Genomic DNA, 144,179 nt, shown 5'->3' with positions numbered 1-144,179 from the left:
TGTCATACACAGAACAGGACCCCTCCCGTGTTACACATATACAACTCCCCCTCCCGTGTTACACATATACAACTCTCCCTCCCGTGTCACACACATAGAACAGGCCCCCTCCCGTGTTACACATATACAACTCCCCCTCCCGTGTCACACATAGAACAGGCCCCCTCCCGTGTTACACATATACAACTCCCCCTCCTGTATCATACACAGAACAGGCCCCCTCCCGTGTCACCCACATAGAACAGGCCCCCTCCCTGTGTTACACATATACAACTCCCTCTCCTGTGTCATACACAGAACAGGCCCCCTCCCGTGTCACCCACATAGAACAGGCCCCCTCCCGTGTTATACATATACAACTCCCCCTCCTGTGTTACACATATACAACTCCCTCTCCTGTGTCATACACAGAACAGGCCCCCTCCCGTGTCACCCACATAAAACAGGCCCCCTCCCGTGTTACACATATACAATTCCCCCTCCCGTGTCACCCACATAGAACAGGCCCCCTCCCGTGTTACACATATACAATTCCCCCTCCCGTGTCACCCACATAAAACAGGCCCCCTCCCGTGTTACACATATACAATTCCCCCTCCCGTGTCATACACAGAACAGGCCCCCTCCCATGTCACCCACATAGAACAGGCCCCCTCCCTGTGTTACACATATACAACTCCCCCTCCTGTGTCATACACAGAACAGGCCCTCTCCCGTGTTACACATATACAACTCCCCCTCCCGTGTCACCCACATAGAACAGGCCCCCTCCCTGTGTTACACATATACAACTCCCTCTCCTGTGTCATACACAGAACAGGCCCTCTCCCGTGTTACACATATACAACTCCCCTTCCCGTATCACCCACACAGAACAGGCCCTCTCCCGTGTTACACATATACAACTCCCCCTCCCATGTTACACATATACAACTCCCCCTCCCGTGTCACACATAGAACAGGCCCCCTCCCGTGTTACACATATACAACTCCCCCTCCTGTTTCATACACAGAACAGGCCCCCTCCCATGTCACCCACATAGAACAGGCCCCCTCCCGTGTTACACATATACAACTCCCCCTCCCGTGTCACACACATAGAACAGGCCCCCTCCCGTGTTACACATATACAACTCTCCCTCCCGTGTCACACACATAGAACAGGCCCTCTCCTGTGTTACACATATACAACTCCCCCTCCTGTGTCATACACAGAACAGGACCCCTCCCGTGTTACACATATACAACTCCCCCTCCCGTATCACCCACATAGAAGAGGCCCCCTCCCGTGTTACACATATACAACTCCCCCTCCCGTGTCACACATAGAACAGGCCCCCTCCCGTGTTACACATATACAACTCCCCCTCCTGTATCATACACAGAACAGGCCCCCTCCCGTGTCACCCACATAGAACAGGCCCCCTCCCGTGTTACACATATACAATTCCCCCTCCCGTGTCACCCACATAGAACAGGCCCCCTCCCTGTGTTACACATATACAACTCCCTCTCCTGTGTCATACACAGAACAGCCCCCTCCCGTGTCACCCACATAGAACAGGCCCCCTCCCTGTGTTACACATATACAACTCCCCCTCCTGTGTCATACACAGAACAGGCCCTCTCCCGTGTTACACATATACAACTCCCCCTCCTGTTTCATACACAGAACAGGCCCCCCTCCGTGTCACACATAGAACAGGCCCCCTCCCGTGTTACACATATACAATTCCCCCTCCCGTGTCACCCACATAGAACAGGCCCCCTCCCGTGTTACACATATACAATTCCCCCTCCCGTGTCACCCACATAAAACAGGCCCCCTCCCGTGTTACACATATACAATTCCCCCTCCCGTGTCATACACAGAACAGGCCCCCTCCCATGTCACCCACATAGAACAGGCCCCCTCCCTGTGTTACACATATACAACTCCCCCTCCCGTGTCACCCACATAGAACAGGCCCCCTCCCTGTGTTACACATATACAACTCCCTCTCCTGTGTCATACACAGAACAGGCCCTCTCCCGTGTTACACATATACAACTCCCCTTCCCGTATCACCCACACAGAACAGGCCCTCTCCCGTGTTACACATATACAACTCCCCTTCCCGTATCACCCACACAGAACAGGCCCTCTCCCGTGTTACACATATACAATTCCCCCTCCCGTGTCACCCACATAGAACAGGCCCCCTCCCTGTGTTACACATATACAACTCCCCCTCCTGTGTCATACACAGAACAGGCCCCTTCCTGTGTCACCCACATAGAACAGGCCCCCTCCCGTGTCACACACATAGAACAGGACCCCTCCTGTGTTACACATATACAACTCCCCCTCCCGTATCACCCACACAGAACAGGCCCTCTCCCGTGTTACACATATACAATTCCCCCTCCCGTGTCACCCACATAGAACAGGCCCCCTCCCGTGTTACACATATACAACTCCCCTTCCCGTATCACCCACACAGAACAGGCCCTCTCCCGTGTTACACATATACAATTCCCCCTCCCGTGTCACCCACATAGAACAGGCCCCCAGTGAAGTTCTACTTGGAAGGGATCCTTCTTAAATCCCTACTAAAATCCCACTCCTCTAGGAAGCCTTTCCCAAACCCTCCTAATCCCAGAGCCATTCCTCTATTAATTGTTTCCATTTATCCTGTATATAGCTTTCTTTATAAATATTTATTTGCATGTTGTCCTTCCCATTAGATTATAAACTCTTTGAAAGTAGGGACTGTCTTTTGCCTCTTTTTGCATCCTTAGTGCTCAGCACAATCCCTGGCAAATAGTAGGTGCTTAATAAACACTTATTGAATTGAATATTGGATAAAATTCTAAAAGTTGAATTTTGATTCCTAGAGTCCAGTTGGCGTAAGATCCCTCTTCCCCTCCTATGATGATAGAACCCAGAATCCCAGGAAGTAATGACCTTCTTTTAACTCTACAGACTCTTCTGCTACATAACAGCTCCATTTAATCTTAAATTCTTGCTTGGCACAAGGATGCAGGTTTCAGGTTCTCCCTAGAGACAGAGGATGACAAATTTATGTGAATTTGGACTGTGGCTCTATCACTTAGAAAATAGGTACATTGCAATCCGTAGTGGCTTTGGGGTTATTAGTGGAGAGTGATGTATGTTTACTACAGTCTGACTAGGATGATCCTAGGTTTTCGGAAAGAAATAGTAGAGAGATGGGGACAGTCTTCAAAGCTATGTTTACTTTTGGACCAGTTCCATGTAACCTGAGAGTTGAATGAGAGAAAAAGGATAAATATTGAAGGGATTTGAAAGGCTTTAGTCATGCTTGCTGCCTAAGAGAGAAGGTGGGGTGAAGAGGAGAAAAAAATGTTGGGAACACAAAGTTTTGCAAGGGGGTATGTTGAAAATTATCTGTGCATGTGTTTTGAAAATAAAAAGCTTATTCAAATCAGTATTATTCAATATTATATTTTACATAAATCATATAGGAATAATTAGATAGGATAGGTTCTTTAATAGTAGTCTTTTATAATGGATTTTAAACTTTCATGGAATGTTGATTACTTATTTACAAAGTAAATTTACCGGGTAAAATTTTTCACTTGTGCAACTACAAGAATGCTGACAAAAGATATCTTCATCCTGTTTTACTCAAATTCCATGTCCAAACTCAGCATGATGAGATGCCTTGATTCTTTGGAAAGTCACCCAACTTATTTTTGTACCTCTGGACCATTGTTTTTGACCTAAGCAGGGAAGGATCTCATGACCATCTTATAACCACTTCTTCAGTGCTTTGCCCAACCTGTGATACTGATAAGATTTAGATTTAGGGAACCAAAATGAGATTAGGGTTTCTGGTGGACAGGAAGTTAAATGATAAGGTCTAGTGGCAGGTCAGGATTTAGGGAACCAAATGGAGAGGTTTGGCTCCCGTGTAACCCCTTGGGATTCAGCGTATGGGTAGGGTAGCGGCGCAGAGGTTCTCTGTAAAGGAATTTACAGATCCGAAAACCTAGATTGATAAAAGAAGTTTATTATGGGGATTGGAAGTAAGATTAGAAATCCTGACAGAGAGGCATGAAGTCTAGTTAGAGAAATAGGTGAGGATAAAGAGAGGATAACTCTGGAAAAAAATATTCCAGTGGACAGAGGCCCTTGGCATCCCAAGCATGGCATAGCTGGCATGTTTGGAACCTCTGCAAAGAGAGGATTTTCATTTGGCTCTTTTATATTGAGTGTCTTAGTCGGGGCTGGGCAGCCCAAACAAGTCAGAATGGGGGCTGGGACAAGCCCAGATCTCCTATTGGAATTCAAAGGGATGTTTTTTGACCAGGATTTGTAATTGAATCAAAAGCTCTGAGAGCATCCTGGAAAGACAACTTGTCTGGGGAGGATATGTCTCAGCCAGGAGGGGCTGGGAATCTGAAAGGAATCACAGATCAATCGGAAATAGTTTCTTAAAGGGATCACAACCTGCTTCAATACCACCTCCCATCCCACCTCCCCCACTGATGTATCATTTTTGGCTCTCAAGGGCAAGGTCTATCAAAGCAATGAGATTTTGTATTTTACCATGCCTCTTTTGCATATTTGGGTATCAAACTTTATAAAAACAAGGTCCTGGAAGGAGGTGGCTCATATCATGAGGAGACTTTGGATCCTTTAATGAAATGCCATTGACTCAGGGCTCTGCTTCTTTTATTATAGGTTCGACAATTGTAATCCCTGCAAGCCTCTGAATAGTGAATAGAGAAGTTTATAGTATTTTGCATATGACATGAGACCTCAAGTCTGCATAAGCTTTCCATAGACAAAAGACACAGAGCTTACTAGTGTTTAGTAAATAATAATGGAAGATAATAACTACTGTCATGTAGTTACTGTGCCTAAATCCTATTGAAATTACTAAGTAGGGTGTGAATAGAGAGGAGCATCTAATTGGAGATGAATCAGACTTAGTGTTTTCATGATTTTCTTGCTGAATTTGAGGTTCTCATCTAGTAATAAAGATTTGGAGCCAGACAAGTCAAGATGGAATTGAGCAAATTTTGACAAGAACATAAATTGTCACTTTAATTTCTTTTATACTACAGAAAGGTATGGTTTGTCCCCCTAATCCTTTCTCCTTCTTCATCAAGGCTAATTTTCCAGCTTCCTGCTCTTCATGGAAAGAATTCAGAACAGCAACAGGTAGCAATAGTCTTTTTTCTAGAAGAGTCCCAGATAAATATTGATATCAAAGTTCAGACATTTGAATTTAATAGGGGGAAAAAAAACCCAAAACTAAAAGACCTTGGATCCATGAACTAAAACCTTAGGGTCTTTTGTTTCAAGATAATTTTCCCTGATATCATTATACATGGCAACAGCAAGATTATATGATGATCAAAGTGGCTCTCTTCAGCAATGAGATGATTCAAGCTTCCACACTGGCTGTGTACAAATATTTTGTTTCATTATCAGGAGGGAGGCTAGTATGTTTCATCATTAGTCCTCTGGAATTGTGGTTGGTCATTAAGCTGATAGAGTTCCTAAATCTTTCCAAGGTGTTTGCTTTTACCACACTATGATTATTATATACATTGTTCTGGTTCTGTTCACATCATTTAGCATCAGAATGTACAGGTCTCCCAAGGTTTCTTTAAAACCACCTCCTCCTCCGTGTCCATTACATTCCCATTCCCCATTTACTTAGTGACACTTTGATTCATTTCATTTGAACATTCTACCTTGCATGATCTATTACACAGAACTTGGCCTCTATGAGAAGTCTGTTGTATGTACTCTGTACTGATTCCCTTCTATGTACTCTGTATTGGTAAGAGATTTTAAAAATGAATACAAAACACAAAAGGGGTTGGGAGAGACTTTTATTTTCATCAGAAATAGTAATGTTTACAAAACATTTGTTGAAGGAAAGGCAAGCCAATTCCTAGCAGCCACATTTTTAACTTAAAAGGCTAGAATTGGGCCAAAAATAAAGAATCACTACATTTTATTTCATTTCAATTTTTAAAAAGGCAAATCCAAATATTACATATATTCCAAGATCAAATCATTCTATATGGGTTTCCCATCCCATTTTGTTGATGATATTTTAGTATTCCTTCTAAGCAGTTTACTCAGTAGATCACTGTGCCAATGATCCTTGGGAACCTGAAACTGAATTACTGGTTACCTATGGCTTAATTCTAAATGCATATTCAAATAAGGAGGAGGAAATATGCTATATTATTAACTACCCTATCTGAAAGATATATGATCCCACATATTTTGGCCTTGGAGTCAGGAAGACCTGGGTACAAGTCACAGGTAATTGGGATACCACAGGCAAGTCACAATCTTTCAGGGACCCAAGCAATTTCTAAGAATCTAAAGTTAAACACAACTTGCTTATTCTGTACTGGTAGAAGGAGTTTACACATTAGGGGTTGTATACACTGATGGAATCATAATTCTAAAACCACCAAAAAAATTCCTATCAAGACTGACCTTTTCACCTCCACTGGTCAGTCTGCGTATCTTTTTAAGTGCATGTGGGATCACAGAAGGAAAGTTCTATGCCGATGAAATCATGGGTCACATTCCTTTGCATTACTGAAAGAAACTATGTAACAGTAGGGCATATTTTAGTCAGAGCTGAACTGTATGGCCCAGGTTTCTTGAATCTATTCCTGTACTATACAAAGCCAACCAAAGATAGTCTTAGAATATGGTTCAGACTTAGTGGAAATGTTAAGAAAAGCTTAACAAGCACCTGTTAGCCAGCTGTGATTTAAGAATTCTCTATCATTCTTTCCTCCAAGCAAATATTTATGATATGTTTCTCTCAAGAACATTAAGCCTTGACTGAATCAGAAACTTCTCTCTCATATGAACTCCCTGATGTCTAGTAAGGGCAGAACTTTTACTGAAGCTTTTCCCACACTGAGGACATTCATAGGGCTTCTCACCAGTATGTGTTCTCTGATGGGCATTGAAATGGGAACTATTATTGAAGCTTTTCCCACATTCCCTACATTTATATGGACTTTCCCCAGTGTGAGCTCGTCGATGAGCACTAAACTGGGAGCTATTGTTGAACCTTTTCCCACACTCATTACACTGATATGGCTTTTCTCCTGTGTGGGTTCTCTGGTGGACAATGAGGCTTGAGCTCTGATTGAAGCTTTTCCCACATTCGCCACACTTGTAGGGCCTCTCTCCAGTATGGGTCCTCAGGTGGGCAGTGAGGTTGGAACGCTCACTGAAACTTTTCCCACATTCATTGCATTTGTGGGGTTTCTCACCTGTGTGGATTCTCTGATGCCTAACAAGATAAGAACCACGACTGAAACTTTTCCCACACTCATGACATCTAGTAGTCTTTTCTAATTCAGGGACTGATTTGAGGGAATTTTTAGAGAAGCTGTTTCCACATGCAAGTTGTTTATAGTGTTTTTCTCCAATACAAAGTTTCTGTTGATCTAGTTTTTTCATTAAATCTCTCTCATGGAAATCTGGTTTGCCTTGTCTCTCTCGTGGAAAATTTATAAGTTGTTTTCTTAACTTGCTCACAGTCTCACAAGCTTCTTTCAAAACAGGATATTGGAAAATTTGTCGATTAAATCTTCCTGGTATTGTTCTGCTCAGCTGCTCTTTTTCTGAATATTCCCATTTTAGATCCTCCTCTTTAATCTCATTCTTGACTTCTAAACATGAAAAAAGAAATTAGTTGACTGTGCCAGAAAGGAAGCCATAAAAAGTAATTATTGCTAAATTCTTAGCAGATCAATTCAAAAACACAATCTGTAACAAGCCAAGCCTTATATTAATAAAAGTTGAATGATTTACTTCTCCATTAGAGATCTGTTTAAATACATTAAATATCTGAGGTTTCCAGTTTCTTTCCTTCTCTCTCTCTCTCTCTTTTTTTTTTTTAGAAAAATGACCAGGACCAGCATCTTTTTTCTATTCTTTTCTTTTTCACATTTATTTATTTATTTATTTTATTTTATAATAACTTTATATTGACAGAATCCATACCAGGGTAATTTTTTTACACCATTATCCCTTGCACTTGCTTCTGTTCCGATTTTTCCCCTCCCTCCCTCCACCTCCTCCCCTAGATGACAAGCAGTCCTATACATGTTAGATATGTTGCAGTATATCCTAGATACAATATATGTTTGCAGAACTGAACAGTTCTCTTGTTGCACAGGTAGAATTGGATTCAGAAGGTAAAAATAACCCAGGAAGAAAAACAAAAATGCATATAGTTCACATTCATTTCCCAGCGTTCTTTCTTTGGATGTAGCTGCTTCTGTCCATCATTTATCAATTGAAACTGAATTAGCTCTCTTTATCGAAGAAATCCACTTCCAGCAGAATACATCCTCATACAATATCATTGTTAAAGTGTATAATGATCTCCTGGTTCTGCTCATTTCACTTAGCATCAGTTCATGTAAGTCTCTCCAAGCCTCTCTGTATTCATCTTGCTGATCATTTCTTACACAACAATAATATTCCATAACATTCATATACCACAATTTACTCAGCCATTCTCCAATTGATGGGCATCCATTCAATTTCCAGTTTCTAACCACAGCCACAGGGCTGCCACAAACATTTTGGTACATACAGGTCCCTTTCCCTTTTTTAGTATCTCTTTGAGGTATAAGCCCAGAAGTAACACTGCTGGATCAAAGGGTATGGACAGTTTGATAACTTTTTGGGCATAATTCCAGATTGCTCTCCAGAATGGTTGGATTCGTTCACAACTCCACCAACAATGCATCAGTGTCCCAGTTTTCCCTCATCCCCTCCAATATTCATCATTATTTTTTCCCTGTCATCTTAGCCAATCTGACAGGTGTGTAGTGGTATCTCAGAGTTGTCTTAATTTGCATTTCTCTGATTAATAATGATTTGGAGCATATTTTCATATGGCTATAAAGAGTTTTAATTTCTTCATCTGAAAATTGTCTAGAACATTACATTTTAAAGAGAATATTACAAAATTGATTTAAGAGGTTTTGGAATCCAAGGTTCTCAACTTTCTGGCTAGGCTTCTTAAAACCCATTTTGTCAATCTCTGATAACCTTCCTGGGTCTCCAGACTCCTTTGGCTTGTTTTTCAAACTTGACATTTCTTCTACCCTGACCAGAAAAAGAAATCACCTCTGCAAGGACTTCAGGCATGGGGACAGAAGGCAAAGAAAGGGCAACACTAATATCTCCCCTATGACAATGTAGGTTCCTTGAGGGCAGAGACTATATTTGCTTTTTTATCTGTATACCCAAGGTTTAACATAGTGCTTGGCATGTGGTAAGGGGTAAAAAATGCTTTTTAGTTTATTCATTTATTCAACAATAAGAAATGTTTCAAAGTAAAAGTAGATAGGAAAGACTCAAAATAACACAGAGAAGTGGATTCTGATGAACTTGAAAGGGTAAACAGAGGCTGGGTATTCCTGCTGTACTCTGTGGCATCTAATCTAGTCTAACTCCTATCTATAATTCTGTGATTATTCTGTGTATATGAAACTAATGAGTAAACATTTAAAAATCAAAATATTCCAAAACTTGCTTATTTTGACAAATATTAGAGAATGCCACTTAGCAGAAGTTAGAGTTTAGCTACCTTTTACAAATATCCTTGAAATATAGATCAAGTACATTATTGGTGAACTGTGAACGGATTCAGCCATTCTGGACAGTGATTTGGAACTATGCTCAAAAAGTTATCAAACTATGCATATCCTTTGATCCAGAAGTGTTACTACTGGGCTTATATCCCAAAGAGATCTTAAAGAAGGAAAAGGGACTTGTGTGTGCAAGAATGTTTGTGGCAGCCTTCTTTGTAGTGTATAGAAACTGGAAATTGAACGGATGCCCATCAATTGGAGAATGGCTGAATAAACTGTGGTATATGAATATTATGGAATATTATTGTTCTGTAACAAATGACCAGCAGGATGATTTCAGAAAGGCTTGGAGTGACTTACATGAACTGATGCTGAGTGAAATGAGCAGGACCAGGAGATCATTATATACTTCAACAACAATACTATATGATGATCAATTCTGATGGACGTGGCCTTCTTCAACAATGAGATGAACCAAATCAGTTCCAATAGAGCAATAATGAATTGAACCAGCTACACCCAGGGAAAGAACTCTGGGAAATGAGTGTGAACCACTACATAGACTTCCCAATCCCTCTATTTTTGTCCGCCTGCATTTTTGATTTCCTTCACAGGTTAATTTGTACACTATTTCAAAGTCCGATTCTTCTTGTGCAACAAAATAACTGTATGGACATGTATACATATATTGTATTTAATATATACTTTAACATATTTAACATGTATTAGTCTATCTGCCATCTGGGGGAGTGGGCGAGGGGAAGGAGGGGAAAAACTGGAACAAAAGGTTTTGTAATTGTCAATGCTGAAAAATTACCCATGCATATATCTTGTAAATAAAGAGCTATTAAAAAAAAAAAAAAAGAAAAATAGATCAAGCCCAGAAGCCCTCAAAAGATTTGAGTTTATCTAGGATTTGTCCAGAAGAGCTAGTCTTCTAATTTTTCCCAACATCTAATCTGATTCCAGTCTAACTTTGATGATCTAGAGGGCAAGGCTATATTCAACTTCTTTCTCCAATCACATTCTCAAGCCTAGAGTTCTAGTCTGATTGAAAAAGAAAGAAGTTGGCCATGTATACAAGATCAGGGAATATTAAAAAAACCCATTTTGTGGCATCACAAAAGAAAACACAAGTCTATTTTATCACCTTTATAGAGGCACTGAAATTACACTACTAGTCATATTAATACCATTTTGATCACAGAGACATACAAAGAAGTAAAGGTATACATAGAGCCTGGACAGGTGCAGGAAGAGAAGCAATGCTTTGGCCAGGAATGGTAACATGAACAGATTTGGCCCAAAACAAAAATTCAATCCCAAACTGAATTTATGCAATGGTACTTTTCCAAGCATTAGAGACAGTGTGGTATAGTGGCTAGCACTGGAATAAGAAAAATCTAAGTTCATGTTCTGACTTAACACAAATTAGCTATGTGATGATGACAAGTCACATAATCTTCAATACCACAGAAACGCTCTAAATCTAAATTACATAAAACTGTCACACTGTATTTGTGAGAGGAATTTTCATACCAGAAGTTCCCTTCCACAACCAAAAACAAACCCTATCCTAAGAAATATAACATTTAAGTACAGTTCTTTGCCTTGAGGAAATCTCTGCAATATGAGGGATTTCTTTACATTCACATATCCTAAATAAAAAGAAAAAAATTTTTAACCTAGGGGCCAAAAATATGGGGAATTTAAAGATCATTTTTAGAGTTATTCTGTTGTCAGTTTAGGGGCAGTAGAGGGTGGGAAAGAGGAAGTCATTTGGAACTGATAATGCTATTTTAAAAAAATCTTTTAAAAATATCTTTAAAAATATTTTTAAAAATTTAAAAACATTTTCTAAAAATGCAATTTTACAAAAGATTTCAATTAAAAGTTCAGCAACAAACAGCATTATAGTATCAGCCTAAGTTCAGAAAGGTTCATCAACAGAAGGTTGGCCAGAGCAACTCAATCCTTAGAAAGATATGAAAGAGACACAACCTGAATCAATAGAGGGCCTGCTCACACCACTAAAAATATACAACCTCATGGTATTGTGTTGGGACTGTACAACAATCTATTAAATCCCAACATCATACTCAAGATGACAAAGGGAACACAAAAATTTTATAAGTGGATTAAAAAAAAAAAGGAAGCCCATTCTTGAAACAGAACAACTCTTATCTGATCAACTACCACCTTATATTCATGGCCATTTTGTTGATGGGTCAGTTTTTCATAAATCTGAAATTCATTGTGAATTAAAAGGAAAGTCTTTGTTTCCTCTAAACAACAGTGCTCACCTATAATTTTCTCATCCCCCAAGTCCCGCTGTTGCCTCTGACCTCCCCAGTTTTTCCCTTCTCTCTTTGCTCGTTTCTCAGTTTGTACTTGGTCTTCATATGTATGGGAGCTACTTAGGATTTCTGTCTCCTTGGAACCCTGAAGATCTGGAAGACATATATCTTTTCCATGCTCCACCTCAGAGATCAGAAGAGGCTTGGAAAGTCCTAAACATTGAAAAGCAGAAAGGGAAAATCATAGTTTATACTGACCACAAAGAATCCCCAAATTTAGGTAAATGTTAGAATTTCCCAGAAACAAAGAGTTTCTTGGGGGCTATTTGAGATGGTTGCCATCCCACGAAGGAATGGCCAAAAAAAAATATATATTTATATATATATGTGATTTGGAAATAGCAAAAGAATGGCCAATTTGGGTCACCATTGAAATCAGAACAATCTGTTAGAAGAATTCTTTTCCAAAGTTGATGAGATAGGAAAGGACCCAGAAAGAAATCATGATTTGGTCCCTCCAAAAGGCCATGAAGGTAGGGGTAGAAATTATCCTGAGAAGGGAAGAGTTTCTCTGTCACAAGAGGCAATGAAGCCTGTGTCTCTGGAAGGTTTTGGGGTTTAGGAAACTGAGTTAGTAAGCAAACTGGCTCTAAATCTACAGGAGAAATGAATCCTTACCCAATGAGTCCACATTTCTGCAATTCTCCTGCATGATACCCCTGTAGAGGACCCTCTGAGCAGAATTCAAACACCTCCACTCTTCCTGGGAGAAGGGCATGGTCACATCTCCACACGTGACTGGTTCCTGTAACAACACCGGTACCTGCTGCTACCGAGAAAATAGCATCGCTCTATCCTAGGTTGAGGGGCAGAGACAGGAGCACAATGATCAGATCAGGACACAAGAAGAGAGCTGAGGTGAGGAGCCTCTGTAGTTAAAGTGAGGTATGGGTGGGGTGGAAAAAGGGGCAAAAACAAGAGATAATATATTCAAATAATATGAGGGATGTCTGCAAGAAGCCAAATATGCTCTTTTAAAATCTGCCTGATTTACTTGGCAAGGAAAGGGGTCTGAGAACAGAAAGAAATGAACTCTAGGCTATGAAAAAAAATCCCAGGATGAAACCTTGTGATCTCAGAAAAAAAACAGAACAGCAGCTCACCTGAAAGCCAGTTGTAAGGATTACAGCTTCCATTTCCTGGTTTATCTTCCTTCTCTCCCAGGGAAAGGCAGAAACCTGGGGAGCCAGCTTGACTGAAGGAAGGAAAAGGAGTCATCAGAGGGATGGAAGGTGTTAAACGTTTTCTTGACTTTCTCTATGAACATATCTAAACTAATTTACTAACTCAATGAGATCCTCCCACAGTCCCAAGAATAGCCTTTTTAGCTCTCATTACTTTATCCTCTGAAACCAAAGAAATCAGTGCCTTTTTCCAAACTCCTCCAGGAATCCCATACTTGTGGTTAATCACCAATTATTATTAGTTTGAAGGGAACAGTATCTTTGTAATCATGAGTCATTTAGAAGTCTGGATTAAAATCTGGGGATTGAAGGATTGTAATCTCTACTAAATAATACTATTACCTGACTATAAATTTCATGAGGGTAGGAAATGTCTTATTTTAACTTTCTCTCTCTCCCATGACTATGCTGAGCTATGAGTGTATGACCTACATACACAGGCCAGTTAACAAATGTTTGTGAAATTGAACTGAATCCTGATCGATTCAGTTGCTGTCCTTGCCGAGAACTGGCACACCACAAGGTAGAGAGCAAAAAAAAAAAAAAAAAAAAAAATCTCCCTAGGATTATAAAATAGGAGAAAAATCTTGCTTTGCTTTTAAATATCAACAAGAAAAGAATGAAACAAAGAAATCACTCGTTATTTTCAGCCACACAAAGTTTGCTAAATCACAAACTAGATAAGTCTTATGTCCAGAGTCAAAATGCAATTCTAGCAGATTTGTTCCAGTCAACCAGCCTTACTGAAAAAGAAACTTCTACCTATGATTTTTGATCATTACATTTGGAAAATAAATAAAAGCACTGAAAAAAAAAAAAAAAAAGACCTCTGAGTAAAGACAAAAGGAACTGGAGAAACATTGTAAAGGAAAGGATATTGGAGGTAAATAGTTAGGGCCTAACTACAGTCAGGCAAAAAGCACTTCTTGATTATAATTTATTATATCAATTAAACCATCCTGAAAATCTCTTTCCTAAAGATCTTTAAAATAAGAATCCCACCAGTAGATGTACTAGAGGGGCTCAGGTATTCCTTTCCATCCACCCCACCAATCACTGTTTCTTACTTGTGTCTGCTCTGACTGGAGGCTCCTGTTCATAGTCTATCTGTTTCTGTGGTCTCTGATGAAGGCTCCATGATGCATCTTTTGAAGGATCTTTTTCCTGCTGGTTCTCCTCTTGCTTTAGGTGGTAGTTCATGGACTCCTGTGCTGTTCCCAGAGACACTATCTTCTCCACAAGAACTTCTGGGTTTTGCACACTGACTGGAAACTGGGAATAGCCCTATATATAGTTACCATATAGTCTAAAATTGAACATTATTCCAGGAAAAGTAAAATCTAAAAACCAGACAGGCACAAAACTGCAGAAATAGTAACTAAAATATTATTTCTTTAGATACTGTCCTTCTGTTTTGACAGGAAGTTTACAGAAATCAAAGGCTGATACCTTTAAAAATGAGAAAGTAGTTTCTATTTTGAGAAACCTAAAATGCTTAGTAAGAGTTATAAAAGAACTATGGCACTTTCCTGACACAGCCTTCATCATAATATGCTGAGTATTCTCAGAATCCTGGACCTCAACAACCATCTGCTCCAAACTGAAGGTGAACAGGAACCCACAGATCAGATCTTTTGCTGAAGACCTCTATCAAGAGTAAACTCATCATTTCCCAGGGCAGTTCACAAGACTTGCACTTCCTCGATGAATAATATACAACCCCATGCACATTTCATCTTTATCCCTGTTTCTTTTCTTCTACCAACCAAAGCACACTCTGATGACTTAATAAAATTAAATTGTTTTGCAGAGATACTTCCATTTCAGCCATATTCTTTTTAACATTTCCCACCTCTGTCAAAGTTGGAATAATTACACTGTCTTACTCTCTGCCATCAACCTTCATCCATTACAGACTTCAGATCTTATTCAAGCAAGCCCTAGCTATCGCCAGCTAAGCTCCAGCCACACCTGTCAACTCAGCACCTGTATCTTAAGGGCTCTTTCTTCACTCAAGGGAGGCAGCTCAGTACATACGGTGGTAAGAGCCAGGTATGCCTTTTGATCCTGGCACTTATGAGCTGTGTGACCTTAGAAAGTCTCAGTCTCTTTATCTGCAGAATGAAGGGATTGGACTTGAAGATGGCTAAAGTCCCTTCAGCTACGATCCTAAAGAAGCTAGAGAGGGCTCAGCTTGGTAGTTTCTTCTATGCAATGTTACAACGTGTAAAGCATATATGCTCTATTAGCTCCTTGATGAAAAGGAGCATGTCTGAAACCACTTTGTCTATTTCTTGCACAAGTATTTTGCCCAAAGTAGGAGCTCAATCACACACTGAATGAGTTACCTGGCTGATGAGATAAAAAAGGGGGAAATTTTTTCCTGGTTGTATGGTGGGAAAGGCATGGAACTTGGAATTAGAAAGCCATGATTACAATTCCACATTTACAAATGGCATGACTCTGGACAAGTTACTACATTAAGTTTCAGCTTCTATATCTGCAAAATGATAATGCTTACAAATCTCCACCATGAGTAAGTACTTTATAAATGTAAGCTGTTAGCAGTAAAAATAGTGGTGATGGCTATAGTCATATCACACAATATAGATTGGAAAAAAAAAAAAAGAAAGGTAATGTTGATCCTTTGTCTCCTATGCCAGCTGACACTGACAGCTTCACTGTAGCGTCTTCCTATGGTTATAGCATATTTCTTTCTTACCTGTTGTTCTGGTCTCTCAGTTTCTTTCTGCAAGTCCTCAACAAGGGCCACAGCCTCCTCACCATTTTCTGGATGATGCTCCCTCACCTGGACCTGGATCTCCCCAGGCAGAATGGTTAGGAACTGCTCCAGGACCAGCATTTCTAAGATTTGTTCTTTTGAGTTTGTCTTGGGCCTCAACCACCTACAACAAAGTTCCCAAAGTGTACTAAAAGCTTCATGGGGCCCAGCCACCTCTTGGTAGCAAAACTGCCTGAAATGCTGACGGAAGACTTCCGAGTCAGCTGTTCCTTCCACCTGAAGGGCAGTTTTCTGACTCCAGGTAGAGTTTTTCTGCAGAGCTTGTACGTGGCAGCCTGAGGCCATAGCCATCATTCACCTTAGAGGATGACTTCACTACAGATGGTTCCTGGTTCTGGGGATTAAACGCTGTCTCTTTGTCATGTCACTAAGTTGCCACTGTACTGGACACCAGTGACAAATAGCTTCTCTCTGGGCTCTGGGAAACAAAATAATGTCAATGTAAGTATAAGAACATGCCATTCTCAATTCATTGTGGAGAACCACAGATCTAATAGGGACTAGGAATATTTGGCAATCTATATTCTCAGGGACATCTGAGGAATAAAGGTCATCTGTCAGAGAAGCAGCAGAGGGTGGAGGGAAACCATGAAATGATCCAGTTGTTGTGCCCACCTACCAATCCCTTTCATCCTGTCTTTCCATCATCTGCAGTCTACCTTAGTCCTTCATCTTAGACCTGCTCTCTTCATGATTCTACTAATCTAAGGCATAACCTGAAATATTAAAAATACAAAAAAATCCTTTTTTTCCTTACAACCAATAAAGAGATTGTTTGCTATGACTTCAATAGCCTTTCCCTTGCTGTCTACAAAGCCACAGGATTTGTCTAAAATGTGACCTAGCTGGACAGCCTTCAGACAAAAATGGTTCTTGGTTATTCACTTTCTTGTCACATATTCCCATTAATGTTTGAGAACTTTTGTTCTCTCTTTTCCCCTTCTACTCAATATTCCTGGGTCCATTTTTTGTTTTTTTCCTCCCTGAGGCAATTGGGGTTAAGTGACTTGCCCAGGATCACACAGCTAGGAAGTATTAAGTATCTGAGGTCAAATTTGAACTCAAGTCCTCCTGACTTCAGGGCTGGTGCTCTATCCACTGCACCACCTAGTTGTCCCTCCTGGATCCATTTTACCAAACTGTCACCATCTCCGAAATGGTGAATTTGTCCAGTTACTCTGGAAGCAATTTGGGACTATCCCTAAAAAGTACTAAACTGTGCACATTCTTTTTTCCCAGAGACACTAATACTAAGCATATATCCCAGGTAGATGAAAGGAGGAAAAAGATTCATATGCCCAAAAATATTTATAATAGCATTTTTCTCTTATAGTAAAATGGAAACAAAATGGGTGTTCAACAATTAGGGAAATGGCCTGAAGAGATAGGATGGGAACCTGTGATTTCATAGGTGTCAGGAACTCTCAAATGAAATAACTCCTACCAAAGCAGCCTGGAATCTTTTCTGCAACTTATAGTCTTAGTTGCTTAGAGCAGATATGATCCTAACCAAGAAAAAATGTAATTGGGAAATGTTTAACAAAATAAATAAAAATAAAACAATAAAACTAATAATGTTCGTTTGAGTTTTAAGAAATGACATCAAATGAAACAAACACAAGCAGGAGAACAATTAAAGGAAAACAACTTGGAAAGACTAAACAATTAAGACTTCAGGAGACCGAAGATGATGTATCAGAGATCCCATTTTTTGGCAAAGAAATAAAAGACAAAAGACACAGAATGACATGCCTATTTTCAGACAGACAATATATGGATTTCTTTTGCTTGAATATACTTATTTGTTATAAGGAAGGGCTTTTATTCTGGGAGGAAAGGAAGAAAAGATACAGGAAAGAATGGGAGTAGTGGTAGTGATAGTAAAAAAGTGGCAAGGAAACAGTTTTTAAAAACACAAAAGGGAGCAAAAGGAAGTTCAGAAGGCACAGAAAAGCCAATCATTGGTAATATTACTCTATTAAATCGATAAGAAAAAAAGAAGTATAATAATAGAGATATACTATCATTTCTTTTTCTTAATTGTGTATAGAAAAGTTCATATTTGTTGACGTTTGTTGACAAATAACAATTCTAAAATAATATAAGGGGGTGAGAATGAAGAAATGTACCTATTACTATTCCTTCTTGCAGTGTGGATGATTGTTTCTGATGATCTTGTCAATAATGTCTTTATGGGTATTTCCAACCTAATTTTACGCTGACAAATAATAAATTCATGACAATATTAACAGAGCATAACCAAAAGGTCACTGTAAAATCCCTACCCTTGTCCTGTTTGTTAAATCACCCATTTATTACATTGTTCCTGTGAAATTAACTGACCCCACAAGATTGTTCTATGTAACATTATGCTTTCAAGTAACAATCAACCAACATTAGATGTGCCTATCATGATGATACGATTTTCTCATATCATCCACCATGAAATTCTGTGGAATATCTAGCAAACACCTTAGCAGATTATCACTTTGGATTCATATATTATCTTTCTTCCAAAGAATTTTCCTTTGAATCACTACATATCACTTTACAACATCACACTGAGGTAAGCAGGATACAGAAATGAAAGTCATAATTATAACATAAGCATCATCATTTCTACAAATGGAGAAACTGTTAAAAAGTAGTACAGTGCCTCATCTGTACAACTGAGATGACAATCCTGGGTAAAGGTAGGGATTAAATCTATGATTTCATTGGCATAGGGAAGTCAAAGGTAAGAAAACTTCCTCCACCAGTATAGTTTAGCACCCATTCTATAACTTATTTAGAAAGTTCCTAAAGCACTGATTGGTCCAGGGTTACACAGCCAGGATGTATCAGAGAGCATTTGACCCCAGGTCTTCCTGCCCTCAACGTGGGCTATCCACCATATAACCTTGCCTTTAAATAACATTAGACAAGGGGGCAAAAAAGATCTTTTTGCATCTAGAGAAAAAGGTGAATCTTATATTTTGTGTGGAAATTTCACACATGGCTTCAGATTGTATCCATCCCACAGTTTTTTTTAATGGAATCACAGCACTAAAAGTTGAAAAATAATTTTATTAAATAAAATTGCACTCATTTAATTTACCTAAAATGGAGCTACTGATAATTTTTTTTCTGTGAAACATCAGTGCTCAACTGCAGTCAGCCAATATGCTTAGATGCCATTTGCCTTGCTATCTCTTTTCCTTTATCACTTTCTTCAACATAATGACATGATATCCAATTTTTTATTTTAGATAGAGCCAATGTGGAAATTTGTTTTGATAGACTACATATGTTTGTAACAGGATTTGTTTTTTGGTTCTAAAGTTGGGGGAGGAGGGGAGAAGGTGGAGATGGGAAGGCAAGAAGGTAGAGAAAGTAGAGATTCCTTTATGGATATCCCATTGTAACTTTTTTCTTATAAAATCCCTACATACATCTTTTGAGTATATCTTCCCACCTACTGGAATCAATGGCTGGAGAAGTGTGTTTTGGGTAAGAAGATTCTCTTCTTTTTAAATCATATTCTTGCTTTTTTTTATGTTTTTATAACACATTCGTTTCTGAACTTATTCCCTTCTTCTCTCTTGCTCTTTCAAGCCATTCAATTATGCTCTGTGATAAAGACTCTTTTTAAAAGAGAGGAGGAAAGCAGTTCAGAAAACTAACCAATACAGTGATCATGTTGAACAGGAAATGCAATACTTTAAACCCATAACACTTTATCTCTGCAGTAAAGAGAGAACTCATCTCCTCAGGAATATTATAGCCTAAATTCAGAACTTACACATCAAAGAAAAGATTACAAGCATCCAGAAAGAAGACAAGTACGAAGTATCTAAAGTAAGAATCCTACACTATTTAGTAGTCATCACTATAAAGGAGCAGAGAACTTGAAATATGGTATTCCAGAAGGCTAAAGATATATTTATAGCCAATAATAACAACCCATAAAACTGGGTATAATCCTATAGGGGGAAAAAATAGATCTTTAGTGAAATAGAAGACTTTCAAGTGTTTCTGATTTTTAAAAGTTTAAGAATTGAATAGAAGCTTTGGGGTTCAAAAACAGAGAAATGTAGAATAATAAATATAAAACAATGATAATTAAACAAGGAAAAACTGCTTATATTTTAATATAGGGAAATGATACATATGGAACCTATCATTAGTGGTTATAATGAGTATTATTAGACAAGGCTCAAGAGTAATCCTGCTTTGTTTTAATGATCTTAAAAGAAAAATGGAAAGAAAAAGGAAGCAGAAGGGATGAGGAAGAAGGGAAAAGAAGGTTAGAAAAAAATTTTCTTGAAAAATTAAAGAATGCACAAATAGATATATAGGAATATATACACAAGGAAGGGATAGACTCTTCAACCTCACTCTCATCTGAACTGGTTAAAAGAAGGAAAAATACAGAGTTGGATAGCGAAATAAATTTTATTTAAAAGGAAAATAGGAGGGAAAGTGGAAATGGGAGAGGGGAAATGATAGGCTAGGGAGATTAGAAAAGGAATTAATCCTAAGTAAAACAAATTCTAAAGATGTACAAAAACAGCTTTTTTGAGGTGGCAAAGAGTGGGAAGCTGAGGAAATACTCATAAATTGGAGAAGGAATGAACAAATTATGGTATATAAATGTAATGGAATACTATTGTTAGAAGAAATGATGAAGGGGCTGATTTCAGAGAAACCTGAGAATTAAAGTCATACAATGATGGAAATATGGTAAAAACAAACAACTTTTATAGAATCAGGAACTTTTATCAGCAAAATGACTAACCACAAATTAAGAGGACTAATGATGAAACTATCCACTTCCTGATATTGAGGTTAAAGTCTCAGATTGCAAAATGAGACAAAAATTTTTTTTGGATAGAACTAATATGAAAATGTGTTTTGGTAGATTACACATGTTTGGAACAGGATTTGTTTTTCTTTAGTTCTCAAATTGGGCAGGGGGAGAAGTAAAAGGGGTAGGATGAGAAGGTAAGAAGGCAGGTAATAATCCTATTCGGCTGTCTGAAGAGAATTTTTAAAAAGAAACAATAATGGTGGCTACCAAATGATTCCCAGCACAAAAAAGCCTGCTGTATATTTAGAGTTTTGCTACATGACTTAACAAGCACGAACACATGCTGGCTTGCACAGAATGTATTCGTGATTCAGGTAAGAAGTAGTTTTTTCTTGATATCAACCCCTATTCCCAACTCCCACAACCAAGTCAAACACCATTATATCCTAATATTGAGCAATTTATATCAAAATTTATGTCAATGATACTGATGAAAGAAAATGGATACAAAATATCAAAAATTACCCATTTGACCAAATGTATATTAAACAGCATATCTATTGTTATATATAATATAGCATATTGTACCAACTAGCTGCCTAAAAATAATGAGGAATAGCAGCACTCAGGAAGTCCAGTAAGAAAGCAAATCTATTAAGTCATTTGTTAAAAGTTTTTAAGACTAAAAATTGTTAATTCTAAGTCTGTGACATTTCAGAATAGCTCAAAAGCATTTCTTGAAACTTAGAAATTTTTCTGCAAACATATATTGTATCTAGGATATACTGCAACATATCCAACATATAAAGGACTGCTTGCCATCTAGGGGAGGGAGGGGGAAAAAATCGGAAAAGAAACGAGTGCAAGGGATAATGTTGTCAATATAAAGTAATTATTAAATAAAAATTTTAAAAAAAAAAGAAACTTAGAAATTTTATTTTTATTTACTTTAGATTGGGAAGAGGGAAATTAAATAAATATCTAAGTGATTAAAGAATATCCCATTGTAGCTCTGTTTTCTTGAATAATCCCTACATATATTTCATGTGTACACCTCTCCACCTATTGGAATCAGTGGCTAGAAAAGTCTCTATTTGGGATAAAACTGTACCAAGCTTTTAGCAAACAGTAACTAATGAGAAAAGTTCCAGTTTTTCCCTTCCATTCAGAAAGGCAGATTTGAGATTCAATTAGATTAAAAAGGTTTTAAAGTAGCATTTTAAAAATCCTTGTTTTTTCTCCTTTCAGTTCTCTCATCAAGTGATATAAATATGTGGCCTCTAAGAATCATGTAAGGTCTCAATAGCTGCTCCTGAGACTAATGGGAGGCAAGGGGACCCATGTCTGAAGGTACTAGAAACTAAGGGGAGAAAAGCCAGTAACACAAAGAACGTGGTTATATCAGTGGTCAATCTTATACTAAACCAGTATCCTAATAGAAATTGATTTTCTTAAGGGCAAGGACTACTTTATTTTTGACTTTATATTTCCAGCATTTAGCTTGACATTTTTGTTTGAATGGACCTTTGATTTTACAGCTATATGGAACTCCTTATGAAGAAACCTCCTCTATCAATGCAGGTCAGCACCAGCTATGATCTTAAGAGAATTGTCAAGGGTGTGAACCTGCCAAGTCAAATGAGAATATTTCAAGTAAGTAGAATGGAAAGTTGGCAAACATGTTATTTAATTTAATTCAATATTTATTAATTACCAAGTATGAGACAGGTTAGCCACTATATATATATATATATATATATATATATATATATATATATATATATATATATATATATATATAACAGAACTCATAATCTAATAGAAAGGAAAGAGAAATGGACAAATAGCAGAAGAGAATATGAATGCAAAGGAAAGGCAGAATGCCAAGATAAATTTAAGGTCTATATTAATTATTATTAAATATATATTACAATACTATATTATAATATTAATGCCTATATTTAGACATGAAAATGTAAATTAAAACAAATCTAGGGTTCTACCTTATACCCCTTACTTAGATTGGCAAAAAAAAAAAAAAAAAAAAAAAGATAACTATTAGAGCAGCCTGGGAAAAAAAGATACAATGATATACTAGTGGTGGAGCTGTGAAATAGACTGATCAGTTTGGAAAGCTATTTTATGATCCAAAAGAGATCAAACTATATACACCTTTTAATGCAGTGATACCTTATTAAACCTATACCCCAAAGACACCAAATTAAAAGGAAGGGGTCCTTTATGTACAAACAATTTATAGCAGCTTTAATATAGTTGTAAAGAAGTAGAAACTAAGGACAAAGTGCTAAGAAAAATTCAAGAAGGAAAACATCAATCCCTTTCAGCTGTATAGGAAAGAGGAATGAAGCCTTAATCGAAGGGATAGTTTATTTAGGACTTGAGGGAAAGGTGGGATTTCAAAAGAGAATGGGAGATGGGAGAATCTATGGTCATTTCAGACAGCACTAGCAAAGGCATGGAGAGACAAAACGCAGATTGAAATTACAGAATTAAAAAAAAATTACAGAATGGAAAGTAGTAACTGAAATGTAGAAAACAAAAAGGGGGAAGAGTAAGAGATAAAATTAGAACGGTAGATTGTAGTTTAATTGTAGAGGGACATGAATTTCAGGATTGGAAGGTTTTATTTTATACAGTTAACAGCAAATGGCCACTGAGCTTTTGAGTAGAGCAATGTAAAGTTGGATTGGTAAATTAGGACAGAAGCGTGAAAAGCAGAGTGAGGAGATGAGATTGGAGGCTGAGAGACAGTCTAGACAAGGGTGTAGCTAGAATGGAAAGGAGGGGACAAACGTGAGAGATTTTGCAGACAGAATGTACAGGTATTGAAGGTGAGCCAAAGTTACCAGTGAGGTTTTGAGGCTTTGTACATACGAAGATCGTGCCCCATCTACGAAAAGCTAAGTTAGGAATGAATTAGCTCGGGACACTTCGAGTTTGACGGGGGACAGGGAAGGACCAGCCCACCAAGTGGAAAATCGGGACCGGAGGTCGGAGGAGATCTGGGAATCATCTTCATAGAATTGACAACTGAATCCAAGGTTATGCATGAATGAAGGCAGGGTTAGGGTACACGGTGTTGGGGCCACCTAGGTTTAAGGAACAGGAGGAGAATGTAGAACTTGCAAAAGAGACAAGACAAGGACCGAAAGAAAGAAGCCCTGGAGCATGATGTCACTAAGGCGAAGGACGAGGGGGAGGGGGAGAGGGCGGAGATCCTGAAAGAGATTCTAGACTAATTTCGATCAGGACTGCTCCCTAACCGTGGGGGGGTGGATGGTGTGGTCCCTTTTCTTCCACTCTGCGAGGCCTCCCCGCATCTCACTTCGCCCCCCAACTCCTTCAGCCTACAACCGAAACCAAGCAGCCTCCGGGAGGCCGCAGGAAGGGAGAAGAGGCGAGGCGGCAGGGAGCCTAAGCAAGGGGGGACTAGGAAGTTGGGAGGGACCTGGCCCAAGTCCCGGCCCAGGCGAAGCGGAGAACTCACCAGATCCCGGCTCTCCAGACTCCCCAAACTCCCTCACCAACCCAACCGGAAGTTCCTGCCAAGCACAGTCAGGACAAGAGGGGAGAGATCACGCATGCTTATTAAATCACTCCTCAGAACTACATCTCCCAGAATGCTCCGCGGTGTCTGATTTGTTTTGATTTCTGTTTTCTACCGTTTTGACTGCGAAGTCAGCAGGTGAATTACGAGAAATTCCCAGAAGCCCACCAGGAGGAGTAGTCAACATGAAAAGTAGATTCAGTAGATTTTCAAAGTAGATTCTTTTTTTGGAGAAGAGGAATCAGATTTTCAAAGATTGCCATTCGTTAGCTTTCTGACATAATTTGTTTACAACAAAGTAGATACTTTTGGGGGGGGGGGGACAAAAGTTTTTGCTTTTGTTACCAAAAAATATTTTAAAGGCAACTGAGTAATAATATATTCAAGATCCTAATTTTAATTCACTGGAAACAGTGAAGAGATTTTCCTGGTAAAGGAAGTTTATCCTTAAGTGTCAGCATTCCCCAATTAACTGTTACTTCTCAAGCGAAGGATGAGTTTCTCAACTTGTGTCTCTGTCCCTTGCCTGGGCAGTTGTATCTCCAGGATCTCCTTCTCACGTCGGGGCCCGCATTCTGCCGCTGTCCCCGAAGCCTCGGGTCAGGTGCGGGCTCTAGGGAAGGCGCTGCTCCGAATGCCCTTCCCAGAGAGCCCCCGGCCCGAGAGGATTAAAGAGGGGAGAAAACTTAAGGGCTCCGAGCCAGCTGCCTGTACCCCCCTCTCCAACAGCCCAGCTCCAGCCAGAAATAAGACTCTCATTCTTCAATTCATACTTGCCAGTCCATTATCTGACATTGAACGCTATCCTGACACCCCAACGTGTGGCAGAAGAGCCAGTAATAGTAAAATCCTGCATATGTGAATATATAATACACACATACATACATACATATGTATATACACACATACATATATCGATACATAGGACTGTGGCAGTGGTATCCCCTTATTCCCTTTATCCTTCTTTTTTTTTTTTTTTTTTTTTTCAATTTTTGCCCCCCTTATGATTAAACTTGCAAGACTATAGGAAAATACATTCTTTCTGGCCTGCACAAGACACACTCCATCCTATGTCAGGAGTCAATTACAATATGTTCAGCTGTTGTCCAGAAATCTAAAAGCAATTCTCTATCATGATCTTTTTAATATAATTAGAATGTGTTGCAAATATAATAAAATGACAACTCTACCTAAGTAAATTAACTTATTCAGTGCCATGCCAAATAAACTACTAAAAATTATTTTATGGGCTGGAAAAAATAATAAAATGCCTCTGGAAGGTCAAGAATATCAAGGGAATCAGTGAAAAAAATGTGAAGGAAGGAGACCTAGCAGTTTTATATTTCAAGCCATATTACAAAGTGGTAATCATTATATAGTCTTGATATTGACTAAGAAAGAGAGTGGTGTATTAGTGAATAAGTTAGGTACGAAATACACAGTAATAATTGACCATAGAGCCAGGCTTTTGGGATGAATATACAACATTTGACAAAAATATCTGGGAAACCTGAAAAATTTGGAAGAAACTAAGCACAGAACAACATCTCACAGCCTATATTAAGATAAAGGTCAAAATGGATAAATGATTCAGACATAAAGGATAAAATCATACATAAATTAGGGAAGCATGGAAAAATGTACCTGTCTTTTCTATGGATAAGGGAAAAATTAATGATAAAACAAGAGATAGAAAAGATCATGAGAAGTAAAATAGATAATTTTAATTACATTAAATTAAAAAGTTTTATACACAAAGAAAACAAGTACAGCCAAAATTAGAAGGAAAGCAGGAAACTGGGGAAAACATTTACAACAAGTTTCTCTGATAAAGACTTCATTTCTCAAACATATAGAAACTAAGCCAAATTTATAAAAAAAAAAAAAAAAGCCATTTTCTAATTGATAAATGGTCAAAGATTATGAACAGGCAGTTTTCAGGAAAAATTCAAAGCTAACAATAATCACATAAAAATGTTTTAAATCACTACTGATTAGAGAAATGCAAATTAAAACAATTTTGTGGTACTACCTTGATGTAAACTGAGATCTTTTGGTGGGGAATGATGTAAATTGTGTCCCCTTCACCTTTGGAGTGAATCCTGAAACTGTCCCCCTTCTTGGGGGAAGTTCCTGAGTTTCAAATTCTCCACTGAAAGAGACCCACCCTTCAGGAAACTCAGGTAAGTGGTCTCATTCAATTGGAGATCTTACCCAGGGAGGTGGTGGCACCCTCTTTTGAGTTGAAGATTAGTCCAGAACCACTTCCAGTAGTTCAAACTCCCAAGATAAGTAATCTTTTTTCAATTGGAAATCTAGGCCTGGGGCATAATCAACATTGAGTGACTCAAACTCCCAGTTAAATATCTCATTCAATTTTGAATTGAATTGAAGCCCCAAATCTCAGATGCTAATAAAAAAAAAAAAACTGAACCCCCAGTCTTTGCAGATGTCCTAACAGGACCTTGCCCACTGTTAAGATATCTTCTTCTCAGTGTAACCCACCTTTGCTATATTCCCTGCCTACTAAGAAGGCTGATTTCCTAGCAAGCTGACTTCTTAGGAGAAATCAAATTCCTTTTGCCACAGATTTCAGGTTTGTGAATTCTTTTGCATAAGATTTGCGGTTCTGACCAGAGGGAATCTCTCATCCCAATTCTCCCACCTCATCATTTGGTTCTGATGCTGTTCTAGTGGCAATGCAGAGAGTAGTGGGAATCCCCTCATAGTTGGTGCAAGTTCAATGTGAAAGAATTCATGAACTGAAATATTAGTGGCAAAAAAACTACTTAGGACTGCTGCAAAAATGTGAAGTTTAGAATTGTCCTTTATAGGAGTCTGAGGCTAAAGTTCCCAGTTGAAAAGAAAGCAGATCTTCCAACTGAATGAAAATCACTTTGAAGGCTTCCTGAATGAGGATCTGGTTTCTCAAAAGATCATTGGTGGGGAAGGGGGTGATTTGCCTTAGAAACATGGAAATAGCCTGGGAAATATGCTCTCTTGTATACTCTATGAAGTCTGGGAGGCTAGGAATCAAAGGGGCAGAGTAATTATTTTACAGATTAAAGGGGACACAGTTCACCCCCATCAGTTCCCTGATCTCATCAACCGAACACATCATGTTGGCTCATATGCTAAAAACAGAAAATAACAAATGTTGGAGGGAATATGGAAAAATTTAAACACTAATGCCCTAGTGGTAGAGTTATGAACTAGTCCAATAATTCTGGAGAATAATTTGGAAATATGCCCAAAGAACTATAAAAGTATGCCTACCCATTGACCTAACAAGATTACTAATGGGTCCCTATCTCAGAGATCAAATAAAAGGGGAAAGCATCTATTGTCAAATGAGAGAAGTAATTCGTTTTTGGACCCTTACTTTATTCCAATCAATATTAATTTGATAGAATCATTTCAAAGTTTTGTATATAAGACCCTGAACCTGTGGTGCTGCAGACACTAAGTTCACTTGCTTGACTATAGGAAGTTAACTAAAGGATTTCCACCCTTGTTTTACGTTTTGATTTTGACCAAGCCCAGGGTGGCAGAGATCACAACTACATGGAAAATCCCCCAAAATATTTTTGTACCTCCAGACCAATCACTTGTTCAATAGTAGTAGATGATGATCTTATGACCATTTAGCTCACTAACTGTGAAAACTTGTAGTATTTCCTCCTGCTCAAATTAAGGAGAAGCCGGTCCATCTTATTTGGAGATATTCTTTGTTTCACCCAACTTGTGATCCTGCTGACATACTATTTTGATTATTCAGTGGAATTATTCTGTATTTGGTATTTGCTGTTCCTGAATGACTAGACATTTGGAGGAGACATCTCAGATCATGAGGAAGATCTGAAGGTCCACTTCATTAAAGGGAACCTATGGATTCTAATAAAATGTCATTGATTCAGACCTCTCAGTCTTTTTTATTGTAGGTGGGATAATTTTAATCTCCACATGCAAAAATATTTATGACAGTTCTTTTTGTGATGGCAAAGAATTAGAAATGGTGCAGATCTTCATCAATTGGGGAACAAATTGTGGTATATGATTGTGATGGAATACTATGAGAAATCATGAGCAAGATGGTTTCAGAAAAATCTGGAGAAACTTTTATGAACTCATGCAAAGTGAAGTGATCAGAGCCAGGAGAAAATTGTACACAATAACAACAACAGTGTAGGGAAAAGGCAACAAAAATGATGAAGAATGAGTTTAAGTTCCAACTCTGATACACACTGATAAAATTTCCTATCCAGACCACTCCCAAAAAATCATATTGCACCTTCATACCAAAGTAGAAGTACTAAAAACCTGGTTTGTATATGAAAAGATGGAGAGACCTTAAAATCTTTTTTGGCAGATTCAATGTTTTGCCTGGGGTTTGAATTGAGATCCTTGTGACTGAGTCTGAATGTTTTTCTACTAGATCAATTTGCTTCTTTAAAACAAAAAAAAAACAAAAAAAAACTTGTTTACTTTACCTAGTGCTAGCTTATCTTTTTGGAAGAATTAAAAATTTTTTCCTTAAAAAATTCCTTTAAAAAATACTACAATTCAAATTTTTATTCTCTACTCTTCCTATTTATGCTGGATTACACACACTTACACACACACACACACACACACACACACACACACACACACCCCCAAACTTCCTAATGAATTCTACTAGATTATTTCTGAGATCCTTCTGTCTTTAAATCTATATTTCTGTTAATTATCAACTTTTTGTTGTTATTCAGTTGTGTCCAACTTTTTCTGACCTCATTTGGAGTTTTCTTGGTAAAGATATTGGAGTGATTTGCCATTTCCTTCTCCAGCATTTTTTTTTTTTTTTAACAGCTGAAGACCTGAGTCAAACAGAGTTAAGGGACATGCCCCGGCTAGGAAGTGTCTGAGGCCAAATTTGAACTCAAAAAGATGAATCTTCTGATTTCAGGTCCAATATGCTATCCACTATACCACCTAGCCGTCCTTGAATAGGGCATTGTGACAATGATAAAGAGTTTCATGGAGCAGGATGAGAGAATGAATATGCATCGGAATGGGAAGGGGGGAGTGACTAATGATACCAATTACCAGTTATCAACTATCCAAGGGGACAGTCTGATGACTAGAGCAATATTTGCAGTTCAGGAGTACAGGAAAACCTACATCAGGGCCAGATAACAAGTCTGTTTTGCAAGTTCATCATATTGGGTGACAATGTAGAAAGGTGGCAGGGTTCTAAACTTTTTAAATAAAGACAATAAACTCTTTTTCTGTGTTATTTACAAGCTATCAGAGAGAAGAGTTTTATATTCTATGTTGTTGGACCTAGAATGTCAACTCTATGAGACCAGAATCTATTCAGCCCCATACTAGGGTTAACAAAGTAGTATATAGAATCAAAGATTAATTTACTTAATATTAATATTAAAAATAATACTCTTGACACTTAAAATCAGATATCAAGGAGAATTTATTAAAGAAGAATCTTAAGGAATCGTCTTAACATTTCTGGCCAGAAGTGGGCCCCACTCCTCTTCGGAAGAGAGAACACTGAGTACAAAAATGGGGGAACCTTTATTCTTGCTGATGTAACGTAGCTCCTCCCTTCAGAGAAGGGATCGGTCCATTTTACTGGGTTACAGTTTTTCTGATACACCCACTACATGTTTCCCTTTAATATGTATAAAACATACCCCCCCCATCATATATCCCATGTTCAAAAATGGCAGAAAACTCCTTGGAATGTGTTGTTTAATATTCAGTTAGCTTCAGATCATTGACTCCAACTGCTTTGGGCTGGTGGGCAACACTAGCCTCGGTTTCCTTAGAGCAGAGAGACTTTGTGATTGGTTGAATCCACCTGTGTCTTCCTAGCTCCCCAATTTCTTGTTTACTCAAGGCTTCTACTGCCACTTAATTGTTCTGTGAATCCTACTCTTCCTTAACCTTTCACCTTCTAAAAACCTCTTGGTCAGTGGTACCCACTGTCTCACTCCCACACTACCTCAAAGCTTGTAACACTGTGGAAACCCAACTTTTCAATATTTTTCACATTGATAATGAAGGAAGATGGGTCAATTCATTCATTCTCAGATGTAATTTCAATGGGTACTTTAAACAATTTATACTTCCAGATAAAAGACACCTTTATTTATAGTGTGAACCTAATATTGACATACAGTACTTAGCTGGTAATGCTATAGGTCAAATTGAGGATACCCCTAAAAATGTATTTAAATGCTTTTTTTCTCTCTAGATCCCAGAAAGCCTGGGGAGGTGCAAATATCTTTTAAAATCTTTGTTTGACGAATGTGAACTATTTGTATTTTTGATTTTCTTCCCGAGTTATTTTTACCTTCTGAATCCAATTCTCCCTGTGCAACAGGAGAACTGTTTGGTTCTGCAAATATGTATTATATCTAGGATATACTGCAATATATTTAACATATATAGGACTGCTTGCCATCTTGGGGGGGGGGGTGGAGGGAGGGAGGGGAAAAAACGAAACATAAGCGAGTGCAAGGGATAATGTTGTAAAAAATTACCCTGGCATGGATTCTGTCAATACAAAGTTATTATTAAATAAAATAAAATTAAAAAAAGAAAAAAAGAAAAGAAAAAAAATAAAATCTTTGTTTGAGGGGCAGCTAGGCAGCGCAGTGGAGGGAGCACCACCCCAAAGTCAGGAGGACCTGAGTTCAAATCTGGTCTCAGATACCTAACACTTCTTAGCTGTGTGACCCTGGGCAAGTCACAACCCCCATTGACTCAGAAAACAAGAAAGAAAGTCAGACCTTGAGCTCTTACTGAAGCTTTTCCTACATTTCTACACCAATAAGGCTTTTCATCAGGGTGAATTTTCTTCTAAGCATTAAAACAAGGCTTGATTTTAAAATTTTCTCCACATTCCTCACACTTAGGAGACTTCTCATTATTCTGGGTTCACTGATGGAGGTGAGCTTTGATTAAAGCATTTCCAGTCTTCTTTCCAGTATTCTCAAGTGAGTAAAAAGAATAGAATATTCACTAAAACTTTCTCTACATTTATGAGGTTTCTCTTGGATTCTTTAAGGTTAGAATCTCTGATGCTGAATAATGTTTGAACTATACATGTATATGTTTTCTTTGCTCTATAGGTCCTCTGATGAAGAATAAGATGATGAATTCCATCCAAAAGTTCCTTATACTTAATGCTTTTATAGAGTTTCTCTTCCAGGAAAAGTAATTGGTGATCCAGAAGTTTGCTAGAGTCATTATCCTTTGGAAAATTTCTCCCTGTCATCCTGATCTATATTTATTCTCACAATTTCTTCCCCAACTGGGTTTATGAAGAATATACCCTTTGACTTTGCTTCATCTCTTTCAGGAACTCTGGTTAAACATATACTCAAGCTGTTTTTCTTTGAGGTTTACCTTGTAGATGTTTTCATTCTAGGCTGTGCCTTGAGCTTTCCTGTCACCCTCTTTACGGTCAGATTCCTTCTTCATTTGCTCTTTCTTTCATCCTATAGATGAATGAATGTTTCTGGAAGAAATGTTTGGATTAGCCTGGAGAGACTTTGCTTTCTTGGGATCTCTTGTTACTTTTATAGGATATCAATTTTTTTCTTTTCCCAAGATCTCACAGTAGTTCAGCCTATACTCTTTTACTGTTCCCATCATGCTCTAATTCAGAGAAAAGTCTGATTACTATCCTCCAGGACTCAGTCCTGCAAGTTTCTGATCTGTGTTTGCACTGTGCAACACCTCTGTTGTCTTGTACTGGGTTAGAAGTTCTAGTACACCGCCACTAGTTTCACTCACTATCAGACAGCTGAAAAGCTCTATAGGCTCAGAGTAAGAGAACTACAAGTTCCCATTTGGTCTGAGATTCCTGTCCTAGTTATCCCTCTGTAGGACTCAGACTAACAAGAAAGCTGGTGACAAGACTCCATTTAGCTCTTTTGACATCAGGGTCACACAGTTTCTGTACTTGTTCCTTGCTCAGTCACATAGGGTAGGACCCATGATTTCCCCTTACCCTGGAGTGCAATCCATCCTGGACTTGTGCCCCAGAAATGGGTAGTGAGCAACAGAGCTGCAAATTGGCCCCTACTGCTATATTCTGAATAAGGTGGGAGTATGGATCTAGGATCTCTTCTTGCTCTGGTACATATCCTCGGTCCCTTATATTACTGTATGATGGAATGCTCTTATTGCATATGCCAGGCCAGACCCCATCCTTAGTAACCACAGATCCCTTTGTCTGTCTTCTTTTGCTGACCTGGCTTAGAAATATGACCCAATGTGATTTTTTTCTGAAATCTTCCCATCAGGACTCAGTCTAGTATTTTTCTAGATCTTTGTGGAGGAGTTGTATTGGGGGACCTCAGCTGTTCTTCTTTCTACACCTCCATCATCTTGACTCTACCTCCCCCACCTTCAAAAACTGATCTAGAAGCAGATTAAATAAAAATATCACTTGTTGATTTGGGAAAGGGATAGGGGAAAGGAAAGGAAAATTAGAACACGGTTTTCCATGTATATATTTAAAAAATAAAAGGCTATAATTTTTTTTTAAGGAGGAAATTAGATGAAATTACCTCTAAGATTTCTTCCACCTCAAAGGGTATAATCCTAAAATACAGAAAGGCAAACATAGGTTTGATGTAAACAAAAAAGAAAACTTACTAATGATCAGAGTTATCCAAGAAAATGCGCTGCCTTCCCTGAAACTAATCAAGCAAAACTGGAGCATTTGGAAGTTTTAGGATAGAGGGAATTCTTTTTCCAGAATGATTCAGACTAAGTAGACTAAGTAGCCTGAGGGCCCTTCCTACCTTGATGCCATTTTTGTTAATACAGATTATCATTACATTAGCTTGTCTGAGATCACATTCCCCTGCCTAACACCACTACTTTACACCTACTTGTTGCCTTGCCTGGAAATTTTCTGTTTTAACCTTGATCTCCAGTTCTGGAGGGGAAAGGCTTTTTTTTTCTAGTAAAGGAATTTCAAACATCAGTTTGAGTAATAAGAAGGAGCAAAGATCTTTTATGACATTTCTAAAATCACATAAAATAGATGGCTGTCTACATATGAAGCCTTGTCCCTATCTCCCAATAATTCTGAACTAGATTTGTTATCCCTGAGACCCAGGGAGGAGGTATTCCAGATGGTAGACATTCTGGTCTTCTTCAACCTTCTTCAACCTGGCACATCATGGTGTACATCACAATGAGTCCCTACATAGGTGGGGGTGGGGTGGGGTAAAGAAGCAGGAGCTGGTGGTCACGCATCCTGGTATTTTCATTAACTCATCATGAGCTAAGCTTTCAGTCACCTCTGCCTCCAGGGTCTAAATTGATGCCATATATATTAAGGAGAGGGAAAAAAAGTCAGCCAGGCAAAAAGCAGCTAGAGATGGCAATATCACAGGAGCAGAAGAGTTTGAGAAACAAGAGAAGTAAGATTTTTCTTTAATATCTTTTTTTCTTTTTTATTAAATAACATACAATTCCCCATTACGGGTCAAGAAAATTTTTAGCATTCAATTTTTACAAGATTTTGAGTTCCAAATTCTCCCTTCCTGTCTTTCCTTCCTCTCTTTGGAAAACGGTGAGCAGTTTGATCTAGTTCATACATATGATATCATGCAAAACAAATCTCCATATTAGTCACAGTTGTGAAAGAAGAAACAAATCAGAAGGGGGAAAAACCACGAGAAAGAATAAGGTAAGTGAAGAAAATTTGCTTCAATCCACATTCAGAGTCCATCAGTTCTTTATATGGATATGGATAGCATTTTACTTCGTGAGTTCTTTATACTTGTCTTGGATCATGGTGTTGCTGAGAAGAACTGAGTCATAGTTGATCATCACACAATGTTGCTGATACTTTTTACAATGTTTTCCTAGTTCAGTTCATTTTTGCATCGTTTTGTACAAGTCTTTCCAGTTTTTTCTGAAATCTGCCCGTTTGATATTTTCTATTGCACAATAGTATTCCCTTACTTGTTCAGTCATTCTCCAATTGATAGGTATTCTCTCACTTTTTAATTCTTTGCCACTAAGAAAAGAGCTTTTATGAATATTTTTGCACAAGTAGGTCCTTTTCTCTCTTTTAAATGATCTCTTTGGGATATAGATCTAGTAGTAATGGTATTGTTGGATCAAAGGGTATGCCATTTAGTTGCCCTTTGAGCTAAGTTCCAAGTTACTCTCTAGAATGGTTGGATCAGTTCACAACTCCACCAATAGTGTATTCTGATTTTTTTACATACTTGCCAACATTTATCACTTTCCTTTTCTGTCATATTAGCTAACCTGATAGGTATATCTCAACTGTTTTAATTTGCATTTCTGTAATCAAAAGTGAGTTAGAGTATTTCTTCGCATGCTTATAAATAGCTTTGTTCTCTTCATCTGAAAACTGCCCGTTCATATCTTTTAGCTCATTTTACTTTGCATCAGTTTGTACAAGTCTTTCCAGTTTTTTTCTGGGGAATGGCTTTGTATCATTATAAATTGGGCTTGGTTACCTATATAGTCAAAAAATGAGGCCTTTATCAGACAGAGTTTTCTGTTTTCCTTCTAACCTTGGTTACATTGCTTTTGTTAATACAAAAGGTTTGTGCGTTTTTTAAAAATAAAATCATATGATCAATTTTGCATTTTGTAATGCTTTCTTTCTCTTGTTTGGTTATGAATTCTTCCACTCTTAATATATCTGACAAGTAGACTATTCCTTGCTCTTCTAATTTGATTATGGTGCCACCCTTATCTTGGTGTATATAATGTGAAGTGTTGGTTTATGATTTATACCTAATTTGCATCCTATTGTTTTCCAGTTTTCTCAGAAATTTTTGTCAGATAGTGAGTTTTTATCCCAGAAACTGGGGTCCTTGGGTTTATCAAACACTGGGTTATTATGGTCATTTACTATTGTGTCTTGTATACCTAATCTGAGAAGATGTTAAGAGATACGTGTCTTATTTAGAAGAGTATGTCATAATGGAAAAATTCCTTCCACCTCTGAAGAATTTTCATGTATTCAGTCCTTTGAAAATATGTAAGGCACTTTTTCCTATTATAAATATTTAATTCAATCTAAGAGACAGTAGCAAGACAAATATGAAACTTGTCATGTTATATGCATATAACATATATAAATATGTAGATATAGCTATATATATGTATGTTTAAATTAATCTCTCATTGTGACTTAGGTACTACACCAAGCAACTATACGTGAAATTTTGGGATCAAAATCACAATCAGCATGGTATAGTAGGGTATCAAGCTCTTCAGCTAAATTAGTGATTTTGAACAAGTCATTTAAAATCTCTTGAGATTCAATTTCTTCATTTTTAAATTTAAAGGGTTAGATCACATGAGCCTGAAGTCTCCTTACAGAGTTTGTAAAGTGACATTTGAATCTCCAGTTTACCTGGACTATTTCTTGTTCAAGTAAAGATCAAAAATATAGTAGAAATGAGGCAGGGTCAGATACAGAGGCAGTATCAGAGAGAGTGTTGATAAAAATACTCAGATATCTCAAGTGAAGAATAGAAATGTTTATTAGAATCTTAGAATCCCATGGGAAGCAGACGGTTGACTAATTAATAGGGAGCGGAGGTTAATTTCCACAGAGGTTGAAGGGGATTATATAGTCACAAAAACAATAATCCATGACACCCCCTTTTCCCTGACTGATCAATTCTTACTTCCCCACTTAGTGGCACAAATCTACCAAATTCCAGTCAGGCCCATAGGGTCAGTTTTACTGTTTGCAGATGTGTTTTCCTAAGCTTAAGGATTTATGGTGGTCAGTTTCACAAGGTTTACAACTGTTTACTTGAGCCAGTACGAGCATCTATTTCATTTTCCCAAACCCCTCAGAGAATACTGAATCCAAGTTATAGATTCAATTTACCTTATTTAATAGTTTTATAAGAAACCATATAATTCCCCACAATAGGGAGATTTGTTCAGAGGCAAGTAATCCATTAAACTAGAATAGGCAAGTAATCCATTAAACTAGAATAACCAAGTAGGCTTAGTTTATTTTAGGCTTCCTCTACCAACAAATAGAGATCACCCAGTTTATAGCCTTCTCTGAATATCTCCAGGCCATTAAATAGTTAGATTCTTCTCTAAGCAGTTAAGTAAAGGTCCAGGAGATTACCTCAGATATTTCCATTAGAAGAGCAAGTCTTTTGTTCTCCTTTCCAGAGCCTTAATGATTAACAGACCTTTGCAATTGGGTCTGGAATTATCAAGTGATTATTCTGAAAAGTCCTCAGTTTCCTGTTAACACTCATTGTTAAAGGCATAAGCTGAACTACTTGATATCTGAGCTTCCTTCCAGTCTTTTATATTATATTATTAGACTTCTAAATATATGGATTTTTTGGATAGGTTTACTATGTTTATAACTGAAATAGCCCAGGCTATAAAATTCAGGACAGTCAAAGTGTTTGCAATTTAAAAATCATTTATTGTTTATTTACCTGCCGGAATGGATGGGACAGACTCTCAGTAGAGTACTGCCTCGAACCCAAAAAAGACAGGCTTATAAGCAATTCTTCTTCTGCCTTGCAGAACAGTGTACTCGACTTCTCTCTCAAGAAGAGGGATGCTGGGGAGCTTACAGGATGTCTGACATTGTTAGACAAGCATTCTGTCTGAACATAAAAAATACTTCCCTTAATTTAGTTTAAGCAACATTTTCCTATAAGCCTGAGGCCCCTTGACCCAGGGATGAGGGGGCCAGTCTTTTGTCCATTTCAGAACCATGAACTTTCTTGCTATAACTGCCTCCTAATAACAGAACATGCTAAAAAACACTGTCAAAATGTCTCAGGATTTAAATCATTTCCTTGCAGATTATATTCCTGATCCCAAGCAGCAGCATCCTTCACCTTTCCTTTCTAAAAACCACCTTGCTCCAAAGATGCAAGAAATGAAGGGAGATGAAAGCCTCAGACATCATTTGACTCAGCAGATAATCTCATTCTAGCATTCATTTCTCTGTGTGAAATTTGGTACACTTTAATTTAGACTCTGGACCAGCTAGATAACTCTGTAGATAAAGTGTAAGGCCTGGAGTCTAGAAACCCTGAATTCAAATTTGAGTTAGACCAGAAGTTCAACTCCCAGAGAGCTTCAGTAGCTTACTTCCAAGATAGTAACTTCTGCTTGCCTTAATATGCTGGAGAAGGAAATGGCAAACCACTCCAGTATCTTTGCCAGGAAAACTCCTTGGATAATATGGTCCATTGGGTCACAAGGAGTCATACATGACTGAAAAATATTATAAGACGTTTAGGTTCTGGTTGGAAGTTTGTTTTCCCTAAGAACAAATATATGGGTCTATGTATGTATTAAATATTAACAGGAATAATATACAAAACACAAGGATCCACATTTTTCAATTCACCCAGTCCATTCATGGCTGTCCACTATGTATTCTTGCATTTCCCATTACTCAGTACAGTATCTTACACATAAGGTAATGGTTAATCATTTTTACATTGAATTTCTGAACTGTTAATATTAACCCCTTAGTACTGTCATAACTCAAAGTTTATCAAAAAAAAAAAAGTTTACCAAGCAATAGTACATGCATTGCACAAAATTCTGTGCCTTATATGTCCTATTATAAGGCCTTCAAGGGTCTTATATGTCTTATTAATACTTATAATATCCTATTAATTTATTCTATTAAATGAAAAAAAGCTAGCACTTATATAATACTTTAAAATTTGCAAAGCACTATATATACGATAATTTATTTGATCCTAACAATCCTAAAAGGTGGATGCTATTAAGTTAACCCCATTTTACAGATTAGGAAACAGGCCCAGAGGGGTTAATCAATCAACATTTATTAAGTTCCAAAATGTGGTCCAGGCATTGTGCTAGGCATTGGTTAACACACTTTACCAGGGGTCACACAACTGTTAAGTGTTTGAGTCAGTATTTTAAACTCCAAATCGAGAACTTCCATACTTCTCGAAATCTGGCAGCCTTAACTCGGCAGGCACACCAGAGGCACACGAAGAAAGGTGAGAAGTGCAGCCCATGTGGGTATTGTAAATTACTGTAACACAGGGGTCCTCAAACTACGCCCATGGGCCAGATGCAGCAGCTGAGGACGTTTATCCCTCTCACCCCGGGTTATGAAGTTTCTTTATTTAAAGGCCCGCAAAACAAAGTTTTTGTTTTTACCATAGTCCGGCCCTCCCACGGTCTGAGGTACCGTGAACTGGCCCCCTATTTAAAAAGTTTGAGGACCCCTGCATGGGAAAGAAAAGACGTTTCACTCTGTGGCGACTTTTAAGTTGCGCCTGGAATCCGGAAGGACAAGAAAAACCCAAAGGAAATATCGGGACAAAAAGAAATGAAAAGGAGGACCTAAAGACCAGGTTTGTGTTTTGGAGTCTGCCAGTGACTCACAGGAAAGGGCCTGAAATGAACAGGAAGACTTGGGCAGCTTTCCTCTGAGACTCCGCCCACTTCTGACTGCACGACATCCCCTCCTGGGGCCTCATCCTCTCAGCTCTCCATTCTCCTTGGCTCCTCTAGGGATCCTAGCACGAAAAGCCGCTGGGAAAATAGGGACGGGAAAGGATCTCAAACACCCCATCCATCACGGAAGGAAGCCCTACAGAAGCCGCCAACGAGCTGAAGATGCATTATTTTATCGCGAAAGCATGTCACGAATGGGGCGTGGAAGTGCAAACTCGAGGGCAGGAAGTTATGTATCGTTAGCTCCCCTCTGATTGGTCCATCCTGCGGAGCGCGAGACAGGATTGCTATTGATTAGAAAGAGGCGGGGGTAGGCGGGCCAGCCTGCCGAAACTCTCTGGGAGTTGTAGTTCTGGTCTAACGTTTTACACCTGCTCAGGTTATTTCTGGGATGCTTTGTTGCAGGTTTCCCTCGGGTTGAAGGTTTCCCTCTGGGAGCTGCGGGACAATCCCGCTACCCGACTGCATGACCCGCAGAAAAGGAAGAGGTAGTGAGCTCTCACTTTCAGGGGGCTCAGGCCGTAAGGGATGAGATAGGGGCGATTCTCGCTTAGTTTGACTTACCTCCGAAGTCCTTTTTAGCTCTGAAATTCTGTGTTACTCTAAACTCGGAAGCAAAAGAAAAGTAGGACTGCTTTGGGAGGCATGTCTAGGCTGCACTCTTGCACCAGTTATTTGTCCAGCTCCTGGTGTAATACCAGAGAAACTGAGGCAAGCAAGAGATTGTTTTTTAATCTTTAATGTGGAGTTTAAGCTAGCTGACCGAATGGGACTCTTGCCCAAAGCATTGGGCCCAGATAAACCGAGGCAGGGAACTTAGATAGGGTTTTAGCTAACTAGGGTTTGAGAGGGGAAACAAAAGCAGATGAGGACAAAGTCACTGGGAGGATGGACAAGCCATAATTCCAGGAAAAGATCATAACTTAATCCTGACAGGATAGGGGTCAAGATAAGAAGTTCAAGGACAGGAGACAGTGAGGTGAGGGGCAATACTCGAAAGGAGGGGAATTATCCTAGCAAGGATTGAGATAAAGCATCTGGAGTGGATGACACAGTGGTAGGTAAACATGGTCAGAGCTGCAAAGTTTTTCCTGGGCTCTTTTAAAAAAACTCAATTTCCAGTCCTCATGGCAAGGAAGGAGTGGGGGTGGCTGTGATTTTTTTCTTGGGGTTCAACATTGGATGGAGTTGCCTGCCTCAAGGTGCTTTGTAAGAGGAGGCATCTTCTGCAGGGAGAAAAGAGCTTGATTCTTACAGCTGTGTGCTGAGAAGGGGAAATGGGTATATGGAGCACTGAGGGGCAGCACCCTGTAAAGAAAAAGCTTGAAGAAATGTCATTGGACATCGTGAAAAAGAAAGGTGTACTTGTAAACAGTCGTAACTTTATCAAGAGCAGATCCTGCACCAAGAGAATAATATACCCAATGACCATAACATTGCAAATAGGAGGATCAATAACAACAACAAAAACAATTAAAAACCTTGAATGCTAGGTAATTACAGTAATTAAATTTAGCCTAGAAGTAGAGAGAGGAAAGTCATAATAATAAATTGTAGTATATAAAGGTAATGGATTATTATTGTTCTATGAAAAAATGATGAACAAGCTGATTTTAGAAAGGCCTGGAAAAATTTACATGAACTGATGCAGAGTGCAAGACTGCAATGATCAACTATGAAAGACTTGGTTCTTCTCAGTGGTTTAGTGAGCCAAGGCAATTCCAATAAACTTTGGATGGAAAACATTTGCATCCAGAAAGAGAACTATGGAGATTAAATGTAAATCAGCAACATGCTATGTTCACTTCCTTTTTTCTGTTTTTTTATCTTCTGGTTTTTCCTTTTTGGATTTTTTTCTCTCAACTTGATTCATAAAGAAATGTGCAAAACTACAAAACACTTTGCACATAAAGTCAGATCTAAACAATTGGAAAAATATTAAGTGTTCTTGGATAGGCTGAACAAATATAATAAAGATGACAATACTACCTAATCTAACCTATTTTTTTAGTGCTATACCAATCAAACTCCCAAAAAATTATTTTACTCACTTAGAAAAAATAACAAAATTCATCTGGAAGAATAAAAGGCCAAGAATTTCAAGGGAACTAATGAAAAAATATCAAATGAAGGTGGCCTAACTGTACTTGATCTAAAACTATATTATAAAGCAGTGGTCACCAAACCCATTTGGTACTGGCTAAGAAATAGACTGGTTAGTTCGTGGAATAGGTTAGGTTCACAGGACAAAATAGTCAATAACTTTAGCAATCTAGTGTTTAACAAACCCAAAACCCCTAGCTTTTGGGATAAGAATTAATTATTTGACAAAAATTGTTGAGAAAATTGGAAACTAGTATGGCAGAAATTAGGCATTGACCCACATTTAAAATAAGGGCAAAATGGGTTCATGATCTAGACATAATATTATAAGCAAATTAGAAGAACATAGGATAGTTTACCTCTTGACCTGTAGAGGAGGAAAGAATTTGTGACCAAAGAAGAATTTGAGATTATTATTGATCACAAAATAGAAAATTTTGATTATATCAAAAAGATTTTGTACAAGTAGTTAATAGTTAAAAAGTTTTAGTACACACAAAACAAATGCAGATAATATTAGAAGGGAAGCAATAAACTAGGAAAACATTTTTACAGTCAAAGGTTCTAGTAAAGCCTTCATTTCAAAATATAGAGAATTGACTCAAATTTATAAAAAATCAAGCCATTCTCCAATTGATAAATGGTTAAAGGATATGAACAGACAACTTTCAGATAAAGAAATTGAAACTATTTAAGTCATATGAAAAGGTGTTCCAAATCATTATTGATCAGAGAAATGCAAATTAAGACAACTCTGAGGTACCATTGGCTAAGATGACAGGAAAAGATAATGACAAATGTTGGAGGGGATGTGGGAGAATTGGGACACTGATACATTGTTAGTGGAACTGTGAACGAATCCAACCATTCTGGAGAGCAATTTAGAACTATGCTCAAAAAGCTATCAAACTGTGCATACCCTTTGATCCAGCAGTGTTTCTACTGGGCTTATATCCCAAAGAGATCCTAAAGGAGGGAAAGGTACCCAAATGTGCAAAAATGTTTGCGGCAACCTTTTTTGTAATGGCAAAAAACTGGAAATTGAATGGATGCCCAGCAGTTGGATAATGACTGAATAAATTGTGATATATGAATGTTATGGAATATTATTGTTCTGTAAGAAATGACCAGCAGGATGATTTCAGAGAGGCCTGGAGAGACTTATATGAATTGATGCTAAGTGAAATAAACAGAACCAGGAGATCATTATACATGGCAATCAATTCTGATATTCATGGGCTCTCTTCAACATTGAGAGGATTCAAACCAGTTCCAATTGTTCAGTAATGAAGACAGCCATATACACCCAGAGAGAGAACTATGGGAAATGAGTGTGAACCACAACATAGCACTTCCATGCTTTCTGTCATTGTTTGCTTGCATTTTTGTTTTCCTTCTCAGATTTTTTTCTTTTTTTCTAGATCCAATTTTTCTTGTATAGCAAGATAACTATAAATATGTGTACATATATTGGATATAACATATACTTTAACATATTTAACATGTATTGAACTACCTGCCATCTAGGGGAGGGAGTGGGGGGAACAGAAGGTTTTGCAAGGGTCAATGTTGAAAAATTACCCATACATATGTTTTGCAAATAAAAAACTATAATAATGATAAAAAATAACTAGAGAAATGCATATTTTAAAAGTTAGTATATAAGTATTACCAGAAAAAAAATAAAACAATTTTAAAGAGAGAAGTGACTTGCCCAGGATTACACAGCTAATAAATGTCTGAAGTCAAATGTGAACTGACTCAAAGTGTCATTTAGCTGCTTTTAGGGAAACAATTGGGATAGAGTTGGGAATGAAGATATAAAAACCAAATTTTGGTTTTTAATAAAAATTAAAAACCAGATCATCCCTAATTTGACTTCATTTCCTTTTTAAGTGTTTACTATATTTATAAAAATTTGGATTTTTATAAATATTTGACAAAGATATGCTGTGCTTTTGAATAAGATGGTGAAATGTGGGCTCTACAAGGATAGTCATTAATGGTTTATGGATCTCTTCATGTGAGAGGATGATGATGATTCCCTGACTACTGGATCTCTTCTCTCTTTCCTTCCTCTCGGGTTACAGAAGGAACTCTCTTGGGAGGAGCCTACTCACAAATAGCTTGCTAGCACTGCAGCTTCTTTGTTTCTTATGTTTCTTATGTCCTATGTTTGGGCACCATATGTTGTGTGATAAGTTTAATCTTGTGATATTTAATATTTTTAATAATGATATGTATGAAAGCATAGATGGACTGCTTAATCAAAGTTAAAGATGGCAGAGCTAGGGGAGAGAACTAGTACATTAAATTTTCCTTACAACATCTTCCCTTCTAATTTTTTTTTCTTTCCTTAGCTAATGAATCTTGCTGTCTGTAATATGGCCAAGTATATCCCATCTTAAAAAAAAATTTCCTTGATCTGACTGTCTCCTCAAAGTATCTTCCTATGCTTATTCCTGAAAAAGCAAGGCAATTTTCAGTTTTTGTTTTGGTTGTTGTTGTTGTGTGTAATTTTTATTTATTTTGTCCATATCTATGTCATTGGTTTAGGAAGTTTCTAGTGTGAAAAGTACCAATTCAGATAGACAACTGTTCTGCAGCTTAATTTTATAAACTTGCTTTAGAGTCCTGAGAGGTTAAGGGCCTTTCTTGGGTTACAGAATCAGTATATGGGACTTAAATCTGGGTGATTCTGACTTTGAGGCAGGAATTCTCTCCATCAAGCCACAGTGGCAATATGGTGAATCTTATTTACACTTATGTTTCTTTCCATTGCTAGATCATAAGCAGTTTTTATTATTCTGAGGTTATGCTGTTAGAAGATTTACTACAGGAGGAAGGGAAGGAGAAAAAATTGGAAGTCAAAATCTTGTAACAAATGACTGTTGAAAATTGTCTTTACATGTAATTAGAAAAAAATACTGTGATTTGCAACAATATAGCATCTCTAGAATACTACTGTTTTAAAAGATGGGTTCTGATGATGAGAAGCAGCTTGGAACGAAAGCACAATGCAGTTTCTCATATGTAATCCAATAACTTATTCTACAATTCTAGGCTCAGTTCAAAACCAATCGATAGTAATAGTACAAGATATGTTGTACTGATGTCCTAGGAATTAATGGCTGCCTATCAATCCATATGCCAGTCTGCTTTCACAGTTTACTAAACTGATCTTTTTTGAGTTGCTATGTTTCTCATTGAGGAGATGCATTCTGGGGCATTCAGCACAATTTTACTTGTGAATGATAGGAAATCCCTCTATCATTTAGACTTGTATCAGGTTATTCTCCATGATACCTTTGGTGAATAAATCCTCTGTTTTGTGCTTTCTGTATATGAATAGAGGATTGTCGAATCGATGAACAAATTGTCCCTGACATTTATCAAGGAATCTTGTATAATCATTAAAATATACAAGGGAGAAAATTTGGAGTTGGAAACTTTAAAGTTGTATTTTGTTCTCACAAGTCAAATACTTTTTTAAAAAAATCACTCAGCAGTAACAGAGTAAAATTTTATATTTTTCTACACTTGTCAAATGTGTCACTGTGAAGATATTCTGTGCTATGGGAAATTTCCTTAAACGGGGCTTACCTAGTGCCTTCTCATAGTTTTAAAAAAGGAGACCCTCTATTTTTATATCAATAATGGCCAAGATAACCAAACCACCGTCATAAACTCAATTGCCACTCTCTCAGACCTTCTTGAAGACAGCACAGGACCCTGCCCCTAAGAACTCAAGGAATAACAACAACTTTCCTCCATCCATCTCAGGTCACTGACAAACTTCATAATACAGGGGAGCAATCCTTGTTAGAGATACATGACCTGGTTACTGTTTCTGCAGCTACTATACATCCTTATTTCATCAGTTCTGAAATTTTAACAGCTACTGAAGACCCAGAAAGTTCTCAGCACTAAAGTCCTTGACACTATCAAATGGATTTCACATCAGAAATGGATATTATTTTATCAATGAAAATTAACTAAAGAAGATCTATTACCATTTGTGACTGAATCCTTAGGACCACTGGACCTTTCCATCTGACTCTCAGCTAAAAATTTTTATTTCTCTCATCTCCCCTTATTAGAATGAGAACTCCTTGACAAAAAGGATTGTTTTGCTTTTCCTCTATATAACTTAAGTGCTTAGTAAAGTACTTTATACATAGTAATACTTAATAAATGCATTTTCATTCACTCATATATATTTGTCTGCTTGGCAAAGAAATTGTATTTACTGGCCAAAATGGTTTCCATTCTCTTCTGGCAATCTCATTGTGGTGATTGTTTTATTTTAATTAAATTCAGCAAGCATTTGTTAAGTTTCTCTGCAATCAGCAGAACTGGATTCAAATTTCAGTTCTGCCTGCTTTGTAATTTTTGCCCAGGCAAGTCACTTAGCTTCCCCAAGAAATGGCGAAAGCCATGTCCTCAGTTTTAATCATTTCCCATATTCAAAATTAACAACTTGCTTAAATAGTTTTAGTTGGACATGTTTTTAATTGATTCTAAAATAATTTCTATATCAACAATCACTCATCGTAATCCTGTGATCCCGTGATCAGAGCAAGCTCATCAGATGTAATACATATTGGAGGATAGTTGAATCCTGACGCTGTATATCTAATTATATGCAGCTCTCTACCACCATCTACAACCTGAGAGAAAGGAACATCTCAGTAGTGCCTCCATGCTCTCACCTTTCTTCTGTGGGAGAAGCAGAAGGTAAAGACAGGCTTTGCATCTGTTTTGCTATATGCTCAAATGTTCCCCTTGGCTCACTGAAACTCAATTGCTACCTCTAACCACTTTCCCCAAACATTAGGGACAGGGTCCTGTGCTGTCTTCAAACATGAATTTTCTCATCTCTTTTCCTCACCTCAAAACTTTATTGGTCTTTCATCTTTTTCTTTCCTTCTGGTCTTGGAAGATGAGAAGCATTGATCTCATTCTTTCCTGTCTCCTTTGGTATAGTATTGAAGTGATCATATCATCAATAATGATTAGTGGCAGGATTGGGACTTGAACTCAAGAGAGGCAATGAAGTGACATCTCCTTAGCCTTTGTCTCTCTCAAGGCCAGTTCACTGCTGAGCTGTGTTTTATTAGAAAGGTTTTGTTTTGTTCAAAAGTGATTTTGAACAAATGCAGGGTTTATATGCATTGGCCAGAGGCACATCCTAAGAACTTTGTATTTCTCTAGCTTAAAGAAAAAGTTTGACAGTAAACAAGGGTAATTTTGATATTTTTGGTACCAAAAGAGTGTAACACTTTCTCAGCACCCTATTAAGGGTGGCTCTGAAAGTCCAGCACTGGCTCATTATCCAGAGAGTAGAAGGGGCATATCTCTGTTTCCTGACCTATAAAAATAAAGGGGTCTCCATATCCTTCTAGCTCTAGAATTTTGTGAATATGTGAGAATGGACTTCAGCTAGTTTTGGGAAGACAAGTAGTATTCAGGTAAGCAGAAGGGAATGAGAATGACATTTTTTTCCCCCCTAGATAAATATATATATATATATATATATATATATAATATATATATATATATATATATATATATATATATATATATATATAATTTTGCCATTTTGATTTTTTAAATAATAGGTTTTTTTTTTCAAAATACATGCAAAGGTAGTTTTCAACATTCACCCTTGCAAAACCTTGTATTCGAAATTTTTCTTCCTCCCTTCCTCTCTATTTCCCTCCCTTAAACAGCAAGTAATCCAATATATGTTAAACATGTGCACTTCTTCTATACATTATTTTCACATTTATCATGCTGCACAAGAAAATATCAAAAAGGAAAAAAAAGCAAACAAATAAAAATACTATGAAAATATTATGTTATAATCCACATTCACTCCCCATGTTCCTCTTTTTTGGTTGCAGGTGGCTCTCTCCATCCCAAGGCTATTGGAATCAGTCTGAATCACTTCACTGTTGAAAAAAGTCACATTCATCAGGGTTGATCATCATATAAGATTGTTGTTGCCGTGTTTATTCACTTCACTTAACATCAGTTCATGTAAGTCTCTCCAAGCCTCTCCAAAATCATCCTGTGATCATTTCTTATAGAATAATAATATTCTTAGAGGGATCCTCAAACTACTGTCCGCTGGCCAGATGCGGCAACTGAGGACGATTATCCCCCTCATCCAGGGCTATGAAGTTTCTTTATTTAAAGATCCACAAAACAAACTTTCTGTTTTTACTATAGTCTGGCCCTCCAATAGTCTAAGGGACAGTGAACTGGCAGCCCCCTATTTGAAAAGTTTGAGGACCCCTCTTAAATCTGTAACATTCATATACCATAATTTATTCATTCAGGGAATGATACTTCTTGGCAGGAAAAAAAAGCAAAGTGGTTGAAATAGGAATGCAAAAATCTTGTTTAGAGGAAATGAATAGAGTAGTCTAATTAGAATGGAAGGTCTGTGTGGGAAAATGTATTAGATATCATTTGAAAAATTCCCTCTTGACTGGCGAGACTTACATGAACTGATGCTAAGTGAAATGAGCAGAACCAGGAGATCATTATACACTTCGACAATAATATTGTATGAGGATGTATTCTGATGGAAGTGGATTTCTTTGACAAAGAGACCTAACTGAGTTTCAATTGATAAATGATGGACAGAAGCAGCTACACCCAAAGAAAGAACACTGGGAAACTAATGTGAACTATCTGCATTTTTGTTTTTCTTCCTGGGTTATTTTTACCTTCTGAATCCAATTCTCCCTGTGCAACAAGAGAACTGTTCAGTTCTGCAAACATATATTGTATCTAGGATATACTGTAACATATCTAACATATATAGGACTACTTGCCATCTAGGGGAGGGGGTGAAGGGAGGGAGGGGAAAAATCGGAACAGAAATGAGTGCAAGGGATAATGTTGTAAAAAAATTACCCTGGCATGGATTCTGTCAATATAAAGTTATTATTAAATAAAATAAAATATTAAAAAAAAAAGAAAAATTCCCTCTTGTATATCAAAATAGTCTAAAGGCCGTCAAGAAGAAAGTTGAATGCCATTAGAGAACTATTCCTCATTTAATCACATGGCATTGCTGCTATAATACAACACAGATTCTCAAGGTCACAGCTCTGGTCTCCATAACCTTCTGCTAAAATCACTGTCAAAGATCAGTAAAACTAGAAAGAATTTTAGAGATTATCTTCTCCAATCTCTTCATCTTACAAAAGTGGAAACTGAGATCCACAGAGGTTTAATAAATTGCCTAAAGCCATATTTGTAGTTAAGTAGCAGAGCTGGTACTTTTTTTTTTTTTCCTATATTATGCTTTCCAAGGTAAAGTTCTGGGATTCTAGAGGTTTTACTCACTTTTGGTTCACATTCTACCTCTGAGACTTATTTGATCGAAGCAAATCACTTGATCTCTTGGCTCCCCAGGCGGTTTTCTAAGACTTTGGATTAAAGAAAAGTTGTTCATCTTTATTGGCCGAGTTGCTTTTCATTAGATCCTCCCTATACTGATGACATGATGGATTTGGTCAACAACAACCCAAAACTACTATATCCTACAAAGGTCGAAGTTTCCATTCCCTTGCTGGTCCTAACATTCTACTTCATTCTCCAGCACCAAAAGATTAGTATAAATCTGCAACTTGACACTGATCATAAGCAAGATATGTTTTATTAAAAGAGCAAAAGTCATGCAAGTAGAAAACTGCTTTATATTACACTACAAACTTCCCTTAATATCCACAAGGAATCATCAAAAATACATTTGTAACTCAACAGCATTGGAAAAATTAATGATGAAAGTTGAAGTACCAGGTTAGAGCTAAAATTCTTGGATTGAGATCATGAGAATGAACATCAAGTCTCCTGATTAATAGAGAGAAAAGATCAGAAAGGATAAACCTTTGCTGTATGACTGGATCTCCAATATATCTAAGGCCATTTCCAGTCATCCTGTTCTATATATCTTGCCAATGGACTTCTCCAGAGCAGAGAGTTAGGCTGGTGACTGCAGGGCCTTGCCTTACTTAAATATAATTTACTTATAAATCAAGATATCACCCTTCTGATGTCATGGGTCCTCTTCAAGAACAAAGGGGCTAACAATAACTAGACTGTAAAGAATTTTTTTCTCTCCTCCCCACCTAAAAGAAAAGCAAAACAAAACAAACAAAGTTGATAGATAATCTTACAGGTTTGATTAATTTATTTTGATAAACTTTCATCCTCAAAGAAGAAATAAACAACGTTTTTTCTGCCTTCATGCTAGAGTGAGGAAGTAAGAACATTGGTGGTTTGGTTAGGCGGAATGGCTGTCTCTAAGCCCCTTTATTTTCCCAATTGTTTCCCTCTCAAGAATGCTCAGGGAATTGAGGACAATGACTAAAGTCTAAGTCCACTGTGTAGGAAGAAAAAGATGTGGTCTGGAGGAAATGGGTCTGTTCTACAAACAAGAGTCAAAACAGTGAATATCCCTTCATTTTTTCAGTTTCCATCTTAAAATTCTAAATCCTGCCAGATAGCACCACCAAGTGTCCATATGTTATTGCACCCAGTTACATTTCAAAGTGTACAGCACAGCCTCCTACAATCTTTGTTTTTAAGAGCTTATAATGAAGTAGGTTGCAAGGTTAACTAAGAATCCTCCACACATATCTTTGACCCTCCCTATAAACATTTTTGAGTTTTCACAATGCAGCAGGAGGCTCTTGGCCGTGTTCAGAGAGACAGTATTACAATCATAGTCATGGCATATGGGATCCAGCCATGCAATCCACATTGAGATTGTATGTATACATTCACTGCCCTCCTTAGACACTTTCCATGTAATTGCTTTCTCTCTTCTCAGACTAGACCCTTCACTGAAATCCTAGGCTCAGCTAAAGGGAGCAGTAGGGAAAAAAAATTGGGGGAAAAAATTGGAAAAAGGTTTTTTTTCTAATGATATATATGAAAGTGAATACATCCCCTCTTTTTAAAAATACATTTAAATCATAAGTTTCTAAAAGCATTATTATATAATTTACTATTATTATTACCAGTGATAATAATGGCAGTTAGAATGTAATGGTTTATAAAGTGCTTTACATGTTATTCTGCCCATTCTACTCAATACAGTATCATACACACAGAACTTGCCTAAAAACCTTTTATACTGTAGTTTTAGATTATTTACTCAGTCTACTCTTAGATAAATTTCAATTTCTTTTACCAACATTTACTCAATAAATACTAATTAAGCATTTTCTATGTGTATGACTAACAAAAATGGTCAATCTTACTGTTCCTGGTATTCATTAAATATAAAAAGGACTAGAAAGAATGAAAAACTTCAAAGAAGGCCTCAAAATACATTCAGAATATCTGTATAAGAGAGGTGGGGATCACCCTGATGATAAAACATGAATGAATTATGATTTTTACTCATGGAGGGGATACCCACATCAAGGGATCACAGATTGACTGAAGTACTAACTATAACATTACAAAGAAGATAAAGAACAGATGGTCACCAAAAGGTTATTTCCCCTGAGAATAGAATGAAAGAAAATGGTTTTGAACTGCTGCAGGAGATATTTAGTTGAACTTCCACACACAGTTGTTAAACATTAAGGGAAGTTTATAGATCACCTTTCTTTAAAATGTTATAACAGAAATTATCTATTTATGAGAAGCAATTTATCAGAAACTTTCCAAGGCAGATAGTCTTTAATTTTCCTCTCCAAATATTTATTTCTCTCCCCCAATGTTCCTTTATTTGCCTCCATTTGTATAGACTATTATAGTAAACCAAATGATGTATCTTCCCAAATTCCTAAATGGTGTTGCAGGCTTTCCTCTAAATCTTTTATTCCCTCTAGTTTTTTCTTTGTTTAATAGCTACCAGAAGTCAAGCTCTCCATTTGTTAGCCATACCCACAGAAAATGATTAATAAATGTTTTTTGAACATTGGTGAAAGAAGTTGAAATTTATTCAAGAGAAGTAGACTATAACTTAATACTATACTGTAGTATTATAGTACAAAAGGTTTTTAGGTGTCTTTTGTTTTTAAGATAATAAGTAGAATAGTCAAGATAACATGTATAAATACATACTAGTGTCATACATAGAACAGTCACTTAATAAATTAATGTGTGTTGAATTTAATGATAAATAAATTTGATGGATAATAAATGTCAATTCTGACTGAAATGTACCATAATCAACAGGACTTCAATATTAAGGATTTATATTGTAAAATATATATGTTTGATACAGATCACACAGTTTTATTGAGATAAGCAAGGCAAAACAATGCTAGATTGTTAGCATTTTGTTGGAATATCTAGCTTTAAAATTTAAATGGCAGAATAATTTTGATAGTTCATTAAATCTCTAAATCCCTACCTTGAGATGAGAATTAGAGAGAAAATATTCACAGATCCTTAAAAAGAGTTTCTCTTGAGAAAGGAATAGCACTATCAAACACATTATTAATCATGAGCTGTCCTTCTGCAGAGATCTTTTGCAGCACAGAATGCTGCAATGGCACAGACTGATAAAACCAGCAAGCTTCTCCAGTCTGAAGCCCAGATTTCTATGGCATTGAAAAGAGAGAAGGGAAATGAAGTCCTTGAGCTTTGCTGTAAGCCTGTGTGTCGGTTCTTTGGGGTGGCTAGTGCTCACCAACCAAGAAAACAAAGGGAAATGGCTGGGAAAATATGATATATGAATATAATTGGATACTACTGTGGTATAATAAATTATGAAAAGACAAAACCTGGGAATACTTGTATAAATTGATATAGAATGAAGTGAGTGGAACCAGAGCAATTTATGTAATAACAGCACTATAGTGACAATTTTGAAAGACTTAAGAAATTTGATCAATGCAGTGACCAACCACAATTCTAGAGGACTGTTGATGAAACATATTGCCCACTTCCTGACAAGAGAAGTGACGGACTCAGAGACAAGAATAAAACATATATTTTGGACATAGTCAATACATGAATTTGTTTTGCTTGCCTATTTGTATTTGTTTTGAGGTTTTACTATTTCAGTTGGGGGGAGTGAGAGATAAAATAAATTTTGTTAATTTGAAAAAAATAAAATGAAGTGAAGAAGTTGGCTTCTGAAGTCTCTACAACAGGCTAACTTTCCTGCACTAGCCCCTCTCTCCTTTTTCCCCTATATTGACCCCTTGGAGAACCAATGTAACTGTCTTCCTCTCTTGAATGTATGCCCTGCCTAGCCTCAACTTTAGATCACTTTCAGCATTGTTAAACTTCATTCCTACACACATGCTGCTGATTAAAGTTGGAGAAAATCACACAACAGTTCTGACAGGATCTTCTATAAGTTTATGCTATACAACCTCAACTGAGCCCTCGTATCCACCTATCTTATCAAATTACTATCCCATTCTCCATGATGATTCTTTCAAATCTTTCCATTTCTCTCCAAATCTCCCATGTTTTCCCCTTCCCCCATTCTCAACTGGGAAACTTACCTCATATTTTACAGAACAAATGGAGACCATTCATTGGGAGCTCCCTCTTTGCTCTTTCCCCTCATCTAATAGCATTCATTTACCTTCTGCCACTGACTTCTCCTACATCCGTGTCTCACACTATGATACTCATTTAGGCTAATCCCCTTTACCTGCTCAATCACTTTTGTTCCTTTCCATCTCCTTCAACATATCATCATCTTTGTCTTCAACTTATTTTCAGTCTTCTCCTATCTACTGGCTCATTCTCCACCTACAAATGCCTATGTGTCTCCCCTCTTGGAAAAACTTTCATTTGATCCTTCCATCCACTATCACCCAATATCTTTTCATCCTTTTGTGGCTAAAGTCCTTTAAAAGGTCTATTACCACAGGAACCTCCACTTTCTCTTCTCTCATTCTTTTTTCAATGCTTTACATCTAGATTCCAACCTTATCATTCCACAGAAACTACTTCCTCCAAAGGTACCAATAATCTTTAGGTTGTGGGGAAACCACTCTCCTGGTTCTCCTCCTGCCTAGCTCATCAATTGTTACACACGTCCTTTGCTGAGCGTCCTCTTCCTCCAGATCATGTCCTCTTCATGTAGGTGTTACAAAGGCGTTCTGTCCTGGTCCAAATTCGCCCTCCCTACTACTTTGACGGTTGATCTCATCAATTCCCACAAATTTAGTTGCTATTTCTATGCTGATGATTCTCAAATCTTATCTGTCCTACTCCAACCGCTGCTGACCTCCAAAATCACATCTCCAGCTGTCTTTTAGACATCTTGAACTGAATGTCCAGTAGATATCTTAAACTCAACATGACTAAAATGGAACTCATTATCTTCCTTTTCAAAACCTTCCTCCCCTTGCCTTCCCTCCCCTGTTACAGCAGGGAACACAACCATCATCCCATCCCAGTCCCCCAGGTTCAGGACCTAGGGTCAATCCTCATTTCTTCACTATCTCTACCCATTCTCCTCCCTTCATAGCCAATACATGGCCAAGACCTGTCAATCTCAAATTTGCAACATTTCTTGAATGTGCCCTCTTTCTGGGATTTTGTAAGGGGACTAGAGAATAACTCTTCATATAGCGCCTATTGAGTAGAATGGGCAGAATAACATGTAAAGAGAGAACTTTGGCTCTAGCTTTCAAAGCCTTTCATAAACTAGCTCCCTCCTATGTTTCTTCAGTGCCTTAGTTCTATCAATCAGTCAATAAACATCCTACTATGTGCCAGGCACTGTGCTAAATACTGAGGATATAAAAAAGAAGCAAAAGACAGTCCTTGTTCTTAAGGATATCTAATCTTTTTTTTTTTAAATTTTATTTTATTTAATAATAACTTTGTATTGACAGAATCCATGCCAGGGTAATTTTTTACAACATTATCCCTTGCACTCAGTTATGTTTTGTTTTTTCCCCTCCCTCCCTCCACCCCCCCCCCCCCAAGATGGCAAGCAGTCCTATATATGTTAAATATATTGCAGTAAGGATATCTAATCTAATGGGAGATACAACATGCAAAAAAAAAAAAAAGCCAATCAATCTATAAATAGATAAATAGAAAATAACAGAGGTAAGATACTAGAATTAAGAAGAGGTAAAGAAAGCTTCAAATAAAATTTTTAAGATTTTAGTTGAAACTTAAAGTGAGTTAAGGAGATCAGTAGTTGGAACAGAAAAGAAAGAGCATTCCAGGCAGATTTGGGAACAGACAGAAAAAATACCCAGAGCTGAGAAGTGGAGTGTCTTCCTCATGGAATCTACAGATCATGAAGAGTTATGTGTTAGGGAGTAAGGTATAAAAAGACTTGAAAGGTAGGAGGGGGGCTAGCTTGTGGCTTTGGATGCCAAACAGCATTTCATATTTGATCCTGGAAGAAAAGGAAAGTATTGAGTAGGGGGTGGGAGAGAAAAGGTTGGGCCTACCCCTTAAGAAAATCATTTTAGTGGTTGAATGGAAAATGGATTTTGTAGAGAGATGAGGCAGGCAGACCCACCAGCAGGCTATTGTAGTAATCCAGATATGAGGTGATGAGCATCTGCACTACTGATGGCAAGGTCAGAAAAGAGAAGGGGGGAGTATTGGAGAAATGTTGCAAAGATGAGATCAATAGTCTTTGGCAAGAGATAGGATATGAAGGGTGGGAGACGGTGAGGAGTCAAGGATAACTTCTATGTTGTGAGCCTGAGGTTCTGGGAAAACAGTACTACCCTCTATAGGGAAGGTAATATGTATGGGAACAGGGTTTAGGAAGAAGCTCCATTTTGGACATGTCGATGTTAAGATGTAGACTGGACATTTAGTTCAGAATATCTGAAAGGAACCTTGGAGATGCAAGATTGGAGGTCAGCGGAGGGGCTGAAGCAGGATTTGAGGATCTTTAGCATAGAGATGATAATCAAATCCATGAGAGCTGATGAGATCATCAAGTAGAGGGAGAAGAAGACCCAGGATAGAGCCCCATGGGACATATGATTATAGGACATGATCTGCAAAAAAAATTAAACAAAAGAGACAGAAGGATTAGTAAAATAGGTAGGCAAAGAACCAGGAGGCAGATATTACAAAATGCTAAAAAAGAGAGAATCAAGGAGGAGAGAGTAATCAGTGGTGTAAAAGACTGTAGAGGTGGAGGAGAATGAAGATTGAGAAAAGGACATTGGATTTGGCAATCCAATCTTTAGTAATTTTGGAGGGAGCAGTTTTATTTTTTATTTTTTAAAAGTTTTTTATTTTCAAAACATATGAGCAGTTTTCAACATTCACCCTTGTAAAACTTTGTGTTCCAAATTTTTTCTCCTTCCCTAGATAGCAAATAATTCAACATATGTTAAACATGTGCAATTCTTCTGTACATGTTTCAACCTTTATCATGCTGCACAAAAAAAAATAATATTGAAAGGGGGGAGAAATGAGAAAGAAAACAAAATGCAAGCAAACACCTAATAAAGTGAAAAAACTATGTTGTGATCTACACTCAGATCCCACAATCCTCTCTCTAAGTGCAGATGGCTAATAATCACAAGATTATTAGAACTGGCCTGAATCACCAAGCTGTTGAAAAGAGCCACTTGAGGGAGCAGTTTTAGAACAATGCTAAACTCAGAAGAGGTATTGGAAAGATTTAAGAAGAGAGTAAGAGAAGTTGAGGCACTTGATTGTAGATGGTCTTTTCAAGGAGTTTAGTTAGAAAGGGCTTTCTTAATTATTTCCACTTATTATTATTAGTTCCTTTAATTATTTTCTATTTATTCTGTTTATAGCTTATTTGTATATATTTGATGTCTCCCCCATTAGCCTGTGAACTCCTTGAAGGCAAAAATTGTTTTTTTTCTCTTTTTGCATCCCTAGCACTGTGTTTGTTTGTTGATTGATTCTGACTCAAAATCTATGATTCTTTAAAGGATTTTAGTGTTGGAAATTAAAAACTTTCACATTAGCAAAAATTTGTAAACTTAATCCTGGAGGAGCTATGGGAAAAAAAAAATGGGACTTGATAATTCACTGCTGGCAGAACTCTAAATTTACAGCCATATTTTGAAAAACAATTTGTAATTATGCAAGAAAAAATATTTTGTTCCTATTCTTTGATCCAGCTATCTCACTACTGGCACTATACCCATAGTAGATTGAGAACAAGAAAATATATCTACACTATTTTTTTGTGAGTATGTATGAGGAAAAAAGCAAAAAATTAAATATTTAATGATTGGAGAATGATTGAACAAACAGCATATGAAAATATGGAATTACTGTGCCTTAAAGAATGAAGATAAGGAATGCAGAGAAATATGGGAATTAAAGCTGAGGAAAGCAAGCAGAGCCAAATGAATAAAATATATAGGTCAAGTACAATGGAAAGTGTTAGTACTTTCAAATTTCACACATTTTATATATATACACATTCATATACAGGTATAGTGTTAAGAGGTACCAAAAATAATCTCTAAACTATACCGATGTAGATCAGAAAGGCTCTCTCACTTTTTAAAACTTAATAAGTTCCCTCACTTCCTGTGGCCTTCTACTCACCTTGGAATATTCTTTTAAACCTGAGGACCCATTCTCTCACGGTGAGGTCCTCTAAAACTTCCATGGAGGATGGGAGGTAGCCTAGACCAAGCATCCTTCAATCCTCTTCAAATTTTTGTTTTGCTTTCCTTATTTGAATAAAAGTTTTCTCAAGGAGACTTAAATGAACTGATGCTGAGTTAAATGAGCAGGACCAGAAGATCATTATTTACTTCAACAACAATACTATATGATGATCAATTCTGATGGATGTGGCCTTCTTCAACAATGTGATGAACTAATCAGTTCCAATAGAGCAGAAATGAACTGAACCAGCTACACTCAGCAAAAGAACTCTGGGAGATGAGTATGAACCACTACATAGAATTCCCCATCCCTCTATTTTTGTCCAGCTGCATTTTTGATTTCCTTTACAGGGGTAATTGTACACTATTTCAAAGTCTGATTCTTTTTATACAGCAAAATAACTGTTTGGACACGTATACATATATTTTATTTAATTTATACTTTAACATATTTAACATGTATTGGTCAACCTGCCATCTGGGGGAAGGGGGGGGTGGGGGGAAAGGAGGGAAAAAGTTGGAACAAAAGGATTTGTAACTGTCAATGCTGAAAAATTACTTATGCATATATTTGTAAATTAAAAGCTATAATAAAAAAAATAAAAATAAAAAAAATTAAAAAAAAGTTTTCTCAAGGCAATGACTTCCTTCCTTCTTTCTTCCATCCCTCCTTTCATCTCTCTCTCCTTTCCTCCCTCTCTTCCTCCCTTCCTTCCCTTTCCTTCCCTTTCTTTCCCCTCTTTCTTTCCTTCCCTCCCTCCTTCCTTCTCTCTTTCCTTCTTTCTTTCCTTCCTTCTCTTTCCTTCCTTTCCTTCCCTCCTTCTTTATCTTCCCTCCTTTCTTTCCTTCCTTCTCTCTTTCCTTCTTTCTTTCCTTCCCTCCCTTCCTCCTTCCTTTCTTCCCTCCCTCTTTTCTTCCTTCTTTCTTCCTGTAATACCAGAGAAACTGAGGCAAACAGAAATTGGTTTTTAATCTTTTGATGTGAAGAGTTTAGGCTAGCAGGCCTCATAGGACACTTATCCAAAGCATTCAGCTCAGATCAACTGAGACAGGAAACTTATATAGGGTTTTAGCTAAACTAGGGTTTGCAAGCAGGATTCAGAAGCCACGAATGCAATTGGTCTAACATTTTGCAGCTGTTATATCTTTACTTCAGAGAGAGAACAGGGAGAGCTGAGTCAACTTGGTATTTATAGTTTTGGGGATTGTGGCTCAGGCCCTGTCAGACAAGGGAGAGGACTATTCTTGGATAGAGAGATTATAATGAGGGCATAACTTAGGTTTTTAGGCAGGAGGCAAGATAACATAATTCTATTCCCAGGGTAGTTTTGGACAAGGATGGAGTCAGAGTGGCAGGTACCTGGCTATTGTTTTTCTTTTCTATCTTCATTATGTCACAATAGTATGTAAAACTCAATTTCCAGTCCTAATAGCAAGGGAGGTGGGGGTGTGGGGGTGGCTACGATGCCCAACATATCCAGTGCCCAACTCTTCTTTCTTTCTTTCTTTCTTTCCTTCCTTCCTTCCTTCCTTCCTTCCTTATTTTCTTTCTTTCTTTCTTTCTTTCTTTCCTTCTTTCTTCCTTCCTTCTTTCCTTCTTTCTTTCTTCTTTCTTCCTTCTTTCTTTTTCTTTCTTTCTGTCTGTTTTTCCTTCTTTCTTTCTTCCTTTCTTCCTTCCTTCTTTCTTTCTTCTTTCTTTCCTTCTTTCTTCCTTCCTTCCTTCTTTCTTTCTTCTCTTTCCTTTTTTCTTTTCTTTCTTTCTTTCTTTCTTTCTTTCTTTCTTTCTTTCTTTCTTTCTTTCTTTCTTTCTTTCTCTTTTTCTCCCTTTCTTTGTCTCTCTCTTTCTCCCTTTCTTTTTCCCTTTCTTTTTCCCTTTCTTTTTCCCTTTTTTCTCTCTCTCTTTCTCTCTCTCTTTCTTTCTTTCCTTCTTTCTCTCTTTCTTCCTTTCTTTCTTTCTTCTCTTTCTCTCTTTCTTTCTTTCTTTTTCTTTCTCCCTTTCTTTCTTCCAACATTGCAAGTCCCTACTTCATAAATGCTTTATTGTTATACATACTGTACTACAAAAGAGATAATGTATATGGAAATATGTTTCAAATGATTGTATATATAACCTGTATCAGATTGCTTGCTCTCTTGAGGGGAGGGGGATGGTAAGGGAAAGAAGGAGAAAAAATATTTGGAACTCAAAATCTTACAAAAATGAAGTTTGAAAACTATCTTTACATGTAACTGGAAAAATAAAATAACCAAAACTTCCACCAATAAATGGCAGAATCAGAATTCAAACTTAAACTGTCTTGACTCTAAATCTAGGGCTTTCCCTATTGTATTCTTATATTTAATAATTACATTTTTTCTGTTTGTTAAGATTTTCCCTTTAAAAACTTCTTATAACCTGCCCAGGTCCTTACTTCTCATTAAAAAAAAAAAAAAATTTCTTCAGTCTTTTCACAGTCTATTCCCTATTTCTGGAAATCATTTTGTTCAGTACCTTCTTCCATCTCTACCTTTTGAAATTCTACCCATCCTTTAATCTCAGTTCTTCTGATTCTCATGGCAAAAAAAGGTTTTTCTTTTTTCAGTTGCTGCATAGTATTATGTTTACCTTTTTCACTTTCATCTTTTAGAAGCTATAATCTCTTCCTTAGTGCATTTCCAATGCTGCCTCTTAAATCAACTTTCCTGATTTCCCAATTGCTTGTATTTTTCACCTTCCCTTATTGTGATTGACTTATTTTGTATATACTTACATATATATAACTGTTTTCTCTCCTGATGGATTATATGTTTCTTGAATAATAATAGTATTAACTAGCATTTATTTAGTGTTTTAAAGTTTGCAAAGCACTTACAAATATTATCTCATTTGGTCCTCACAACTATCTTGAGAAGTAAGTAATATAATTATCTACATTTTAGAGCTAAGGAAACTGGGACAGAGAGAAGTTAAATGACTTTCCCAGGCTCACAGAGTAAGTATCTGAGGATGTTTTTTGAATTCAGGTTTTTTGATTTACAAGTCCAGTTTCATTTTTATTTTTTATCCCCAGTACCTAATACAGTGCCTGGCACATAGAAGGTGCTTAATAAATACTTGCTTATTGTATACTTGTTGATTGTCATATTCTATTTTATTATGTAATAAAAATCTGCCTGTAGTAGAATGTCTAGGAAAATTGACTCTCAACTACCAGGAACATGGAAATTTGGCTTCATGGAGGTTAGTGCTGTCTAAGTTCTGAACAAAAGATTTAATTCATTTGTTTATACTTTATTAAGTATCTTCTATATGAAATACATTCTGCTTATTACTGGAAAAGATATTAATAATAATAATAGCTTATGTATATGTAACAGATACTTTGTGTCTAGTATTTCATTTGATCTTATAAAAGTATATATATTGACTAAATGGTATCCCATAGAGTAGCTACAATGTAGGAAGAATAACAATTGAGGCATACATAAGTTCACAAATGACAAAAATCCAAGAAAGAAGCGAGTAATTTGATTCATAACGCTGGAAATTTATGTATAAATATAAAACACTCATGTAGCAATCATGAACAAAGAGAATTCTGATATAAACATCAAGATAGACATTAAACAGGGAGATGTGTGCTTACCAAAGGTATTTACCACTGTGATGAAGGGGACCAAAAATAGATTCCAGATCAGAAAGAAATTGCCTATGGATTGTGGTCTTCCATATTCTTCTGTTTGAAAATCACATTGCAGTGATTACAATAACATTACAGAGCCTTCTGGAAGGGACCTGTAATGAATAATTTGGACCAATTGACCTATTCATCCACATCATAATCTGTGAAAAGACTGAAGAAATTTTTTTTTTTTTTTTTTAATGAGAAGGAAGGACCTGGACAGGTTATAAGAAGTTTTTAAATGGAAAATCTTGACAAATAGAAAAAAAAATGTAACTCTTAAATGGAAGACCAAGTGGATAAAGACACTCTATTGAGCAGATTTTAATATGAATTTGGATATACAATCTATAGAGATTATCTAACAAGTTAGGCCTGAAATTGAATAGGAAAGGTTTGTTCTTTATTGGCCCCAAGCTATGCACAAGCAAAGTTATTTTTTCCCCATACTAATACTATAGTAGTGTTGCTAAATGGGAGCAAGACATGGAACACCACTACTTCTGAAGAACTGAAATGAATATCACATGGACAGCAGTGGAGAGGCACATGATGGATGTGAACAAGTCCAATATATAATCCACAAGGAAATCTGAAGAAGAACATTTATAAAGCAGGACTTCAAGAAATTGTATGCTAGAAAAGATAAGCTGGTCAGGTAACAAGAGGAAAGAATGACAAGAGAATAGCTAAAATATTTACCTGATATATCCACAAGATATCTGGAAAAAGTGAGAAGGGGTTCTATTACGTTAAACTCCCTGTAACAAACTTTTGTGAGACCATGGGAAAGAATTGCACAGATGGACAGCTATGGACATTGTTGGAGAAAATTCCTAAATCAATAACATCATGTGTAAGTATTTAAGAAGTACTACTGATATTTGATGCCATCAAGAACTAGCTGGAAAATATTGCTGCAAAGATATACCCTTTTTTAAAACAAACAAAAGATAAGGACAGAGTAGCATGTTTTATTAATAAGGAAGACTCATCTGAGAAAACATAGGAGCCAGGGAAGAAACTTACAAGAACTTTTTATGTCTTTTTTCTTTTCTTTTTTGCTAAGGTGATTGGGGTTAAGTGACTTACCTAGAGTCACACAGCTAGAAAGTGTTAAGTGTCTAAGATCAGATTTGAACTCAGGTCCTCCTGACTTCACTGCTGGTGCTCTATCTACTGCGCTACCTAGCTGCACTCAGATCTTTTTACAAGTCTTATATCTCTTCTAGATGATAAAGTGCCTCAGATCCTAAATTTTGTATTCAATATTTATACTAAGACAGCTATCCTAACTTCCTGTCAAGCTGGCAGACTGGGTGTCTATGGGACAGCTATTACATGTCCTGTTAGAATTCAGGGGAGTAGCACTGAGATGATTACCTTTCTAATACTATGGCTAATGAGCCAGTACTCATGTACTTTCCTCCATGATTATCAGTGAGATCACTTAACCAGCCAGACCTCATCAGCATGCAGAAATGGATATTTACGATAGTGGCATTGTTGGTACAGAATATTCTGGCAAAAGTTTGTGTGACACGCTCTCACATCAGTACATATACAACCTTAAGAAAAAAGCTAGAGATTACATGTGGTAAAGGGGTTACCAGTTCCTGGAAATCCTCTTATTGGAATCCCTAAGATATTCCCCTCTGATAGGACATAGCTTCTTTCCTGCATTTTTTTTTTCTATATCCATTTTTTTTCTTTATCATATCCATTCTGACTTAGTCTCACAATACAATAAGACTGCCATTCTAGTATCTTTTTCTCATTATCAATTGATTTTTAGAGTTAGTATCTTATTTGTCATCATTATACATATCTATATATCATTACTACATACACATCATTTCTCTCTGGGATTAATGCTAGGATAGCAACAGGAGGTCTAAAAACCTCCAAAGTTCTAAGTTGTTCTTCTGACCAACTTGATAAGGGAGGAAGCTGAGAATGAGGTTTGGCTACAGACTTCTATATTCCAAGTTAGTTCCCTAGTTTAACACAAGCCATCATCAAATTTCTCAATCAATCAGGATATCTTTTCTGCTTATACCTAGATGAAATTTCTTAATTGAATGGAAATGTTCAGGCCTCGTTCAAATCTAATTCACACATATGGTTAGTTCAATTAAAATGTGTTCTCGTTTGACAAAGGTATTAGGATTTAGGTCTTGGCAGTTATTTTAAGAGGGAGTTATTTGATTGACTCAATCAATTGACTTTCACTGTGTATGTAACATTATTCAAGACTTGCTGAGTAAAATCTTTGATCATTGAATCAAGAGTCTAGAATGATGATAAATGGGAGAATGTGCCCCAGAAAGTTGGAGGGAAATACTTTGTATCTTCTATCCTTGCTATATAATATAATCTCAATAAATATTTAGTGGTTTTTCAGTTGTGTCCAATTCTTCACGACCCCATTTGGGATTCTTCTGGCAAAAATACTTAAGTGGTTTGGTATTTCCTTTTCTAGTTCATTTTACAGATTGAAAAACTGAGGTAAACAGGATTAAGTGATTTGCCCAGGGTCACATGCTAGTAAATTTGAGGCCAGACTCGGGAAGATGGATTTTCCTCATTCCAGACCATGAAGTCTATCACTGCACTACCTGACTGACCTTTCTAAAAAGCCAATTTATGTTATCTGACTAAAAAATACTAGGGTGCTGGAGGTTATAGGTTATAAGGAAGATATTAATGGTAAGGTTATAAGGAAGTTACTAATGGTAAAAATCAACTGATACTGAAGAAAAGATACTAGAATGAAGCCTTAGCTGCCAGCATTAGAAAGCTATCTCAACCTTTCAAGGATATCTTAGATCTCTGAGGGAAAGATGTAGCCTTAATCTGGGGGAAGTCATATTCATCACTGTGATTAGGAGTTGGGATAAGGATATTCCAGAGATTATAAAGACTACACCTCAGTTATGAGTTAGACTAGATAACCTCTGAGATACCTTCATACTTTGAGATTTTGTGAAACATCGTCTTTGTCAGGGGTTCTCAAACTATGGCCTGTGAGCCAGATGCAGCAGCTGAGGACGTTTATCCCCCTCACCCAGGGCTATGAAGTTTCTTTATTTAAAGGCCCACAAGGCAAAATTTTTGTTTTTACTATAGTCCAGCCCTCCAACAGTCTGAAGGACAGTGAACTGGCCCCCTATTTAAAAAGTTTGAGGACCCCTGATTCCTACCTGGACTATTGCAACCATCTCATAATCCTTTCACTATCAAAAGGCATCTTGGAATAGTGGGGAAATGATTGGTTTAGGGCAACTAGGTGGCCCAGTGGATAGAGCACCAGCCCTGAAGTCAGGTGGACCTAAGTTAAAATCTGGCCTCAAATAAGTAATACTTCCTAGCTGAGTGACCTTGGGCAAGTCAGTTAATCCCAAATGCCTTAAAAAAAAAAAAAAAAAAAAAAAAAAAAGATTGGTTTGGATTAAAAATAGATTTCAGTCCTAGTATTTCTGCTTACATTTCCAGCTCAATATTCAGCCTCCAAAGAGTTTATAATATCATAATATGGCAATTTTGCATGAGATGTTGCATTTATGAATTATATGAAGTAGAATATGTAAAACACATTTCATCAGGCTTTCTTAATCTGGGACCTATGAACTTAATTTATAAAAATATTTTGATAACTATATTCCAATATAATTGGTTTTCTTGATATTTTTATTTTATGCATTTAAAAACATTCTGAGAAGGGGGTCTATAAGGCTTTTCCATCTTGATGAAGTGATCAATGAAACAAAAAATGTCTACCTCTGCATTAGAATAATATAAAAATTTGTGGAGGAATTTACATTTAGTAAAAAAATTCCCCCCATCCTTCCTTCAAGATACATGAAGGATCAAAGATAATTTCACTTTTTATTTTCCTTTTGTATTTGTATTCCCAGGACCTAGCACAGTGCCTGGCACATAGGAAGAGTCTAATAAATACTCATTTGCTTTCATGCCTTGTCATATTGAAATTGTTATATCCTTGTCATATTGAAATTGTTTCTTCTCTCTGCTTCTATGACTTACAGGTAGAAAAAGTGTTTATTAAATACCATATGCCAGACATTGTCCTAATACTGGGAACACAAAAACAAGAAAGCAAGTTAATCCTGCACTTAAGAAGCTTATATTCTAATGGAGGACGATACTATAAAATGGAAAGTTGAAAAGGGTAGGGACAGAAAAGGTATGTATGAGACAACATGATATGAAGATGGTTGGGAAGTGGAGTAGAGAGCTGGTTTGGGACAAGATGAAATCAAAGATTATCTATTAGAACCCATATTCCAGGGAACAGAGTTCAAGATTCCAGTGGCATAATAATCTAATTTGCTAAAATTAAAATTTTCCAGAAAACTGGGAAATGTATTGAATCAGTGGGTATGCGAAAAGTGAACCCCCTACCACCAGAGGCCCAGTTTCCTCTGGAATGAACCTACTCCAAATGTCAAGGATACTGGAAAGAGCATAAGAACCCCAAGTATGACAGGTTCAGCTGAGTGATATGAAAGTTAGACCTGTATCATTATCCCTGTATTGTTTCACAGGAGTCACCATCACTTCATCACCATTTTCCCAATAAGAGAATTTAGAATAATTTAAAATTTATCACTCTTTTCTTTAAAACTGGCTTTCCTGACACTTTTCCTTTTAATCATTTCCCTACATAATTTCAACTTCTTGTCTTAATCCCGTCTTCCAAAATTTCTCAGTTCTAGACAATCTTTAATGTTCTGAAACATTCCTCCCCCCCCCCCAATCCTTTATATTGGTTTTACTGTGCTTTCACTTATATTTACCATTTAAGATGGAGATATATACTTCCTGCTTGAGAGTATTTCATTAGAATGTTCTGCCATTTCCCTATTGCTGTATATAAACTGCTTCTATTCCCAAATGTACATGATTCCATCCTAGCTATTACATCTTTTCCAAGCCTCATATTCTTTCTATTACAACTTTTTTTTTCCCTTTGGTAAGGCAACTGGGGTTAAGTGATTTGCCCAGGATCACACAGTTATTTAAACATCTGAGGTTAGGTTTGAACTCAGTTCCTACTGATTTCAGGACTATTGTTCCACCTAGCTGCCCCACAACTTAATAAGCTTTTCTTACCATTATATAGCTTGAAATCCTAGAAAAATATTTTAATTCTTAAATAACTTTAAATTGCTATAATAAATTAATGTTAAAATATCAAATAGTTTACAAAGGAAACGAAGTCATTTGATAGAGGGCGACAAACCATCTCATCTGGGATCTGGAAGGTTGGCAAGGATGTCCATACATAATGACATACATAATTAAACAAATTTGCCAAGAGGGAAATTTGAAAATAAGAGAGATTGAGATAGATATTAGTAACTAAACATCCAGTAAAATTTAGGTGAAACGAAAACATCAAGGAACCCAAAACACAAGTTTAGGTGAACCCCAAACAACTAATAGTTGGCTATATTGATCTTGTTAGCAATCCCCACAATTGAGATACACTCAGGACTACTCTGGGAGTGGAGAAAGTCCCTTAATATCTCCTGAGGTGCTTTCCCAAAGAAGCAGAAGGGAGACTTCAGACAAGAGAAGAGTCGCGGGAGTGTTTGGACAACACAAGAATGTTAGCAAAAAGCTGCTATTTACCTAATTGGTTTTTCCTTTTTCTTTTCTTCTAGAATAGGGTAAATTCCTGGAATTATTCCTAATGTTTCAGGAATTTTATTTGCAATTTTAAAATGACTAATTGCCAAACTTCTTAATCACTGCTCAAAACTTGGAGAATCTGCTAAGATGTTATTTAATTTTAATCAGCTGATTTTTTTGTGTGTGGCCCCCCAGCTTGGCCAGAGATGAAGTCTGCAGGAAAAATTTAGGCTTTTCCCAGCATTCTAACTACAGCATAGAGGTCTTTTTTCTTGTTAGTTGCATTTTAAATCTTTTCGGGTAACAAAATCTAGCTCACAGAACAAATATGACAGACATTCTGCACAAAGATGCAGACCCAGACAAAATGACATGAATGAGGATTGTCCCATCTTTGCCAAAAGCTATCTTATAGCACTTCCCCAGCATCCCAGAAAAGGTGAAAGAGTGGCAAAAGTTAACTTTGCCAAAAATTGCAAGAATTTCCCAGTTTGGGCATCCCCAGTCAAGGACAACTTGCTGAGCATGTAGCAAGACAAACCTTCCAGTGGCTTGGGGTGCCCCAGCTATAGGATTGAGGAAGAAAAAAATGGAGGGCTTATCTTGATGAGGAGGGAATCAAGCCAGGAGAGGTCAGACTCTCCCCATACTGGACCACCAAATGTTGAAGTTCAGAAGGGGGGACCCCAAAAGTCTGGGGTCACAGATCAGTATTGTAAGATGTCTCAAAAGAATTTTCAGGCTTGAATCCATCTCCAAGTCAAAGGGCAAAGTTTATTGTAATTGTAATGCCATTGAAGCAGTCTAAATTCTAAGAAAATTTAGCAAAGGAACAGAAACAAGGAGACGCATTTATCTAGTTCTAAAATTATAGATATGCTAATTTTGTGGCCCAGAGGTAGGACCAAGGAGTGATCTCTGGAATTTGGTTATCATTGACCAACAGGTTATTTGACAGTCAGCAATGAACTGAGGAGTAGTCTATTCATTATTATTTCAGGAGTTTGATTTGTGGAATTATCTGAGACCAGAAGACTAGAATTTTCAGGTTGAGCACTGGGGACTTAGAATCACTGACTTATTGTTAGAACAGAAGACCCCTAAGATCAGGGGACCTTAAAATTAATGCTTTCTTCCCTAGACTCTATATTACGACAACATCAACTGACAGTAATATCAGAAATACCCACTTCATATAGGATTCTTGTAAGGTTCCAACTTTAGGCAAAGCAGCTTATAAACTGTGAAGTATAATGCAAATCTTAGTAAATGTTATTTGTGCAAAATTTAAATACTTTCCTCTTTATTTATGCATTTAATATTTATTCATTTGTATTATCTTTTTAAAAATAAGATACATAATTTAACTAGTAAAGGAAGTTGGTTTTTCTGTTTGTTTTTTTCTCATGTCTAGCTACTGAAAATGAATGTGGGAATAGGAAACAGGAAATCTGTAAGTATGAGAAAACATTTAGAAGAATAATTGAAATGTAGAGAGGACCCTGAGTCATTGATAACAGAAGTGCTAAACAAAGACCTATGACTTTATTACTGTTAGTATATTTAAGAACCAAGGGGGCAGCTAGTGGATAGAGTACCATCCTGAGTTTAAATCTTTTCTCAAATATGCCATTAATTATCTGTGTGACCCTAGGCAAGACATTTATTCCAAAGAAGCAGCAGCTTTCTAGGTTTGTTACATAACAATAGGAAGCTGGTTGTGTAGTGGTGAAGGGAACTTTGTAATCCCTGCCCCACAGAGCAACTTGATTAAGTGACAACATTGAAAAGCAGCCGGTAGAGGTAACAAGGAAGTTTTCCTAGAATTTGGCTCTGAAAAGGAGATATATAGAATAAGTTTCCCCCCCAAAGTTTGGTCTAAGAAAGACAAGTTGTATCCATGGGTTGATTTCTCTTTAAGAAGGCAGACATGTCTACATGGGAGCACAATTAGAACTGAGTTCAGGTTGGGCATATGCATTAGGGATTATAAAAATAAAAATCACCTAATGGGGTGGAGTCAAGGGTGTAATGGCATAGTGGTCTGATCCTATTATCAAGGCAAAAAACACAGGTCAGAGGTGGGGTGGGGGTGGTTCCATAGTGGTTTTAGCAGAACACCCCTGGGCTGGGTTGTTTTTCAGAACTGGGAGTCGACATGAATTAGTTAGTCTGAGTTGGTTTTCTGGCTTAGTAGAGTGAGTTCTGGATTCAGTATACCAATACCACAAGGAACTTCCAATATTCCCAGCTTGAGGAATGCTTAGTTTTATTTGTTGCTTCGCTGGTTCTGATTCCTAGGTCAGACAGGCCTTGTCTGGATAATAAGGAAGCTCCAGTAAGTCAAAGTGATTAGTAAAATCATTAGTTATTTCATTTTCACAAAGAAAATGGTGCTGTCTTAGTGAAATTTAATTTTAAGGATGGGGATGACTTGGACCTGTTTGTAGCTATAGGAAAGGAACCAATAGATTAGTGAAAAAAGGATTACAGAAGGAACAATTCAGGGCAACCCACTAATACCCTTTGAGAGCTTGAATTCTTAGGAAGTATTTCCTTATATTGTTTTATGGAATGAAAAAATATAACTGATGTGGAGAATTTATGGGAAGATAAGAGCTGCATAGGATAGGTTGCAGTGTGCATCTTGGAGGAAATTTATAATTCATGAGATTGCATACATTGAGTGTGCATCTTTATAGTGATCTAAAAGTCTGCCTTCTTGTAATTAACTCCTTTCTTGACTTTTAGGGTCAAAGAGAACAAAGCTATCTTTTAAGTTAATGTATATAAAAATTTTTGTTAAAACTATTAAATTGCTACACAGATGTTTCCCATTATTATAATTATTAGCCCAAAATATTTAGGCCAACTAACTGCTTCCCTGGGAGTAAAATGAGATCCTAATGGATTTCTTCGGTGAAGAGTAAAAGCAAATGAAAAGCGACCGGTCGATTAAGGAGTAATCACTGTGACAGAACAAAGCCATCTCACTACCCCGAAGTATGAAGATAGTAAAGAATCCAAAACAGTAATTCATTAGCGTCAGAGTTAGAGCATGCTACCTAAAAAGAGTTTGGCCAATGAGCGGAACAGCCACTGTACGAAAACTTGAGGGTCGCGGATCACATGCCCGACTTGTGCAGGATGGGCCGGGTTGATCAATTACTAGACAGTAGCCCAGAGGGCTGGACCGTTTCCAGTCTCTTGCACACGTGGTTCTGTAAGCCGTCAATCTGTCGGGTTGCCTTTCCCACTTCCAAGATGGCGGCGGGGGCAGCGACTCGGAGGGGCGGGATCTGGGCGGGACCGCAGCCACATCACGCGACTGCCTAGTAGCCTATAAGCTTTATTTGCTGCGCCGTCGGGCGCGGGAGGCGGAAGTGTTAATTGCTCGCCGGCTTCGTCGGCCGGAGCTCCTGCCGGTTACATAACAACGCCCGCACCGGCTGTGGCTGCTTTCCTTGCGACGCTACGTCGCCCCCAGGATGCTCTAGAAGCTCCCCCTTCCCGGCCGCCGGCTCCCCAACAAGGTTAGATCCGCCGAGGTGGTGGGGACGGTGGGGGAGAGGGCCCAGCGTGGAATGAGGAGGGACTGAAGCGCTGGGGTGGGGGTGGGGGTGGGGATTGGGGATGGAGGGCTGCCTGGGGGAGGCAGCTAGGAGGAGGGAAATCGGAGGCGGCGGGAGGGAGGAAAAAACGGGGAGCTTGGGGAATTTGCGGGGAGCGGACTTCTGAGAGGGGCTAGAGGATGGGGGCAGCGTTCGGGGGTGGGGGTGACCGGGAAGTCCGGGTTGTAAAATGGGAGCCTGGCATAAGCGGGAGTCCAGCTGTCACTTGTGAGGGTTGGGAAATCATCTTCCCTGCTGGTCTCTGATAAGCCTTCACCCCTCACCTCGCAAAGCACTTTGCTTGCACCTCTTCTATGCTTAGCCTGTGGGATTCGTATTGTAGTTATTTGTGTATTAGATATAAACTCATTTAGAGACTGAAATATGCCTTCGTCTGAACTTTGCTTTGCCTCCAGTGCCTAGCTCAGTGTTCTGCATGCAGTGGGAACTTAATAAATGTTTGCTGAATTGAACTGATTAAATGGTAGATTAGGGGGCTTGGGGGAGGGGGAATGTGAGAGGAGTGTGTGTAGGTGTTTTACTTGGGGAGGGGAGGTAATTCAGAACATCGGAGCGTTGGGATCCAGACACAGGTTGGTTTTTTGAGGTAGAGAGCCTGAAGTTCGAGAGTAAGCTAGGGTAAGCTATTTCTGTGGAATCCTGAAAGTTGGGCTCTCTTTGGAAAAAGTAAATTTTCTTTGAGCGAGTTTAGGAGCCAGTTAAAAAGTTCACCTTAGCAGCTACCACAAGTTTAATGCCAGTGCAGAATCTTGTTTTACTGTCATTCTATTGAACAGAGAATGTATTTACGTAATTGGGGATAATATAGGAATAGAATACTGTACAAGTAAATTAAAACTTTCTGGTGAAATAAATGAATAGAATTAATTATTACTAGATTACTAATAATTACTAATTACTAGAACATCTGACCTTTTTTGTGTGTGCAGGTGAGATTATATCATTTTTCTGAATAGAAAGATCCCTTATTAAAACTCCAGTCCAAGAGCTTGATAGTGAAGCAGCAGTTGAGTTGTTTGTGAAACTTAAAACTAGCTGGAACTCATACCTTGTAGATTGCAGTTCTGCTTTAGTTTTCTGCCTGATATGGGTCTGTTTCTCCAGGTAATCTGTAAGCATTATAGAATAAAATGTTTTCTGGTAATGGAGAGAGGATGTGAAAAAAAAACAAGAAAACACTTTGCCTAACTCGGTATATATTTCTGCCTTTGGAAATAGGATTCTTTAGTCTTCACATCTAATTTAAAAAATATATTGATGCTCATTTTTACATGGTAATAATTTCTTTAAATATTCACCTCTCCGTTTCCCATCCCTTTCTTATTGATCTTTTCCGTGTAAGGAGAAAATTTTTATTTTTTGTTAAATCAGTTTACCTTTATTTTAGTCATCTTTAAAATAATAGTTGTTGTATATGTTATTCTTTCTGCATAATTTTTAGATTTGCTGGAAGGACTTGCATGATTCTAGAATTCTAGGTACTTACTGATTAAAATGAGCTATTTCTAAGGGAACTGAGAGAGGCCTGAAATTCATAAGAAGTTTTCTTTGTCAGCACTTGTAAAAAATCTCAAAGGAGGTATGTGGTAGGAGGCAAGAGTGTTGAAACTTATGTCTCAAATCAAGGAATGTGATGAAAAAATATTAGGAGTCATACCACCAGATATATTAACTCTGTGAATCTGTTTCCTCACCTGAAAAATGAGGGGAGTGAACTAGACTATTTTGAGGGACCCATGTTTTCAGGCATAGAATTTCTTTTTCTTTAAGAACTTTGTTCCACTATAAACATGAAAATGAACTATCATGTAGATTAGTTTCCTCTGCCAAGTTCTTAGGCAGTATTATTTTATTAATTTCTTGTGTTCTTGGTTTATACCAGATTTAGTAGAGTAGGTTCTTTCAGTATAATTTTATTTAACCTGATCTTTGCAAAAAGAGACTGAAATGCTTAATGATATAGCCAATTTAAAAGGTATACATTAAGAACAGTTCATTTATTGCAAGTGGAATGAGCATAAAACCGTTCTGATTTGATTCTTAACAGATTGGGCTGAAAAAAAATGTGACTTCTAAGATTCAGCATATAGAAATAGAACATTGTTTCTGATAAAAGCATGTGAGTGCTGAAAGTGTTGAAGCTTTTGAATAGCATTGATCCAAAAAGAATTTGAAAGGAAACTGTACATAAAAAAGAATATATTTTAATCATATTGAATTCACTTTGAGAATACATGGCCAACTATAATAACTGACAATTGTGTAGCATTTTACATGTATTAAATGTTTACCCACATAGCTAGTTAATGGTAGAGCCTAGACTATAAAACTTAAGCCTTCTAACTTCAAGTACAGAAACTGGAGTGAATCTCTTTGAGGCCATAGAATAAATCCAATAAAGTACATTATGGAATTATGGTGAGCTAATTGCAATTCTAATTATTGGAAACCATGAAACTGATATCAACTCCCCTCCCTGTAGCCCTTTACCGAAGAATTCTTTATAACAACCCTGTAAAGTAATTTGTGAGTATCATAATACTTATTTTTATAAATGAAGAAATTAAATGTCAGAAATAAAGTGAGTTGTTCAAGGTCACTCAGAATTGGCATTCAAACTAGCTCTTCTGATTTAGAATCCAGGGCATTTCCCATTATATCAACTTATGTCTTTTCTGTCAAAAGAGGGGATAATCTTTCCAGTGAACAGCTATGTCCCTGGTAAAATAGGATTCAGAGTTGGAAGTAAATTTAATATATCCATTTTGGCCCCCTTCATTTTATAAATGTAAAAATTGAAGTAGAGAGGGGTTAAGAGTCCAGGCTTATTATATATAGTAAGCAACAAAGCTAGGATTTGAAGTCAGATCTTCTGACTTCAAATCTAATACTTTGCTCATTACATTATTCTACCCCAAATTTACTTCTTTCTATTATTCTCTTTTCCAGCATATGGTAATTGTACCTTATTTCGAGATTTTATATTAGCTGGAATGAAAATAAAGGAAATGATGTTTTCTAAGAAAAAAGTCCAAATAGTTCTTTCCTTTATTGACCTTGGAGTATCTCAACAAGGATCTCAAACATAAAACCATTGTCCCCTACCAGGTCTTATCCTGGGTAGCATCATTTTCCCATAATATCATTAATATATGCTGGTCTAATCTAACGGTCTTGACATTTTGCAAGTTTTCATATAGCCAATTTTCAATGTGCAAGTCAGAGGTTTAGGGACAGTTTGAACAAGTGCTTGAGCCTCCATCTGTTAAGGGTTCCTCTATCATTTTACTTTTGTCTTCATTCTTGTCGTGAAACTAGCTACCCCCAAGTATTGTTTTGATCAAACAATATATTTTTATGAAGCCAATTAAAAGCATTTTGCTTTTAAATCCTTAGAGTTGGTAGCAAGGTCAGAATAAGTTGTTTTAGAATCCTTCCTACGTTATAATTCTGAGGTCAGGGATGTGGATCTTAGATGTTGGATAAAAACATGATGATTAATAAAGGGTTTTTAAAGTATATCTCTAGAATTTAGTAATAGTTTATTTTTTTTTGTGTGAGGCAGTTGGGGTTAAGTGACTTGCCCAGTATTTCATAGCTAAGAGTTTGTCCATTTTTTAAAAACCTAGGTTACAGATTTTTTGTATGTCTGTGTCAGTTCTAATTTGACATGAATTTAGTACAATATTTATTTTAGATACTCCCACACAAAAAATAATAAATAGTTGTTCATAATGACATCTTTGGCTATAATATATAAAAGCTGCTTAGCAACAGTATGTTTATGAACTGACTAGATGTAAAAAATTCTCATGTGTAGTGAGAATTTACTATGGTAAAATATAATTATGCTTAAATGAGAATTTGCTTAGACTTCAAAGCATTTAGGCTGTTGGGTGCCTAATTTTACCTGAAGCAATGATATCAACAATCTCAGGATAAATCTGTGCATGTAATAGGCAAAATAGTTTATGTGACATTGATCTACTGGGGTGTGTTGCCTGATCTATTGTTCTTTCCACTATCTACATGCAAAAAAGTAATATGTAATCATCAGTTGTTATGTTCATAGTAGGATAATTTTGTCTTGGATTCTTGAGTAGTAAATAGCAGAACAAATTATTGGGCTTTTAGAAGGAGACAGAAGCTTGAGGAGAGTTTAGAAGGAGGAAAACCATATGGTTGGGGAAGGTAATAAAAGGATGCTCCAAGTAGTGACTAAAAACTGGAGTACTTGAATCCAAAAGGTCTATAACTCATGATAAATAAGTTTCTCAAGAGTATGTGAACAGGAGTGTGACATGCCACTAATGGACAGGTAAAGTAATGGTTGGATTAGTAGGGAGCCATGAAGGTTTTTGAGCATTTAGGCTGAAAGGGATCTTAAGTATCATATAGTCCAATCCTCTCATATTCCAAGTGAGACAACTGACACCCAGAGAAGTTGTTTTTTCAGTTCTTGTAACATAAGTTTAGTCTTTTCACTAAGCCACTCTTCCTCCCCATGACACAGTCATAGTGGTAGTGATGTATTTATAAGGATTACAAGTGCAGCATTTTGATGCTTAATTTGGAGATGGAAGAAATTGAGCAAGAAAACCATTTAGGAGGCTATTATTTGTATAGCTAAGAAGAGATGAAGGCTTGAGCTCAGTGTTTCTCATTAGGGCCTGACACATACAAAACAAACATTTAACACATGCAAGTTGATTGACTAGCTGAACTGGCTTGGTTCTAGAAGTATAATTTAGTAAGAGAAAAATTAGAGATATTTCAGAGGTAGAATACAAATGATTATCAGGAAGTGGATGATCAGAAAGGTTACAATCCTGAGTACCTGAGAGAAAGACCTGGTTTTAAGGAGATAATTTTAGTTTTGAAATGCCAACAGGGTGGAATTATCTAGCAGGAAACTGCAAATATTTGGCTATAAACTTTTCTTTAAAATTTTAAAAAAATTTCATTGATATAAAAGGATTAGACATTTCATATTAAAAACTTAATAGGCAGTGTGTCCTTTTTACTGTATCGCACTTTACACAATTTGGAAATTAGTTAAGAAATTTAAAAAATCACTTTAATTTTATTTTTTGGGGGGCTTCAACTAACAATATTCTCACACACAAACACACTTATAAAGATACACACACACATACATATTTACACACACAGGCACGTGCATATATGAAAGATGCACAAATACACATGGTTTTCTAAGTGAACAAAAAAGTAAGTCTTTCCCTCCCACCTCATCAAACTATGGTGAGAAAAAGGCAATACAGCCACACATAGTAAAGCAAAACAAATTCCCATGTTGGCACTATCCAAAAGTCAGACTTTTTCTATACTCTTAAGTCTATCACCACTCAGTCAAAAAGTGAGCTGCACATTTCATCAGTGATTCTCTGGAGTGATGAGCAGTCATTGGACTAATTAGAATCTTAAATTATTTCGAAGCTGTCATTTGATGATGCTGTTATCATATAACTTGTTCTTCTGTTTCTGCTGATTTCACTTTGCATCAATTCATACAAGTCTTCCTAACTTTATTACCATCTGTTTCATTTTTCATGTTGCAACAATATCCCACTACATTCATTTATCATAATTTGTTGTCATTTCCCAAATAAAGAGCACTTCTTTAGTTGAGTTCCTTGTAACTACAAAAAGGAATACTCTAAAAATTTTTTGTACATGAGTCCTCTTCCTCATTCTTTTGATCTCTTTGGGGTACAAATATGTTTGTACCTATAGAGATATCACTGGATTTGGCTGTGGCTTTGTTAAAAGCCGCAATTTAATTTTCAATTAAAATGCTGGGATAAGGGGAGGGGAAGGATTGAAGCATTGGAAATCATATCTCCAGTAAAGAGTTCAAGAAGAGGGTCTACTATGACCTTGAGACATGCCCATCTTTAAGGGGTAGGAGAATTGTTTAGGACAGGGCTTCTTAAGCTTTTTCCCGTCCAAGAAATGTTTATGTGACCTTGGTATATAAAATAAGTATTCAAGTCAAACATTCACTGGTAATCATACTTTGTTTATGCCCACATTTAGTTACAACATCCCATATGTGGTAGAGAGCCACATTTTAAGAAGTTGAGGTCTAGGATACTAAAAGCGGTTAGAAAGGGAGAAGAAGAAAAATAACATTGTCCTATTTACAGAATGCAGGAGAAGGGAGAGAGAATTATCAAGAAGGGACTTTAAAAAAAAAAAGGAATGGACTGGTTAAGTGTTGAATGTTGCAAAGAAATTATCCTTTCCAAAGTCATTGAAACCTTGGAAAGAATAATTTCATTAATATGAAAAGGCAATGAATGTAAAAGACTATTTTAGAGATTATCTGGCCTGCCTGCTCACTTTGCAGATAAGGAAACTGTAGTACTGATTGAGGAAGGTGACCTGCCCAAAGTTGTTAGACTTTTGCAGAATGAGATTTATTTAAATGTAGATACTCTGACTTTCAATTCACATTCTTTCTGGTATTCTAAGCTACATATTAAGTAAATAAACAAGTTAATCTTTCACTTTTTCTATTCTATATCCATGACTCACATCATTAAAAATCAAATATTAAACCTTTTTATGTAGTTAGGAGCAATTAGTGCTTTGTGTTCCAGAGCTATTATTTAGGCAAGCATAGAGAATGGAAAACATTTGCTGTTCTGAACATACTTATTAGAAATACAATTTTCACCTTGTAAAATATTTGACATGTTTGTTTTTTTTCCTCCTATTGTCCTCTGAAAAAAATTCTTTTCAGGGAGTTTAAACAACACATGGTCACTAGTCTTCATACCAGTGTCATTTTTGTTTAGCTTTAATTATTCAGTGACTACTTTCTTCAGATTATCAAATATAAGCTACACTTTTCCTTCCTACATACATCTTGTGGCACATAATTTAATCATTTGTTTTTCAGGGTATACTTTTCTATGTGTTTTACTCCTTTTTATGAAGAACTTGTTTTAGGAACTTTATTTAGTGGTGGTCTGGGCTGATTGGGATGATAATTTTGTTTTGAGAAAGAAACTTAATAAATCACCAACAACTAAGATACTCTGTTAGTTGCTAGGAAAATAGGAATGGAAAATGGCAATCTATTGTCTTATGCATATACATTTTTATTTTCTGCTGTGATCAAAATGTCTTTATTCTAACCAAATTTAGGTTTCTTTGATTGAAGGATGCATACATATACATATATGTCTATATATATGAAATTTTTTTTTTATGGCCTTGAGTAAGTAATGGCCATAGGGTTTTAGTTTTTTCATTCCTAAAATACAGGTTTGAACTAGATGATAACTAAGGTTTCTTCTTTAAATTTAAAATCTAAAAAGGTTTTGAGTCTAAAATTTAGTAATTTTCTTCAATGGCATCATATTCAGCCACTTTTAAATAGTTAAACAAATAACTATTAAATGTGTCACAAGGCTGTTTATAGTACATATTCACTTTGCCTTTTTAGGAATTTAGCTTTTGAATGTGGAACTCATGTCTAGTGTTTATATAGTATCATGTTCAAATAGAAAGTCTTTAGGTATAATCCACTCAAAATTGCCTTGATCACAGTTCTTCTGTATTTGTTATTGTTGTTCTTCCATTGTGTCTGACTCTTCATGATTTTGTGGACTGTATTATGTACCAGTACTGTCTATGGACTTTTTTTTTGGCAAGGATTAGTGGTTTGCCTTTTCCTTCTCTAATGGATAAAGGCAAGGAGAGGTTAAATACTTGCTCAGGGTCATATACTCACAGAGGTTTTTGTGGTTTGTCCGTTATTCTACCAAGAGGACCATGAAATGCATGTGAGTTGGATTTGAGTGAGGGAGGGCTGCAAGGTCACCAGCCTTACTTTCCCCATTACAGCCATCTGGGTCCAGAGGCAAGATATAGATCAGGATGACTGGAGATAGCTCTGGGGTGGCTTTTTTAATCTAAGACCTTCAACAGTTCTAACTTTGGCTGAGGTCACACCCATTCAGGGATGAAGGCTAGGTAGCAATTGAGTTAAAGAATCTCCTCTTTCTTTCATTTGAAACACAATAGAAAGAGAACTGGCCCTGAAATCAAGAGATTCTGAATTCAAATCCAGCCTCAGACCCTTAACACTTACTATGTGACTCTGGGCAAGTCATTTCACCCCAATTGCCTGGGCAAGTCATTTCACCCCAATTGCCTCATGAAAAAAAGTGCTATGTAAAAATAATGCCAGTAATTATGTAGCTAGTGTCTGAGGTCACATTTGAAGAGGCAGATCTTACTGACTCCAGGCCCAGCTTCTATCCACTAGCTACCTCCTGTAATGCATTATAACTGAACCCACGTTGATTCTTAGACCAACTCCATGCTGCCTATCTTTCTTTTTTTTTTTTCTTTTTTGCTGAGGCTATTGGTTAAGTGACTTGCCCAGGGTCACACAGCTAGACAGCATTAAGTGTCTGAGGCCAGATTTGAACTCAAGTCCTCCTGACTTCAGGGCCAGTGCTCTGTCCACTGTGCCACTTAGCTGCCCCTGCCTACCTTTATTTATGCCAATCCTGGTACTTTGTTTTCTTTTTAAGATCTGGTCTCTGCAGAGATCCATTTTATTTTAATTTTCAAACAAAGAATAAAAACAAAAAGTTATTTTTAAAAAGTATACCAAAATTAGTAAACATTAATCAATTTCAACAATAAATGGATTATTTCATATGCACTTGGGTCATTGAACTGCTGAAAAGAACCAAGTCTTTTATAGTTGATCATCACATAATCTTGTTGTTACTGTGTACAATGAATTCTTGATTCTGCTTGTTTTGCTCAGCATCAGTTCATGTAAATCGTTCTAGGTTTTTCTAAAATCAGCTCGTTCATAATTTTTTTATAAAACAGTAATATTGCATTACTTTCAAATACTATAATTTATTCAGCCATTCCCCAATTGATGGACATTTACTCATTTTCCAATTCTTTGCCATACAAAAAGAGCTGCTGCAAACATTTTTACACATATAGATCCTTTCCCCTCCTCTATGGTTTCTTTGAGAAACAGCCAGTAGTGATTCTGGTGGTTCAAAAAACATATTTTAATAGCTCTTTGGGCATAGTTCCAAATTGTCTCCAGAATGGTTGGATCATTTCACAATTCCACCAACAACATATTAGGATCCACATGCCCTCCAACATTTATCATTAATTTTTCCTTTCATCTTAGTCAATCTGAGAGGTGTGTACTGGTACGGCAGAGTTGTCTTAATTTGCATTTCTCTGAACAATAGTGATTTAGAACATTTTTTCATATGACTATAGATGGCTTTAATTTCTTCATCTAAAATTGTTGATATCATTTGTCAATTGGGGAATGACATATTTTTTTACATTTGACATGGTTCTTTATATATTTTAGAAATGTGGCTTTTATCAGAAACACTGGCTATTATGCTTTCTTTCTACTCTTGGCTGTGTTGGTTTTGTTTGTGTAAAATATTTTTAATTAAATGTAATCAGAGTTGTCCATTTTGCATTTCATACTGTTCTCTAGTTCTTCTTTGGGAAATATTCCTCCCTTCTCCAAAGATCTGATAGTTAAACTGTTTTTTGATTTCCTAATCTGCTTATAGTATTATCCTTTATACCTAAATCATGTACCATTTTGACCTTATTTTGGTATGGGGTGTGAGATGTAGGTCTATGCTAAGTTTCTGACATCATTTTCCAAAAACTGGTATAATTTGAAATGTAATACTGATATTAGGCCACACCTGGTTTTAAGGGTAGTTTTTGAGGGAAAGTTTGGATTCTATTTGGGCCAATATAGTCATTCTTCTTATAATTTGAGAAGTAACTCCTGGTTTATGACGAATTTTTAAAAGACATTTATACAAATGAATAGACCCTATTTTGTTTTGTTTTTTAAGAACACTTTTAATCTAAAAGTTTATCAAAAAACGGAAAAGAGCCTGAATAACCATTTAGATAGAACTTTATAATTCTGGAATGCTTTGTTTTGTTTGTTTATTTATTTTTACAAGGGAAAGTATTATCTCCATTTTACCAATATGGAAACTCCAACTTAAAATTATGACCAGGGTTTGTTTTCTTATTCATTAACCTTGCAAAAAACCACTTGTACTGGTTGCTGACCAAGAGTATAAGTGACATTTATTTTGCTTTTTTGCTTTTTAGACATTTAATGGAGAATATATGCTGTGTCTATGCTTTTTTGTAAGATTACCTTGACTGAATTAACTCATTTTGAATAAGGTCCTTTTTAAAAGTCTTATATTCTGGAGGGGATATATCCCCTCCCCTCTCTCCAACTCTATCCCTTGCCTAGAAGTATTTCAGGTATGAAGAGTGGATGGTACTAGAGAGCTTTCTATTAAGCACTCCTTTCTTTCTTTTTTTAAAACCAGAACAAAATGTCACTTCAGTTTATTTCAGATGCAACAGCAGTGTCATGTTAAAATTGACAAGTTTAATCCTTAACTGCACTAAGTAAATTCAGCCACTTAATTATTTTTAAAAAGTTATTCCTGAGGCAGGTAGATAGTACAGTGACTACCACCTTTTTGTTGTTAGCAAAATTACTGACACAATTATGCTACGCAATTTTGGTCTTTAATGATGCTGTGCCCCCTGCCCATATCCTATCCCAGACTTTACCCTACTGGTAGGCTAATTCCACACTGCTTCCTGATGATCCAATCAAGCTGATAAATCCATAGGCTGAGATACTCCAGATTAGAATGCACTTCCAATAAATATTCTTTCTACTATACTATGCTGCCTTAAAGTGAGTGGGTTACACAGAAACTTACTCATCAGTTAAAACAATAAAGAATATGTTGTCACAGAAATATCAGATATTTGTGCTGCAGGGCAGTAGGGGAAAAAAGCCCCCTCATTTTTGGGGAAGGGAATAACTTTTTGTTTTGCGAGGCAATAGGAGTTAAGTGACTTGCTCAGGGTCACACAGCTAGGAAGCATTAAGTGTCTGAGGTCACATTTGAACTCAGGTCCACCTGACTTAAGGGCTGGTGCTCTATCCACTGCACCACCTAGCTGCCCCAATCCTCCCAGTTTTTAAAGGAAAAAACAGATCCAAATGGGGAGTCAGTTTCTCAGCCTCAGTTTTCTTATTATGAGATCATGTAAGTAAACCATAAATTAGTATATAAATGAGAGCCTAGATAGAGAGAGAGAGATAGAGATAAGAGAATAGTCAGGGGCAATATCTGGGGAAATTACCCATTTTACATGGAAGAAAACTGATGCCCTGAAAGACAGGTAGGTAGCTTGGTGTCACAAGATCTGGGTTCAGTTCTTGTCTTAAACTCTGAACAGTCATGAGACTTTATTTATTTATTTAGTTATTTTTTAATAACTTTTTATTGATAGAACCCATGCCAGGGTAATTTTTTTATAGCATTATTCCTTGCACTCACTTCTGTTCCGATTTTTCCCCTCCCTCCCTCCACCCCTTCCCCCAGATGGCAAGCAGTCCTTTACATGTTGAATGGGTTGCAGTATATCCTAGATACAATATATGTACGTAGAAATTTTCTTGTTGCACAGGGAGAATTGGATTCAGAAGGTATAAATAGCCCAGGAAGAAAAACAAAAATGCAAGCAGTTTATATTCATTTCCCAGTGTTTTTTCTTTGGGTGTAGCTGTTTCTGTCCATCCTTGATCAATTGAAACTGAATTAGCTCTCTTTAACAAAGAGATCCACTTCCATCAGAATATATCCTCAAACAGTATCGTTGTTGAGGTATATAATGATCTCCTGGTTCTGCTCATTTCACTTAGCATCAGTTCATATAAGTCTCGCCAGTCCTGTCTGTATTCATCCTGCTGGTCATTCTTTACAGAACAATACTGTTCCATAACGTTCATATACCACAATTTACTCAACCATTCTCAAATTGATGGGCATCCATTCATTTTCCAGCTTCTGGCCACTACAAACAGGGCTGCCACAAACATTTTAGCACATACAGGTCCCTTTCCCTTCTTTAGTATCTCTTTGGGGTATAAGCCCAGTAGAAACACTGGTGGATCAAGGGGTATGCACAGTTTGATAACTTTTTGAGCATAGTTCCAAATTGCTCTCTAGAATCAGCCATGAGACTTTAAACAAGTTATGTCCAGTTGGGGGCAAGGAGTAGATCGTTTATAGTGAGATTTCATGCTGATTAGTACTTGGGAGTACTTTCTTATTTCTTTCCTTTTGACTTTTCTTCTAAACTTCCCTTTTTCCTTTCCCTTTCTTTTAATAAAAGAGGCCCCTCTTTTATTAAATTCCAGTTCAGTTGTCTTCAACTTTGTATTTGGACTTTACCAAGATTGCTGCCTAATAGCAGATTTGCTTCTGTCAGCCTTTTGAGATTGAAGAGGAGATAAAAGTTCAGAAGATGTATTCTAAACTTTGAAGCATGGAAACTGTCTCACTTTACCTACCTCTCTTCTGAAACAGCTCTCATAAAGGTCATCAGGGTCCTGATAACCAGATATAATGTAATGGTCTTGGTCTGTCTGAAATATCTGTCCTATTATATTACTCTCTAGAGATTTCTTCCTTGGCTTTAGAAACATTCTTCTGATTCTATTTCTACCTCTATAAATCTTTCCATCTTTCTATTCCTGGCTTCTACCCCATTCTCTATGCTACATCTTTAACTTGAGTATTTCCCATTTTCTATCTTTTGCCTCTTTCTCTTCTTCCCCACCTTCCTTCTTCTCTTTTTTCTCTCTTCATAATCTTCATTTACTTCTGTAACTTCATCTATCACTTATGCAAAGATCACTTCCAGATCGCTCTCGCTGTCCTGAACTGCCTCATAATCTTCCACAAGTCTAATTGTCTCTTACTAGCTGTGTTATAGGCCCCTAAATTTAATATTTCCAAAACTGACCTCATCTTTCCTTGAAACCTGTTCTTTCTCTTATCTGTTGATGGCATTCCCCTTCCCTATCCAATTATGTCCAACATCATATTGTGATTTTTGGAACTGTGCTAAGGGTGGAGGGACACAAATTCAAGCATGCAAAACATTCCTTGTCCTCAAGGAATTTGTATTCTAGCAGGGGAAGAAGGGAAGTTGGAAGGGGAGGGAAAAGGGAAAGGGTGGAGACTTCTGATGAAGTGATAGAATCCAGAGAGAAATCTGGGCATTAAATGAGCATGGATTGAGGATCCCATAAAATGGGATGACCAGAAGGAGCACTCATTGATCAGGAGAGCATATTTCAGGAAGATTTCTCCAGAATGGGAAGGAATTGAACTAAAGTTTGGAGGATGAGTCCAGCAGGCATTCCTACAAGTCTTTCTGTTTAGCGCTTTCTGTTGCTTCCCAAGTAAGGTTTAGATTCTTTTGTCTGGTATTTAAGGTCTTCTCTGCTACTTAACCTTTGTAACCTAATTTATATTTAACCCTTGCGCATATTCTATACTTCAGACTATAAGGGCTTGCTGCCCTTTGAACATGTTCTGTGCTTTCCCACTTCTGGAAATTCTCTTAGGCTATTTCTTATGCCTGATCATCCTTTCCTCTTTCCTCTTGGTTGAATTTCTATTTATGCTTTTAAAGTTCTGTTCATGCCATCTTTTCCATGAAGCTGTCCCTGATCTGATGCATTTGTCATCTTTTTTGTGTTATATCTGTATATAAACTTGATGAGGCTTATTCATAGACTCATATCTTATTTAAATTCCAATGCCTAGTATTCTTTGTAAAGTGGATGTTGTTTAAATGTTTAAACTGTTTGGCTAGGATTTTAGAAGCTGTTAAAGGCAAAAGGAATTTTAAATGGTAGCCAAAACTGGAAAGCATGATGGAGTATGTTAAGGAAATTTGACTAAATCTTAAGGTACATGTAGGGATCTACAAAGAGAGGATTAAAAATAAAAAGTTTGAGACCTTCTTTAAGCCATGTCTAACACATCTACCATTGATTCGGGAATTTTATTAGTCACAAATCAAGGCAACATTATTAAGCCTTATGTAAAGTGCTAGAAATAGAAATCCAAGCAAAAAGAGAGTCCCTGCCCTTCAAGAGCTCATAGTCTAAGAAGGGAAGACAACATGTAAAAGATGGAACTGAAAAGGGAAGGGAAGAATATACTCATGGCGGGTATGGAGAAGCCAGGAGTATTTAAGAGTATAGCTGAGAGGAGTAAATGAGTTAAGTATGTATGACCCAAGACTTTGTTAGAATAAAAATTCTGGGAGGGACTTGACAATTGGAAGAAGGGGGGGTCTTGGGAGAAGAGAGAGCTTTCAGTATGAGAATGCTTCTAGGATATTGCAGAGGCAGCCAGGAAGTCAGGAGTGGAATAGGAATAGGAATGAAGGGATGAGCATGCTTAAGAACTAGTCACTCAGGCATAAAGGAATGATAAATTTAGAATGGGAAAGGACTTTAAAGGACAGGTAATCCAATCCTTGATTTTACAAGTGAGGAAACTGAGATCAAGGGACTGAACATAAGTTAATTTATTCAGAGTCCCATAGAATGAGTGGCAGAGATAGAATTTGAATACAAGTCCTCTGATTCCAAATCTAATACTTTCCCCCATTTCTCAGGCCTCTGAAAAGCAGGTGCAAGATTCAGAGCAAGTCATTTTTCTTCCTCCTTGTAGGTATCTTAGGACTGAATATCTTGGGTCCTCCAAAATAGTCACAATTTCTCATTTTAAAAAATATTTTCCCCCAGTTACATATAAAGAAAAATTTTAATATTCATTTAAAAAGCTTTTTGAGTTGCAAATTTTCTCCTTCCCTTCCTCACCTCTCTGTTTGAAGAGTGGTAAGCAATTTGATAAAAGTCAAACAAAACATTTACTTATTAATCATGTTGTGAAAGAAGAAACAGACTCAAATGGGGGAAAAACCTGATAAGGTTTAGGTTTGGGGGTTCCCTTGTCAGGAAACCAAATGATGAGGTCTAGATTTAGGGAACCAAAATGAGATTAGGGTTTCTGGTGGTCAGGGAGTTAAATGACATGGTCTAGTGGCAGGTTTGGGGTTCAGGAAACCAAATGGAGAAGTTTGGCTCCCCTATACCCTCTTGGGATTCGGTGCATGGAGGGGGAGTTTTGGGGCCACCAGAAGGGTGGCGCAGAGGTTCTCTGTAAAGGAATTTACAGACCTGAAAAGGCTAGACTGATAAAAGAGGTTTATTATTGGCATTGGAAGTCAGCCTTTACTATGCAAGAATAGAAAGGCTGAATTCCTCAGTGAAGGAGTTCTGGCAGAGAAGTGAAATTTAGAGAAATCCCAATAGAAAGGCAAAAAGTCTCTTTAGGGAAAGAGGTGAGGATAAAGAGAGGGTAGCATTGGAAAAGAATATTATTCTAATGGGCAGAGGCTTCCTTGGCATAGCATGGCATTGCCTGGCATGTCAGGACCTCTGGCAAAGAAATGAGTTTAAAATTGGCTCTTTTATAATAGGAGCTTTGGCTACAAGCTGGGTTTCAGTTTGGGCTGAATTTGAATAGAATTGAATGAGTTTCTTTAATTCAATAGGATTGGGATTGAACCATTTCACCTAGATAACAAAATGAAGCTGTTTTTCTTGTTTCTTCTGTGGGGTCCCACGGGCACAGGGTTCAAGGAGTTTTAGAGAGTTTCAGGGTCCCTTCTTCAAACCCATGAAAAAATAATGTAAAGAACTGTATGCTTTGATTTGCATTTAAATTCCATTAGTTCTTTCTGTGGAGGTGGACAGCATTTTTTATCCTGAGTCTTTTGGAATTGGAGTGGATCACTGTATTGCTATGACTAAGTCATTCATAGCTGGTCATTATATAATATTACTGTTACTATGTACAGTGTTCTCTTGATTCTATTCACTTCATCAGTTCATGTAAGTCTTTCCAAGCTTTTCTGAAATCAGCCTGTTCATCCTTTCTTATGGAACAATAATATTCATATACTGTAACTTGTTCAGCTATTATTCAATTAATGGATACCTCCTCAATTTATAGTTCTTTGCCACCATTAAAAGAGTTGCTATAAATTTTTTGTACAGATAGGTACTCTCCTTCCTCCTCCTCTGCCTTTTAGAAATCTCTTTGGGATTTAGGTAGTGGCACTGATGAGATTTAGAGTGGTTTAGATTCCTGGTGATCTAGAGGTTAGTGGTTATAAGAGAGTTATCAAGAACCCCTTTTAAATCAGCCGTAGGTTTTAGAAGTGAAAGAATTCACTCATTCCCAAATATTAGTTGCAAAATGAAATTTTATTGTTAAATAGAAATCGGTTTACTCAGAGACTTGACTTCTATAATGACAGATCTATGGAAAATAGATTTTTGCACTGAGAATGTTCTCAGTGGACAGAAAGTCCTAGCAGGAAAGAGGGCTGCCAAGGTCCATCTGCAAAGTCTTTAGTTGATGGAAGCTTTTTATATTGGGTGTCTTTGTGGGGAGTGGAGCAGATCAAAGCCATTCGGGGCTGGGAGAGCCCAAGTAAATCAGAATGGGGGCTGGGATAAGGCCGGATTTTCTATTGGAATTCAAAGGAGCTCAGAGAATCATAAATGACTAGGATTTGTAAGTAAATCAGAGGCTCTGTCATCCTGGAAAGAACTTGTCTGGGGAGAATATGCCTCAGCGGGAAAGGGCTGGGAATCTGAAAGGAATCACAGATCAATAGGAAATACAGTTTCTTAAAGGGAACCCAACCAGCTTCAGTACTGTTGAATCACAGGGTATATATAGCTTTTACAATGCTTTGGATATAGTTCCAAATTACTGTCCAGAATAATTGGATTAGTTCATGTTTCTATCTCTATGCAGTAATGTCCCAATTTTCTGACATCTCCAATATGCATCATTTTCTTTTTCTGTCATCTTAGCCACTCTTGATAGGTGTGAGATGCTACTTCAGAATTTTAATTTGCATCAGTAGTGATTTAGAGCATTTTCCCCATCTCTATAGATAATGTTTTCAGGAAATGTTTCAGGACTATTTGTATCTTTTGAATAGTCAGTTTGTCATAAAAGTCTGGAACCTAACCCCAAGAATGACCATTCCTAGGTTCTCCTAGAATATACTGAAATACTGCCTTCTGAAAGTCTGTTTATTTCACTTCCCTTTCTATGGACTCTTCTTTTTTTTAGACTTTGAAACTGACTGTTTATTTAAATCTTTTATCTTAAAGTTGATTTTTAAAATTCCTGCTCCCTTCTAAGCACCATCTTTGCCCTCTGGGATTTTGAACTCTACTTGCTGAACCTCTCCTCTTATGAGCTCAGAGAATCATAAATGACTAAAGATGGATTCTGCTTTGTAGAGATCATAAAGATTAAGAACATGAACCCAAAGAGTTGAACTTTCCCAGAGCCCTACATTGAATTATATTAACAGAGCTGGAATTATTAACTAGTCTCTCAATTCTTAATTCAGTACTCTCTCTCTCTCTCTACTGGACCCTCCCTTTCCACACATCCCATCCCATACTTTTCCCCATACCCTGTTAATTTTCAGTATGTAATAACTAGTCATCAGTATTTCGTGAACATCTTTTTTTACCAAGTTTGGAATTGTTAACAGACTGGGCATTTAAAGCCTACTGCCTTTTTTGTTTTCTTGATTGGTCCTTGGTAAAATGTGGCATTTTCCTATTAAATGTTCAAAGACAGTTGTCCAAATAAAGAACTGGTCTCTGAAAATGTGGTCTTTTTATAGGAAGAGGAAGATGATCCACAAATAACTTTTTTTTTAGGCCTACTGTTTTTTTGTTTGTTTATTTTTGCATATTGAACATGGACCATTACTATTTCCTTAGGTCTAAAGAACTTGCCCCCAGGAATAAAAAAAAAAATTTATTCATAAAGGCCAAAAACAAGAACATGCTGACTTATCACCAAGTAACATTAGCACTGCGACTCTTAAGACTTTATTTGCATTGAATGTACTTTACAGAAACATTCTGCTCAGAACTTGCTTCCGAGTTTGTGAATTATCTAAGCTTCTGGTATCTATTTTGACTGCTACCTGACTTTAAACTCATCCCTATTTGCTTTTCTCTTTACCTGAAAATAGATATAGAATCATAGTGCACTGTTAATTCTGAATTTCCTTCTTTCTATGAAGGTGACCAGTATCCTAATTACCCAGGTTGCCAAACTCTGAGGCATTGATGCTATTTGAATTGTCCAGACCCTTGGTCTAGAGGTTAGTGGCTATAAGAAAGTTATCAAGAATCCCTTTAAATCAGCCGCAGGTTATAGGAGTGAAAGAATTCCACTTATTCCTGAATATTAGTTGCAAAATGAAAGTTTATTGTTAGCTAGAAATCATTTTACTCAGAGACTGACTTCTATAGTGGCAAATCTGTGGAAAATAAAGTTTTGCACTGGGAATGCAGTTCTCAGTGGACAGAAAGTCCTGGCAGCTGAGTAAGCCACCAAGGTCCATCTGCAAAGATTTTAGCTGATGGAAGCTTATTATATTGGCTATCTTAGTGGGGGTTGGAAAGACCAAGCAGATCAGAACCAGTGGGGGCTGGGAGAGCCTAAGTTGGCTCAGATCCAGTGGGGGTTGGGACAAGCCCAGATCTCCTATTGGAATTCAAAGGGATGCTTTTGACCTTTGATGTGAATCAAAGGCTCTGGCATTCTGGACTGGGGAGGATTTGTCTCATCCTGGAGGGGCTGGGAATCTGAAAGGAATCACAATCAATAGGAAATACAATTTCTTAAAGGGATCTCAACCTGCTTCAGCATCATCAGCCTTTCACACTCTCTCTTCTTGGCCTGAACTTACTCTGTCATTTTATCTCCACAATATCTCATACATCTGCCCTCCTTTGTACTCACAGTTGTTGTCTTTAGACTCTTATCACCTCTTGCCTGAACTATTGTTTTCCCTGCTTAAATTTAGTCTCTTCCCACTTCAGTCCATTCATACAGCTGTTAAAGGGATTTTCTTAAAGTGTATATTTACTCCATCTCATATCTAATGTTTCCTATTGCCTTTAGGAACAAATAAAAACTTTTAAGTTGACCCCAGCTAACTTCTCCAGCTTTAATATACTTTACTCTCCTTCCTGTATGTTTTGATCCAGTCACACTGTTGTTCTGTTTACTGTTCCTTACATATAGTGCCATCCCTCTGCCCTTCTCCATTCCTTTGAAGTGGTCTTTTACTGCGCTTGGATTGAAGTTTTTCCTCAAGTCTTCTCTTAGAATTCCTTTTTTCTTCAGAATTCACTTTAAACACCACCTTCTACTGAAGCCTTTCTTAATTCCCCTCTACTAAGTGACCTCTCCCAAATTACCTTCTATTTCTTTTGTATAGTCTTCCCTATGTGTATGTTCTCTCCCCTGGTAGAATGGAAGTTTCTTTCTTTCTTTCTTTCTTTCTTTCTTTCTTTCTTTCTTTCTTTCTTTCTTCTTCTTTCTTTCTTTCTTTCTTTCTTTCTTTCTTTCTTTCTTTCTTTCTTTCTTTCTTTCTTTCTTTCTTTCTTTCTTTCTTTCTTTCTTTCTTTCTTTCTTTCTTTCTTTCTTCTTTCTTTCTTTCTTTCTTTCTTTCTTTCTTTCTTTCTTTCTTTCTTTCTTTTCTTCCTTTCTTTCTTTCTTTCTTTCTTTCTTTCTTTCTTTCTTTCTTTCTTTCTTTCTTTCTTTCTTTCTTTCTTTCTTCTTTCTTTCTTTCTTTCTTTCTTTCTTTCTTTTTTCTTTCTTTCTTTCTTTCTTTCTTTCTTTCTTTCTTTCTTTCTTTCTTTCTTTCTTTCTTTCTTTCTTTCTTTCTTTCTTTCTTTCTTTCTTTCTTTCTTTCTTTCTTTCTTTCTTTCTTTCTTTCTTTCTTTCTTTCTTTCTTTCTTTCTTTCTTTCTTTCTTTCTTTCTTTCTTTCTTTCTTTTTTCTTTCTTTTTTCTTTCTTCTTTCTTTCTTTCTTTCTTTCTTTCTTTCTTTCTTTCTTTCTTTCTTTCTTTCTTTCTATTATTGTCTTTATTTTATAGTATAAAAAACTGAAGTAAATAGTTTTAGTGTCTTGCCCAGAGTCCAATAGAAAAATGTATCTAAGGCCAGGTTTTAATTCATAGCTTCCTAACACCCAGATTTTATTAAGAATGCATGAATTCTTAAACATATGATGCTATTTAGAAGAAATTATTTCCAAAGCCCATTCTTTTCAGAGTTTCACTGCTTTTTTTCCATTCCCTAAGAGACTTCAATTATACATGTAGAATCTCCCTAAACTTCATACTAATTAGTTCTTAACTTGGGAACCATATATTCCTTTATTTATTTATTTTTTAAATAACTTTTTATTGACAGAACCTATGCCAGGGTAATTTTTTACAGCATTATCCCTTGCACTCACTTCTGTTCTGATTTTTCCCCTTCCTCCCTCCACCCCCTCCCTCAGATGGCAAGCAGTCCTTTACATGTTGAATAGGTTACAGTATATCCTAGATACAATATATGTGTGCAGAACCGAACAGTTTTCTTGTTGCACAGGGAGAATTGGAGAAGGGAAGTTTCTTGATGGCAGAGACTATTCATTTTTGTCTTTGTATTTCTGACTCTTAGCATAACACTTGGGATATAGAAAGGTACTTAAAAAATGTTATTGAGTAATTTAGATAAAATCAAAGGCTTTTAAAAGACAAATTAGGGGTCATCTGGCCAGACTTCTAACCAGATCATAAATCTGTTTACTATGGTTGATAGAAAGATATTTGTGATGAGCCTGTCTGTGATAGACATATTTTTTTAATAATTATAATAATAGTTAGACTTTATATACTGCTTTAAGGTGTGCTTTTTATATTCTCTTGTTTGATCCTTATAACAGTCCAATGAAGTAAGTGCTATTATTATATCAATTTTATAGGTGAGGAAACACATTAAGGAAGTTTGATGACCTTCCCTGATTCATGGAGCTAGTAAGTGTCAGATCACATTGCAATTCAGGTCTTCTGATTTCTAAGTCCAGCACTCTTAGCTGCCTCTTAAATTGTATCAATAAATTTAGTAAGAGCCTGCTATGTGCCTGGAACTGTGCTAGTAAGCTCTGGGGACGCCAAAAGAGGCAGAAGACAGTCCCTACCTTCCAGAAATTTACAATCTAATTGGGGAGACTTGCAAATAAATACTATAGAAAGCAAGTTATATACATGTATTAATGAAAACTTAGTGTTCAGAAGGAAGGAGTTTATAGTCATGCTGTCTTCTGTCACAGTGAGACTACATTTGGAGAACTGTAGAATTTTTGGGTGCCACTTTTTAGGGGGTAGCTTAATTGAGTATGTCTAGGAGAGATAAAGTGAGAGAACTTTTAACCATATTATATGTGAATTGAGTGAAGGAATTAAGAATGTTTTGTCTGGAGAAGTGATGGCTTGTGATCACTATTCAGTTCAACAAATTCAAAACCATAATAATAACTAATGCAATAACTGATAATAATATATGAAAAAATACCCCCCCCCCCAATCCAGTGCCATTTATATTAGACTTTAGATATCTCCATCTTTGTAAAAATATCCTGTTGTTGTTTATAAATGGCATTTTTTTTTTTTTTTTTTAAACAGATCAGTCTTTCGGAAGTGGCTGACCAATTGTCAAGACTTGATCATTCTGATGAGGTTTAGATTTAGGGAACCAAATTGAAATTAGGGTTTCTGATGGTCAGGGAATTAAATGATAAGATCTAGTGGCAGGTTCGGGATTCAAGGAACCAAATGGAGAGGTTTGGCTCCCCTGCACCCCCTTGGGATTTGGCTCAAGGGTAGGGAATTTGGGGGATTCCCTTCTGGTGGCGCCAAGATTCTCTGTAAAAGAACTTACATACCCGAAAACCTAGATTGATAAAACATTTATTATGGGGATTGTGGAAGTAAGGTTAGAAATAGGGGCATAAAGTCTGGTTAGGGAAATAGGTGAGGGTAAAGAGAGGATGACACTGGAAAGAATATTCAGTGGATGGAGGCCCTTGGTATGCCAAGCATGGAGCTGATGTGTTTAGAACCTCTTCAAAGAGAGGATTTTACTTTGGCTCTTTTATAATAGGGGGCTTTGACTACAAGTTGAAGGGGGCTTGTGGGTGGAATCCCAAGTTGGGCTCCTCTGATGGAAGTTTCAGCTTCCAGTTAGAATTTGAATTGAATTCAATGAGTTTCAGGACTGAACCAACCCCACCCAGATAACAAAGATAAAACTGTTTGTCCCTTCGGGGTCCCTCACTGAGGCAGAGTTTTTTTTTTGTTTTTTTGTTTTTTTTTTTAATAACTTTTTATTGATAGAACTCATGCCAGGGTAATTTTTTACAGCATTATCCCTTGCACTCACTTCTGTTCCGATTTTTCCCCTCCCTCCCTCCACCCCCTCCCCCAGATGGCAAGCAGTCCTTTACATGTTGAATAGGTTACAGTATATCCTAGATACAATATACGTGTGCAGAACCGAACAGTTTTCTTGTTGCACAGGGAGAATTGAATTTAGGAGGTATAAATAGCCCAAGAAGAAAAACAAAAATGCAAGCAGTTTATATTTATCTCCCAGGGTTCTTTCTTTGGGTGTAGCTGCTTCTGCCCATCTTTGATCAATTGAAACTGAATTAGCTCTCTTTATCGAAGAGATCCACTTCCATCAGAATAGATCCTCAAACAGTATCATTGTTGAGGGATATAATGATCTGCTCATTTCACTTAGCATCAGTTCATGTAAGTCTCGCCAGTTCTCTCTGTATTCATCCTGCTGGTCTTTCCTTACAGAACAATAATATTCCATAACGTTCATATACCACAATTTACTCAACCATTCTCCAATTGATGGGCATCCATTCATTTTCCAGCTTCTAGCCACTATAAACAGGGCTGCCACAAACATTTTGGCACATACAGGTCCCTTTCCCTTCTTTAGTATCTCTTTGGGGTATAAGCCCAGTAGGAACACTGCTGGATCAAAGGGTGTGCACAGTTTGATAACTTTTTGAGCATAGTTCCAAATTGCTCACTGAGGCAGAGTTGAAAGAGATTTTGTTCTTTAAGGATTTTCAGAGTTTCAGGGTCCCCTCTTCAATTCTTGTTGTAATTAATAAAAACTTGAACATTTATTACGTAGCTATTATGTGGAGAGTGTTGCATATACATGAGAGAAGTATAACAAACACTGAAGTCTGATGAGGGCAATTATTTATTTTCATTTTGGATGTATGGTGGGGAGGACCTTGGCAGGAGGACCTTTTGAAAGAGATGACAATTAAATTGGCATATGCTAATTTATTAAAGGTTGAGTAGGTTGTTAGCAAGATGGAGATAGTCCTTAGAGGAAAAGAGCAATTCTAGGTAAAAGGAATAGTGTGAACAAAGGCTTGGTGTGAGCAGGAAAGCTTAGGACTCTGTTGTAGAAAAATGCAGCTAGGCCCACAGAACAAAGTGACTGAATCCTGTTGTAGCACCACCTTTTGTTGCAGTCTGTAAATGAAACATATTAAGATTCAGAGAAGTGTGTAGCTCTCTTCAGTTGGTTCCAAACATATGGGTTTTAGTTTCCTCTAAATTGATTAGTAAAGAAATACACCACCAGTAAAAGATAAAGTTCCTGGGATTAATGTGAACAACTTGCCGAAAGAGCTGGGCATGCAGAATAGTGCACTGGGGCTGTGGTTAGAATTGGAAACTACTGGAACATTATGAATTCTAGGCGTCCAGCTCAGCAGATCTTTGACCTTGCCATGTTGCTTTTCCAAAGACAAAAATAAGCTCAGGTTTTGCCTGAGCTTTCTTCCTTGGCCTTTTGAACTGTTCTTTCAGAAAGCAAGATTATATCGCCTTCTTTTTCCTCCCATCAGAATTCTGGTTTTTATTTTAAGTATACCAGTGCAGTGGAATACATTATAGGGCATAGTACTTGAAGGAAAAAAAAATCTGAATTCAAATCTTATACATATACTCCAATGTGTACATTGGACAAGTCACAGATTATCTTCAACATTTGGTTTCCTCATAGATAAAATGAGGAGGTTAACACTCTCTTCTAAAAGAGAGTTTGTTGCAAAGAAAAATTTGGAAACAATAACCTGTACAAATTCATTGTTTCAGCAAGAATTTATTAAGCACTTACTACATGCTAGGTACTGATCAAGGCTATATAGATAAAAGACAAGAGACAGTCTCTGTTCTCAAGAAACCTACATTCTTCTAGAGAAAAACAGATAAAATATATACAAAGTACATTGGAGAGAGGGAAGAAAGGTTTGTACTTAGATGGTAGGCCTCAAGAATGGTTGAGAATGGCACTTGAGCAAGAGATCCTAAGATGTGGAGGTGAGGAAGGTGTGCATTCCAAGTGGGGAGGATATGCTATTCAAATTCTCCATAAGATGAAAATATTGTATATGGGGAAGTGAGTCAATAAACATTCTTTATAATAAATTATTCTTAATAACATTATCCAGCAGAATTCTAATGGGAAGAGAGAGCTCCAGTGATAATTATTTTAAACCTTAGGTACATTTGTTCCTCTGAATATTTCTTATTATTGTCTACAAATGTTATTCTTGCTTATGGATCAGTCTTCCAGGTTGCTTGATTGATTGACACAGTATGATCATTCCTGTTATAATTAATAAAAAAACCATCGTTTCTTTGATTTGATCATTTGTTAAGCACCTATTATGGAAAGATCCTTGTACATATGTAAGAGTTGTATAAAATACATGAAATGTGATGAGGAATGCTTGTGTCTGAGTGCTGGATATACAAAAAAAAAGATAAAAGTTGTAGCCCTCAAAGATTCACAGTCTAATGGGAGGATTACATACAAATGACTGTACAAACTAGCTATGTACAGAATAATCAGCAGAGGGAAGGCATTAGAATTAAGGAGGATCAGGAATGGCTTCTTGTAGAAGACAAGATTTTAACTGGAACCTGAAGATTTTTGTTTGTTTGTTTGAGTAAATGAATATTTTTGATCAAAATAGCCTGGGGAAACTTTTACATAACTTACAGCTTAAGGAAAAAATGAATTGGCTGGAGGGGAAGTGAGAGTCTAGGGGACTAAAGACTAGGCCCTTTCCAAAGTCTGGGCAGAAATAGATGAGGCGTGAATGAAGAAAGGTGACTGTAATGGGAGGAGGATAGATGCAAGAGAAATTATGGGAAGTATAATTGTAAAAATAACTGATCTTTATATAACACTTTTAGGTTTGCATTTGAATTTTCACTTGATAATAGTCATGTGATAAAAGTTTGGGTACTTTTTTTGTTTGTTTTGTTTTTAAATAATCCTTGTTTTAATGACTAGGAAACTGAGAGCTAGAGGTGTTTGATGATTTGACCTGTGAGTCACACAGTGAAAAGCAGTCAGTCAGTGAATAAACATTTAAGTGCTATATGCCGCCATGTATTTACTTTGAGTTTACAAATATGAAAAAAACAAAACAAAACCCAAAAACACATCTCCTGCCCTGAAGGAAATTAAAATCTACTGGGGGAAGACAGTACACAAAAGAAAGCTGAAAAGGGGAAGAGAAGTACCTGGTATGGCGGCCTGTTGCAGCTCAGTGGGAAATGAAGAGATGAATGACTTTGGTGCTCTCTCCCTAAATGGAGGTTCTAGGAGGAGCTCTTCCCCCTGTTCTCAAATCAGAGAGGCAAAGGATACTGATGAAGTGTGAGTACCCAAGCTGGTGGGATCTTGCAGGATGATGAGGTACCTTTGGGCATGATAGAAGTCCAGGGAGAACAACTATATGGATAAGGAAGGATTAGCAGATTCTAGGTCTCTCCAGCCTTTCCTTACTCTTTCTGGTACATGACATTCATTGCCTTTCTGAATAAGATTTGACAACTAATTGGCTAGGTGGTGAAGGAGAGACAAGGTTCTGAGGGTAAGAATCTTAAGGATGTGATCAATTTTGTTTTACTAAGGATTGGAGAAGGGCTGATCCTGGGGGGGAAAATATGTTAGGAGGTACCTATAGCTTGAGATAATATAAAGACCCTGATTTTATTACACACACACACACACACACACACACCCCTCTCTCTTGAAGAGGCAGCCAGCTACTCCAGATAAAATTTTATAGCAAGATGAATATTTTAATCTTATTATATGATGGAAGGAAGACTGGATTTGGAATTAGAGGAGACCTGTCTTTGAGTCTAGGCTGATACTAGTTATTTGATTTTGGACAAATCATCTTAGGTTAATTGTTACTTTCCTGTGCCACAGGAGTATTGTAAGAATCAAATGAAAGAGTACTTTGTAAACCTACAATTTCAAAATTTCACCATTGGAATGGAATCTCGTCTAGTTTACTCTATATTGGGAAAGAGATTCTTGGCTGTGAAATAATTGTGAATTATCACATAATACCTGGCACCTAGTAAGTGCCATGTAAATGTTAATTATTATTAATATACCCAAGCAGATGATTATGTTGGCATTGTTTGATACTTTAATTTCAAGGAAATCTTGCCATTACTTCTAAAGGCAGCCAATTTTGCTTTTTGGATAAAGCTTTTTTTTTTTTTTTTTTTTTTTTGTCAAAAAGCTTTTTATTGAGACAGCATTTGTTTTATTTGCAGTATTTTACATGCTACATTTTTCATGTGACTTGGTTGTGACCTTATTGTCCTCTTTTGGAGACTATCTAGTTTATCAATCTCCCTCTGAAATGTGTTGCCCACAACTGTGTGCTGTGGACAGTGGAACTATCAGCTTCTCTTCTGTGAGGTGGTATGCCCCAGAGATCTTTCCTGCACTCTTCTGTTACACTGTTACCAGTGATTTGGACAAAAGCAATGGATGGCATGCTAAACTGGATTTGCATATGACAAATTGGAGGGATAGCTAACATTGCAGATGACAAAAATCAGAATTGAAAATGACTTCAGCAGGTTAAAGCATAAAGTCCAGGAATAGGGTCTCAGGCTAGCTTGAATTTAGTTTGTGTTTAATGAGAGAACCACTTAAGAAAGACCACTTATGGGATTTGAGGATCAGAACAAGGCCAAAGGATTTATGGTGAGGACCACTGCTAGCTGAATGGTGATGATTCTATAAATACAGGTTGCATAAACCATTTTCTGTTTAATTAGCCTTAATTAAAGTCTTAGGTCCATTTGTGGTCTTTTAGATGGTGATAACTTCAAGTCATGATAACAGGAATAATTTCTAGAGGAAATTTATTTGAATGGTGGCAGTTTTTTTTTCCATTTTTAGAAAACTTATAAATTACCATATTGGTTTTTGAGAGATTTTGGGGCTCTAAACATATCAATTATGAGAACCTGAACGGGAAGGACAAGGGTTAGGCCAGTATGTTTGAGCTGACAGAAAAGAATAATATCAGCCTGGTCAGAAGTAATGAGAAAAGGAATCCTCATAATATTGGCATATGAGGGTGGGCCAGTTCTTAGGGAGGAGGGACTGATTGGTTGTCTTTTTTGGGGTGAGATGTAAAGTGAGAAAAAAGAAAAGGCCCAAAAAGGTTTTGACTTTTTTTTTAGTATTTTGATTTGCAAAGCATTTCACACATGGTAAATCTTTGATTGCTGGTGGTATTATTCCCATTTTATAGATAAGCAGATGGAGGCTTAGAAACTGAGCAGTCTCTCACATGTCCTAAGCCACTAACTAGAAAGTGGTAGAACCTGAATACAAATCTCAATCTTTCGCTCTGCAATCTGCGGGTTTTTCTCCTCTAACAAGCAAATGAAGGAGAAGCCTTGATGATCCACTGTGGTTAAGTGTAGAGCTGAAAGAGACAAGCATAGCTGTCCATTTTGGTTCCTAAAGGTTTGTCATTCTGAAGTTTATTAAACACTTTGCTATCCTAAATAAAAGTTTAGCAAACATTGAAAAATATAAGTTTGTCTAAGGAAATTACATATTTTATGTAAGTAGGGCTACAGAATTCTTTCCTTTATGCTCTTGCATCTGAAATTCTTGTAAGGAAATGTAAGAGTTGACAGGGCTGGATTGGTGAGATTTTTTTTCTTTTTAATGAAGCAGTTGGTCATTTCTCCATTGGTACTTACTCATAGTATTATTTCACATACACAGTGACCTAGTGATACTGGCCTCTTTGATGATCCCCACAAGACATTCAAATCTCCTGCGTGGCCTCTCTTCCTTTCTTCAAATCTCAGCTAAAATCTTATCTTCTGCAAAACTTTCCTAGTCCTCCTTAAAGCTAGTGCCTTTCCTCTGATCTTCTCCAATTTATTTTGCATATATCTTATTTATACCTAGTTGTTTGTGTCTTGTCTTCTCCCCATCCCCCTTTTTCCTCCCCTCCCATCCTTCCCCCATCCCTATCCCCCAATTTTCAACTGTGAACTCCTTGAGAGCATTAAACGTTTTGCCTTCTTTAGATCCTCTGTGCACAGGACCTGGCATAATAGGAGTTTAACGAATTGTTTGTTGATAGCATTGGATCTGACTTTCCATTTGGGATGCCATTCCTACTTGTGAGATTGGGGACATGTCAAAAGACTTGGCTCTTGTGTAATATGCCATAATTTCTGATGTGGTGAAGTATGGTGGAAAGATCAGTGGACCCGGAATCACAAAGATCTAACTTCAAGTCTGGGTTTTCACAGTTGCTAGCTGTTTAACACTAGGCAAATCACTTAGCTCTGAGCCTCTATTTCTTCTGTATAATAGGGAGGCTAATTCCTTCGTCTTCAGCCCCATGAGATGATTATGAGGAATAGATTGGGTGTAGCTTGGTATGGGGGGGAAGAGCAGGATCCCTGGATCCCAAGCCAGGATACCTGGGTTCATATCCTGCTGCTGCTGCCGTGCCTATTTATATGACTGGATACAAATCACTTAATTTCCATGGAGGCCTCAGTGTCCTCTTCTGTAAAATAGAAGTGGGACAAATTACATTGTACTTACTTTGAATATATTGTTTATTCATTTTCGTGTATACATATTGCTTTCTCTGATAGAATGTAAGTTCCTTCAAAGCAGGGATTGTTGATGTTTTTTGTCTTTGTATTCTTGGTACCTAGCGCCTTGTGTGGCATATAGTCTTTGCTTAATCAATGCCTATGGTTTGATGGACAGGATGGTCTCTGAGGTTCCTTTCAGCCCTGGGTCTATTATCCTGTGTTTTGGAAACTGCTAGGGCTTATTGATCTAAGAATAACTTATTATAAGAAAGTTGGATCAAAAACTCAATTTCCAAATGTTTTTCATAGCAAAGTAGAATATAAACTTTGGTTTAGGTATGTGATAAACAGATGTTTTTTGTTTTTGTTTTTAATGGCCTGAAATATTTTGCATTGAGGGGTGTGGTATAATGGGAAACACTTTTCACTGAGCTGAAAATCTTGGCTTCCTCATTTATTAACTTTATGCCCCACCAGTTCTTCCCTTGGATAGAGCACAGATTGAAAAAGGGGAATAGAAAGTTACCTAGATAGATTGAAATATACAGTCTGTGAAGTAGAAATTGTCCGAGATAAGATTGAACTGGTAAATCGAGAGCAGGTTAATGCGGGGCCTTGAATGCCTAGGCCAAGAATATTTACTTTGTTCCGTAACAAATGGAAAATCAACAAAGATTTCTAAGAGAAAATGCAAGTCTCCCATCTGTAGTTTCCTGACCACTGCTTTTTTGTCTTGTGCTGGCCCTTATAAAGGAAGCAAGATCCATTTTCTAACTGCGGTTAGAACAACACAGTGTCCTGCTTTATGTAACAAAATAGGGGTGGCTGCTTCATGACTGACCTAGATTACAGGGACTGATTGAAAACATATGATGTTAACTTGGGAAAAGTGGTATTTGTTTTCCATAGAAAATTCTGATTGAGGGCCCTCACCTCCTTGTTGAGATCTTGGGACCAAAAAAAAAAAAAAAAAAGAAGAAGACTGACTTACTGGATAGAAATCAATCTCTTAAAATACTAAATTAGCTCTAATTCTCTTGGAGATCCTGCAAGTACAGTCCCTTTTTCCTGCCTGAGGCTGTTGTGTTGACTTTGAAGTTGCTGTTTATCTGAGCTGTGGAGAGCTGAGTCTGCTTCTCTCCCAGCAATAACTGTTGTTAGGGACCTGGAAAGATGCCATGCTCTTCAAAACTAGACAGGCTTGTGTGGTTGCTTCTTCTTCTTCTTTTTTTTTTTTTTTAAACCTTTTTGTAAAATAGAACTAAAATTAGAAGTGAATCTGGAGAAAACTAAACTTATCATTCTTTCTTATTCTATAACTGAGGAATTCCAAGAGGTTCCATATTAATACTGGTGAATAAAAGTCAAACCCTTAAACCTTGTGAAAGAAAAATATGTATATGTGTTCACTTAAAAGAACATTTATTATATTTAGAGTTAAAAGATCTGATTTTAAATCTTAGCCTTTGCCATATTTGTATGTATGTACACACAAATATGATCAATAGTCAGTAAACATTTATTAAATGCTTAACTGTGTCGAGCACTGTGTGTGTATATGTATGTACATGTGTATATGTATGATGTCTAAATATAACACAACAGATTCTAGGGCATATTTAGGTTTTAGATAGCCTACTCTTAGAGGATAGATGAGATATAACCTTTATTCACACCAATATGCTATCTAGAAATATGAGTTAAAACTAGCCAAAACTTTTGTTTGAGATAAACAAAATTACTAGAAAAGATAAAATGACTGTGATCTTTGTTCCCAACTTCTCTAACAGTGAGATAAAACATAAAAGCAGGCCCTAAGAAACAGGAGACCTGGATTCCAATTCCAGTCCTACCATTAACTGACTTTGTGACTCTGGGCAATTTCTGTCCAAAGCCTTAGTTTCCTCATCTGTAAAATGGAGATGATATCCATCCTGTCTGTTTTTCAGAGTAATTGAAAGGGGGGAAAATAGATAGGAAACAGTTTTTTTGTTTTTTGTTTGTTTTTTGATAGTATTTTATTTTTCCAAATACATACAAAGATAGTTTTTAATTCAATAGGTTAAACATGTGCATGCAGTTCTTCTAAACATATTTACATATTTGTACGAAGTTGGTTTTTGTTTGTTTGTTTTTTGCTGAGACATTTGGGGTTAATTGCCCAGGGTCACACAGCCAGAACATGTTAAGTGTCTGAAGTTGGATTTGAACTCAGGTCATCCTGACTGCAGGGCTAGTGCTCTATCTACTGAGCATCTAGCTCCCCTGTATGAATCTGTTTTAAAAGTCTAAAGAAGCTTGGGGAAGATGGGGAAGAGTCAAGTAGCAGTATTTTTAGCTATTCTCCTCTTTCTAACATACTGCCCTTTAATTTTAGGCGTGAATGACAGAGGAAGTGCCCTCCAGTGCACTTAGTGAGGTCAACCTACGGCTTCTTTGCCACGATGACATAGACACAGTGAAGCAGCTCTGTGGTGACTGGTTCCCAATTGAGTAAGTAAAATCTGAATTTATAACTCCATCTTCGGGACTTATAAATTAGAAGGAATTGGGGAGATATACAACACTAGAATAGACCTTAGATTGAAGAGGATAGAATGTAGGGCCCAAAGGGACCTTAGACAGCACCTAGTTTAGAAATTCTTGACCTGTTTTGGGTCCTGGGCAAAGAGTTGGACTGAGACCTATGGACCTCGTTTCAGACCAGTGTTTGAAAATGCCAAAAGAGTAAGAGTGAGTGTGTGTGTGTGTGTGTGTGTGTGTGTGTGTGTGTGTGTGTGTGTGTGTGATTATAAAGGAAACCAATTATATTGAATTATAGTTGTCAAAATATTTTTTAAAAGCAAAAAACAAGTTTGTAAATCCCAGTTTAAGAACCCTTGATCTAGTCCAACCCTCATTTTTCAGAAGGGAAAACTGAGTTTTGAAGAAGTGATTTACTTCTAATCACATAGCTAGTTGGCAGTAAAACTGAGACTTAAACCCGGTTTTCCTAATTCACAATCCATTCTTTTTGAGATTTGTAAAGCACTTAGCACAGTACTTGGCTTATAGAGGCTTAATGCATGCTTCTTATTTTCCCCTTTGTTGCCCTTTTCACTTTACTATATTGTACCTCCCCTCCTAAAAGGGTTCTTAAGAGAGACATGTTTCTTTCTCCTCCCCCCCCCCAAAAAAAAAAATATATATATATATATATTTTGCCGGACTAAAACCAAGTATTGTGGTTCTTTGGGAATCAGAAAAGGCTTTGGAAGGCAGAGGCTTGTGAGCTGAGTTTTGGAGATTGGGAAGATCCACAAGCTGAGATGGGGGGAAGCCAAAGCATTTCACGTGTGGGAAATGATGTACACAAAATTATAAAGAATTTGACCTGCACGCAGGGGAACCTGTCACATAGGCTAGTTTGTTTATAGCATAGTTGTGCAAAGCCAAGTTGAAGACATTTAAACTTCTTTTGAATCTCTTTCCAATAACTTTCTGAAACCTTTCCCTGACTCTTTGACTCACTCTTGAAAGGGTTCTCCACCCACATTCCTCAGATAGCTTACACTCCCATCTACCTGGAGAGGACATGTATTCGGAGCCAGGTCACCTTTATCTGTAGCTGCCAAATTGCCCGGCTGTCTTCATGTGGTCCTTTTACAAAATCTTCTAAAGATACTGTCAAGCTCTCTTATGTAACTCCCTAACTATTCATCTAGTTGAAGGACCAGCTGCTTCTGGCTTCTCATTCCCACTCTTCCCACCCCTTGTGGTGCTCATGCTACAGCTCAGAACACAACTAGTAGAACAAGGTCACACAACAGGGGGACTTGAATCCAACTCCTCTGAGCCCAGATCCAAGGCTTTCTCTTTTACAATGCTGACTGCAACTAAACTATAATCTGTAATGGGCTGAGGCTAGAGTTGATGCACTGAGGTCCCAAGCATTGAGGCTAAATAGTAATTGGACCATACTCTATTAATATATATGCTTGGAGAAAGAATGGCCCCCACCCACTCTTTATATAAGTCCTGATGTGTTGTATAGGAAATGATGTTTTTGGTGGATGGAGGCTAGGGAGTGGAAAGGGAAGCGGAAGGAGAGACTGCTGGCTGATGTCTTGACACAGTGCTCGCATTGCCATTGCTACGGCCCTTCAGCTCAGATATCCCTCTGCTAACTGGCTTCCTGTCGCAGCTGCCCATATTGCTATCGCAATCCTTTTTCACCTCTTCACTTCAATAAAGATTGAAGATTTTTCTCTTAACCTGAATTCCTGACTCCGGCTGATTTTAAATACGTGGTTAACACAATAACCTATTCGGGAAGATTCAGAGACCAATGAATAGCGTCAAGAATCTGGCACTTGGATCCCTGTCTGCTAATAGGGAATAACTTAACAAATTTGGGAAGGCTATTCACGAGCAGATTTATTCAACAAAAGCCAGTATTTGTTAAGCACCTGTTATCTGTTTTTATAAAAGGGTACATTCTTTAGGGAAGGATAAAAAATATCTATATCTTTGGTTATAGGGAAAGATTCTTTAGAAATAATGGCAGTAGTATAATTTAGTGTGGAGGGTGTGACAAGCACAGAAATTCTTTAGTACTCTATCTGATCCTGCAATATGGGCCTTCCAAAGGCAAGAGGTGATATAATGGCATAATCCCTATTAAATTCAAGAATAGCTATTTATTAAGTGCCTTTGCTCTGTAGAAAGTACTGTATTAGTACCTGGGGAGATAGGAAGAGAAACAATCCCTGGCCTCATGGGGTTTATATTCTTGTAATGATATAGAGCATATATACATATGATATAGATTAATAAATATATAAAAGATATGAGTAAAGTAGTATGTAAGATTTGATGATTTAGCTTTTAGAAGGCAGAGATAGAAATCATCTCCTGGGTATTGGGAATGTGGTGGCAGGAAAGCCCACATCCGTACAGGTAGAAGACAATTTGGAAGAACAAAGTTAGGGTGAGATAAAACTAGAAAGATGATGTGGTGCCATGCTATCTGGGACTGACCATGAAAATCCAAGGAGTTTGGGTGGTATTAGGTAGACAAGATGGAGGCAGAAGAGTTCCCAACGGTGCAGAGCTGTATCAAAGTAATCTGTCAATTTTGTGAAAGATGATTTGGAGAAGATCAGATGGCCTGTACATGGAAATGAACACAACCACTGAACCCAGAATTATAGTGAGAGAAAGCAAAACTTGCTATATGCTGTGTGGAAACATATTTAAAATATCTCTTAGTAAAATTGAATATATTAAGAAATAATAATCTCTAAAGCTCTTTCTAAAATTTTTGGAGAAATCTCTTGGAAAGCTGGGTGATAGGTAGAGTCAATAAACTGCACTTCTTTGCATCAGGCATTTTGCTAAACACTGGGGATATAAATATATGGCAAAAGCTAGATCTTGCCCTTGAAGAGCTTACAATCTGAAGGGAGGAAACAACATACAAAAGCAGCTGAAAAAGTAAGGCAAGGAAGCAGCAAAGTCACAAATTGGGGAGAGTGCCTATGGAGCCAAGAAGACCTGAGTTCAAATGTGGCCTCAGACTCGCCCTGTGTGACCCTGGGCAAGCCATTTTATCCTGTTTTGTCTCAGTTTCCCCATCTGTAAAATGAGCTGGACAAGGAAATGGCAAATCACTCCATTATCTATGCCAAGAATGTGACCCAAATGAGGTTACAAAGAGTCAGATCCAACAGAAACTACCGAACAACAACAACAAAAATTAAAACATACCTAGACTATTGCATTGAAGAACACCTGTGGACCACATCTGTTCTATCACACAATTAACTGAAAGAGTAGAAGATCCCATTATGCTGATTGTTTATTATTAAAATAAATACTTGGTTTAATAGAGCAAAAGCCACCATAAAGGCTCTCCAACAACATATCTTCTATGCAAATAGCAAAAAATTTTAAGGCTCCACAAAAACCATAAGAAAGAATCTTATTCAGTGACCCTCCTCCTCCACCCTTCCCAACTCCCTTCTGATCATTAATATCAAGAAGGCCATAACTAAGGGAGGATAAAGGTATTCTCCACTGTTTCATGGAGGAAATAGAGCTCAGAATCCAAATGAATCAGAGAGATTACCTAAAGGTCATGAGGACCTCTAGATACTTCTGTTTATAAATATTGTTTGTAGATACTGTGGTTTCACCCAACCCTAAAACACTGCAGAGCCTCCTCCACCAGATCTGTAACTGCTCAAAAGAATTTGGCTTGGTCATATAATCAAGTTGAGTAAAGAGTACCTGTGGTCCAGCTCAGTAGACAGCCTTTTGAGTTTGTATGTGAGTGTGGTGGGGATGTTTTGTGGGTATGGGTACATGTACCAGGGACCCCTGGGGCTAGCTGGTGTGGCTGGAATCTTAGCAGGAATCACGGAGACTTTCACCTCCCAGACTGTTTGTGGAGTCAGGGTCTGAGTCTGGCAAGACTGGGGGGACTCTGACTGATTGGGAACATCAGGCCTAGTTGTGCTGCTGAGACAGAGCTCTGGACAGGAAGGAACCAGCCCCTGGTGACTGCAGATGTTATGGGGCAGGGACACTGGTGGCTGTGGGCACTTGCTGGAGGGGGGAGCTCTTGTTCTGGTCAGAGTGGAGAGCTGAAGGGAAGCTTGAGGCACCATTTCTTCTCCCCTCAACCCCCCAGGATTAGAGGTGATTATACCAATACCTCTTTAAAAAAAACGAACTGGCAAAGAAGAGAGAACCCCACCACTGAAACATATTTTGGGAACAAGGAAGACAGATTTATCTTCAGAGGAGGACATTTTGATAAAAAGAACTTCTACCCCAAAGACTAACATGAAATGGCTCCCTGCTCAGAGAGAATTTACAGAATAACTAAAAAAAAGAATTTAAAAATCAAATGAGAAACATTGAAGAAAAACCAAAAAAAATTTTTTTAAAATTTAAAACATCCAAGAAAAACAAGATTATGGAAAAAAAGTTAACCAACTAGAAAAGGAGATACAGTGTCACAAATACGAAAATAACTCTTTGAAAATTAGATTTAGGCAAAGGAAAGCCAGTGAAGCCATGAGAGACCAAGAAATTACAAAACAGATGATAAAAAATGAGAAAATAGAATAGAATGTGAAACATCTTATAAGAAAAATGATAAGTCTGTAGAACAGATCAAGAAGAGAAAATATAAGAATAATGGGACTGCCAGAAAGTTGTGACCAAAAAGAGAACCTTGACACAATAATGCAGGAAACAATCCAAGAAAATTGTCCTGGAGTGATCAAACATGAGGGAAAAGTAGAAATAGACAAAATTCACTGATCACTACCTCAAAGAGATCCTTTGTGGAAAACACACAGGAGTATTATTTGCCAAATTTTGAAACCCATAAACCAAAGAGAAAATTTTGCAAGAAACAAGAAAAAAAATTCAAATATGTTGGAGTTACAATTAGAATTGTAAAAAGCTTATCAGCAGCTACAATAAAAGACTACAGATCCTGGAATCATCTCTCCTGACAATCAAAAGAACTAAGCCTGTGGCCAAAAATATCATGTTCAGCAAAATTATCATTTTGAATGAGGAAAAAAAGGGACATTCAACCAACTTGCAGATTTTCAGGACTTTTAATCAACTTAACCCAATTTAACATATAAAAGCCAATAGCAAAGATCAGTTTTAAGGAACTTAACATGGATGGATAAACTAATTTAAACATGGACAAATTTTTTTTTTTTTTTACATGGGAAATGTATACCATATAGTATACCATATATTCATCAACAACAGAGTAGTGCAAAAGAAAGATCGGCAGAGTTAAGGTATTATACAAATGAGGTGCAGAAGAATAGACACAGAGGTATTAGAGGGGGGAGGAGTTCTGAAAAACCTACTTACATCAGGAATAGGTAAAATAGGCAACATTACACACACACACACACACACACACACACACACACACACACAGACATGCCATCAAGGATTTAGCATGCTATCTTCAAAATCTATAAAAAAGTTAGTTGGGAGGAATGGAGAAGCAAAGGATGAGGGAAGACGATGAAGGAGGGATCCCTGGGGTTAAGTTATAGAGAGTCAAGTTATGGAGCAGATTTTATTGAAAGAGCAGGTATAAGAAAGACAAAGACGTGTGTGTGTGTGTGTCTATCAACATATGTATGCATAAATAAATCTTTTCTTAACTGTAGCTTGTTTGAGAGTGGGAGGGGATGAATGGGGGGAAAAGAATAAAGTAAATAAGGTATGCAGCAGAGAAGCAAAGAACAATTTACAAGGAAGTAAAGAAAAAAATGGACATATATGCATTTAATTTCTTCTACTAATATATACTTTCTTGATCTGGTAATTTATTGGTATATATTTTGAATCCTCCCTGATGGGAGGGTTCTGCTGGGCCCATGACAATATTCTCTTTTGTTTTGTATTCCTTTTCAGGTTTTTTTTTTTTTTTTTAAATGTGTAGTGAAAAAAACGAACTAGACATATGCTAATAGTGAGGTATAACCACTAGGGAACAGTCCCAGAACTCCTACCAGTGCCCTTGTTATCTCAGGTTGGGTGGATTCCTTCTAGGAGAGGACTATACAAGTCACATACCATAAAGATGTGTGGATGAGTGGCAGTTTACATTGTTGGAGGGAATAGCACATCAGTGAGATCACAAATGGATTCATATGTTTTGAGTATGAGGCCCAATAACAGAGGGATTAGAAAGGAGGAACTACAATAGATACTGAATTGGTATTCAGAGAAATTTAAGAGTTACATTATTGACTGAACAACTGATTAAGTTTAGGATGTCCAAGTACAGAGTAAATAAAAGGCACAGAAAAAATTTTAATCATCTAATTTAAAAAAACTTGATAAATCAACATAATACTTATTTAAAAGCAGTAGGCAAAAATAATGGTGTATTTCTCTAAGGAATATAATGTATATTATCTTAAATACATAATAGTAAGCATTTATTACACATCTACTATGTGCCAGGCACTATGCTAAGCAGCAAGGATATCTCCGCAGGTACTAGTACAGTACTTTCCATCTAGCAGAGGCAAAAAGACAGTCTTTGTTCTCAAGAAACTGATAATCTCATAGGGAGTACAAATGCAAGCCAAGTACAAACAAGAGATATTCAATATAAATTGGAAATCATCTTAGAGAAAAGGAACTAGCATTAAGAGGGATTCTGAAAAGCTTCTTGTATAAGATGGAATTTTAGCTGGTATTTGAAGGAAGCTAGTAAGCCAAAGTCAGAGATTAAGGAAGGAGAAAATTCCATGCATTAGAGGGAGCCTTTGAAAATGTAGGGGAGATGCCATGCCTCGTGTGAGGCTTTTCAAGGAGGCTGCTGGATTGCAGAGGAGATGGGGAGCATAAAGCGCAAGGAAACTGGAAGAGTTGTGGGATGGCGGGGAAGGGGACAATTTATGAAGGGCCCTGGAAGCATAACAGAGAGTTTCATAATTGATTCTGGAGATTATTAAAAGCCACTGAAATTTGACTTGCAGGGGTGACCTATGCCTTAGGAAGGTCACTTAGGCAACTGAGTGGAGGATGGACTGGAGTGGGGAGACATTTGTGGTAGACATGCACCAGCAAGATAATGTAGAAGTCCAGATGGGAGGTCCAGTCCTGCCAGAACACTGATCTCTTTGGTTGGGTCTCTCTCTAGGTACCCTGATTCATGGTATCGTGATATCACTTCAAATAAGAAATTTTTTTCCCTTGCTGCAACTTACAGAGGAGCCATTGTCGGTATGATAGTTGCTGAAATAAAAAGTAGAACAAAGGTACATAAAGAGGTAAGGAGAATAGTATTTGACTACAAAAAAAATCTATATTTTCTGTTTTGTCCAATAATGGGAGAAGGGAGGGGTGTGGAGTTGGAAGTCTTTCATTCTCTTAGAAAACAAGTTGTCATGAACTACTAGAAATATTTTATCACTTGGTGGCCACATTCTAGTAATGTCTTGGCACTCAGCTGAACTGACCCTTACATAAAAGATAAACAATCTACTGCCAGTCTATATTTGAGACCTTTCTAGTTTGATAAGACCTACCAAAGTTAGAGCTTTTGTATAGCACATTTAAACACACATCAGAAGGAAAAAATAATGCTTTTCCCCTTTCTTCCCTTTGTATGGAAAGGGTCAGGAAAGATTCCAATAGAACTCCTTAGGTGGGTGTGGGTATGTTTTTCTTGATGACAAGGTCTTAATGGACAGAATGTACTAGAAACAAGTTAATGACATTTTCAAGACATAAAATTTTTTGTGATTTTATTTCTTGCATTAAACTCTCTATCCTACCCACCATATTAGCCTCTGTCTATTCTCTGACTTCCCAGAGCCTAGGTCTTTCAGGATTTCCTTTGTTGGCCTTACTTATTTGAAAAATTTTTTCTTTTTCATTTAAAAATTCCATTTTCATTCTGTCCTGAATAGACACTAAATAAGATATTTCTATTCATGTCATGACTTTCAGTATTTACTTTTGTAATTATTGTATTTCTGTGTTGGTTATTTGTTTATATTGTTTTTAATAATTCAGGTCCTGAGGAGGAGAGCCATTATTTGTTGTTTTCTGTAGATAGTAGTTGGTTAAAAAATGTATTATTAATATCTTACATTTGCATAGTGTTTCATGGTTTGTAAAGTGTTTCCTTATAGCAGCAAGGAATCCTACCTCACAGATATCATTTCCATTGTACATATGGGAAATCGAGACTTAATGAGGTTAAGTGACTTGGAGACCTCTCCACCCTATCTTGAAGCTTCTGTAATCCCTTTTGGCACCCAAGGGTTGTCAGCTAAGATTTTGAAATGAAACCACTCAGGAGCAGGTGCAGAGATTTAAATTCTAAGACATCGAAGAAGTAGGAGCATCATTGTAGCATTTTGATCTCTCTGGATGGCCTCCTCTTAAGCATGAAGGCGGAGGTGTGAATCATAAACGAATCCACTATGTGTCTGAATTAGGAACACCCCAAACCAAACAGCCAGCATTTTCCTGTCCACGTTTTTCTGTTAAAAAAGGACAGAGAAACATTACTCTTTTCCCATCAAACACAAGAATTGTGTTAATGGGCTGTTTTCTTGGTTGTCCCAGCCAAGTGTCCTCCTTGTGTAAAAGGTGGATGAGGCACCAAAAAAATTTGAAGTAATGTTGCTATATACATATTTCATGACTATAGAGCTCTTTATATTTTACAAGGCACTTTTTTCAAAATAGTCCTTTAAAGTGGGTATTGTAAATGTTAATGTACCCATTTTACAGATGAGAAAACTGAAGTTTTGTCCAGGGTTTCACAGATAGTATCAGGGCCAGGATTTGAATCCAAGTTTCCTCTTATTCCAGTTCCCATTATTTGAATGTCTGCCTGTAGGACTAACCTAACTTTTTCTTTTAAAATTTTCTACAGGACGGAGATATTCTAGCCTCAAACTTCTCTGTTGATACACAAGTTGCATACATCTTAAGTCTAGGAGTGGTAAAAGAATTCAGAAAACATGGAATAGGTAAGCCTGGTCAGAGTGCCCTTTCTGGGGAGTGGATCATGTGCTGGGATCCCTAATTTGGCTTTTTCTCTCACATTGAGCTGAGAACATGAATGTGCATTCAGAAATTGAGTGTCAGCCTTAGGAAACAAATTTGGAACCATTTACTCATATTAATCTCTCTTGTGCTCTAAGGTTTACAAAGCACTTGTAGGTGGGGGAGTGTAAATATTCTCATTTTGTAAATGAGAGAAGTGAAGCTCAGACTGGGGACTTTATTTGCTCATTGTATGGCTAAGAGCCTTGAGGCCAGATCTTCTGACTCTAAATCTGCTTGGCTTTCTGTTACACTGCTCTAGGTCTTCTAGAGGAAAAGGAATAGACATTTATGTGTTGTTATATTTGTTCCATCGAATGTTAAGAGCAAAAAGGGATCTAGAGATTGCTGAAGATACTACAGGATTCTAGATCTACACTGGAAGGGTCCTCAGAGGTCTTTCAGTCCAGTCCTCTCATGCTTATATGGGGAAACTTAGTAAGGAAGGCTGAATAACTTTGGCCATTATAATTATTCACTTTGATTTTATTTTTCTTTCCATTTACCCTGTACAGTCACTATATATTTTTTCCCTTGGTTTTCCTTACTTCACTCTGAACCATTGTATGTCTTCCCAGGTTTCTCTGGGTTCTTTAAATAAATTATTTTATATGGTAGAGCAACATAATCTATTACATTTATGTATCCATAACTTGTTTAGCCATTCCCCATCCAATGAATACTTTTATTTCCAGTTTATTATTACCTTAAAAAGTTGCTGTTATGTGCATTTTGGTTTACATAGCATCTTTCTGTCTGGTTCTGACCATGTTGGTGTATATGTCTATTAATAGAATCTCAAGTTCAAAATCTAGGGATATTTTAGTCACTTTTTTTTTTTTAGCATAATTATAGTTGAGCCAGTTGATAGCTCTGTTTTCAATGTATTAACATGCTTGTTTTCTTCACTGCCATTTTGCTAAACTACTATATAATGAGGAACTTGATGAAATTATCTAAATTAATATACTGTAATAAAATTGCTACAATTTACAGCCAGGGGTGTGCTGTTTGATTTATCATTTCCGCGAAGCCAGTATTTTGTTCTTGTTATATTTGTGGACAACAATAGAGGATTTTTGAGTTTTGAAGCAGTAGTACTTGGTAGGGGATGTATATTGTCATGACTATTCCTTCTGCTATTTGAATGCTTTATAATAATGCTGTTATTTAGAGTATGACATTAAAATGTTATTTAAAATATCTCGGTATAATCTCATCAAAGAATTTATGAATAATTTTATTTCAAAGGTAAAGAAAAGGAATGAAATCTTTAAAGTGAATCTGATTAGAACATGGAACTCAATGTCAGAATAGATCTTGTGATAGATTTCTTTCCTCTATCCTTTTCTAGATCCCTGCGAGTCTGATTTTATAGATAAAATTCTGATTTAATTCAAATTCCAAATTGGAATTTTAATGTGATTCTCCTCTTCCCCCCAACATACTACTGGCAGTGCTGGGAAGAAGCTTCATATGCTTAAAAAGTTACCTCAATTAGTTGTAAGGTAGTAGAATTGCCATATAGGTTTGCTCAAAAAAGGAGTTAGTCATCTACCTAAAGAAGTTTAGCCATGCATCACAGTTCAAAAAATGAGACCCTTTAGATACATAGCAAGATTCATATTGACTTTAACACGTATTATAGTTTGCTGTATGTTATGCCTTGGGTCCTATTGTGGTAGACAAACTACTTTTTTGTACATGTAGAAGCATTCTGCACAAACTGGTCACCAGATTTTATTTTGTGGCGTGAATAACTACTGATTTAAAATCAGTTTTTTGGTTTATTTTGAAGCATACTAATAACCATTTGCTTTTAAACCTCTGCTTTACATGTTAAAAATTGTATGCCAGACAAATGAACGATTTTGTTTTAATTACTTGTAAGGTTTTCTGAAAGCCAATTGTCAAACAGAAAAAACTTAACAAATTTTATTTACTCTTCCATATTGCTAGTCTAAATTTGTTTTGGAAATTAAAAAATTTTTTTCCCCAATTCTATTTGATAACTGCTAGAAGATAACTGCTTTTTATCTTTTATTAGGTTTTAACATAACTGAATAGATCATTTCATTAGTTTCTATAGAAATTATCATTCCTTTGAAAAGCATAAGGAATCCCTATTTTCAGAGTTTATAAAAATGTTTTAAAATTAATATAATTTGTTTATTTGAAGTAAAAGCAATAGTTTAGTATTAATATTAGGGAGACAAGAGGTTTCAAAAGCATTAAGTTTATTTTTTCACAGTATTACAGTATCTTAAAATTTGAAAAACAGAGAAATCTCTTTAACATTAGTCATCAAGTAATGGAAATTTTTTTTTAAAATAACTTTTTATTGATAGAACGCATGCCAGGGTAATTTTTTTTACAGTATTATACCTTGCATTCACTTCTGTTCCAATTTTTCCCCTTCCTCCCTCTACCCCTTTCCCCCGATGGCAAGCAGTCCTTTACATGTTGAATAGGTTACAGTGTATCCTAGATACAATATATGTGGGCAGAACAGAATAGTTTTCTTGTTGCACAGGGAGAATTGAATTCAGAAGGTATAAATAACCCGGGAAGAAAAACAAAAATGCAAGCAGTTTATATTCATTTCCCAGTGTTCTTTCTCTGGGTGTAGCTGCTTCTGTCCATCTTTGATCAATTAAGGCTCTCTTTATCGAAGAGACCCACTTCCATCAGAATACATCCTCAAACAGTATCATTGTTGAGGTATATAATGATCTCCTGGTTCTGCTCATTTCACTCAGCATCAGTTCATGTAAGTCTCGCCAATCCTCTCTGTATTCATCCTGCTGGTCATTCCTTACAGAACAATAATATTCCATAACATTCATATACCACAATTTACTCAATCATTCTCCAATTGATGCACATCCTTTTATTTTCCAGCTTCTAGTCACAAGTAATGGAAATTTTAATTTGACTATGACTAATGTCATAACTGGATAAAATTTAGAAATGTTGTGCCTTTTGATATGCATGTTTTTGGTTAGTAATCATTTGAGTTTCAAATGTATCTTATTTAAAAAAAATCAATTTGCAATTAATTTCTAAAATCAAAGGAATAAAATGTTTTGTTTTTGAGGGGAGTAGACCCATTTTGCACATGAGGAAACTGAGGCAAATAGGGTTAAGTGACTTTCTCAGGATTATACAATTATTAAATGTCTGAGACCAGATTTGAATTGAGAAAGAGGAGTCTTCCTGATTCCAGGCCGGATACTGTATGTGCTGCATCTTTGACTAATGTCTGATCTACATTTTAGAAAAATCATCCTGGTGGCTATATGGAGAATGGCTTATAGTAGGAAGAGACTTGAGGCAGGGTGACCAATTAGAAAGCTTCTGTAGTTGTCGGAGAGAGAGGCTATAGGCCTGAAGGAGGTTTGGGGTTTAGTGAATGGAGAGATGGGGCTTTGTACAAGGCATGTCATAGAAACAGATACTGAGATTTGGCAACTAATTAGACATAGGCAGTGGGGGATATTGAGGACTTGAAGATGACCTCTGCTGATTCTAGAGATTTCCTATAAATAGGATATTTTCATCCCCATATGGTCTCAGTAATCTGGTGAGAATAATATAATATTTATTATTTACATAGTACTTAGAAGTTTATGGAGCACTTTCTTTACAACATTTAAGAAGGAAGCAGTTGTAAGTGATTTTTTCAGTTTTGTAGATTAGTAAGTAGACCTCATGAGGGGGAGATGTGGCATGGCCAAGGCCATTTACCTTGAAAATGATATAAGCTATACTTAAGCACTTCTCATCCTTCTCTCAGACTCACCTTGCTCATCCCCTTTTATTCACTGCTCAAGGCTTTCTCTTCCCAGGAAGTCTCCAAATTAAGCCCATTCATTTTCCATTCCATAGGTAAAACTATCTTTTCATGTTCCCATTCACTAAATCAATAACTATATTAGGAACTATCCTAGGCCTATTGTCACCTCTTCTTTTTATAACCAGTGATTATCTGTGTTTTGATTATATGTTAGTTTCTTATCTTTCTATTAAATTGTAAACTCTTTTATGATGGGAATTATAGCTTGTATTTAATATGCTCCCTATACCATCCTCCATCCATGGTATCTCTGGGAATCAAGGGTATAGAGACCAGAACTACAGCACTGCCCTCCATCTACCCTCTAGATATGTCTTGTCATATTAGCCTTGAGTATGGTAAGTCAGTTGACACATTCAGCCCACCATCTCAGCCATAGACATGAAAGTTCAGAGCTAAGATGGTGATCTTCAGTATTATTTTTAAATATATAAATGGTAAATGAGCAAATATATCTGAAAGCTTAAGATTTTCATACTTTTCCCTTTACACATCTCCTGTATACACAAAGCATCTTTCTACTTTTGTCTGAGGTTCAAAGAAAGAGTTGGCAACAGAAAGAATGCTTAATTATCTTCTCACATCTGTGAATTTCCACAACTGAAGTGAAGCCATCGAGATAATTGTTTCTGTAGGAACCAAAATAGAGGATGAGCAACCCTATTTTAAAAATGTATTACTGTATTTTGTTCTTAGTAGGAGGTAGATGGCAATAGATGGATAGAAAATTGGCCTTGGAAATTATTATTTAACTTGGGAGATAATGGGCAAGTGAAGTAGCACAGGGGATAGCATCAGGAAAACTCATCTTCTTGAGTTCCAATGTCAGCTACTACACACTTAGTAGCTGGGTGATCCTGGGCAAGTCACTTCACCCAGTTTGCCTCAGTTTTCTTATCTGTAAAATGAGGTGGAGAAGGAAATGGCAAACTACTCAAGTACCTCAGCCAATAAAACCCGAAATATGGTCTCAAAAAGACTGAAATGACTCAATAACAGCAATCAAGAGAGAGAATACTAATAATGCATATAAACCAGTCAGCAAACAGATGCTGAATTGTGTAGAACTTTCTGCAATAGGAATCCAAAGAAAGGAAATATATGGGTGCCTGAGGGTGATCACAAAAATTCTCTGTCATATAAGACAGTGCCTGGAACATCTTTGTTACATAATAGGTGCTTATTGATTGATTATGACAGCAGTGAGTGAGCCCAGAGTCAGAAGATTTAAGCCTTTGATTCTTATGAATGTCCATTGGGACAATCACTTGCCCTTAGTGGGTCTTCCCTGTGAAATGAGGTTAGATTAGATAGGGTCCATAAGCACTAATGTTCTGTGAGTCTGAGTTGGGAGAGACTTAAGTTGATCTTGAAAGATAAGTAGGATTTGGAAAGACAGGAGAAAAAGAGGTGTTTTAGGGAAGAGCAGCATCATTAGTAAGGATTCTGAAGTGGAAATGAGCTTGGTATGCAAAAAAAAGAGAAAAGACTAATCTGCATTGTAGGAATTTGTTTTGCTGGACTATGTTTATGAGAGTTTTGTTTTTCATTCTTTTCTTTTTTTAGTTTAATTGGGGAGAATAGTGAAAGGAATAGATCATCAATGCATATAAAAATTAATAAATGCATTTAAACAAGCAAAAGGGCTAGTTTGGCTGGAGTAATAAGTACTCATTGAAGTAATATAGATAAGTAAGGTAGGACCAAATAATAGTTATAAAAAGGAGTGAGAGAAATTCAGACATATGGTATAGACAGCAATAATAGTTATTTAAACTGAGGACTCTTAAAATTAGTCATTAATATAATAAGGTACATGTTTTCTGAATTGATTGTGGTTTATTTTAAATTAGGTTCTTGAGTTTCACAAGTAGATGTAAATTTCAATCTTCAAGTAGGACTGAATCCCAGTATTTCGTATAACCAGATTCAATACAGAGCTCTAACTCTAGCAAATGATTATCTATAATTATGTTTTCTAAATGTAGCATATCTTCTCTAGCCATAGACAGTTTGAGCCAATAGTTATTTATTTAGACTCATTTGACATTGACTCAAGTTAGTTTGTAGCTAAAGAGAACATAATAAATTTAGAAAGTCTTAAACTAATTTTAGACAAGTTAGGCTCAGTAGAATTTTAAATTCAGCCAAGTTCGTGCTTCTGAAATAATTGGATTGTTTGTTATAGAAACAGACTTAAGACTTCAGGAATTTTAATGCCCAGGACATTGTGATATTAAAACTTTATACAAAATCTACTGTTCCAATGCAGGAGTCTATTTTATTCACCAAGCACTCTTAAGCACTCTTTTAAGTACTGTATGCCAGGCTTCGCTCTGAGCATCAAGGATACAGAGACTAGAATGAATCAGCCCCTAGCCTTAAAGGACTTCCATTCTGTGGTGGACAGCAGTGTGCCTGAAATGCTCTTCTTCCCCATTGGTCTGTTGACTTACCTAACTTCCTCCAACTCTCAGCCTGAATTTCATCTTCTGCGAGAGGCTTGTCCTCTTTTTCCTTTTTCTTTTTCCTGATCCTTCTCACTGACAATGCTTTTGTCTCATTAGATTACCTTCCATTTATACTGGATACCACTTCTTATTCTATACCTCTTTACACGTGGTTGTTTGCTTATTGTCTCTTCCATTAGATTATGAGTCCCGCCTTTTTTGTGTGTGTCTGTATGTGTGTTCCTAGAACTTAGCACAGTGTCTGCCACATGGTAAGGGCTTAATAAATAATTGAAGAGGATGAAGAAGATGAAGTACCCACCAGATAAAGATCATGGTAATAGCTTCCAGAGGGAATTTACAATGGTAATTAAGATATCATTCTTCCCTTCATGGAGTTTGTAACCTATCAGGAGTGAGAGTTGATGTGTTTATATGTTACTACTATCTCCTGTTTACTGTATACTGTATACAATTATCTTTTTCACTTTGTGGTAGTTAGCCTCTGTAATCTGGAAAATTGGAAGTAAAATTTTTTGGCCCTCCCATCATACCAGAAAAGAATTATTATGATATTAAAAGATAATAATTTAATAATGAAGAATTTAAAATATTTTAAAATAGGTTGATAACTATACACATATTTCTGAGTTTCTAAACTTTTTCTCTGTTGACCGCTAATCTTCACTTGTCTTCTTTGGCTTCCACAAAACTCCAAAATTTCCATGTAATTTCTTATGCTGACCTGAGATATATTGAAACCATGAATAAAATGCTTTTCTTACAATCAGGTTCTGTGATGGTTATATAAATAAAGGTATGACAAGTTGTGTGTGTGTGTGTGTGTGTGTGGTATGATTATATGTATATTGTCATATATAAGTATATGATGAAATTAAACTTGAGATAGGTAACATGATTATTCCAAGCCACATGGAACTTCCACTTAAAACCCAGGTCCTTTCTTCCAAATTCATTATTTTTCCTCTGTACTCATGGGCTTTGTGGAATATTACAACAGAACTATAAGAAAGGAATAGAATATACTTTGACTTCAGATGAATGAGGTTACTTGGAAAGGGTTTCAAGGAAGAGTTAGCTTCAAGAGCTAACCTTGAAGAATAGGAAGGATTGAGATTACTTTCTATGGTTATTCTCTTGGTTCAATTGTATGTAATGCACTCTCCCTCCCTTTCTCTCTCTTTGCTAGGTTCACTTTTACTTGAAAGCCTGAAGGATCACATATCTACTACAGCTCAAGACCACTGCAAAGCCATCTACCTTCACGTCCTCACCACTAACAATACAGCAATAAATTTCTATGAAAATAGAGACTTTAAACAACACCACTATCTACCCTATTATTACTCCATAAGAGGAGTCCTCAAAGATGGCTTCACCTATGTACTCTACATTAACGGGGGGCATCCTCCTTGGACAATTTTATATCCTTTGCTTTTGTTCATCAAGATTTGGCTTATTATCTTTCTTGTCATTTCTCTTGTATTGTAAACTTAAAACTAGAGGCTGAGGTGGAAGGGTAGCAGTCTCCTTCAGTTAGCAAGCCAGCAATAAGGTGGCTTGAATCTATTAGTGTTTATACCAAACCAAATAATGTTTCAGGGCAATCTTGGGGCATCATCATGATTTGGAGTCTAAAAAGTGCAGTGACTCCTGAGTCACATCTTGCCTCTGACACTGTCTTTGTGACCTAAAGATAAAAAAGTGAGAGGTTGGCCATTCTAACCAGGGAAGTTAAATAGCTGGACCCTACTATTTTATTTGTAATATGAAGGGATTACACTGATCTGCCTCTTGGTCTGGATCTTTAGACTTGTTACATATGTTGAAGAAATAGCAAAGTATAAGAGCATACTGGGTTTGAAGTTTAAAAAAACCTGGATTCAGGTCCTATGCTTGTCATTTCTAACTATTTGACACGCTGATCCTCAATTTCTCATCCAGAAAATGGGAATATAATAGTTGCTTTGGCTTCCTCCCAAGTTTGTTAGGAAAAAATTAATGCGAATGACTATGAATTCACTCTCTAAAGCAATATATAAATGTGATCTATTTAAAAAATAAAAAGACAAAGCCAGGATTTTCACAAAGTCTTTCCTACCAGTAATCCCAAAATACCAGATCAGATTTAGAAATAGATTTTCATCCTCTGTGTCCTGAATAAGAATAATAAATTTTTTGTGATCTAAGTAAAACTTACACTTAGATTTAAATTAAATGAAAGTATTGTTGGAAATGAGTTGAAAATGTTGTTTCCTTTTTTAGTTCTTTCCAGAAAGGGAAGTTTCCCATACTCATCGGTCAATAAGTATTTTTATTAAAGTGCTTGTCTATGTGCCAGGTACTGTCTTAGAATTGGGGATGCAAAGACAAAAAATGAAGTCTCTTCCCTCAAGGAACTTTCCACCTAAAAGACTAGAGTATTTCTACTACCCAAGAAAATGAAACCAAAGATTGATTCTCTACAGTTTATGCTAGAACTAATGACACCCTCTAAACTGTGGTATGTATATGTGTGTGTGTGTGTGTGTTAGAATCGGTCAACAGACATTGTATTTGCTATGTGCCAGTTTTATTATGCTGAGCACCCAAGATACCCAAGATAGAGAGACAAAAATGAAACGGCCCCTACCCTCAGAGTTTACAGTCTACTTAAAAAATGAGAGTTTACCAAGTCTTTTCTTCTATTCAAGAAAACTAACCAAAAAGTTGATTATAGATATGGTTATAGGCATCATTCAACAAGCATTTATTAAGTACTTCCTGTATGTGGGCCTTTTGCTGGCTACTGGAGATACAGAGATGAAGATGAGACAGGACTTAGCCTCAATCAAGAAGATTACATTATAGTGGAAATCCAAAACCCATATGAAGAATTTTCTTGGAATAGAGTAGAAAGAAGTCTGAATTTGGTCCCCACTCACAGATACCCCAGGTCATTTTCCACATCTGTGAAATGAGGGTACTGAACAAGATAAGGCCTTTCCAGTTCTAAATCCTAATGACTATGTCCATGGGTTTTCTGATGTGTCTGTAATTCCTGAAATCTCTCCAGGCTATTATGTCACCTGAAACCCTGCTCCCGCTCACTCCGTCTGTGCCCCACCAGCTGGCTGGTTGTTGGCATATTTACATTATAGACATAGTCTCTTAATTTGGTGAAAGGTTTTATGCCCTAGCACTGGCTCTTTTCTTCCTTTGTGACTGCAGAAGCTCTTAGATGGATAACTCCAATTAAATGGAGGATTTTGTGCTGTCACAGTCTGTCCTCTGCATTGGCAAAGGGGATGATACGAAATGGCTATTAAAATTGGGTATCTTCATTTGAGGAGAGGGAGAAAGTGGAGGTTTGCTTTGTTTTGTTCCTTAACTGAATCCCACCGACTATATTCAGCACATTGGGTCTGCATTAGCCAACCTGAGTCCGTGTTCAATTCCACAGCGGATTTATCGCCAGGCCCAGAGCCTTCTTTGCAGCCTCCTTCCGTGGTCAAGCATTTCTGCCAAGAGTGGCATCGAGTATAGCCGAGCTATGTGATTTGGTCAGAAGGCCTTCCCAGAAGCTGCCAAGGGCCGCCTGAGTGTCCAGTTATCTTCACCTGAGGGCCTTGCCTCTGCACCTCAAGGAAGCAGCCCTATGGGACAGGCTCTGATGGAGGCGGGGTTCCCTGCTGAGCTGCCACCCCAGGCTGCTATTCAGGAACCCTGGAGAGCAACCGCCAACGAGGATGAAAAGGCACTTGGAGAGTTAGTTGTCTTTGTGTTCTCACCTTTCTCTTTATGGATACGTTGGAAATCATAGGTTTGGGGGGAGGAGGAAGTAGAAATTTAGAATCAATTCACTGAAAGACTTCAAGGATCAATTACTTCATCTTTGGGATATTTTCTCCACTGATAGAAAGGATTTAATCAGTGACAGACATTTCATGAAAACCCTGTGAAAGAACACAGTTCCTTACCTGACGGCTAGCCCAGTGACCCACTTCTCTAAATCTATAGTCCTCAGATAACAAGTAGAGTCTGTTGCCAGGTCCACCCTCAAAATAGGAACTACCAAAGCTTGAGCTCTTTTGGCACAACTTTCGAAGGCCCAGGTTCACTTCTTTGCAACATCTAAAGTGGTCTTCAGTGAAAAAATAATCAACAAAAAGCATTCAAGTATAATAGGAATGATGTAGTCAGAAGACTTGGCCTGCCTGTAACACCCCGATTCCTCCCTGCTGACTGTGAGCAAGTCACTTAACCTCTTTCAGAGAATAAGTTACCGACAAATTAATTCTTTGTATTTTTATAGGAAGTTTCCATGGCAGGAGTTCCCATAGAAAACTCAGGACCAGGTCAAAAAGGTTCTACCAAAAAAAAAAAATCCTTAAATTAAGGTTATAGCTAGGGTCTCATTAAAATGGATTATGGAAGAGAATGGAATCAGTCAAGTGTTTATTTTTGTTGCTCAGTCATTTTAGTTGTGTCCTACTCTTTGCAACCCCATTTGGGGTTTTCTTGGCAAAGATATTGAAGTGGTTTGCCATTTCCTTCTCACTTTGTAAATGAGGAGACTGAGGCAAATGGGTTTAAGGGACTTGTTCAGTGTCATACGGCTGGTAAGTGCCTGAGGCCAAATTTGAACCCAAGGCCTTGGCACTCAATCCTCTGCACCACCTGTAACCATAAAGCTTCTACCACCACTTAATAAACATTTCCCACAACTCCCCTGGATGATGATAGACTATGTATATTTGAGTTGTGAGGGAAGCATTTTGTAAAGTATCATGGAAATGTACACTGTTATTGATGTTATTAATGTTAAGTGCAGGACATTAATAATATAGTAATGATGATTCATTTAGGAGATGCTCAGTCTGGTGGACAGAGAAAGATATAAAGAAATAATTATAAGAGTAACTGTAATAGAAGTTCATATAAGAAATACGAAGTGAAATAGAATCATATGAGAGAAAAATCTTTTCACTTGATCTCAGGGAAAGACTCAGTGGCCTTTCAGTGGAAAAATTGACGTGCGAACTTAAGTTAATGCGATTACTGTTTATTAGATGCATAACTGTTGAGAACCTCTGAATTGAGGAGGGAGGCTAAGTTTGAATACATATTGTTTTTTGCTGGCAGCAGGACTAAGGAGTGGGGAATTGTTTGAAAAATAGTTAACATGCACTTACTATATGACGGTCCTTTGTACAGAAGAAACAAATTTTTTTTTTTTTTTGCTGAGGCAATTGGGGTTAAGTGACTTGCCCAGGGTCACACAGCTAGACAGTGTCTGAGACCAGATTTGAACTCAGGTCCTCCTGACTTCAGGGCTGGTGCTCTATCCACTGCGCCACCTAGCTGCCCCAAAACAAAAATGTTTTAATGACAGTTTCTACTTTCAATAGGCTTACATTCCACTGGGGATGTGGCCTACTGCTTGTTTCTTCCGATGGTATCCTGGTGCCAGGAAGTTTGAGGGAGGTACAAGGTGCTCATGAGTAGAAAAGCCAAGACTTAAACTTACCAAAGAAGACTTTGTTTTCTGTAAGAGACATAAAGCCTTGTAAATACTCTGTTTTATACATGAGGAAATAGCTCAGAGAGCTGGAAGGTGCTAAAGACCATCTGTCTTATCTAATTGCCTTATTTTGTAAATGACCCACTTGGGATCCCCTAAGTCATAAGAGGTAGAGTGCAGGTCCTTTGACACTCCCTCTCATCCCCCAAATCCAACTTTCTACTTCATCTTAATTCCTGGATAATCTGAAGTAGCTACTTGGGCTCATACAGTAAGTTAATATTCAGATGGAGGTAACCAGCACTTTTCCTGCTACTGTATGTTGTATTGCTGTGCTTAGTCTTGGAGCTGGGAAGTGGGGAATGGTATTGCTTAAGCCTTCTTTATGATCATTTTTTTCTCCTTGCTTTTGAACAGGTATTTCGAACCCTTCTGCTTCTTTAGCCATTTACTTCTGCACTGATGCTGCTAACCCTAGTTTCCGTGAGTGCTCCAGATCTCTTCTAGCAAGTCTGCCTTCTGTGGACTAGATGGGGATTTGGCCTGACTTGTGGTGTCCCATTTTCCCCTGTCCTGGAAACAGGATGTGAGTGGACTTTCTCCTTTCCTAACCATTGCTGGGAACCGCAGGATCTCATAGCTGAAGAGAGGAGCGACTCCCCTACTTGCCGCACTCCTCACCTGCCCTACCTCCACCCCCCATTCCTCCCTGCTGGCTGGCATGAGCTGTCTGTATGACCTCCACTCTTTCATTCTGAGTAAACTAGCTTGGCCTTGAGGAGCATGTGGCTTCAGAAGGTTAGAGCGAGTGATTAAGGCAATGCCAGAGGCTCTCCTGGAACAGAAAGTCATAACCAAGGCCATCTCATGGCTGAGGCTCAGCCCAGGAGGCTAGATCAGAAGCTACTCTTGCCTCCTCTCCTTTCGAGCACAGAATCTTTGGCCTTGTCCTCCAGAACGAACTCTCCTGTAAGATGGCCCAGCTTCTCCGGCAAAGCGGCCTCCTGGTGACTTTGGTGTAGGGCGGCTTGATAGCAGGGGCTCGGTCCCTGCTTCCTACCTTGAAGACATACTCTCTGATTCCCTTCTGCCTTGGACTTTGTTCGACACTGAAGAGAGATCACAATTCCTGTTTCATAATGAAATGCATTGTTTGCCATAGCTGAACTGGACCTAAGGGTGGGAAGGATGAGAACTCTGCACTGCTCCTGAGATCAGGCCCAGGACTTTAACCCCATCTAGATTATCCCCATACTTGAGCCTCCTCAGCCATCTCTTCAATCAGAGCCACCATGATTTCTATTTGTTTAGGAAGTTTTGAACATGGGTCCTAACTTCTGGCTCCTTAATTGTAGTCCCTGTAAGCACCCCTGGTCCTCGGGGGACAGAGCCATGTGCCTTGTAGCTTTCAGCCCCAATGGAGAGGGTTTTTTCTTCCTCTGGATTCTTTGAGGGGAGGAGACCATGGCAGTAGCTCAGCTGTTTCAGTTCCGTGAAATGTGCTTGCAGCATGAGATCTGTCCTTAGCCATCGTGTTCAGCTGTCTCCTGCCTCCCCGCCCCTTGCTCCCCCCCCCCAGTTACCACTGTATTTTTTGAGGTACAGTGTAGATCCAGCCTTCAGGAGTATCCAGTGTTACAAGCAGCCAGTCTTCTAAACTTGATTTGAGGAAGGGGGAGAAAAACACAACTCTCTTCCCCTGCCCCACATGAATTAAATCTTCCCTAAATCCCTTTTAAACTTTTTAAACCTGTAGGACCTTTCTAGGACTCTAGAGCAAGCAGCCACCATCTCCTCCTAGTCCTAGTGATGGACCTGTCCACCCTGGTGGTGGCCTCCTGGGGAGGCACAATAGTTAGAGAAACCTCACAATTAAGGGGGAGCCCTTTGGGCTGGACGAACATTTACTGTTTTGTGCGTCTTTTATCAGTTGATGGGAGGTTTGTCAGTTTGTATTCCCTCCTACCCTCTTGTCCCCTGGGGGTGGGCAGACATCATAAAGTACTTGATTTTAAAAGAAATGAAGGGCGATGGTGACACCACTGGCACAAGTGGGGTTAGTTTCCTACTAAATAAAGTTTTGATGGCTTGTATGCTGGCCAGTGCTGAGACCCTAGTGTGGTCTTATATTTAATGATAAAATAAAGATGTTCATCTGATTTTGTTTTCTGTGCTGAGGGGTGGGGAGCTTTCCAGATCTGAAAGATCTGGACATCCAGTGTTCAAGCTAAAGATGACTTGCCATGGCCCCTTAGCACTGCACTCCCTTTCTCCCATAATCACTGTAGTGTCCAATTTGATGTTGAATGGATTGTAGTGTTTTGTCTTATTAGAAAAACAACAGAATAAAACCTTAATCAAATCTAATCTGTCTAATGTTTATCTTGTGGTTTGTATGTAATGTAAATCCTGTGGTTTTTGCTTCTTGCTGCCTCATCCCTATTGAGAATTGCCCCAATGGCAGTAGGAATGACATTTAGATCACTTTGTAGGATATAGGACTAGAAGAGGCCTTGAAAATCCAGAAGTTTTGCAGATTTGGAAACGACAGTTCAAGATCATCGATAGTGAGCAAAGCTGGTGTTTGAATCCAAACTGTCCAAGTCTAACCCTAGCTCTTCCAAAGACATTGCTGCTTCTCTACACCAGAATCCTTATCAAGACCAGCTCCCTTCATTCTACAGATAGGGCCACTAATGCCAAAGAAGTCTAATTATGGAAGTTGGCAAGCAAATTAGTAAGAGTTCTGGGTCTTGAACCCAAGTCTTCTGATTCTGAAATCTAGTATCCTCTATGGTACAGATTGTTCCCCACAAGGCTATGTTAACAGGGATCATTTCTTGTAGATCTGCTAAAATCCCCATGGAAATGATAATCCTGTTCACCTAGGCATGGAAAGGCAGGAATTAGATAAGATCTTCAAGATTATATCTAGTTCATCCTACTCATTAACTAGCCAATAAAGTTTAGACCCTATACAGGTAAGGAGTTTCCCAATAAGGGGCAGGATTAGAATTTGAACCCAAATCCGGTACCCTTTCCAATATGCCATGACACGATGGACATTAGAGACATCATTTGATTTTTGGAAGTCTCTAAGTTATTAAAGCTTCAAGGAGAAAAGATCTTTTGCCATCTCTAGAAATCTTTTGCCATTTCCTCCCCTTCCTCAGTCTACCAATAGCGGTATGGCCAAATAATTGAACCTATAGTACAGGAGTTATTAATCTGGGCTCCTTGAACTGTTAAAAAAATTGATTAACTATTTTTTTAGTTTTAATATTTTTTTATTTACAAGTTATATATATGGGTAATTTTACAGCATTGACAATTGCCAAACCTTTTGTTCCAATTTTTCCCCTCCTTCCTCCTCCCCCTTCCCTTAGATGGCAAGATGACCAATACATGTTAAATATATTAAAGTATAAATTAAATACAAAATAAGTATACATGTCCAAACTGTTATTTTGCTGTACAAAAAGAATCGGACTCTGAAATATCGTACAATTAGTTTGTGAAGGAAATAAAAAATGCAGGCGGGCAAAAATATAGGGATTGGAAATTCAATGTAATCGTTGTTAGTCATCTCCCAGAGTTCTTTCACTGGGTGTAGCTGGTTCAGTTCATTACTGTTCCATTGGAACTGATTTAGTTCATGCCATTGCTGAAGATGGCCAGGTCCACCAGAATGATGATGATCGTATAGTAAGTATTGTTGCTGAAGTGTATAATGACCTCTTGGTCCTGCTCATTTCACTCAGCATCAGTTCCTGTAAGTCTCTCCAGGCCTTTCTGAAATCTTGTTGGTCATTTCTTACAGAACAATAATAATCCATAATATTCATATTTGGTTAACTTTTAATATAATCCATTCCCTTTTTAATCCTATGCATTTTATTTTATATCTATAAAAACATTCTGAAAAAGGGCCCCTAAGTTCCACTGAACTGCTGAATTCCGATACAAAATCGGTTAAGAATCTTTGTTCTAGGGGGGCAGCCAGGTGGTGCAGGTGGATAGATGACTAGCCCTGAGTCAGGAGGACCTGACTGTGTGACCTGGGCAGGTCACTTAACCCCAATTGCCTCAGCAAAAAACAAAAACAAAAAACCTTTTTCCTAGTTATTGCTTCTTTTAGAAAGTTGAGTATTGTTCCTGATCCACAGCAAAGGTCATGGTTCTACTCTTCTCAGGAGTGCACTGTGCCAGGAAGATTTTCCCTAGTATCCTGCATGTTTCATTGAGCCAGGGCTGGAAGTCAGAAAGTCTCTTTCAATGAAAATCACTTTAGTTTGTATAACATACTGTGTTCTTCAGAGCCCTTTTATGTATATTATATTAACCGGAATATCAAGCTTATCCAATATGTCTCCTAAGGTGATCACACAGTGGGTAGAGTGCTGGAGCTAGTGTCGGGAAGACTCATGTTCCCCGAGTTCGAATGCTATTAAGTATGGCTAAAGTACTAGCACATTCCCATTTTAGAGATGAGGACACAGAGAGAGCTTTTCCCAGGGACACGCAATGAGTGGATAACAAGCCACCTTGTGATTCCCAATCCCAATTTTATTCCTCATAGCCATGGTATTGTAGCCAGTGCCCTCCGTGGGACCCTGATGGAATCCTGCGCCTGTGAGGATGGTCATAGGAAGAAGTAGCAGTGTCTTTGGGCTTCAACACATCACAGGGAATTAAAAAATTGTATGTTTTTAGGAGACTATATACTTTGGTGAACATAGGATGATGATTACAGGAGGTTAAAATAGTATAGTGGGAATTCCCAAATCCCCGATGTGATGCAGTGGAATTGGCCAGAATTTAGTCTGGGTTTTGTGTTCTTGAACAAGCTAGCTTCATCTTTTATTTTTATTTATTTTCAGGAATAAGTGACTTGTCCAAGCTCACATAGCTAGCGTCAAATGTCTGAGGCAATATTTGAATTCAGGTGGTCTTGAGTCCGGGACCAGTGCACTATCTACTGCATCACCTAGTGGATCTAGCTTCAGCTATAAGGTAGACTCTTACTTAGATTGCAGAGCTACTGTAAGGATGAAGTGAGAGAATTGTTTGTAACAAGAAAGTGCAAAGAATTGTGAATTATCATGGATTCTTTCCTTCAGAATGATCCTTCTGAGAAAAATAAGGAGCTAGTAAGAGAACACTCACAAATTGCCTTGGATTTATCACTGCACCCAAATCATTGCATCCAGTTAAACAATGTCCTTCCCAGGGTAATGACAGGTAGCTAGAGAGACAAAGTGTCTAATGTGTTTATTATCAAGTATTGTGCTAAATGCTGGGATATTACAGATTAGTGAGGGACAATTGCTACCTAAGGACCTTCTTTATTAATAGGAAAAGACAACATAAAAGTGTTGGAAATGGAGTGGAGGGAAGGGAAGGAAAATGATGGGAGAGGGATAATGTAGAGAACAGAAGGAGGTAGAGTGCAGATAGAGTGAGTGTAAGAATGAAGTGAGACATGGCTGATGTACTTCCCAAAATGGGAAGGTTGTCAGTAATGAAGGAAACTAGGGCTCCTGGGCATAGATTTTTCCAAGGTGGCAATGCAGCAGGCAAGGAGGTGGTGAATGAAAGAATTAGTTAATGTGATTGATAAGCCACTGACTGTAATCTTTGAAAGATTGTGGATGGAAAAAATGCCTAAGATCACAGAAAGAAAAATTATTTTCATATTTTCATAAAGAGAAATACTAGAAAATTTAAGCCCAGTGAATTTGACTTTGAATGTTGGCAAGATTTTAAAAATAATTTTTTCCAATTCAACAAATATTTATTGTGTGTTTTATATGAAAAGTACTCTGCTTGGTATTAGGGATGCATATATAAAACAAGCAGTTTTGTCCAACCTTTTGTAGTTAGAATTGGTTACTTAGTATCTAGAAAGCCATCCTGATTTTGTCAGAATTTGCATGCTATTTTTGCAAGTCATGCTGGAGTAACTTCATTTATTTTACAAGGTTATTAGATTAAAAGATCAGGAAATGAATGATAAAGCACTTCTTTATATACTAAACACAGCAATCTGCTAGAAATGCAAATACAAATATATGACAGTTCTTGCTCTCAAGGAGCTCACATTCTAATAGGGGGAAATAGTGCATGTAGAGCACTGGAGGCCAGGGAAGGGACTTTGGTCTGGGGAATTACAGGGGCTGGTGATATATGGTATAGCAAATAGATACATGGTAGATGTAGCATAATACCAATTATTTAAATTGTTATTTGTTTTTAGATTAAACTCATTTCACAATATATTAGTTTTTGCCTCCTTTTTTTCAGTAAGCCGTCTTTTGTAACAAAAATATATTTTAAGTGGGTTATACGTTTTTTAAATCATATTTTATTTTTCCAAATATATGCAAAGATAGTTTTCAACCTTCACCTTTGCAAAACCTTGTGTTCCAAATTTTTCTCCCTCTCTCCTTTCATTCCCCTCACCTAAAGAGCAAGCAATCTGACATAGGTATAACATTTTTTTTTTTTTTTAAAGAAAAAGGGGGAGACCCGTTCAGCAAAATCAGCTAACAGATTGGATAGATCTGATAACATATACAGCATTCTATATCTATAGTTTTCTGCCTCTTCCATGAAGGGAGAGAAGTATATTTCCCTATCTCTTTCTTCTCTAGAGCCAAACTTTGTCATTTTAATTGGGCAACACTCAATTTTGTTTTATTCTTTCTGTGTATTTTGTCACATATATTTTTCCTGATTCCATCTACTCTACTTTGTATCAATCTACATAAACCATCTGTTTGTCTGGATTCTTCATCGTGAATGTGCTTTTGTTGTTGGATGAACAACACGTTTCCTTATCTCTGCCCAAAATAAAGTGGTCAGTCTACATTTAACTGCTGGATTGAACAAGAATATTTAGCGCGTGAAAAATCATGAAATAACATTTCACTTTTTTAGCTCAGGACATTTCCTTTCAGGTCTTTTTGTTGTTGTTGTTGTTTTAGGTCAACTCCAGTCTGCTCAGTCCTGGATATAAACCAGAAGAATCTAATGGGAAATTCCACGGAGTTACAAAAATGAAGGCTTCCTAAAGATCAGAGCTAGTCAAAATTAAAAGGTTGTGTCCAAGGGCATTTATTGGGTTCTGCCTTATTGGAAGTCTTCAAGCAGGGACTGAATGGCTTTCTAGGCATACCTCTCTTAGAGTTTTGCAACACTGACTCTTGATTTTTCTCATATTCATTCTTCCCATTTACATTATGGCAATTATTATGTGTATTATTTTCTTGGCTGGGATTACTCGTTCTGTAACAGTTCCTTTAGCTCTATCCATAATTCTCTGTTTTCATCACATTTGTCCTTTCTTATAGCACAGTAATATTCAGTTTGTTTAACCATTCCCCAATTATGGATGCCGATTTTGATTCCAATTCTTTGCTAGCATAAAAAAAGCGCTGCTATATTTTGGTATATATGGTAATTGTTTCTTATCAATGGTCTCCTTGGGTATAGGCCTAGTAATGGAATCTCTGAATCAGATGGTATGGATGTTTTTGTCATTTTATTTGCATAATTCTAAATTGATTGCACTGATTCACAGCTCTGCCAATTAGTAAGCATTGTTATTTATGATATAGTAAACATGGAATAGCTAGGAATCAATGCCTCTCTATAATACTTCTAACATTGCCAGTTTGCATGGTGAGAGGTTTTGATTTGCATTTCTTTTATTATTAGTGATTTAGAGCATTCTTTCATGTGGTTGTTAACATATTCTTTATTTTTCATATCCTTTGATCATGTATCTTTTAAGAAATGGGTTTTGTTCTATCTGTGTATATTTGTTAATTGTTTATATATCTTGGATACTGAACCTTTATCAGCTAAATTTAATACAAAGATTTTTTTTTTTAAACAACTTTCCTTTTTACACTAAGCATATTAATTTTGTTTGTGCAAAAGCTTTTTTGTTTCATTTCATAAAAGTTAGCTGTCTCCTGTAATTCCCACTCTATTTCATTAAGAATACATCTCTTATCCACAACAGTGAAAGATTTACTTCTTTACTAATTATTTAGCATTATCTTTAATATTAAGGTCATATACACATTTAGAATGTTTTGCAGAATATGGTATGAAGTATTGGTCCAAATTTAATTTCTGTCACTATACTTTATTTTAGTTTAATCTGTTTTAAGGCAACCCTATTTCCCTGGGCTCTCTTCCCCTCAAGCCTCAACCTTCCCCATCCCCCATCCCCATACACACACACACACACACACACACACACACACACACACACACACACACCCCTCCCATTTGTTACCCCTTTCCTTAGTTTTCAAATTTTACTTCTATTAGTTCCTTTTAATTTCTTTTTTATCTGGTTATTTAGTTCCTCTTTTTTTTTCTCTCAATTAAGTAGCAAAATAAAATTCTCTTTTCTCTTCTCTACTTCAGATTCTGTCATTAGTTTTTAATTTTATTTTCTAAGTTTTTCTAAAAAAAATTTTGTTACTCTCATTGTCATTATTTAGCTTCCCTTTCTATTTTCATTCTTTTATTTATGATTCTTTGATTTTCTTTAATCTATATTCTTTATAGAATTAAAGCCTCTAGTAAACCTATTTTGAGTTCCTTCATTATTGCCTTATAAATCACACTCCTCAGTCCTTTTGTAGCACACTTTTAGAAATACCAGTTCTAGGTGATAGTGAGAATATTGCTCTATGGCAGGAATTTTCCTACATCCCTAATTGTACAGTTTATTATTAACCTTTGCCCTCCCATAGTTACTTTCCCCCCATTTGCCTTGAAAAATTTCCCCTGGGTTTATGCTCATCCTTCTAAATGTCAATTACCCCAGAAACTCTCTTTCCCATCCTTCTGAGGTAAAATGAGAGCTGTCTCTATCTCTCTCTCTCTTCTCTCAGACCACCTAGTTTCAAGTTTTTTATTCCATCAATTATTTCTGCTATGTAAGCCACAAATTCTGCTTTCACAATAATTATTTCTCTTTTAAATCGTTCAGAAATATCTCTTGATTTTATACTCTTGGAAATCCTCTGCTTCATCAAGTATTGATTAATTTCCTTTATCTTAAAGCTCTCAGCCTTCTTCCATGCTAGACAATTTATATTTCACAGACCTCAATTTCTGCCCCAAGTGACTTGGGAGTGGGGGCAGAATAGGTCCTAGATGGGTGGGATTTCCCCCTCAGATTTAATAGAGTCACCACACAAACACACACCCCACCACTCCTCTTAATCTTTCTCATGCAGTTCTCAAGGTGAACTTTAATGCAGTAGAGAGTATTGCCATATTGCTGCCCCAGTCAAGGCAAACTTCTGCCTTTTAATTTGCCGTATTACTGGGAGAAGGGAACTGGTAAAATTGGATTTTTTTGAGTCTGTGGATCAGCTTTTATAGCCAGATTACCAGAATGTGGTGGTCAATAAAGGAAGTATACTGAATGAATGAATTAGAGGTCAGGGATTAGCCTTGACATCAAACTGTTACTTCATTAGGATTCCTGGCGTCCTAGATTGTGGAAGCAATGGAAATTGCTTTCTCTATTGTGCATAATTCCTATTTTGGAGAGGTTGAAAAGGGTGTGATAAACACAGAAAATGTTTAGCTCTCCATTTTGCTGGTCATGTACAGTTATTAATCTTTCAGTGTGTCAATATCCTTATCTGTCCAACAGGATGCTAGTTGTAAAGATCTAGCAAAATGATGGCTGTGTTGGTGCTTTGGAAAGTTAGGAGCTATATATGTTATTTTTAATTTTCTAGGTTGTCTTTGAAGATTTCGTCCAGTTCTAACATTCTATGTTGTAAGGTTCTTTACAAGTATGATGTTTTATTATTCTAGGGAACAGCTCCCAAATGTTGGTGAATAATTCACATTGGTATGTGAAAGAGGTATAATCAGGTTATTTTTCAGGCTTGTTCAATGTGTCATCCAGATTATAGGGGTCCAGGTGCCAGGGGACAATTATTTGGCAAGTGTTAACTTGCCCAAGGTGGAGTTTATGATGTGCTAAAGCAAATTAGGCCTTGTCATTAAAGAGGCAGGCTTCACTGCCCCACTAAATGGTTCAGATTTTTTAGGGTTTCTGGGAGTACCAGAAGCCAAACTTGAATTTTCCCACATGGATATAACTCATCTGGGGCTCCAGCATCCTCAGTATTCTAACCAAAGGAATTATGTATCAAAGTTGGACTGGAATCCAGGTATTCTGCATACTGGTTTTTATTTACTTAAAACAAGAAAAACATGTTCTGATTCATTGAGATTTGCAGTTTCAAGGTACAAGCCTCCTTTTCTTTTTTTACATTGATATGGAAATGCTTATTTACTATTAACTAATTTGGAATCCAGGTATTCTGACTCCAATAAAGCAATTGTTCTATTATATCACATTACTTTTAATTACCCTGTTTCTGTTCATGACTGACAGATTAATTAGAAGAGAGCAATCTCAGGTGAGCCATGATGATGTTCTATAGTAGTTTCATGGGACTTGAACCCAGGTAAGAAGTATGGCTTCTATACAAACAACCTCTGCAGAGTTAAGGGACACTGCAGTCAACCTTAAGCATACAATGGAGATATGGTTGTGCCCTATCACTCTATTGTCAGGCTACTGGACCCAAATGGCTTTGGAAGAGCAAGTGAGGCAGGTGACCTTGCACAGCCCTCCCTCACTTGCATGTCACAGTATCATTTCCTTATATCATGGTCCTCTTCAGGAAGAAAGGACAATCAATCACTATATGATCATCTGCCTGGGGATCCTTGCTCAGTAAAGAAATTTTAGTGTCATGGACCAAAACTCGTAGACTTGGTAGTTTATACTAAACATGATCTACATTTGGTAACCACTTCAACTAAACCTTGGAAACTTGCAAGAGGAAGAAACTTTCTATTCTTACTGATAATGTTTATTGGGCACTTGGACTCATTACTCCTGGGACTTGGATTTGTGGGGAAAATGGAAAAGGGAAATGGCAAGCCAGAGAACAAACTTTGCCAGCTGTCCTTTTTCTTCCCTTTAAATGAAAGAATAAATGGAAAGCTGATGTCAGAGACCTGAAGACTTCAAATTTAACTCTTCCTTCTGACAAGTAACACAGTGAGTCAGGCAACTCCCCATGTTACTGGATTATTGGGACATTACTCTTTTCTGCAAGTGATGAAGTTTCTACTTCAGGGAATTCCCCACATCAATGAAAACACAATTCTGAACCAATCTATTTTTTTAAACTTAATTTTTTTCAATTAGCCAAAATCGGCTGTCTCTCACTCTGTCTCTTCCCCTTATTGAAAAAGAAAAATTAAGCTCTGTATAGTTAACACATTCTCACATTGGCTATATATGTGAATAAACACCTATATATATCATATATCATGTGCTTACAAATAAACTTTTGTATTACACACATGTACATATACATATGCCTCAATCTGCATTGAATCTTTCCCTCCTTAGGAGGTGTGTAGTATATATTTCCTTATGAATCTTCTGGAATAAGAATTATGGACCAATCACTTCAAATATTATTCCAAGTATCCCCTGCATTGTTTTAACCACTGAAGATATTTAATTTTGGCTTACATAAATTCACTGAATTTGATATTTTTATTTCTAGAAGTTATATTTTTGAAAATTGACATTCTCCCAGCACAGGATTTTACTCAAAAATTTTGGTCAAGTATTTGATATGCAATCATAAATTATATTAGTAATTTATAAAATATTATATATTATAAATTATATTAATAGAAATGTAATGTCCTGATTGAGGGCTATAGTTCTCTTGTCCTAATCAGACCACATCTGCAATATTGTGTCCAATCTGCAGCACATCTAGAAAAGGGTAACCATGCAATGAAGATTCAATATTATGACTTAAAAGTTTAAAATGTGTTTGCTCCTTCAACTGTGCCTTGAATACTCTCAAGCTGATGTATGGGCAAGAAGCTCTGCGGCTAGCTATGGCCAGTGAGTGGGGAAAAGGTAAAAAAAAAAAAGCCCCTGGCTCCCTTCAAGAAGTAAACCAACTGGATTCTGTAAAACTGCTGGCACCTGCTTTAACTGAATTCTCTCAAATACAGGTCATCCACAGGTCCACTTATGAAAAGTCTTGTCTGATTTGCATATGCATATTTGTCTCTAGGGGTGTCAATCTCTTGTAATAGGATAACATGGTGTAAATATCTCAATACATCAACAATTCATTATGTATGATTATATTGAGGGACTACATCTCAATAAACTGAAGTGGGGGAGGATCAAATTCTTCCTAATACAGTGGAAGTACCCAGATATGACTGATTTGGAAAAGACTTAGGGGGTGGGTATATTTTGGCTATTTTCAAATATCTATTATGTGGATGAGGAATTTGACTTGATCCTCTTACCTCTTGACTCAGAAGGCAAAACTAGAACCAGTGAATGGAAGTTACAGGGATATATATTTTTGATTTAGCGTAATCTGCTAAACAGGAAAAGGAAAAAACTTTTTTCACTCTCCTTCCTCCTCTTCCTTTCCCTCCCTCCCTTTCCCCCTTCCCCATTTCTTTCCCCTCTCTGTAAATTAATGGCTATTGACCTAGAACTTTGATTTTTGATTCCTGGCAAAATTATAGAATGGTGATTAATGAATATCTATTAAAAGCCGTGCCCACAGTGTTTCATAAATAGGTCATACTAGTTGACAAAATTGTTGCACCATTTCCAGGATGCCTACTCTTTTTAATGGAGTAGGAGAGAGTACTAAATACTTCAGAGGTAAATATTTGGGTTGAGCAGAAATATTATTTCAAGGAATATTTTTATTCTCAATATACTTGAAAATAAAATTTTCCCCCTTACAAGTAACAGGTGGTTATGCCAGGTGATTTTTCTTTTTGACACAGTTATCTTGACTGGTAGGTCAATGGATTACTGTAGATAAAATTTAGTCAGATTTTATTGAAGTACTGGATCTTCCCTCATGGGAAGTCAGAGGTATATAGGCTGGGCATTTGAAACAGGTTGGTTTGCCAGATCTAAATAGCCATTAAAATTTGATAAAAAGGTGGTTTTCAATGGAATTGTCCCAGGGATCTGCCACTTAGCACTATGACCTTTCTAACGTTTTAAAAAATTACTTCAATAAAGGAATAGAAAACAAACCTAAAATTTATAAATGATATAAAACTGGGATAGCATAAGTGGAGGATAAAATGATCCATAAAGATCACAATGATCTAAAAATCAAACAAGATGACAGAAATACATTACACTTAGGTTAAAAGAAATCAATTGTATGTGTGAGTTCCTTTCATGTGTTCTGTATTATAAACTGATCTACTTGTTCACCAAACTTGAGATTCTATCTCTTGCCTCTAACTTCTGGCAGGCTATTCCTCCATTCCTGAAATGATTTGTAAATAGTATTTCTATCTCTTAGAATCTTGAGCTCCTTCAAGGCTCAGCTCAGGTCCAAATCCTCCAGAAAATTTTTCTTGATCTTCTTGATAATTAGTGCCCTCTCTTCAAATGTCATATGTTTCCATGGATCCCTAAGGAGAATGCCGGGACTTTTTGTTTTGAACAGGATGTTACCTTTGAAAAAAACATCAGAAGGAAAGATCCATAGGAGAATCCATTCAAAAATTTTTGTTAACATAAAACCTAAAAAGTACAGAAATCATGCCTGATGAAAGTCATTTGCAAGAATTTAAAATACTATCCTGAGGACATAGGGGAGACAAGATAGCTGTTTTCAAGCATTTAACTGTCAGCTGTAAATAGTTTTGAACTTACTGTTTGAAGTGAAGTTTGCCCACCCCCAGGGCAAAATTTGCAGTAGAAGTTTTTAAGATTAAAATTTTGGTTTAATACAGGGAAAAACTTGTTAAAGTTATCTAAAAGTGGAATGTACTGTTTAGGTAGTGATGGATTTCCTTTCATATTATCAAGCAAAGGCGGGATGACCATTTGTTAACTGTTTCCAACTAGATTCTTATCCAATCTGAGGCTCTGTGGTTAAGAATTTTCTAATAAGACCTGTCTAGAACTTTCCAACAATGAAACAGGCCTTCCTTGTGAGGTGTCAGATTCATCAGCACTGGGGATACTTGTAACTCTAACTTACAGAATTATCGTGAACTTCATGTGAGCTCATTTGTGTAAAGCCTTTACAAACTTTACAATTTCCTACAAAATAGTGAAACTAAGATGATAGCATTTATATAAGACTTTAAAGTTTGCAAAGCACCTATATTTATCTTCACAACAAACATGTGAGGTGTTATTATCCCTATTTTACAGATGAGGATCCTGAGGCAGAGGGTGACCCCCAACTCCTCCAAGTTATCTCTTAACTTCACTTTATCCACTGCCAATACCTAGCTGCCTCAATTTCTTGGGATTTAGTGGAGAAGGTTGCCACTTAGTGATTAATCTCATACTAGATAACCTTGAAATTCCCTATTAAAAGATTCTATGATTTTAAGCTCTCCAGGTATACCACAAACTTCGTTAAGTCATTCACTTGCAGGTTGCCACTTAGTAATCTCATACTAGATAACCTTGAAATTCCCTAATAATTAAAAGATTCTATGATTTTAAGATCTCCAGGTATATCACAAACTTCTTTAGTTGTGCACTTGCAATCTAAGAAAAGTTTGTAATTGTGTAGGAGTGAATCTTTGGAGGGTATAAGGCTGTCAATTTTGTAGAGTGCCAATCTGATCAATATGTGTTCTGTTTAAATCCTACTTAATTTTTACTATTTTACTAAAGAGTTGGAAATACTAAGAATCCTCCTGCCCACCCTGGTACACCATCCCTGTTGCTCCCAAAGTCTTGTGTTTCTCAGGCCCCATTTAAAAAAAATGCTTTATTGATGCTTTTAAAAAAGTTCCACTTCCCAATAACTTTCCCCCTCTACCCTCAATAGATCCCTCCCTTTTATCAGCTAATTACAATTAAGCAAAACAAATCAACACATTGACCCTGCTTCACAATGGATCATTAATTCTGTACCTTGACTCAACCATACTCACTTGCCAAGGTCAGTCCCTAGTTGCCTTTCCTTTCTGGAAAGTATATTTTTGGATGCTTGCCAAGATTTCTTTGGGGAAATGGTCTGAGACAAGAGTTTTAACTCCTTGAGAGCAGGAATTTTTCCTCTTTTCATCTTTCCATCCATATCACCTAGCACTGTGCTTAGCATATAAGAGGCACTATCACATTTCTCTAAAGCATACATTTCAGTACCATAGAGGCGCACCATGGTATGATGAGAGCAAAGCCCTGGCTTTAAATTCTAATTCTGCTTCTGGTACCAAAGCTGAGTCACTTTTTTTAGACCTCCCACAGCTTTCTTTTCGGTACAATGAGGGGTCTGGACTCATTTATCTCCAAGTTCCCTTCCAGCTTTGATGTTCTATGGCGGCTTTGAGAGGTTTCAGCTTCCCCTCTACCCTGATCTCTCATCATTGGGCTTCCCCAGAGGGCAGCAGAACCTATCTATTAAAAGTGACAGGTACCTGAGCCAACAAGCTCCTGGTCCTTTCCTTTCTCCTAACACCTTGCAGGAAAGACTCTGGGGCTTGACTGATGGGGGAAGGGCCTCCTGCTTTTGATTCTGGCCACCATCCCTGCCTCTCCAATTTCTATTAACTGGAGAGAATTTTCACCAGGTAGGGGAATCCAAGTAGAGACCCAGGGAAATGAGAGGAAAGAGCTAAAACAGTAGCTCTAATGATGGAACTTATCTGGGGGAGATATTTGGGGACAGAGGAACCTGATACTGCATGGGTTGCTACAAATTCCACCCCATTCAGCTCTCCCTGGCAGGAAGACTAACTTCCCAGATGGCCCATTGAGTACTACTCCGACTATCCCACCTCACTCAAACAGCTCTTTAGAGAGTCTGGTGCCCAGCAGGTCATCCATGTTGGTAGGGTAGAGTTGGAGAGACATGAGGACACCCCATATATCCTTGTTCACAGAAGCTGTTGAGTAGCCCCAATTAAGGAGGGTAGAATTCCAGAGAGGAGTAAGCCCCAAGTCCTTTTAACTTGACCCTTTTTCTGAGCAGATGAAGTGCTGGCATATGACGCCTGTATGCATCACCTCCTGTCAGGAAGAGAGATGCAAGGATACCACAAACCCCAGCTTGAAGCCCACACAAAGGGCCCAGCGGGCAATCCTTCCCTTCCCTCAGTCCTGGTCTTTTCTGTCCTTCCCAGCTTTCCCCACCTCCCCACCCTTACACAGCTTGCCTGGTGCTAAGCAATGTGGCTAATGAAGAGGTTACAGAAGCTTTTCCCTTTCTCATTCCCAGAAGCTTCTTCCTATTAGGGATCAATGGAAGCCGGAGCCCCGGGGTTTGACTAACCAACTGGAGCCAGGCCTGAGAGAACGTGAGAACTGCGGAAGGCTGAGTTAAGAGCTAGAAGGGACCTTGAAGACTACTTAGTACAAATCCCTCATTTTACAGTTAAGAAAACTGAGGTGGAACACTAAAGGGTAGACTTACTCTGGGGTCCCACAGGAGCTGTCAGAAATGGGATTTCAACCCAGGTCTTCCTAACTCCACATCTCCTACTCTATCCACTACCAGATGTTGTTTCTTTAATGGATTAATATGTGGGTAGAAGTGGGATTGGAGACCATTAGAAAAGAAAGGGGTGACCCTGACCTCAATACCAAAGCCCCCGACATTCATTAATCATCTCCCTGGGCCTTCTGGGAAAGTCCTTTTGAAAACCTGGGCAGGAGGCAGGGGCCTAGAGGCAGACTTGAGGATGGACAGACCTCTCCCTTTATTCAGATGTAGGACCTGCTGGTACCCAGGCCTGCTTGACTGGGATTATCTGCCTTCGACACCATCTCCGAGGCAATAGAGTATGTAGTGCATGCCCGGTCTGCTTGGACCACTGCCCCTGCTTCTCCTTTTTCCGACCCTCAGGCGGGAACCTCTTTCCTCTCCTTTCACTTCCCTGAGACCCAAGTCGGACTCCCCTCCGAGGGAACTTCCTCAGCTGTCTTGGCATCTTGGAGGGCTGCTTGCCAGGGGGAACTTGGAGAGTGTGGAGGGAGGCTGTTCTCCCAGGGACCTGTAGCTTCAGGCCATTCCCTCCTCCTGCCGCCAGAGCTGGGGGAACCAGCCCTGCTGCTTGGGACTGCCCTATGGCCTCTCCTGGGCCCCGGGCCGGGTCCTCTTGCACATGGGACATGTTGACTCCTCTAAGGATCCCCAAGACCTCTTGGGCCTGAAGCCTGAGCCCTCGGGTGGCCGGGGCTGGGAGAGGGCACCCTTGGTTGGGTCGGTGCTGGAGCTGGAAGCTGAGGAAAAGGGGAAAGAAACAAGTCAATGATGAAAATATGTAGGGATGGAAGTGTGTGAGAGAACAGGGACACATAGTTCGGGCCTGTGACTCCCCTTGTAGATCATCAGACAAACCCAATATTCCATATAAATGTTTTCTGTGCTCTTCTCCAGAAGAGCTTTAGAAGATGGGTAAATGTACTTCAAAATTGGGATAACTTAAGGGATGAGCTGAGTTCCAGAGAAGCTAAGGGGCTTGGTCAAGAGACTTTTCACTCCCAAGCCAAGGCTTTTTTGTCTCTGCCACAATGTTTCCTTAACTAATCTGCACAAGATCTAACTAGGGTCTAAGAAAAAATGATGGGTCTCTCAGACTTAGATCTGCTCAAGCTAGGAGTGGAAGTCACAAGGAGATGATCTTGGGGGAAAAAGGCCTGGGGTTCTTGGGTTATCTACTGAGAGGATAAGGAAGGTTATAAAAAGCTTAGGGAAGAGGATTTAAACATAATTAGCCACCTTTAGTTACTCACCTACAGAGCCCAAACACACACATAGCCCTAGCTAGCTACTCATCCACAGACTATATACCACCAGTACCCCTACATATTCTTATACACTTCCTGTGACATATATGCATATTAGTATTTGTAATTACAAATTATATATAATACACATGTTGCATATGTATAATATGTAGCAGAAACTTGCTACAATATATATATGATATGAGTTTACATACAATAAACACATGCATTATAATATATATCCTGTGCTTCACATGCCTAAATATATATATGCAACTACCACAAATTATCCCCATATTCAGCTCCAGCTAATTCTTCACATAGACTCACTTATCTCCCACCATCTCCACATCTCTCCCTACCACGTATATCTTCATCCACTTGCCCAAATACACAGTCACATCCAGTCAAATACATACATACGTCCAGGTACAACATGTATCCAGCCATCCCCATATAACCTGATGAGACTCTCTTCAAGAACTAATCTGCGAAGCCTGTACATCCAGCAACATCCATACCCATCCCCTTGCCACCCCCCAGCACCCTGTCAATATGCATGCCCTGCCCCTACAAAATTACTCCCTCCTCTCTGTTCCCCTTTGAGCCATGCGATCAGAGACACGCAAGAGGATGTTTCTGCTCCCTGATCTGACTGGTCTAGATGGAGCAGGAGAATGGGCAAGAGGGATAGTAGTTGGACTTACCAATACTTGAGCTGCACAGACTTCAGTGAATCCTTGCTAATCCTTGTCTTTTGAGATTCTACCCCCAATACTGCCAGTTTTCCAAACTGTGCCACTGGAGCAGCTTTATGATGAGAAGACACCCACCCTCCTTAAGCCTCACCTTTAACACCCTGTTCCCTGGGATTGCTCCTATGTTGGCTGGGCTAGGGAACCCTTCCTGCTCTCCTGGAATTCTGTTCCTGGCCCTGTTGTGGGCATCCTCACCTGTACTCCCTAGGTTCTCCCTGGGTGATTGGGGACCTGGTGAATCCAGGGGGTGGTTGGTAGAGCTCAGAGGGCCAGGAAGATCGAGGGCCCACGCCCCGCCCTTGGGCAGGGGCCCCACCCTTGGGAGGCAGCCCCCTGCCATTAGCCTCCCCAGCCAGTGGCTCTCGCACTGGCCGGCAGGTTGCATGCTGCTGGGCAGATAGAGTGCCAGGCTCCGAAGGTGACGAAGACGGAAGTTCTTGGGCTTGCTGCCCGGTGGGCTGGGGCACTGCTGCCTCCGGGCCCCCAGACCCCCCTCGTAGATGTTGGGGGGAGTGTCGGCGCTGCCTGGGCAGCCCAAAGTCAGGCTCACTGCATCTATGGTGAAAACACAGACACTCTTACCCAGGGGAACCAGCCAACTTTCTCTTCTGGCTAATGCCCCGGGCCCCCCTTTTTTCCTTCTGTTTAGGGCTCAATTTATATAAACCTAAATTCATTATTCTTCTGCTAGGCCTCAGGATTTCTTCTGTCAACTGGGGTCATTCACCTCTATATGGGTAACTAAATCCTACCTCCATCTTCAAAGAGCTTTGAGGATAAAGAGAATAAAGACCATTGGTAACAGGATGGCTTGAGCCCTTCAGAGGCCAGGGGTTCAAGTCTTTGCTCACCACTTAAAGGTCAATTCAAACTGGAAAGAGTTCTCTTTGGAACTACAAGACAGTGGACAGCTACTGGGGACAAAATCCCTGGGGGATAGTCTTCTTGAAGCTTTGTGCTTTCCATTCCATTCCATCCTTTCCCATCTTAGAGATGGATGTGGTTTGGGAGCATCATTCCTTTGGTACCAGTTTAGAGGTCCAGAAACCGATCCAGAAAGAAGTGATTTGACCAAGACCACACAACCTCTAAGCCACCAGAATACTCTCATCTCTCGATAAGTAGCCTAACCTTCAGCATAGGTGGGCTTGCATCTAGCACCATTTATTATGTTGATGGCCCTGGAGGATGGGAACATTTTCTCTTTTCTAACTCTTCTGATCATCTTCCCCTTTCCCAGCCTTCTATAGTCTTCCCACTACAATACCTTCTCTTATTCGCAGCTCAGAGAAAGCACAGACCAAAGCCTCCATTGAGGTCCAGTGTGGCTAGCTGGAGAAGCTGCCAGGGCTCCAACACCTTGGGTCCTCTCAAAATATCCTGGCCTAAAGTCTGGAGCTGCATGGCAACCTTGCTGAACAGCTTTGTGATGTCATAACTGGGAACAGCATGCTTTCTTCCTGTGGCAGCCAGGGAGGGCCAGGGAGAGGACAAGGCAATGGAAATGTTAACTGAGTACCTCTGCCGCCAGACTTACCTTCACTGACCCAAGCTTAGACTCGATCTAGACGTACCACCACAACAGAGGATGTCTAGTCCCAAAGACAAAAAACACTGATAGATATTTAGTTTGTGATTATGACTATGGACATCAGGAGATTTAGAGCTGGAAGAAATTTTAAAGATCATCTAGTCCAATCCCCTCATTTACAAACGAGGAAACTGATTTTAAATCACCTTAAAAGTGACTTTTAAGTGGTGAGAGATCCAGAACTAGAATTTGAATCCAGGTTCCAAAGCCACTGTTTTTTCTACTAACTATCATGCTAACTAGCTGGGTAATTATAGGTAAGTCATGCTTTCCCTCTAGCCTCAGTTTTCTTATTTGTAAAATAGGGCTAATAAACCTATTCTCTCTTATACTTGACATTTCTTCAACTGTAGATATAGACAATTGCCTTATTTATCGATCCCTTCCTATCTTGATATTCCTTCTCCAGTCACTTACTAGCTTAGTGACCCTGGAAGAATATTTTAATCTTTCTGGGTTTCAGTTCCCTCATCTGAGCTAGCTGAATAAACTCTTAAGGTACTTGCCTCCCATGACTGTGGTCATCTTTTAGGCAAACTCACCCTAATTTCCCTAGAAAGAATTTTAGAATTTTAGCATTTAGAGTTGGAATGGATTGTAGATGTCATCTAGTTCAAGTCCTTAATTTTATAGGTGGGAGGCAACTGAGAATCAGATCTATTGGGCAACATGCCCCAGATCATGTAAGCAATAGGTAGTAAGTCAGGATTTGAATCCAGGTCAACTTCTTTAAAATCCAATGTCTGTCCCATTCCATCATGCTTGTGTCCCTACTGAGTCTTTTCTTTTCCATGTTAAATATTCTTGTTACCTTCAATTGATCCACATACTGCATAGTTTCAAGCTCCTTCACTTTCCTCTGTAGTAGTCCCAGATTATTAATGTTTTTCTAGAAAAGGAGCCAAGAGAAAGAGGAAGAAGTAGAAGTGAGAGTAAGGTGTTTCTCTCTAGATGCCAAAGGGATGATCCAGGAAGCCCAGAGCCTTCTGCCTAGATCTCTGATTTTCTTAGAAGAGTTAGGGTGGCACCCAGTAATCTCCACTCCATTTTCCCCATGCCTCCCCAAATCACCTTGTATTGCTTGTATATAGATTTAGAGCTGGATGTTGTATCCTACTCAACCTAAGGAAAATATAAACTCATTGAAGATCTGGCAGGAACTTTTCTTTTTGGTTTTGTTTTCTTAGCATCTAAATTATTTAAAACATAATAATGGTAAATAATTGAATGCTGCAAATGGTGAGCCCCCACTTAAAAAAAAAAACAACCCAAGAGGAAAACCCACATAATATATGGAGATGTTAAATTAAGGGGGAAAAAGATGGTATTCAGTTAGAGCTGTAAATCACTAAACATATTCTTCTTTAGGCACTTTTGTTCTGCTCTGAATGCTCTCTTTCCTCCTTCTCACCTATTCAAGTCCCTCTCTCTCCTCCAAAGCTTAGTTCAAAATACATAACCTTTTCCCATGCTGCTGCCAGAAACTAAATAGTACACTCCTATCATTTTCCCTCTAGCGAATGACATTAAATGCTCAATTCTTAAATAGAGCTGAAGCATATGGCTTTTCAGTTTGAGTTTTTGAAGCCTACTATCCTCCTATTGCAACTATTAACGTTTTTCTCAAATTTGGAAAGAGGTTTGTTTAAATCAGAAAGAATTTTTTGTTTTTTCTCTTGTCACTGCATTCCTGCTGTGAATGATTCAGAAGTAAATTGCTTAGGTGAATTAGCAGCAAAGTCACCTACAGGATTTAGAATAGACTGAATTTGCAATCTCTTAAGAAATCACATTTGATAATGGCAAAGTTTTATCTGGCAACGTAAAGTATCCATACATTTATAAAGTTGCAGTTTTCAAGAGATGCGTATTTTGGAAAGTTATAGGCCTTTAATCAAAGTCCAAAGGCAGAATGGGGAAATATAATTAAAGGAAGATAGAAATAACTTAGAGGACAATATGAAGTACAAGTGTTCATTTTTCCAAAAGGCAGAGTAGAGAACCAGTGATTTTTACCCAATTTGGAATAATAAAAAGTCCTCATTTTTGTCAACTCTCAAAATATATCTAGTACATGTCAAAAGAAAAGTGTAGGGTTTAGTAAAATGTTGCACAAAAGTTTAAGAAAGCTTTAAAGCTCATTTAGGCAATTGGAGAATAGAAAATTTTTCATACTTGAAAATTTATAGACTTTGGAGAAATACTTGTTTCCTTCT

General features: G+C 37.5%; 3 protein-coding genes across 7 annotated transcripts; 1 reads left to right on the top strand and 2 right to left on the bottom strand.

The window, feature by feature from the left end:
* Positions 1-5,858: 5,858 nt before the first annotated feature.
* Positions 5,859-24,327, bottom strand: ZSCAN32 (zinc finger and SCAN domain containing 32). Of its 3 annotated transcripts, XM_051967811.1 has the most exons (7): positions 24,272-24,327; positions 15,894-16,392; positions 14,239-14,455; positions 13,091-13,182; positions 12,606-12,732; positions 11,934-12,140; positions 5,859-7,692 (listed from the first exon to the last, which is right to left on the bottom strand). In XM_051967811.1, the coding sequence occupies exons 2-7, from the start codon at positions 16,266-16,268 to the stop codon at positions 6,815-6,817; spliced, it is 1,896 nt and encodes a 631-aa protein (XP_051823771.1). In that variant the 5' UTR covers positions 16,269-16,392; positions 24,272-24,327; the 3' UTR covers positions 5,859-6,814. The 3 variants fall into 3 exon arrangements, with proteins under 3 accessions (XP_051823771.1, XP_051823761.1, XP_051823780.1); XM_051967801.1 differs by lacking the exon at positions 24,272-24,327 and having other exon boundaries at positions 15,894-17,160; XM_051967820.1 differs by lacking the exon at positions 24,272-24,327 and having other exon boundaries at positions 14,239-14,443; positions 15,894-17,159.
* Positions 24,328-33,662: 9,335 nt separating this feature from the next.
* NAA60 (N-alpha-acetyltransferase 60, NatF catalytic subunit) lies at positions 33,663-124,142 on the top strand. 2 transcript variants are annotated; one of them, XM_051967790.1, is made up of 7 exons: positions 33,663-33,777; positions 100,719-100,834; positions 108,024-108,153; positions 109,773-109,869; positions 117,462-117,696; positions 119,654-120,019; positions 122,193-124,142. In XM_051967790.1, exons 2-6 carry the CDS (start codon positions 100,725-100,727, stop codon positions 119,808-119,810), a joined length of 729 nt encoding a protein of 242 aa, XP_051823750.1. In that variant the 5' UTR covers positions 33,663-33,777; positions 100,719-100,724; the 3' UTR covers positions 119,811-120,019; positions 122,193-124,142. The 2 variants fall into 2 exon arrangements, with proteins under 2 accessions (XP_051823750.1, XP_051823742.1); XM_051967782.1 differs by lacking the exon at positions 33,663-33,777 and adding an exon at positions 69,214-69,385.
* A 14,418-nt stretch (positions 124,143-138,560) lies between these two features.
* Positions 138,561-142,214, bottom strand: C1H16orf90 (chromosome 1 C16orf90 homolog). 2 transcript variants are annotated; one of them, XM_051993295.1, is made up of 3 exons: positions 141,640-141,839; positions 140,568-140,927; positions 138,561-139,107 (listed from the first exon to the last, which is right to left on the bottom strand). In XM_051993295.1, exons 1-3 carry the CDS (start codon positions 141,683-141,685, stop codon positions 138,950-138,952), a joined length of 564 nt encoding a protein of 187 aa, XP_051849255.1. In that variant the 5' UTR covers positions 141,686-141,839; the 3' UTR covers positions 138,561-138,949. The 2 variants fall into 2 exon arrangements, 1 of the variants encoding a protein (XP_051849255.1); XR_007953155.1 differs by lacking the exon at positions 140,568-140,927 and having other exon boundaries at positions 139,009-139,107; positions 141,640-142,214.
* Positions 142,215-144,179: the final 1,965 nt, after the last annotated feature.

Source organism: Antechinus flavipes, chromosome 1 (genome assembly GCF_016432865.1).
Source record: "Antechinus flavipes isolate AdamAnt ecotype Samford, QLD, Australia chromosome 1, AdamAnt_v2, whole genome shotgun sequence".
Classification (NCBI taxonomy): Eukaryota; Metazoa; Chordata; class Mammalia; order Dasyuromorphia; family Dasyuridae; genus Antechinus; species Antechinus flavipes.
This window is presented reverse-complemented; position numbering and strand designations above follow the sequence as displayed.

Excerpts from the sequence above, each read along its gene's own strand:
- ZSCAN32 (XM_051967811.1), bottom strand. The coding sequence starts at position 16,268 with ATGATGGCTATGGCCTCAGGCTGCCACGTACAAGCTCTGCAGAAAAAC. Across the intron at positions 14,456-15,893 it reads CTGAGAGACCAGAACAACAG|GGCTATTCCCAGTTTCCAGT; the intron begins GTAAGAAAGAAA and ends AACTATATATAG. Across the intron at positions 12,733-13,090 it reads TCCTTACAACTGGCTTTCAG|GAACCAGTCACGTGTGGAGA; the intron begins GTGAGCTGCTGT and ends GTGTTGTTACAG.
- C1H16orf90 (XM_051993295.1), bottom strand. The coding sequence starts at position 141,685 with ATGGAGGCTTTGGTCTGTGCTTTCTCTGAGCTGCGAATAAGAGAAG. Across the intron at positions 140,928-141,639 it reads TGAGCTGCGAATAAGAGAAG|ATGCAGTGAGCCTGACTTTG; the intron begins GTATTGTAGTGG and ends TTTTCACCATAG. Across the intron at positions 139,108-140,567 it reads GGAGAACCTAGGGAGTACAG|CTTCCAGCTCCAGCACCGAC; the intron begins GTGAGGATGCCC and ends CCTTTTCCTCAG.
- NAA60 (XM_051967790.1), top strand. The coding sequence starts at position 100,725 with ATGACAGAGGAAGTGCCCTCCAGTGCACTTAGTGAGGTCAACCTACGG. Across the intron at positions 100,835-108,023 it reads GGTGACTGGTTCCCAATTGA|GTACCCTGATTCATGGTATC; the intron begins GTAAGTAAAATC and ends GTCTCTCTCTAG. Across the intron at positions 109,870-117,461 it reads ATTCAGAAAACATGGAATAG|GTTCACTTTTACTTGAAAGC; the intron begins GTAAGCCTGGTC and ends TCTCTTTGCTAG.